This window comes from Emys orbicularis, chromosome 2 (assembly GCF_028017835.1).
Source record: "Emys orbicularis isolate rEmyOrb1 chromosome 2, rEmyOrb1.hap1, whole genome shotgun sequence".
Classification (NCBI taxonomy): Eukaryota; Metazoa; Chordata; order Testudines; family Emydidae; genus Emys; species Emys orbicularis.
Window position 1 is genome coordinate 217582751 of NC_088684.1, and position 144179 is coordinate 217726929.

The following is a 144179-nucleotide window of genomic DNA, read 5'->3' on the forward strand; positions in this document are numbered from 1 at the left end:
ATTAGGTTAGTCAGGCATGACTTGCCCTTGGTGAATCCATGCTGACTGTTCCTGATCACTTTCCTCTAAGTGCTTCAGAATTTGATTCCTTGAGGACCTGCTCCATGATTTTTCCAGGGACTGAGGTGAGGCTGACTGGCATGTAGTTCCCAGATCCTCCTTCTTCCCTTTTTTAAAGATGGGCACTACATTAGCCTTTTTCGAGTCATCTGGGACCTCCCCTGATCACCATGAGTTTTCAAAGATAATGGCCAATGGCTCTGCAATCCCATCTGCCAACTCCTTTAGCAACCTCAGATGCAGCGCATCCAGCCCCATGGACTTGTGCTTGTCCAGCTTTTCTAAATAGTCCTGAATCACTTCTTTCTCCACAGAGGGCTGGTCATCTCCCCATGCTGTACTGCCTAGTGCAGTAGTCTGGGAGCTGACCTTGTTCGTGAAGACAGAGCCAAAAAAAAGTATTGAGTACATTAGCTTTTTCCACATCCTCTGTCACTAGGTTGCCTCCCTCACTCACTCTCTCCTGCTGTAATGAATGTGTAAATCACAGAGTGAGTGATGCATAATGTTTTCTTATTCCATTATACACTTGCACAAAACAGAGATACGATGTTTATATCCAGGCAGCAGGGAGTTTTTAGGTACATCATGAGCAGACAGTTTTGTCTCTTGTATGTAAGTAATGACTTGTAAAGGAACAAGGATCTCCCATCATGATCACTGTATCTTGTCTTGTTCTTAACACAGAAAGTTTGATGGGAATAGTACTGAGTATTAGTTTTAGCTATTATGATCACATGAAACAAGACACCATCTGAAGTTTCAGGCAGATAGTTTAATTGGTACCATGACATGTTGCATAACTTGCATTAAAAAGCTCAGTATGATGCCAGCATAGTGACACAAGGTACATTTTACAATTGTCCCCATACAGTTTTTAAATGTCTTTCACCAATTAGAAATTAAATACTTTTTTAAAAAAAAGTCAGAAAAATAAAATATTTTCTTATACTACTCTCTAGACCAAAAAACTGGTCTAAATTGTGAACATTTTTATTTGAAAGAATTTGGGGTCTGAAGCTTTGAACAATGACTATCAGGCATGCTTACTACTGTGAAGAGTCACCTAGGCCGGGTCATAAGAGTTTGAGAAACGGGACTTTTGTTCCTTAGAGTGCACTGATATTCAAAGCCTGATCCCACTAAAGCCAGTGGTTTATATCCCCAGGTATTTCAGTAGTAATTTAGTTTAAATTTTCCTTTTTGGAATAAAGATACACAGAAAAAAATACATTTAACCAATATCTCTTCTTTTCCACAATTGGCACAACATAATTCTAGGTTTGAGAGTTTACTCCAAGCATAACTAACAACTCTACTGTAATATGGGAAGGATAGTTTAATGGGCTCACTACCTGCTCAAAGTACTTAACATACCAGTTAAAATGTAATGAGCTACTATATATGTATGCTGTCTATTTTTACACATCTGTGTAATAACACTGAAATGAAGCTTTGTAAATGTACAACAAACCTGGATGTTGCAATATTTTTGGTGACTATTTGACATCACATCAGTCTGAAACTTGGTATATTGTGGCATATGAAACCAAATTTCATTTAGCCACTTTTTAATATTGAGACTGTAAAATTGAATAGGGTCCATGTAGCTATGAAGACAAGTAGAGTTGTACAAGTTCTGTCCCATGAAACCTGCAATTCTGAATTTTTTTTTGTTCCAAATCAGAACAAGCAGTTGGAAATACAAAGTTTTCTGTGGAATAGACTTTTTGAAAACTTCTAGACTGGCACGCTGGCCAGACCGTCGGGAGCCAATCTGCTTGGTTTTCATCAAAACTTATGATGGAATAGAGACATTCCTGTAGAATGCTTCAATTCCATGGACTCAACATTTTCTGATGGAAAAAACTTAATTGGAAAGTATTTTTTACAAGCCCTATGCTTATGACTTTGGTGTTTTGTTTTGTTTTAAGGCAGACGAGATGCTCCATGTTAAAGACACACGGTTCTTTTAGAGTTCTCCTTGATCTAAAAGAAGTAATTCAGTCACCAATTGCATAGTTACTCTATCTGGAAAACCACAGCAGTGACTAATAAGCCTTCTTCCTATCTTTACACAATGCAATTTACACCTGTAGAAGGAGTATGGAAAGTAAAGTTTCACTGAAAAGAATTTGCACTGCAGTTTACTCATTGAAAAAGGAGAGTGTTACACACATTCATGCCTCAGTTCTTGCCAGTCAACTCCAACAAAGCACAACTGACCTGGAGACTAGACAGTTCCTTAAGGGCCTGACCCTGTGAATTTCCAAGTGCCCTCACCTCCCACTGAAGTGAATGGGAGTTGAGCACATTCAGTACTATACAGGAGCAGACCCTACGTGCATAGGGATAGATATATTCAAGTTTTTTAAAATACAGTCTTGTCCATTTCTTAAAGGAATAAAATGATTCTGTATCTCACAGATCATGTCCACATTTCTTCCATGATTTCCACCAATAAACCATTGTAGGAGGCAGACGGGAATTTTTACAGGTCAGAACCATGCAGCATAGTTAGTTTCTTCAGCCCAGTGCCATATTTAACCATTTCATTGTTTAAAACGCTTTGGTTCCAGCCATCTATAAAACAAAAACAAAAAGGGCCTTCTCTTTAGGATGAGACTGTCCATACAGAGGATTGAAAAGGCTTGTTTTCAATACCGTTGCTTTTGTCTTTTTCCTATAAGCATTGTATTAAGGTAGAGTATATCTTTTCAAAACAGTGAGTGATGGCCAAATCTTGGCTCTTGCCACAGCCTGAGCACGTGCTATGGCGCCTCTCAAAAAGGGCCAGGATGGGAACAAGTCTCTAGCCAGCTGATGAAGCCAGTCTTTCCTCTGCCGGGAGGAGCGGCAAGATGGCCAGATGCAGTGGCTCTATTAGTGCCCTCACTTCTCCCTCAGACTGAGCCTCAGCCCCCAAACTGCATACACTGCTTCTGCAGTTGGCAGAAATGTGGAGTTATGGGTAGGCTTTCCACCTCTGAGAACAAAACCAATGGACTATATCCATCATGGGGATGGGGAGGAGGAGATGTCTGAGATGTGAACAAGCGCTACACAACAAAGGAGTTTATAAAACTAATAAGATCAGAGAAAGATGATGCATGTGTGCTACATAGTAGAGATGCAGTTGCAAATGAGCATCCATTCAATCCCCATCACAACAGTACCTGACACTGCACTCCAGGGAAATCTCTACAGCTATTTTCAAAGGATATGCAAGGGCCATAAAGGAAACAAAAATATTTCAGAAACACGTCAATCAGAGCAGTGGATGCGCAGTACCTCTGAAAATTAGGTCACTTATTTATGTGCTTAACTTCAGGCAGCCAAGTTTGAAAGTGGGAGCCTTAATCTCTTCGGGCTGTTTCCCCATCCATTAACAGGAGATCAGTTTTTGCTCCTCTAGAGCATTTTAGACACACAGATGAAACGTGCTGTGTAAGTGCTAAGCATTGTAGTTAAGGGAGCTGGAAAGCAGTAGTGAATACTAGCCATTTGCTTTTCAATTTGCTAGATATTTTACAAGAATATTTTTATTTCCACTTCTTCTAACTGCCATAATATTTATCCATGAGCTTTTATATGCAGCTCCCTTTACAGCATTCTGAGAACAGAATGTGCTGATGACCAGTAAACTGTAGTGGCTGCAGATCCAACCAAAATCCTAATTGTGTTTATAATACGTGAGCCTAGGCATGCTTGCATAGTATTATTTTAACATAATCGTGTTCAGAATGAACTAATATTAAGGATGTGAAGGGTCACAACAGTTCAAGTGGACCAGGTCTTAAGATTTTACTGAGGGTGCTTGTTTCAGTGAGAATATTTGGGTTTGGGGTAAGAGGAGGCCATAGTAGAACCACATAAGAGGCTGTCCCACCTCATGTTGGGAAACAGCCACAGGAGGGCGACTAAGAGGATCGTGTGTAGCTGAAGGTAGCTTAGAATGGGCCTGGAGCCATGAAACAGCTCTGTGCTTGGAGGCTAACTGATGGAGAAGGTGAGTGGCAACAGGAAATTCTGCCTGCTTGTGTAGGAGCCCTCTTCCTGTCATGCTGGTGCTGAATCAGTGATTCTACAGAGGGCAGAAAAGAGGTTAGGTTGATGGCAGGAGGAGGAGACAGAAGAGCTGGTATATTTGGCTCCTTTCCCTCAGCTCAATTTTCTTAGAAGGTGTGAAGTCATCCATAGGGTTCCAAAGGTTAAACTGTCCACCCTGCTCAGTGAGGTTTAAGCAGACATCCCCCTTCCTTTCCTTACATCAGACATAACTTACTGTGACGGGGCAGCCCAGCCCTGCCCTGCACTAGCCCCGGCAGCGCCAGACAAGTAGCTCTGTCAGAGGAAGTCCCGCCCCGCCCATACTGGGCATGCTCCAAATGCTCAGTGAGTATAAAAGGAGGGAACTCTGCTCAGTCTGGGCTGGCAGCCGAAGGGGGGTACCTTGCCCCCAGTAAGCCTCAGCGTGTTTCGGTAGGACCCCCCTGCTGAGCCAGCAGTAAGGTCCTACTGCCCTGTAACCAGGGGCAGTTCTATGGACTCTGGCCGCTAGGCTGTGCTGCCCTGTGACGCGGGGGTTAAACCCTCACACTTACGTTATCTTCCCTTCCGTGTGTTTTGGCAGCATTCTCCATTATGTCGGTAGTTACCAAGGATTGATGTGTATTGCTGGCAAAACTGTTGGTGTTTAGAGGACCATTGCTTACGTCATCCTGGAACATTAGTGTTGCATGCCCAGAAACAGTGTATTCAGCATCAGCTATGGCATCACCTCCTGACCAATCCTCATCTATGATAGCTCTGGGGATAAAAGAACAAGAAACATTTTGGCCTGGCAGGAGGACTCAAAAATAGCTGGTATTAGCTAACTTCCTCTGTTTCAATGTCTGCCCTTTTCCTTAGGTTGAGTTAAGACTTGAACATCTCCGGGAAGAGGTATTCAGATTTCAATAAGGGCTCGTCTTCACCATTTGTAGCAAGCTGGGGTATGAATCTACCCTGCCCTGCAGTAGGTATCTGTGTAGACCCTGCTGCTGTGCACTAACAGTTCGCTAGTGCACTTAGAGAATAGCTAAAAGCACGCTAAGGAACTGTTAGTGTGCATCAGCAAGGTCTACACAGACAGTGAGCAGTGGGCTAGTGAAGGTCAGATTTACACCACAGCCTGCTGCAAACTAAACGTTCATGTGGACAAGCCCTAAGATCTGGAACAATACGTACCCCCCAAACAACCAACCACTGGTGTTGGGGCAGGTGGTGCTTTGCACAAATGAGCTCTGCAGGACAAGCGGAAATCAGGCAGGAGGAGAATTTTGTATCTGGTTTTAATGAAAACGTTTTTAAATCTTTGTTGCAGTTCTATAGTTTTCAATTTTTTTTTTAAAACGACCGATAATTTTGATGGCAGAACATGAAATTACTGCCCAACACAACTACTCACGTGCATAAAGTGAAGCACATCTGTGAGCGTTTGCAGGTTCAGGGCCTTTGATAGGAATCCCTACCCAGGAGAACTAGGCGCTCTCATCAATTTGCCCATATGTAAAAACAAGTCATAATAAAATAAGTGTCTGGACTCACACATGTTGGCCCCTTAGTGCATATTCTGGTTTCTGAGAGCGAGCTCTGGTACAAATTCTCGTGAGCTCTACTGGTGGATATTTGTTGCTTGCACCTGTCAAGAAAACAAGACATAGTAACAAAATGTACCAACTCAATGCAATTTGAAACAGTTTTCACTCCACTTTTCCTCTTCTGCCCCCACGTATCTTCATTCACCCAGCAGGGTTGTACTAAATACTGAAAGCAGTAAGACAAATTACTGGCAGAGCTTGCAAGGGCTTATACTCAGCTTGATGGTATTTCTGTTTGGATGTAACACACAAACTTTTGGATGTCACAGCCAAGCAATTCCAAAATCTCAGGAAGTGGTCTAGACATAAGAACGGCCATACTGGGTCAGACCAAAGGTCTATCTAGCCCAGTATCCTATCTTCCAGCAGTGGCCAATGCCAGGTGCCCCAGAGGGAATGAACAGAACGGGTAATCATCAAGTGATCCATTCCCTGCCACCCACTCCCAGCCTCTGGTAAACAGAGGCTAGGGACACCATCCCTGCTCATCCTGGCTAATAGCCATTGATGGACCTATCCTCCATGGATTTATCAAGGCAACAATGGGCAGAGTCCTACTGATTTTGGTGAAAATCAGAAGGGGGATGGGGGGAATGACATGTAGCCCCTGGCATCTAGTTGTAGACCTAGCAGCTTCAAGCACCTCTAATTGTGTACAAATCAAAGAACTATTTGATGGCTGCCATTAACGCTTTCTATCATAACACCCCCTCATCTCAGCTCTGCCCATCCTCCCAGTACAGTTTTAAAATGCTGACTTGAGAGAGAGAGAAGTAGAATCAGAAGAGTGGCATGGGGGCACATGCAGCCCCTGAGATGAGAGCCTATTGGCAAACTCAGTTTAAATACCTTCTGTTTCTTTATGCATAGGCACCATTTTTTAGACACATTCACACCATAAGGCTATTACAAGCTATGATTAGTTTATAGTACATTAGTTCTCTCACCCTTGCAATTCAGCCCTTCTCAAAGGCTTACTTTTGCCTAGGGATCTAAAAATAATTCAAATGTGTCTATGTTAAGGTGAGGACTTCAGGATGATAGTCCAATTATGCTCTGTAGTCTCCTCCAGTATCATTCCATCAATGAGTCTGCAAGGGCTGCTACGATGTGTAAGCAGCATAGATTGTACTAAATACATCCCCCATCTGCAGGTTCTTCTGATGTGTAGTCAAGTGATCCAAGATCACAACAACTTTTCTGACATATCACTGTGTTGATCTACTACTAGGTCAGCATTTTTTCTGTTTACTGAATAAATGGAAGGCCCAGGGAACTGATAATAGGATATCCAGCACTCAGCCTAGGTCACTGGTCCAATCTGTGGCAAAAGCTAGAAGTGACCTAAAGTCACTGCCATCTGATAGTTGTTAGGTGGTCTATGTGAAATAAGGTTGGTGGCCTTAGTTCAATTCCTAGTAGAGAGATTTCCCATCATAAAACCTATTGAGATCACCAGTGTTGTTCGTTCCTAGGGCTGTCTAATAAGGGGTAAAAGAGTGGTTTAAGTCCATGCTTGATAGTCTTAAGTATTTAACTTGATCTACTAAGGACAGAACTAAGGGACTTTGGAATGGGAAACCTGCATTGAAAACTCCATGCTAAACACATTGTGAATCTATGGAAGACTAATGTCCAAGGTTATCAACCTAACCTCTTTCATGAGTTGCTGGACATTCACTGAAGAACAATGAAACAGCATTAATATAATAACTTACGCCTGAGGAGATGCACAAATGGTTTCATAAACCTCACTACGTATTCAAGTTCAGGCTTATGAACTCTGCCCAGCTGAATCAAATGATGTTCCAGGGGAATACTAGCCATCTCTTCCAATTCCATGTTGTTATATACATGTCCTAATGAAATTACAAACAGAGCATATCCTTGGCACTTGGCTCTCAGAGATGCCTTCTTTAATATGTCTTTGTCCCACTGACTTGTTTCTCCAGCAGATATAACAATGATAGCCTTGTGTTGTCTGGAGTGGGGTGCAGTTAAGAAAACATTATCAATTGTCCACTGTATGGCATGGCCAAGAGCAGCTGCTCCATTCAGCTGTCGAACAGATTCTTGGATATGTCTTTTCATTAACTGTCTCTTCTTGTAGGTGACAAAGTCAAACTCTTTCTTTACAGGGTTCCGCCCCATTCGGGGTTTGAAACCTGGTGGAGCATGGCTCACCACAGCCACCCTATCACCTGTGGAAGAAGTCTCTGGCTCAGAGGAAATGTCAAAGTTATCAAGTACTCTGCTCAAGAAGTTTTTCACGTTCTCAAATTCGGCACCACTCATTTTCTGTGAACTATCCAAAATGAAAGCAGCATCCACATATGCCGGTGGTGATCGGAATCTGCGGCGTTCACAAAACTCATCTGGTTTACATTTGTCTGCAAATAAACAGAAAATTAGTTTGTACTTCTCTCTTTAAGAAACTGAAAGTGTGACAAAAGAAATGGCGTCTGAACTCTCAGTTCCGGAGAGGATTAAAGAGCCTAAACTTAAAGTATTAACAACAATCTTCTACATCTGTGAAAGATATGTATAATTAAAATCAGAAAGCTAAGGGACTGATCCTGTGAAATAATCCACTCCTCACAAGATTAGCCCTTATTACTAGGGTTGTTGATTAATCAGAGTTAACTCACGTGGTTGACTCAAAAAAAATTAATCGCGATTAATCACAGTTTTAGTCGCACCGTTAAACAATAGAATATCAATTGAAATTTATTAAATATTGTGGATGTTTTTCTACATTTTCATATATATTGTATTTTGTGTTATAATTTAAACCAGTGTATATTATTGTTGATTACAAATATTTGCACTGTAAAAATGATAAATGAAATAGTATTTTTCAGTTTGCACTACAGTACTTGAATGAGGTAATCTTTTTGTTATTAAAGTGCAACTTACAAATGTAGATTTTTTTTGGTTACATAACTGCACTCAAAAACAAATATAAAACTTCAGAGCCTACAAGTCCACTCAGTCCTACTTCTTGTTCAGACAATCGCTAAGACAAACAAGTTTGTTTACATTTACAGGAGAGAATGCTGCCCTCTTCTTATTTACAATGTCAACTGAAAGTGAGAACATGCATTTTCATGGCACTGTTGTAGCTGGTGTTGCAAGGTATTTACGTGCCAGATATGCTAAACATTTGTATGTCCCTTCATGCTTCGGCCACCATTCCAGAGGACATGCTTCCATGCTGATGACGCTCGTTTAAAAAAAACCAATTTGTTAATTTAAATTTGTGACTGAACTTCTTGGGGGAGGGGGGAACTGTATGTCTCCTGCTCTGTTTTACCCACATTCTGCTATATATTTCATGTAATAGCAGTCTCGGATGATGACCCAGCACATGTTGTTCATTTTAAGAACACTTTCACTGCAGATTTCACAAAACGCAAAGAAGGCACCAATGTGAGATTTCTAAAGATAGCTACAGCACTCGACCCAAGGTTTAAGAATCTGAAGTGCCTTCCAAAATCTGAGAGGAACAAGGTATGGAGCATGCTTTCAAATGTCTTAAAAGAGCAACACTTCGATGTGGAAACTACAGAACTCGAACCACCAAAAAAGAAAATCAACCTTCTGCTGGTGGCATCTGACTCAGATAATGGAAAATGAACATGCGTTGGCCCACACTGCTTTGGATTGTTATCGAGCAGAACCCATCATCAGCATGGTATGGTATATCATCAGTATGGAAGCATGTCTTCTGGAATGGTGGCCAAAGCATGAAGGTGCATACGAATGTTTAGCATATCTGGCACATAAATACCTTGCAATGCCAGCTACAACAGTGACATGCGAACATCTGTTCTCACTTTCAGGTGACATTGTAAATAAGAAGAGGGCAGCATTCTCTCCTTTTACATTGTTTTGTTTTTGAGTGCAGTTATGTAACAAAAAAAAAAATCTACATTTTGTAAGTTGTACTTTTGCAATAGAGATTACACTATAGTACTTGTATGAGGTGAATTGAAAAATACTATTTCTTTTGTTTATCATTTTTACAGTGCAAATATTTGTAATAATAATATAAAGTGAGCACTATACACAGTCTTCTGTATTGTAAATTGAAATCAAATATTTAAAAATGTAGAAAAACATCCAAAATATTTAATTAATTTCAATTGGTATTCTATTGTTGTGATTAATCGCGATTAATTTTTTTGAGTTAATTACGTGAGTTAACTGCGATTAATCGACAGCCCTAATTTTTATGCATTCGAGTACATTTCCTCCTAAGAAAAACTTGGCAGTACAGATAGTGGAGATAAGCAGTTGGTTGTAAATCATGATCAACATGCTACTCATTGGAAAGTTCCCTCCTTTTAGGGATTAACTTGTGAAGAAGAAATAAAGCCAGAAAATTCAGCTGTGGTTATTTGAAACACAAATGTCTGTCTAAATGCTTTTGCCAGTCTCTCTCATGCTTTTTGCCAGGCAGCACTAAATAATAGTGTTTTTTCTCTAATACAGATGGATCTTACCATAACAAAGAGTGCAGCGCCGAAATGTTTCCAAGAATGGCTCATAGTCATCCTCTTGATTAATATTTATTATCTGGAAGAATCCAGTATCGTCCATCTAGACAGAACAATAATAAAAGGATTTAGTGCAGAAGGCAAGTGGTGAGTTTTACCTTAAAACAGTTTCTTTCAATACTGTACAATTGTGTTCACGGCAGGCATTCAGAGAGAATTACATTCATTCCTAAGTGTCAGATATTCAACCCCTAAGCCACCCACAACCAACAGCAATTTTGTATATTCTCCAGCGTGACAAACTTCAGTGACCCTGAAAACCTCTAGAGAAACCTCCAATTTCTCAACTACCCTTCAGCGATGAACTTGGGTTCCAGCTGTCTTTGCGCTGGGCTCTGACTTGGCACTTCCACACTGAAGTTTTGCCCTCTATTAGGGGCTGGAGTGTTCCAAATCTCAGAGTCAGCCAGCTTGTGTGATTTGGAGCATTTCATTTGACACACAGTTAATTCAGTAGAAAACTGGTGTGACTTTAGATGTGTGTCCAAAAACAAGGCACTGCATACTCTAGTTTTTCAAGCAGAAGTACGGATTGAGAATAATTCTCAAAACAAAAATGCTACATTGAGTGTTTCCAAACACTAGCTACTCCTTACCAAGTGATGGGCCCTGTCCTTCAGTGTCTTCTTGAACAGAATTCCTATTGACTTCAATGGAGGGGTTCAAGGACTGCATGCTGAAACTGGTAATCAGTGACACCAGGCATCTTATCCTATTCTGAAATGGTTCTCTTTCCACTGATGTAATGTAACACAAGCTAGGAGTTATTATGTAAAGGGAGAGGGGAAAAGGGGCAGAGCTGGGGAATCCTGTGGCGCTAAAGGAGAGCTCATGCAGAAGCCCCTGTGAAGAAGGGGAAAAACCTGGCTGGTTGGGAGCAGCTGAGCCCAAAGCAAGAAGGGTTGATGCTGGAGGGTGGATCCCAGGGGTAGGGGGTCACAGGAAGAGAGGCCTGTGAGAGTAGAACACTAGGGGAAGCCCCCTTGCAGCAAGCTTGAGTGGAGGGCTGCAGGAAGCAGAGCCCAAAACAAGGGGGTTGTCCTGGAGGGATGTTCCCTGAGCAGGGGTAGGACTCTCAGGGAGGAAAGCCTGGCTCAGTGGAACACTGGAGAGTTCTGTCCCAGGAGACCTGCCTTGGGGCAATGGGAAAAGAGTTGCGGGTCTTGGAACACTCAGGTAGATGCCCTGGAGAGTGGGGCCCTGGAACAGGGGCTAAAGGAACTGGGACAGAGTGGTTAGTGACTCTCGGCTGGGTGATTAGGGAACGGTGACCTTTGCATGGGATTGACGAGCTGCTGCGTTGTAACCTTGTTTAACTTTGGGGGTTTGAGAAGAACTGTTTTACTATGAGGGATCTGTGGACTGTGACCCTTTTATTAATATAAAGGGTTTGAATTTGCTGCTGAGAGAGACAATGTTCCTATACACAAATGGATTCCAAGGGGAAACTGAGGTAGCTGCAGCACCCCGCTGCAGAAGGGCTCCCTGAGTGGGGGCCGTCCTACTCCACATCCCTTTGTTAAACTGATTTCTCTTAATAGTGTCTTCAACTAGATCTTTGTTTAGCTTCTAGTCTCTCTCCTTGAAAGAGATTACAGAGTTCCCAAGGAAATCCATGACAACATGCTGTATTGTAAAGTAATTTTTACAATAACATCAAAAACACAGAATGTTTAAGCTGTAAACTTCCAACTGATTTTTCTCCTTTCCAGCAAAAAATGCTGCAAAAGAACAATCTCTTCGGAGAACGTACTGCAGCACAACTATGCACAGAACACACTTTCAGACACTGAATAATGAGTGCTGTAAGGGTTCAAGACCTGCTCATCTTGCTCATGTGATCAGCATTTGGCCCAAGACAGTGTTATCCTATAATCGTACTGTGGTAACTGGAAAGGTCATCACAGAACAAGTTAGCTGAACAGGAACTGTATGTAACATTAGATGTGCCAAACGGTGTTAGAGAAACATTAAAGTTGCACTGACTGTTAAAATAAGAAAAAAAAAATATAGAAATCCAAACATACTGTTCCTACAGCTATGCAAACTTAGCCACGTTGCACAGTTCTGCTCTTTGATTTGTTGCTGTTGCTAAATCCAGCTCAGAAATTGCTCTGCTACCCTAAAACAATGACTGAAGCGTGGGTCTCCATATTCAGTGGGCCTCAGTGATTTCCATACCAAATCTGCACTGTTTGCAAGAAAATACTTTTTTTGTCTTGCTCCTCACCAACTCAGCTTAGCTATTGACAGTCAACTTGGGTTGTTCCCATTTCACACACCGTCAATGCTAATAACGGTTCTGCAGGCTGAATTATTCCCTCAGCTACAACTATGCAACCCTGTTATCTTTAGATTATGTAATCAGTGATACCGCTGCAAGCCACCAGATAATTAAGAATCATGCTGTTTTTCTTCATAAGATGCCCTGCTCTCTCTACCACTGTTATTTAAAGGATTTCCTTGTCACAAATGCTAATAGTCCCACAAACACATTGCTTTGGTAGTGAACTCTACAGTTTTCAAGCACATTGGGTTTGATTCTCCACTGCCTTGCCCCTTGTGTAGTCATTTACCCCCCAGACAGAGTGAGTGGAAAACACCATTGTTCGGGTTTGGTACTGTTTTACTGCTAGTGTGCACTCACTTTCCACAGGGGTAAATGACAGACAATGTAAGGTGTAAGGCAGTGGAGAATCAGGCCGGGTTTTCTTGAATGTATTAAATACTCTGATTAAGCACCAAGTCCTACAATGTTCATCAGATGCATAATCCTTATACAAGTAGTTCTATTGACTTGAATGGAATCACTAGCATTAATAAGGACTATTCATGTAAGTGTTGCAGGATTTGACCCCAGATATGATCACAAATAACCAATACAATGGGCCAGATCTGTCTTGGGTGTAACTCCACTGAAGATAATGGAGTTACACCAAAGGATGAATGTGGCCCACTGTGTTTTGAAGGCTGTGAAATACAAAGTCTTGTTACTGAACATCAAAAAGAAAACGTTAGTGGATTTCTTACCGCAAAAGCACGACGGAGGAGGGGAACATCATTAAAAGCGATAACTACTGGAACAATATCAAATGCAGTGTACTCCAGAACTGCTGTGTTAATAGAAAATTCATCTGCAGACGGCCCATTGCTGAAAAACACTGCTACTTTTCTCACATTAGGACCTTGGCGAGTTCGCTTGAAAACATTCCTGGCAACGAATCCCATCGCTCTGGCAATATCCCGCTCGCTTGAGGATCTCTCATAAGCCAGATTATTAAGTTTGTTGAGGAGCTGATTCTTGTTGTAGAACTCAGAGAAGCGGATCAGATAATGAGTGTTGGAATTGTAGGACACAACAGCGACTCTAGCTCCCACTGGGCAGTTGCTGTCTCTAATTTTGGTGGCATTTACTACTGATATTACAATCTCTCTCATTCTTTCAAATAACTGGGATGTGACATCCTGGGATATGTCCAAAGCAAACACTAGTTCCGTTGGATATACTGGGCATTCCGGTTTTTCTAGACGATAAAAACAGTTGTTATACAAATCACACAGGATAAAAAATGCAAGCTATTTTAAAAAGTGATTAATAACTACTTAATTTTGCTTTCCCGAGATAGCAGGCAGCATAGTATCAGGCTATCTAGGGACTCACTCTACAGAAAACGATACAAGGGCAAGTCATGCTAGGGCATAGTTCAGGAATGCAATGAGACTTTTTCAGACACTGCACTGAGGAGTGCACGTGCTGGACACAACTGCAGTCCCTGTACTCCTTCGAGTAGGGTGGAAGGGAGGCGAAGGCAGGGAGAAGCCAAAGTCATAGTCTTGCCCCCTTCCATGCCACATACAGGTCTGCGAAACTGGCTGGTTGCAGAGGGGGATTATGGAGCACTTCCCTTCCTGTCTGGAAGGTCCAGGAGGGATTGCGTTTCCTGAGGCACAATCACTCCTGGAGCGCTCTCTGTGGTAACGTGGTTCTGTACTGGCCCCAGCTCCATGCTCATCAGGCACAATGGGGCCTACCATGTCTATTGTTCTTTACTTAAATGCAACACTAAGCTGTGGAAAAGCATGGGGTACTTCTATGTTTAAATACATTTCAATGTGTTTAGTGACTCCAAATGGTAGTAGAGGCACATGACATTAGGAAAGACAGCTGAAAATAAAGCTAGTGAATGGAAAGGAAATGGTAATCTAAGTGCATTTTACGGGCCATAAAGACGACCACGATGGTACCCAAAGGTTGTTATAAAAGAAAACTCTGAGAAAAGAGGAACACCAAAATGACTTTAACAAACTAAGAGAACTGGTAGGTAAGGTCCCGTGGGAAGAAAATCTAAGGGCTAAAGGAGTTTACATGAGCGGTGTGAAGCAGAAGTTTCTCAAAGAGACGGTATTGAAGGCGCAACAGCAAACTATCCTGATGCAAAGGAAAGATGGGGAGAATAATAAGAGGACAATACGGCTCCATGAGGAGCTCTTTAATAACCTGACAATCAAAAAGGAATCCTACAAAGAGTGGAAACATGGACAAATTACTAAGGATGAATACATAAGAATAGCACAAGCACGTAGGGACAAAATCAGAAAGGCTCTGGCACAAAATGTACAAGGGACATAAGAGGCAATAACAAGCGATTCTAAAAATACATTAGGAGAAGAGAAAGATGAAGGAAAGTGTAGGTCCTTTAGTTAGCTGTGAAAAATAGCCAGTAACTGGATGGCATCAAGAAGGCCTGTTTTGCTTCAGTCTTCTCTAAAAAGGTAAACTGTGACCAGATGCTTAACACAATTAATATTAACAACAAGGGGGAAGGAACACAAGCCAAAATAGGGGGAAGAACAAGTTAAAGAATATTTAGATGTATTCGAGTCATCCGGACCTGATAAAATTCACCCTCTGGTACTTAAAGAACTAGGCTGAAGGCATCTTGGAACCATTAGTGATTATCTTTAAGAACTCATGGAAGTTGGGTGAGGTCCCAGAGCGCCAGAGAAGGGCAAATATTGCACTTATTAAAAAGGGGAACAAAGAGGACCCAGGGAATTATAGACCTAATTTCAATATCAGGAAAGATACTGGAACAAATTATAAAACAATCAATTTGTAAGCACTTAGAGGATTACAGGATTATAAATCATAGCCAACATAGATTTGTCAAGAACAAATCATGCCTAACTGACCTAATATTCTTCTTTGACAGGGTTACTGGACTAGTGGATAGGCCAAAAGCAGTAAACGAGATAGATCTTGATTTTAGTAGGGCTTTTGACACAGTCCCACATGACATTCTCATAAACAAGCTAGGGAAATATGATTTAAATAAAATTATTAAAAGGTGGGTACCCAACTAGTTGAATGATAACTATTCTTTGAATAGAGTCTATGGTTCACTGTCGAAGTGGGGAGACTTATCTAGTGGGGTCATGCAGAGGTCTGACCTAGGTCCAGCACTATTCAACATTTTCATTAAATGACTTGGACAATGGAGTGAAGGTTATACTTATAAAATTTGCAGATGACACCAAGCTGGGAGGGGTTGCAAGCACTTTGGAGGACAGGATTAGAATTCAAAATGACCTTGAGAAATTGGAGAATTGGTCTGAAATCAACAAGATGAAATACAATAAAGACAAGTGCAAAGTACTACGCTTAGAATAAATAAAATGCATAGTTACAAAATGGGAAATCACTGGCTAGGTGGTGGTACTACTGAAAAGGATATGGGGGTGATAGTGGATCACAAATTGAATGAGTCAACAATGTGATGCAGTTGCAAAAAAGGCTAATATTCTGGGATATATTAACAGGAGTGTCATATGTAAGACAACCAGCTATATCTGTGTGTGTTGCAGCAAGCCACACCTTGGCTCTTACCAGCCTTAGTTATACTGCAGGGTGATACCCAAACACCCCCAATCCTAGACTTTTTTCCCGGAAATGTATGTCCTGTACTGCCCAGCCCCCTCCTGCACAATAGAGGTTTATGTATAGTCTATTATTGCTTTAATAGAAATAATATGCACTTAACTTGCCATCCCAAATGGCATTTAAAACACAGGATTAAATAAAACAAGTTTATTAACTACAAAGAGATTTTAAGTGAATACAAGAAATGAGGCATAAAAATCAGAAATGGTCACAAGAAAATAAAGTTCAAATGCTACTGCTGCCTCACTTAAACTATATCAAATTCAAGCAAAGTTTCTCATCATACGCTTTCAACAGTCTAACTGACCAAACTTAGTAGGTCAGGACACCTTCTCCAGTCCCAGGAATGCTTTGGAATTGGTAATAGTAACATTCCAGGAGATTAGCTCTATGGGGGCTTTACCAATATCAAAGACAAATGATGCAAAGGATTGAGTATGCTAATACACCAAGAAGCAAATCAGAAACATACAAGAAAAGGCCATGAGAATATAAGTTGAAAATATTCATACAATGGGAATCAGTGATGGGCTGGACCGTAAACTTAAAAGATTTGTGGAAATTAAACTAAAAGAAGAATATATCCTTCTTTTTGGTTCAGTGCATGATCCTACCAACTTCAGTACATCTGAAAATGCAAATATATGCAGACTGTGACGACAGCAAACTCGTAAGTGTGAATAGTTGTCAAGGCTGACACTCAATGTGAAGAAATTCTTAATTAAAGGAAGAATACTGGTTTCTCATTCCTGCTGTGGATGCAGCAATCACAACACACAACAATCACTCTGACCAGTTAAAGAGAAGCACTGATGGCCCCTTTCTGATCACATGTCCAATCCTCTTTATCCCACAGTGGAGGACTCAATGCAGGGCCTTGAAAATTGAGAGTATAAAAGTAGCACTCTGAGAAGGTCAATGAGAACTTCTGAGAGTGAGAGGAGAAGAAAACAATGGGGTAGGTTTTCCCAAGGGATCTCCCCTCAAAGTATATTTATTTGCAAAGTCGCCTGAGATGCTAGGTACTTCATCAGATATTGAGGAGGACGAATGACGTTTTAAGGCCAAATCATCCTGCAATTCCCACAAACGTGAGTAAATCTCAAAGAACCATAGAGGTAAAATCTTTCTTTTATCTCTGCACAAAAGTTACTCATGTGAGGGCTGCAGGGTAAGTGAATTAATTCGCATTTTTAGTGGTTAAAAGGCAAGTAATCCAGAGAGATGCACCATAAGTATCTTTACGGTAATGGCCTAAATTTCAGAGGTGCTGATCATCCACATCTCCCACTGCATTGAATGGAAATGCAGATGTTCAGCACCTCTTAAAATCAGGTCACAAAGGAACTAGAATAACTCAGAAGGACACAGGGCCAGGAGCTTAGTGTTATTTTCTTGTTTTTTTCTAGCTGTCGCTAGAAAGCAAGATATCAAGATAGACTGGGATCAACTGAACTCTAGTTTACGTTGTCTTATCTAGTCACTGAACTCTGCTGATATGATATTAGGTAATGGGGATTCACATAGCCAGCACTAGCTGACCTGAAGTTCTCAAAAAAAGACGTAAAGCAGGGTGAATATTTATTTTAAAATCTGCATCAGTAGAGCATGCTATCAATGAGGAAATAAAGCAGAAAGGGTATGCCTATTGGAAGAGAAGTCTGACAAATTAAGAAGTAGTGATATGATGGGCAGGGAATGAGGGGCATGCTCTCTTTACAGAATTGCAGAACTACAGTGTTTCTGGCTAACTAAGCCGAACAAAACAGAGGCTGATCTATCAGCAGGTGGGGAGCTTAAAGAAGTGAAACTCCAGATCACAAGTGAGGTCTTTGCCTAAACCATCTTCCCAGACACATTGATACATTTTAAGATTTTAGTTAAAACAATATAATAATAAACAGTACTCACCCTGCCAACAAGCTAAACAAAAAAGGGAAAAAAATATTATACAGCATGTTTTAAAAACAATCCTAAAATCTCTTTAAAAAAGAAAACATGTAATGTCATGTGAATAGGGACTGGGAGTGGCTGGCTCACTACAAAAGCAATTTTCCCTCTCTTGGTATTGACACCTCCTCATCAATTATTGGGAGTGGACCACATCCACCCTGACTAAATTGACCTTCAACATCGGTTCTCCACTTGTAAGGTAACTTCCTTCTCTTCACGTGCTAATATATATTTATGCCTCTATCTGTAATTTTCACTCCACGCATCTGAAGAAGTGGGTTTTTGACCCACAAAAGCTTATGTCCAAATAAATCTGTTAGTCTTTAAGGTGCCACCAGACTCCCTTGTTGTTTTTGTAGTGTCATGGATTGCACACCTATAATTTTACAGCATTCCCTGTGCATGCAAAACACTCATTGGTTTCAATGGAAGTTGTTAAGTGAACAAGGAGTTCAGCTTCTGTCCCTTAATTTGCATTGCATGTTCTTATTGTGGATGTCTATGGTGCCTGGTTTCTAACAGAGTTTAGAGAAATAGATATAACTCAGCAAATTATCCAGACTCCTGAATTTGTTTTGGCAAATTCCATGGTTTGAGACACTGGACTGAAACATTCTAATGTTTTCTCAAATATTCTCTGCTTAGCCCTGCTCAGCTGAACTTTCACTGTGGATCAAGATTAGTCACATGAGTAAGGGTCCATAATCTGTATTTAAGATTGATTTACATAAAATAATGTAATTTACTTACTTATCTTCCCTTAAGGACACTTGGGGCATCTTCATTATTCATATGGACACTAGCCCTTTCCAAGTGTCCCAAGCACCTAATTTCCATGAAGGCTATTTTATACACAACAAAGGGAACACGGATCCCTATAACAGCTATTGCCATTTAAAATAGTCTTATATTTCAAAATAGAGGGTTTTTTGTTTGTTTTGTAATTTGTGAACTTTCAAAGGAAATCAGAGAAGCATGTTAGAAATGATCATGCAGAATTACCGACTGATTACTAGAATCGATAGACATTTACTGATTCACTTAGTGCATGGTACAAACACAGCTAAAACAGCATCGTAAAAAGAATGTACTGTGAGCTAAAAATACTCTCTCTGAAATGAAGGCTGTTTACTTGTCAAGCAGTTACTCTCTCTTTTGTATGTAAATGGCCGTTAAGTCTCTAAATTGAAAAAGAAGTGGTCGCTAGAACTTGATTTTCTTTCCCTACAATATCACTTCAAGTGCTGACCCTTTGGGTGATGCAATTTTATAAAGCAAGATGTAGTACTTACCGCTGTGTCTGCGCACATAGTCAATGACTTCACATGGCTGCAGAACGGAAACAAAACAAGGAGAAAGAAAGGAATTCTTAGCTGATGAAGTGGTTTATTTCTAAATGTATAATGAATATAGAAACACGCCAGAGATACATACGGGAAAAGGGTGCAGTCCCATTGTTCCTTTAGCGCCCTATAAGAACAAGATTGTAGATTACTAGATAATTTAAAGCTTTCAACTGCCTGGATAATTATAATTATTAAATTGCAAGAATGTCTTGTACAACGAGACAATCGTATAGTACAATCAAGTTCTGCTATATTTTTCTCTCTTTTCATTTAATATGTATTGTGCTGTGGTGGCAATTGAAGTTCCAGAATGGTGGGATCATGATACCCAAACAGAAACAGAGAGTTATTTTATTTTAATGGGCTTTGGGGAGAGAGAGAAAGAATAAATAATTAATATATATGGGAATCCAAGTTCTTAGCACCTTTGAAAATCAGGTGTAATGTTGCTGCCCCTAAGCATCAGTCCAATATATCTTTGTGTGACATTACCGCTGCTTATGCCCAAGTAATGATTACAAACAAAAATTAGATTTGAGTGGAGTCCAGATTCAATTTCTGAGATGAGTGAAATCTCAGCTCACTTTTATTGGGATCTTTTAATTCCAGCCTGATATTACAAAACTATCAGAAAACAGCAGTAAGCTGCAAACTTCAGACATGGCTAGAAAAAATTCCAAAAACCAGATATACGTTCCTAATTTTTAAAAAATATTGCAACACGTGTTGTTCTTTAATTGCCAGTTTTCAGGCGAGGCCTAAGGTCCAAGTGAAAAGGTTGCAGCTACATTTTAAGTACAATTAGGCATTTAAAGAGTTGTCTAGATTTGCATGTAAAAATTAGATTTGGGCATCTAAATAGTGATTTGCACATGCAAATACCCAATTTGTGCTCTCAGTTGCAGTAGAGTGAAAATTTAGACACACAGTTACATGCATAGACTTTGGGTCTCTTTTTTTCTAAAATCTGACCCTTAGAATTTTAGTTCAAATACTGTAACATAATTTGATATACAAACAAACACACAAACCTATTGTCATATTGCTGGTGAAAATACAGAATTAGCATTTTCAAAGTGACATCACCAAGCAGCATACAATATATCTACCTCTGGCACCCCAAAATGTGAGTGTATTAATGCTTTAGACTATTGAACACATACTGTAGCCTGAGACAGGAAAAAAATCACCTCTCCTCACCTTCAAATTTAAAGGGAGTACCTTTTTATGCAAATAAAATTACATACACTTTACGTGGTCAATTCATACCCTGGGTCCTGGAAATCCCTTGTCTCCTGGAATTCCTTTCGGACCAGGAGGACCTGGAGGACCCTGGAAACATTGGCATAAATTAGACAGGCAGACACTCTACAAATGGTATATACAGCAGTTATGATACTATTGCATACTTCTCTACTCTAGGGCCCAGTTCTCCATTTCATTAATGCCAGTTTTACACCAGTTTAACTCCATTCAATTCAATGGATATACTCCTGATTTATAGCTGAGTGAGAAGAGAAGCAGGCCCTATGTATTTTCACATATAACCATTTTTAAAAGAAAAAAAAATAGGATGGCAGCAAACTACTGCTTTTCTTTGGGTGGTTCAGCTGAATGCTAGCAATGCTTCCTGCACAGTCACTCAGGAGACAGGGATTCTACTCCCATCTTTACTATGGACTCTTTGTGTAACCTTGGGAAAGTCACTTAACTTCTCTGTGACTCAGTTTCCTCGTGGTAAAATGGGAACAACACCACTTGCCTGCCTGCACCTCACAAAGACACTGAGGCTAAATTCATTCATATTTGTAAAGTGCTTTGATATCCGTGGATAGGAAGTGCTACATAAGTGTCGCACTCCCTCGATCCCTAGCTATGCACCCCTAAACAATTTCAGCTATCCCTGACACAACCTCTGCACCGGGGGAACGAGTGCAGCGGAAGTAAAGCCAGCTTCAGAGTCTCAATGTGTGGATGAGACGATGGAGTAGAGAGGAGGGGTTCAGATTTATTAGGAACTGGGGAAACTTTGGGGATAGGGGGAGCCTATACAGGAAGGATGGGCTCCACCTAAACCAAGGTGGATCCAGACTGCTGGCACTTAACATTACAAAGGTTGCAGAGCAGCTTTTAAACTAAGAGACGGGGGAAAGCCGATTGCTGCAGCGGAGCACGTGGATCGGACAGAGACTTCTCTTAGAGGAGAGTCTATTGATAGAGAGTCTCTAGGTTCTAGTCAGGAGGAGAGGATGGAAGAGGATAAAGTATGGGCCAGATCAGACGAGAAACATTCACATAAAAAAGAATCTGACATCAGAAAAGGGCAGACAAATAAACAGTGATGAGTTTTTAAAGTGCTTGTACAGAAATGCTAGAAGTCTAAATAATAAGATGGGTGAACTAGAGTGCCTCGTGTTAATGGAGGATATTGATATAATAGACATCACAGAAAGCTGGTGGAGTGGGGACAAAATCATTCCGGGGTACGAAAAATATCGGAAGGACAGAGCAGGTTGGGGCGGGGGGGGGGGGGGGGGGGGAGGAGGAGTGGCACTATATGTGAAAGAAAATGTAGAATCAAATGAAGTAAAAATCTTAAATGAATCCACATGTTCCATAGAATCTCTATGGATAGTAATTCCATGCTCCAATAATATAGATCCCTACTGTTATATTCTTATCGACCACCTGACCAGGACAGGGATAGTGATGATGAAATGCTAAGGGACATTAGAGAGGGTATCAAAATAAAAAACTCAATAATAGTGGGGGATTTCAATTATCCCCATATTGACTGGGTACATGTCACCTCAGGAAGAAATGCAGAGACAAATTTTCTCGATACTTTAAATGACCGCTTCTTGGAGCAGCTGGTACAGGAACCCACAAGGGGAGAGGCAATTCTCGATTTAGTCCTGAGTGGAGCGCAGGATCTGGTCCAAGAGGCAACTATAACAGGACCGCTTGGAAATAGTGACCATAATATAACAACAACATTTAACCTTCCTGTGGTGCGAAGAACACCTTAACAGCCCAACACCGTGGCATTTAATTTCAGAAAGGGGAAATATGCAAAAATGAGGAGGTTAGTTAAACAGAAATTAAAAAGGTACAGTGGCTAGAGTGAAATCCCTGAAAGCTGCATGGACACTTTTTAAAGACACCATAATAGATGCCCAACTTAAATGTATACCCCAAATTAAAAAACACAGTAAAAGAACTAAAAAAAAAAGAGCCACCATGGCTTAACAACCATGTAAAAGAAGCAGTGAGAGATAAAAAGGCATCTTCTAAAAAGTGGAAGTCAAATCCTAGTGAGGTAAATAGAAAGGAGCATAAACACTGCCAAATTAAGTGTAAAAATGTAATAAGAAATGCCAAAAAGGAGTTTGAAGAACAGCTAGCTAAAAACTCAAAAGAGAATAACAAAATGTTTTTTTTAATTACATCAGAAGCAGGAAGCCTGCTAAACAACCAGTGGGGCCCCTGGACAATTGAGATACAAAAGGAGCACTTAAAGACGATAAAGTCATTGCGGAGAAACTAAATGAATTCTTTGCTTCAATCTTCACGGCTGTTAGGGAGATTCCCAAACCTGACCTGTCCTTTGTAGGTGACAAATCTGAGGAACTGTCACAGATTGAAGTGTCACTAGAGGTGGTTTTGGAATTAATTGATAAACTTAACAGTAACAAGTCCCCAGGACCAGATGGCATTCACCCAAGAGTTCTGAAAGAACGCAAATGTGAAATTGCGGAACTATTAACTATGGTTTGTAACCTGTCCTTTAAATCGGCTTATGTACCCAGTGACTGGAAGATAGCTAATGTAATGCCAATATTTAAAAAGGGCTCTAGAGGTGATCCTAGCAATTACAGACCGGTAAGTCTAATGTCAGTACCAGGCAAATTAGTTGAAACAATAGTAAAGAATAAAATTGTCAGACACGTAGAAGAACATAACTTGTTGGGTAAAAGTCAATATGGTTTCTGTAAAGGGAAATCATGTTTTACTAATCTATTAGAGTTCTTTGAAGGGGTCAACAAACATGTGGACAAGAGGGATCCAGTGGACATAGCGTACTTAGATTTCCAGAAAGGTCCCTCACCAAAGGCTCTTACGTAAATTAAGTTGTCATGGGATAAGAGGGAAGGTCCTTTCATGGATTGAGAACTGGTTAGAAAGACAGGGAACAAAGGGTAGGAATAAATGGTAAATTTTCAGAATGGAGAGGGGTAACTAGTGGTGTTCCCCAAGGATCAGTCCTAGGACCAATCCTATTCAACCTATTCATAAATGAATGGAGAAAGGGGTAAACAGTGAGGTGGCAAAGTTTGCAGATGATATTAAACTGCTCAAGATAGTTAAGACCAAAGCAGACTGTGAAGAACTTCAAAAAGATTTCACAAAACTAAGTGATTGGGCAACAAAATGGCAAATGAAATTTAATGTGGATAAATGTTAAGTAATGCACATTTGAAAAAATAACCCCAACTATACATACAATATGATGGGGGCTAATTTCTCTACAACTAATCAGGAAACAGATCTTGGAGTTATCATGGATAGTTCTCTGAAGACATCCACGCAGTGTGCAGTGGCAGTCAAGAAAGCAAACAGGATGTTAGGAATCATTAAAAAAGGGATACAGAATAAGATGGATTGCCCTTATATAAATCCGTGGTACGCCCACATCTTAAATACTGCGTACAGATGTGGTCTCCTCATCTCAAAAAAGATATACTGGCATTTAAAAAAAGTTCAGAAAAGGGCAACTAAAATGATTAGGGGTTTGGACCGGGTCCCATATGAGGAGAGATTAAAGAGGCTAGGACTTTTCAGCTTGGAAAAAGAGGAGACTAAGGGGGGAATATGATAGAGGTATATAAAATCATGAGTGGTGTGGAGAAAGTGAATAAGGAAAAAGTTATTTACTTGTTCCCATAATATAAGAACTAGGAGCCACCAAATGAAATTAATGGGCAGCAGGTTTAAAACAAATAAAAGGAAGTTCTTCTTCACGCAGCGCACAGTCAACCTGTGGAACTCCTTGCCTGAGGAGGTTGTGAAGGCTAGGACTACAACAGGGTTTAAAAGAGAACTAGATAAATTCATGGAGGTTAAGTCCATTAATGGCTATTAGCCAGAATGGGTAAGGAATAGTGTTCCTAGCCTCTGTTTGTCAGAGGGTGGAGATGGATGGCAGGAGAGAGATCACTTGATCATTGCCTGTTAGGTTCACCCCCTCTGGGGCACCTGGCATTGGCCACTGTCGATAGAGAGGATGCTGGGCTGGATGGACCTTTGGTCTGACCCAGTATGGCCATTCTTATGTTCTTAGCTATCCTGGTCCAAGGTTCTCCTCCCATGCTGGCACACCATTGTAATACCATTTTAAGGTCATATTGCACAGCTCCAGCAGCGGACAGTGACCTTAGCATGACCAAGGACCTGACCCTTGGCAAGGGAACTGACTGTATTTCAGAAAAGCTTCTTCTGGCCCAGAAGTCAGAGTGCTACCAATTAAACTACCGTAGCACAATGTATACATTTATAACCCCAATGGCATGCTGCCTCTCCTGGTTTATTAATGTCTGTTGGCAAAATTGTCATAAGGCTCTAAGTTCTTTGGGGGTATAAGGTTTCACTGACGTTCAATGGGACTGAGGTTCCTAAATCACTCAGGTGCTTTTGAAAAATTTACCCTGTGTTAGAAATTAATGAATAATGGGCACCATGTCACGTGTAATATCTAACCAATAACATATTACATGTACAAAAAAAAAAAGAAGAAGAAGATGACGACGATGTCGTCAAGGACCCAATCCAGCTCCCATTGAAGTTGAAAGCAAAAGTCTCTGATTTCAGAGGGAGCAAGATCAGTCTGAAGTGAGGACAAAAACCAAGTCATAGTGTGATAACTACAAAAACAAGAGTTGAAAAAGGTTAGCAATTTGCATGGCTAACTTACAATACAAAAGTACTACTACGGCTTTGCCCTTCCTTTGTCAGTGGAGCTGAAAACACAGTTAAACAGGAAACAATTGCCCCCAAAGAAGTGTTTTGTTTACCTTGGCCTATTAAATGAAGAAGACTTAGCCATCTATCAGACTCTTTCAAACTAGTAACTCTGAAGTAACTCATTTATAATTACAATTTAAAATATAAAAATCACTTATATGAGCTCTAGCAACCCTGAAACAATTAAACTTACTATTGATAAGGAGCATAATACAATAAGAAATGTTAATGTTTCAGCCAGTAAAAACAGCAACAAAATATGCCCCCACCCACTCCACCGACTTCCCTATAACATCAGCCCTCCACAGGATTTCTATAAAATAATTAGATGTTGTGTTTCCCTGATTTGGAGCCAGCTCTGTGCTACACCAATCTTCCAGTGTAAATTATTCAGGTTGCCATTGGTCATAAGAACAAGAGAACGGCCACACTGGGTCAGGCCAATGGTCCATCTAGCCCAGTATTGGGTCTTCTGGCAGTGGCCAATGCCAGGTGCCCCAGAGGGAATGAATAGAACAGGTAATTATCAAGTGATTCATCCCATCCCCCATTCCCAGCTTCTGGCAAACAGAGGCTAGAGACATAATTCCTGCCAATCCTGGCTAATAGCCACTGACGGACCTATGCTCCATGAATTTATCTAGTTCTAGGTCCAAAGACAGAGAAGGTGGGCGAGGTAATATCTTTTACTGGACCAACTTCTCTTGGTGAGAGAGACAAGCTTTCAAGCCACACAGAGCTCTTCTTCAGGTCTGGGAAAGCTACTCCCAGTGTCACAGAAATTGCATGGTGGAACAGATTGTTCAGCATAAGTAGTTAGCACATATTGTAAGGTAGTGGCCCATTACACTGGTACGAAGAGACAGACATGTCATCCAGCTATAGGCCACTGGAGGCCGCCTCTTGCACTAGGTTGATCTTCCATAGCTGGCTACACCAGTTTTAGACTTGCTAGTGGCGTACAAAGCAACTGCAACTGCAACAGAGTGCGGGATCGGGACTATTGTGCTTAAAACAGATGTAATACACATAAATTCAGCATGTTAAAAGATATCCATTTAAAACAGATTTCTATCACCTGGGCAGGAAAAATTACAACAACAAGCCAATCTCAAGACAAATCAATATTCATAAAAAGGTGCTTGCCATTTGTCCTTTGATTCCTATTGGTCCAAGTTCTCCTGGAAATCCTGTTTCTCCAATTTCACCCTAATTAATTGGATACAGCAAAATTAAAATGTGAAAATGGATATTAATTAAAACAAAAGTGTGAATAACTCAAGAAATGGTTCTTGCTGTTTATTCTTCCATTCATACATCTCGCTTTTCAGAGCACAAAGACTGATATGAAATAGGAATATACAAAAATATATACAAGTAGCACTGTGTGTGGTCTCTCACCCCCCCTCCCCCGCCAAAATGATTCTTTCAGAAAATACACATTTTGCTGAGTCAATGGGGAATATTTAAGTTCTTATTCTTTCCATATGGAAGTGTTTGTCTATTTAATACGCTAACACTCTACTGCTGATGGTTTTTGTTAACATATAATGGTCCTAAACACAGACCCTAAAGATATCAAAATGCTCTTTGTGCCAGGTTTATTTTGGCATCTACCTGTGAGAAAGTTTATAAAGTACAGCACACCATGCTGAATATTTTACTGTGTTAATTCCCAGTTGTGCAAGATTATTGGTGTGGATCAAATATCTCCTTACTATATTTAGATTCCCAGCACCAGACACTCAGCCCTCTCTGGCTACTTTGAGCAGCTCAAAAGAGAACCAACTAGCTGGAGAGCTATCCTAATAGGGCTGTTGGACGATAACCCTAGTGCAGGAGAATCCCCTGGTGGTATAAAGTGGAATTAACTGGCAATATATCAGCTACTTCCCTCAGGACAGGGTATTTGTCAGGGGAGCACGAGATGTAAGGTGGATTATGGTCATGTTCTGGTGATCTCTGTCGGAGGAGATTATTCCTGTCAGTGCAGCAGAGGATAAAACAATCTGGCACCACTGAAGTCAATGGGAGAAAGAAGGACTGAGACCTTAGAGTAGCCCTTAGCCTGCTCCTAGTTACCTTCGGACACAACTGATCAGAAGAGTAGAAAGGTGGCATAAAGTCATCTTTCCTCACCCTGAGTCAACTCTAGAGCAATTAAAATATCAACAGAAACACATTCTCCAGTGAAAACAAAAGAATGGAAGAAACAACTTGTCTTTTTACCTTTAAGTGACTAGTTAGGCCTACAGTTTCCCCATGTATTCTTTCTGGTTTTATATATTCACCCTCAAAGAAGCTACGTCAGCAGTACATGACTTTGGTGTTTGGTTTTACAATTGCAAAGAACTGCTAATAGTTAAGGATGAGCATGTCAGACTTGCTTTTAGGGCTGACCTTTAAAAAAACTGGAGCCTTTTAATATTTCAAAATGGGTAATTTCTCCCCAAAATGTGTAATTTTGATAATTTAATCAGCCATGTACTACTATACATTATTTTTCAACCTCTAATTTATGTGTAATTCAGGAGATGAGGCAATGAATTTAGTTGGTCTATACGTAGATATCAGCATATTTTCACCATCACTTACGCAACACACTGATGTCATACTTCATATGTAATGCACAGCACAAAAGTCTAGTTAATAGTGTATTTTTCATACACATAGCTTCAATAGACTATGTATATCACACACAGATTCATATACAACACTACAAGACAAAACGCAGAAGTGCGGCTAAGGCTGTGTAAGATATTATCTGGGGATTTTTTCTGGCACTTTGTTTGGATAACTGTGCTTTGTAACCGCTGACACTATCTGTTACCTGCTCCACGTTACTGACAGGAAGAAGTGGGACACAGACTCCTAAACCAGCAGGCACAACACATAGCTATTCCTATATTTAGAGAATCATGTTCCCAGAGGCTCATAGACTTTAAGATCAGAAGGGACCATTATGATCTTCTAGTCTGACCTCCTGCACAACGCAGGCCACAGAATCTCACCCACCCACTCCTGTAACAAACCCCTGACCTATGTCTGAGCTATTGAAGTCCTCAACTTGTGGTTTAAGCACATCTCTAAATGTAAGATTTGACTTCACCAACAATCTCAGAAATGACACACTAATTAAAATTGATAAAATTTAAAAACGGTTTAAAATTTCCAAGCAATAAGGTGACCAGACAAGATTTTTTTTTAACCCTTTAGTATCAAAGAATTTCAGATGTTGAAAGATAAATCAGAACTTTCTTCCCATGAAACATCAAGAATGTTTCTTTTATTCTACCAAAAATCTACCATTGAAACTTATTTCCATCCTTAAAGTCTCCACTCTATTATCTTGATTTTATGCCAATATAACTGTTAACTGCAGCAGAGTTCTGTTGGTGCAAAAGTGGTGTAATGGAGGGGAGACTCAAGTCTATTGATCAGAAAGCTACAACATTAATGTGAAGTACGATACCTTCTGTCCAATATCTTCGGTGAATCCTTTTTGTCCCTGTTATTTACAGTAAATAAGATAAAATTATCATCACATTGATATTTCTACTCAGTTTTTTCTACTATATTTGACTTTTCAGAATCAGACACATAACCCAATAAATAATAAGCAGTGAAACTGGCAATGTGCTGGAAAACAGTATTATTCTTGCTATCTATTATTTTTTGAGGTCCTAATGTGGATTGTACAAAATGCAGAAGATGACACAGCCCTGATGCAAGAAGCTTATAATTTAAGCTGAATGATACAATTGATGCATAAAGGGCCAGATCCATCTCCTGTTTGAGTCAATGAAAAGACTGCCGTTGATTTTAATGGGAGTTGGATTGCACCCAAAATACATCTGCAGACCAGGAAGTTTAGAGCCCAATCCTGCTATGTGCGGGTTCCCCTAAATTCCCAATGGGAGCACCTTTCTGGATTAAGTCCTTAGAACATATGAAGTATTTGGGGAGGGGGAATGGCAAGAGGCACAGTAGGGGTGTGACAGCATGTTACTCAAGTGGGATACGCTTGTCAGAAGAAGGGAGTTTAAGGTGCGGTTTGCATTAATAGGGTTAAAAGACATGGCTGGAGAAGTTCAGGGAGTCTGGCAGTAGTTACCCAGGACAAAAGCGTTCTGTTCTCCCTTATTTTATTCAGACATATATCATTTAAAATATATATATAAAGAAGCACTGTACTTTACTGGGCTATTCATGTGCTCCTAATTGCATTGATAAAGTAAAAGGAAGTGACTATGTAAAGATGAAATACTCCAGGATAGCTTTACTAGTTTTTCCTAAACACAGACAGGAACTGTACAGTGAACGGGCACTGGCTAGGCTGTCAGGCATCTGTGGCTATGACAGAAAGATTTGATATATCAAAATATTAGACCTCACAGTTCAGAGTAGAGGGGACTGGAAGCATTTCTTGGAATAAATTAGAACTATTCTCTGATTAGTTTTAGTGCAGCAGAATTTTTTCTCTCAGTTCAAAAGAGGTTTTGTAAATAATGATAAATGTAAATGTGAATTTATTTAACTGTAAGATGTATCTAAGCTATATAAAATATATCTACGGAAGGACATATAATCTGATTCTATCCCTCTCCTGCACCCTTCAGGTGTTGCTTGTTTTTTTAGACTGGAAGCCCTTCAGGGCAGGAACAATATCTTCCTGAGTGTTGACAGCATTAAAATATTGTTACAATAACAACAACAATATTAAAATAACCCTAATTATTTATTGGAGCATTATTATTACTATTATATTTTTATCTTTTACTCTAATTTTAAGAGTTTATAACTTATTTTCTAATGTTTATACGTTGCCATAGGCACACATGGCAATTGATAGACAAATAAAAACAACAATCCCCCCCGCCACCCAATGACTTTACAACCTATGGCCCTAATCTTACAATATGATCTGTACGGTGGATTTTTATGGAGCCCCTGCGAAGTCAATGGGTGCAGAAGTCTGCCTCTGTGGATCAGATTGCAGGATTTACAGTCAGAAATGATAATGGAACAACTTTTTTTTCCCCTGCAGTTTTCACTCTCACTAAAATAATGTAAAAACAAGTTAAGAGTTTCCATTTATTTTTCCTTTTTCATGTTTACCTTTGCTCCTTTCTTTCCTGGTTCACCATATCTATCAGCACCATTGTCTCCCTGTAAATAGAGCATTATATTTAAATCATCTGTTTTTTCCGTCTGTGCTTTACTCCAGCTATTAATGTCTATATTAATTCTAAGTGTCTATGTAGCAACCCAAATATGAGGAGGACAGAGAGAAGCGACAGGATTGGCAATTTATAAATTAAGAACTAGCTTTTGGCCACACACTGCCCATGGAGAGAATAAAACACAAACCTGAATTCCCCGTTGACCTGGTGGCCCTCTCTGTCCTTTCTCTCCAGGATCACCATATTCTCCCTGTTGAATGCAATTAATATGATCTGAGACTTGTAAGTAATATCTTTTAAACCCACAGAGCCTGATTAATCTTTCTATCCAACTGATTTTAAGAATACTGTAGAAGCTACAATCCAAAGGTTTAATAAAGATAAACAGTAAATCTCACTTAATTACTTACGATTAAAGCTGCGTGTCTGTCATGGATGTCACGGAAATCACAGATACCATGACTTTCTGTGACTTCTGCAGTAGACAGTGCAGCTGGCTCAGGGGTGTGTGGGAAGGGGCTCAGGGCTGGGGCAGGGGGTTGGGGTGGCGCTTACTTCGGCGTGGGGGGCTCCCTGGCTCCCACCAGCATGTCCCTGCAGCTTCTAGGCAGAGGGACATGGGGGCTCCACATGCTGCCCATGCCCACAGGCACTGCCCCAGCAGCTCCCATTGGCTGTGGTTCCCAGCCAATGGGAGCTGTGGAGCCAGCGCTTGTGGCGGGAGCAGCGCATAGAGCCCGCCTGGCCACCCCTCCCCCTAGGAGTTGCAGGGACCTGCCTGTCAGAGTGGCCAAGCCTCTCCCCCATTGCCAGTGGGGATCACAGGCCACGCACTGCCGCCCGCCTCCCTCCTTCCCCCCCCCCAGCACTAATGGGGGTCCCGGGCTGTGTGCCACTACCTCCCACAACACCAGTAGCGGTCCTGGGCCGTGTGCCACCACCACCGCCCGTGTCCCCCTCAGCTCCAGCAGGGGAGCCGGGCCACCCCCAACCCAGCACCCATAGGCCCCCCCCCCCCCAGCCTGCCCCCCAGAGCGCCGGGGCACCCCCGGAGCAAGTTTTAGTTAGGAGTGTATAGTAAAAGTCATGGACAGGTCACGGGCTGTGAATTTTTGTTTACTGCCCATGACCTATCCATGACTTTTACTAAAAATACCCGTGACTGAAATGTAGCCTTACTTATGATTATGCACTGCCCTTGCACTGTGCATACAGCTGCCACTCAGATCAAAGACCCATAGTCATTAAAAAAAAAAAAAAAACTTGCATTGACTTTTGCCTGAATGATTGTTTCAGGAGCAGGCTCAAAGGCAAGATCTTCAGGTGGGAACAAACAAATTAACGTTTAAAACAACAACAAAAGTAGTTAAAGGAATGAAACCTACTTTATTTCCTCTCATCCCAGGACTGCCAGGACTGCCTTTTGGACCCACAGCTCCCAGTTCACACTGAAATTAAATGAACATACGATACCTAGTGAGAATTTGGAAAAAAAACCAAACAAATCACTTTGCTTCTTTTTGCAACGTGTAACAACCATATAATGATGTTCAATGGCTCAGCTTCAACCAACACCACCACATTAGCACTTCATGTAGAATGACAAGAATCTAGTCTCAGCTGTGCCACCTGTGTTTTTCCCGTAGACATCTGGCAGGCAGCAAAAGCAGTCAACATCAATAATGCTTAGATTCATTGCTTCAAGTCTAGACCAAACGTTTATTTTCCTACCAGCATGGCAGCAACATTGTACAAGATGAAGGCCATTCACTAGTTTGACTGGTACAGAACATTTTTTCAGTATCCATCAAACATTGCTTTCTCAATTCCAGACAAATAGAGACGTGTCCATAAAGTGATTATACTGTAGACTTAAAACCTATTCTTCATTCATAAAAAAAATAATCCAGACAAAGTTACTACTGGCTTCTCATCCACACAGTCTCTAGATTAGTCATATATAAACAAAAAGGTCTAATTCTGTCTTTAGTTACCTGGATACAATCTCCACTGCTTTGTAGCAGGTTTATATGGATCATATTGATTTCAATGGGAGTTTCCCACTCCCATCATAAACAGAAGCAGAATTTTGTCTCACTTTTTTATTTTGTCACAGTGGCCACATCTTTCGAACACAAATATACCCAAACAACATATATGGCTTGAAGAAAGTTTACACGAGACAATCAGGAGAAGACCCATTGTTAGCTTCAGGGAACTCCCTAATACAGTTTCTTCTATTGTTGAAACTCGGTGTGTCTGGCTCTTTGAGTGCAACGGTTTTCCAGAGACTCCGATCACAAGAAAGGTGGCAACTTGTCAGAAATAAAGACAATCCTGGAAGAAATTAGGGATCTAGCCTCTCTGAATGGTAAATTGACTGTAAATACTTTGGAAACATGCAAAATATAGCTGCTCAGTTAAGATGCAAAGTGCCAAATACAAAAAAAGCAAAGAGAGCAACAGAATCATCAGACATTTCTTTTAGACAGTACTGCCAAGAGAAAGGAAAGTATGGCAACGAAGCAAATATAAACGTTAGGTGAGATTTCAAAAGTACTCAGCACTGGCCTACCTCTCATCCCATTGATTTCAATGGGAATTTCCCCCCAACGTTTGAAAAACCCAGCCTAGAAAAATCAAACTGATAATTGCTCTGCCTGCCAAATGGAGAGCAGGAAGAAGATTTGGATAGCTTTCTTGTTAAATTATCTAGTAGATGGGTCCAGATTCGGTGGCTGTACGGTGGTTCAGACTCAGTGGTCCAGTTTCTGTGACTGTCAAGGTACCAGTTACAACTATGAGACTCAGGAAGCTATATGTCATTTAATTAAACACTATCATAAAGCAAAAGTTCTGTTATTTTCTAACTCTTGAGTAGTTCATTTTACAATCTTAAAACCATTATTTTAATCTATGTTTTGCAATATTTATGCGCACACACACACACACACACACACACACGCTCCTGTATCCTTAAATAAATTGGTGGGTCATGTTAGAATATAAACAAATTGTTATATAGCTATTGCAGATTTTTTTTCTTAGAATGTAAAACAGTTTAGCATTGCTCTGAAATGTTTTAAATTCCTTTAGCCCCTTACGAATACATTTCTCTCTGACAGAATATCATGATACGCTGCACAGGAATTTTGAAACAAAGAATGCAGTAAAACAGCAGTAAAAATGGAAGTCTCCCACTGGTTACACACACAGTGAGTAGAACACTAAGTGAACTTCACACAGTATTTTTACCTGAAGACCTTTATTTCCTTCACTTCCTCTCTCTCCTTTTACACCTGCAATTCCTTTTTGTCCCTAGAAGGTATGTTAGATGACAGAAAATCCAGTTAATACACAAATGCATATATTACAAAGAGAAATATTAAATACCCTGTCTTAAGAAATAACACCACGTAGCCCTTTATATAGGCTTTATGTCTTGAAAGTGCTCTTAAAACAACACCTGATTCATCTTTATATCATCACAGTGTGAGAGGTATTCTCCCCATTTTACATACAGGGAAACAAAGATTCAGGGGCACAGCTACTCTCCAGCTGCATAGGTGGGGTGGGGGGAGGTGGAGCAGGGAGGACTAGGGAGATCTGTAGGGGGAAGGATGGGAGGAATCCTGTCCAGATGGCAAGATACCCTCAAGGGAGGCTGCTAAGATGTCAGCAAAGGTCTCTGGTGGCACCAGGACCCCCCACCAATGCAAAACACAAAGCATTAAAAATGTAAAGAAAAAGCAATCAGTGAGTTCTAGCACACACAGCTACAGACACTGGGTTCCCATAGCAGACAGTCAGCCAAGAACAGGAGTTCAGTTGCCTCCAAGTTCCTTTCTGCTGAAGAGGTCCAGGTGCACGCAAGAACATAAGAAGGGCCATGCTGGGTCAGACCAATGGTCCATCTAGCCCAGTATTCTGTCGTCCAACAGTGGCCAATACCAGATGCCCCAAAGGGAATGAGCAGAACAAGGCAAAGATCAAGTGATCCATCCCCTGACGTCCAGTCCCAGCATCTGGCAGTCAGAAGATGGGGCAATTTGGAGGGGATGTGTAGCGGGGTGGTCACCCGCTCCGGCCCTGAAAGGGTTACAGTCAGACCTGGGAGAGGGCAGGGGCTGCGAGCCAAAGACTAGGCTGATGGGGAAGGCAGCCACAGCTGGGGCCACACCCAAATCAGGCCACAGCTGGCCCTATAAAAGTGTGTGGGCCAGGAGCTCAGGCAGTCTCTCTAGATGTGGAGAGAGATGGGCCTGGCTGCTTGGGAGCTCAGCAGGGTACCTGGAGTGGAGCAGGGCTGGGGAAAGGCCAGAGAAGCTGGGGAGCTCCAGGCTGGAAAACCCCACAGCCTGCAGGCCTTGCTGAAGGCCTGAAGCAGGTTCTGGGGTTGCAGAGGGGCAGCCCGGGGTAGGCAAAGGCACCAGGTCCAAATCCCCCCCTGCTGATAATGAATGGTTAACAGACTGCAGTATGTCCCCGTGAGCGGGGGCTAGATGGTGATTGGCAGTAGCCCCTGAGGCAAGGTGGGGATAGATGGTTGGGGGTTCCCTGGGATGGAGAGACCCAGAGACTGGGGGTACTGCCAGGGAGCAGCACCCAAGGTAAAGGGGCACCGGGAGGGACACGGGGGCCTGAGGCACGTGGGATAGCGGCTGGCAGAGGGCGCTCCAAAGCTGGAAAAGCTAATTCCCAGGACAACCAGCACGAGGCACCGCGCTGGTGAGTCATCGCCTTGCCACAGGATGCGAGAGGCTTGCTGAGAAGGATGCGGATTCGCACCCATGGGATGGCCCTCTGGTGCGGCCGCCTCCCCAGGTGTTAGCTTCAAGGAAATCCCCAATACAGTTTCTTCAATTTGCAGCCTGCAAGAATGAATCTATATCCATATTTACAATACAGGGATCTAAAACACGTCTAAAATCACACGGGGCTAGATTGTGAATCCCTTACTCACTCTGGTTCCACAAGCTATTTCATTGGATTACTCATCAACATGAGGAAGAGGCTTCCAATCTGGGCCACAGAAAACTGTGGTCAGAAGTCCAGATCTAGAGAGGAGGCATACTTGGGCAGTATTTGCTCAACAGAAGGGCAGGACTGGAACATCAGAGGTGTTGCAAGCCACGACAGCCAGAGCTGTGTGGGGAAGTTTGCACTGTGTCTGCCTTACTATGCTATGCCCGACTCAAGCCAATGCTGCCAGTGCTTCACAGCCACCAACAATATATTCACTCACATGCTGGCTGTGCTTTATAGAATCATAGAACTGGAAGGGACCTCGAGAGGTTATTTAGTCCAGTTCCCTGCACTCAAGGCAGGACTAAGCTTTGTGTGAGTATGGACACAGGGCCATATGATATTTGGACATAGACTATTGCATTTCTCCTTTGTATTTCAAGTCCTCCTTCTCAAAAATACCTAGATCAGCGGTTCTCAAACTGTGGGGGTCGCCAGGGCTGGCATTAGACTTGCCGGGGCCTGGGGCCAAAGCCCCATTGCCCAGGGCCAAAGCCCAAAGCCCACCACCCGGGGTCAAAGCCAAAGCCCGAGGGCTTCAGCCCTGGGTGGCAGGGCTCAGGTTATAGGCCCCCCGCCTAGGGCAGAAGTCCAAGGGCTTCAGTTTTGCCCCCACCAGGCTTTGGCATTGGCCCCCACACCTAGGGCAGTGGGGCTCATGTGGGCTCAGGCTTCAATCCCCCCTCCTAGGGTCGTGTAGTAATTTTTGTTGTCAGAAGGGGGTCACAGTGCAATGAAGTTTGAGAACTCCTGACCTAGATGAATGTTAATATTCACCTGGGATCCTGGAAATCCTGGTTCTCCTGGAAAGCCCGTCAAACCAGGAGCTCCTTTCTCCCCCTGTATTAAGAGACAGAATCTTGTAACAATTTTCTCAAGTGATCATAACAGTGACTGATCTGCCAGGAGAACAATATGATATTTTCAATTTCTAATACCATTTATTTGGCATTTGAACACCTCTTTTCTTTTCATTAAGTGACGGTTCTCTAAAGAGTCAGCATTTAGATCAAATTACATTTCTTAGCATAGTGTCTTCACAGACTATCAGCATATCCTACCATATTTTTAATAAAGTTGGTCGTTGCAACGCATGGATTAAAAAAATTGTTTTTAAAATCCAGAAATTAAGTGAAGCTTATTTATTGTCACAAAGCAGGCTGAGCTTATAACCAAGGCAGCTGTTATAAGACAAAATGCCTGAAACTTGGTTTTTGAGACATGGTTTTTCAGTTTAGCAGTTGGACAATACCCTGCCATACAATTGTGTATAACTGAGGGAGAGTGCAAGGAGCCTCCTGCCCATGTTTTACCCCTCTTTAGGGGCACATCACAATTACAACTCTGCACTCACCTCAGCCCAGGACTCGGTGAGGCTACCACATCTATAGACCTCAAAGAGGCAAGCAGAATGTGCATGTCTTCTGGATTCTATCCCATACTGTTCCTAACATGGGGCAGTGCCTATACAATGCAATCCAGTACTAGGTACCGTGCAACATAATGTGTCTTGATCTTTGTTTAAAGAGCAAAAAGTATTTTGTAAAGGAATGTTACCAGGTTAAAAATCTTCTTGAAACAAACACTTCTAATATCTCAGATGATTAAAACTGAAAATATTTATTCAGGTTTATTTTCAGTTTTTCATTTCTCTGCCTTTGACAACAAAAATCTCAGTTTCACTTTTAGTGTCTCAGTGCTTTTGAACTGAAAACTCTGCAGGGAAATGATTATTTTTGTTGCGATGGAAAGTTATGGAAACTTTTTTATTGCTCTCAGGTTTTGTAAAAACTTCTTCTCACAAGCTCTCATTTAGATTCAAGTTTGACTTGACAATGTTCTTCAAATAAAATATTATGCATCCATGATCTTTCACTATTAATTCTCTACAGTGCCATATTTTGTACAATTTGGATTTTTATGGTGCTCGTTATAGTATGAGGGCCCGATCCCGCTCACCTCATACGTGCAACCCAGATTCAATAGTCCAAGTCTATTCAGCAAAGTATCTCAGCACAGGCTTACTCAGTACAATGACATTCCACGACTGTCACTCTTGTGTGTCACTCTGAAGCCTAGAATGTCTGTACACTCAGTGTGAAGAGATGAAAACAAGTACAAGCATGGCTGAAAGCTCCTTTTGTTTATACTAGCACCAGGTTCAATCATCACTGGGATTGGCAGTCTGTTACCATTCAATCTTGAAGTTCCCAGCCATTTGGGGCTTTTTTTTTTTTTAAACACACAGACGACTTTATGGATTACACTGAGGCAACAGCATGGGCTTTCAGCATGGGTTCTCATGAATGGGACTAGTTCTTCAATGGGACGTATGCAGCATATGCATTGCTGAACTAGGACCCACAAGTAGTTCCACTGAACTCACTGAGATTAATTGCATGAGTAAGGCAAGCAGGATTTGTCTTTTATCTTATATGCTATAACAAATTTAAAATAAATATTGGACTCTCTCTGCAAATATTTTAGAAGGCAGCAAAAGCTCCCACGTTAGTTCTACTGTAGATATGGAAAATTAAGGAAACCTACCTGTGGACCTGGTGTTCCTCTTCGACCTTTTGCTCCCTGACACAAGACAAGATAGTTGTTTGTTAGCCATCTGTTAGACCCCAGTTATATCTCTCAATTAAATGACAAACAGTAGAGAAGCTGTGGCAACTATGTCAATTTTTTTCCAGATAATTTGATGTTCACACAATGCTTTACTACGTGCTCAAGTTACTGTACATGCTAGAACAGTGATTGAGAGCAAAGCAAATGCGAAAGTTATTATGGATGTGTCAGGATATTACTTTGCTATCACTTTTGCTTACTGCTCACATGCTTCAGTCCTGCTGTGCCAAGAGAAGGACTAAAACATAAATGCCCTGTCCGCCCTGGCAAAACAGATGTGTTTATAACATTGGTTTTGGCAGTAGAGCTTAAAGACATTTCCCACCAAGCAGAGAGAAAGGTTCCCACCTCTTTAGTCTGTTCTTATTGGTAACTGCCTATGACAGAGTGCTAGGCAAGAAAGGCCGAGTCAGCACTCTGTTCACAGCAGCTCCAATCAAGCAAGGCAGAATGGAGCTGATTAAGCAGAGCTGTGCCTAATTTGTGGGTGGGGAAGGGCAGAAAGGCTAATTAAGCCCTTAGGCAGAGCCCACAAATAGGTACCGAAAGGAAATGGAAAGGGGGAAGCAAGCAGAGAGAGAGATTGCGCTCCCCTGCTTGTTACAAGAGCTGTATGTATTATGAAGGTGGTGGGAATCCATTTGTAAATAAACTGCACAAGGTGTTGGACCAGCACAAGGATCTCTGAGTAGTTTGTAGACAGGGACAGAGGCAGGAGCCTGGTGGCCCCGCTACACTGCCACACCAGAAGAAAGAGTATGTTAATGCAAATCCTTATCTTTGCAGAATTTCTCTTTCTTTGGAAGGAGAAAACAGAAGCAGAGAAGCGAAGTCATCAGCAAGCGTTGGGGGACAGAAACTGGGCAGTATTGAAGTAGGTTCCAAATTTGAAAGAAATGAGGAAGCTAGTTTGTCTCTGATAGTCAGTCAGTTGTGTTGGATAGTCCTATTCAGGAGGAAAGTGTTTGCCTGGAATCAGAGGCTATGGCTACGGTTAATTTTTTCAGGGCAGTCTATCAGAGATTTATTTATCTCATCTTCCTGCAGTGAATGGAGGCTGACGGAGCGATCGATCAAGGTTAAATTTATGGACTCAGATCATTCTTTCTACCTTGGATTAATTTCAAGCATTTCCTTTGCATATTTAGTCTCCTTGTCTATATGGGGTCTTACTGTGGTTCTGCGAGAGCCTGGTGACCCTGGTGGGCCCATTGCTCCTCCTTCACCCTGGAAAAGAGAAATTTAATTTCATGTTATCAATTGTCACTCAAATTCCAAACGTTTTATATTTTTCCAGATCGTGACTAGATGGCTTAATAAACAGTGGACATGCAAACCAATGGGGAAACATTCTTTTCATAACACTTGGGCACACAACATCTGTAACTGCTTACCCCTGTCAGAGTTAAGAACAGAAACATAGTATTTTAATTGCACGACTTCATCTATGCAACATTGTCAAAGAAATGCCATTGTGTTACTGTACATTTCATAAAGCAGTAACATCAAAATAATCACTCATGTTGCCCTCAAATTATATTCGTCTGGAAGGTGCTGCATGTTTGTCATTACAGTTACCATTCTGTTTTGTGTGTCAACATTGATCTCCAGCATACTGTGCAGATAATCCAAGTCTTGTACTGGTGCTCCATAACTGCTCTATAGTGAAATCAATTGAAGTTCAGGGGGGCTTGGCACCTTCTGGGGGGTGCTGGGCACTGTGTAGTATTGGGCCCATAAATAGTTCTAAGTACTTTCCCCGCACACACACTTTGGAAGATTTTCGGTGGAAGTTCATTAATTTACTACAATAAATGTTTTAAAAACAACAACAACAATAATTAATAATAGGTATGCCACAGATGACAGTAGGTATGATTATTCATCATATATCCACACCTTAGTTATTTTTCATCTCTTTAAAAAATGTAAGACCACTTCCAAAGCTGGACCGCAGAGTGCAGATTCATGGATCGCAAATCACCCATGAGGCTAGAATCAAAGAACCATAGAAATGTAGGACTGGAAGGGACTTCAGCAGATCATCAAATCCAGCCCCCTGTGCTGAGGCAGGACAAAGTAAACCTAGACCATCCATGACAAGTAACCTCCAGTGATGCGGATTCCACAACCTCCCTTGGAAGCCTATGCCAGAGCTTAGCTGCCTTTACAGTTGGAAAGTTTTTCCTGCTATCCGACCTAAACCTCCCTTGCTACAGATTAAGCCCATTATTTCATGTCCTACATTCAGTGGACCTGGAGAACAACTGATGGTCATCCTGTTTACAACAGCCCTTAACATATTTGAAGACTTATCAGGTACCTCCCTCATGCTTCTTTTCTCAAGACTAAATATGCCCAAGTTGTTTAACCTTTCCTTGTAGGTCAGGTTTTCGGAACCTTTCATCATTTTTGTTGCCCTCATCTGGACTCCCTCCAATTCATCCATATCTTTCTACCTAGAACTGGATGCAGTACTTGAGTTGAGGCCTTGCCAAGGCTGAGTAGAAAGGAACAATTACCTCCGGTGTCTTACATACAACTCTCCTGTAAATACATCCCAGAATATTAGCCTTTTTTGCAGCTGCATCACGTTATTGATTCGTGTTCAATTTGTGATCCACTATAACCCCAGAACCTTTTCAGCAATACTACTACCTAGCCAGTTATTCCCTATTTTATAGTGGTGCATTTGACTTCTCCTTCCTAAGTGTGGTACTTTGCACTTGTCTTTATTGACTTTATTGACTTTGTTGATTTCAGATGTATCGTGTGGTATAAAATTAGGAACGACAGAATTATCATACTATTTTTAACAGCCTTGGTTATCAATTGATTAATTTTAATTTGCTCTATATAGCTATATTTTAAAGGATTGTAGGTTAGTATTTGAAACAATGTACAGTAAGCAAAGTCACATATTTCTAAATAGTTACCTGTCTTCCCTGTTCTCCTTTTGAACCTATGGATCCTTTTATGTCATTGTCCAATCCAGGGTTACCCTAAACAAAGACACAAAGTTAAGTACATTTATTTCCCATGGGAGCTGATGGCACTTAATATCTCACAGTAGATGCTCAGCACCTTTCGGCATGGGGCCCTGAAAAAAGAATGGGAAAACGCGGCTGGAGTTAACCATTTGTTAGGCTATTAATCTTTGTTAGACATATCAGCCTTTACACAATATTGATAAAATATTTGTAGTTTTTGTTTTTATGAAATCACAGTGTTGTGACACTTCACAGAATCTAGGATACGCTGGGTAGACAAAAGGTACATTAAGAGTCATTATTCTACTCTGAGGACTAGACAGAATTCCCACTCGAATCAGTGGAAGTCCTGTGTGGGCACTGCAGCTCGAAGGGAGCATATGACACTAAGTCTTGGCAGTGGGGCAAACTTTAACCACAAGGGCACCCTTAAAAAACATGAAAAAACCCAAGTATTAGAAATGTCACATGTGACACTGCACTCTTTGAACACACTGGAAGTACAGTGCAGCCCTGCCGCCTTCTCCTGGTATTTTCTCCTCCTCACCAACTACAACATCTGTCCTTTTATAGTGATTTCCACAGCCATGTTGCTTGGTCAGGCCCTCGTCACACCAGACAGAATGCATCTTCATTCCCTACTGATTTGACGATGTCACACCCCTCACTAGCTCCCCATCCATTTTGGCATCCTAGAATTCTGCATCTCCATATTTATTCAAGCTTATCAAGGTGTCCTGCCCTCACCCCTATCCCACTAATGTCCTCAACCTTGTTTGCTCATCTGTCAGCTTCTCACACAACCACCTCAGCGCCTTTTTCTAGGAAGCCCCTATGCAACCTCCATGAGACCATTGGAAAGCCTTCTACCTTCTACAGTGCATCTGACTGACTTGAATTTAAAGAAATCCCTATTCGTTGTTTCCTTTCCCATTCCCTTAATTTCTGCCTGCCAGTCTGCCTCTAGCCTTTGACTGTGAGCTCCTTGGAGCAGGGACCACCCCTATTAGAATGTCTGAGAAGTCCTTAGCAAATTGTGGGTGCTACTATAAACTAATAGTAATAATTATAACAACGACAAACAACTGATTGGAATTATATGAGAAATACATTATCTTCAGCTGAATCCACAGAGTCCGGGAGCTAATTCAAGATATGAACAAACAGGAAATACAAGGTATTTGTAATATTTCCCCTCCATTTCTCATATTCTATTTGTGATGGTTACATTCCTAATTTACACCTAGCCCAGCAATGCTATACCTGACCAATAAGTACAACAACAATTAGCAGCTAGGGCTGCAGCATTTCATGACATATGACACACCTTTCAGTGAAATCAGATTCTCACAAGCTGGCCTGTGGACTATGACAGGCCACGCCCTCAGGGTATGCCACTCAAGGAGTGGAGTGAGAACTCTTTCAATTCCCTGAGAGGCACGCTACCATAAACATAAGAAAACACTGCAGTCCCTTTTCACACATTATGTAATTTCCATTCATCAATGTTCTCCTAAATATCATGTTCTGAAACAGAGGAATATTCTGGTTTATTTAAAAAACAAACCTCATCCTGAGCTGTACTTTTTTCTTCTGTTTTATAAGTAATCATTCAACAGTACAAGATCACCATCCAAAAGCTAAATCCTACAATGGTCCTGATTAAAAAAAGTACCAGCACGCAGGATGAATAGAGGTAAGTGCTCCCCACTCCCATTTACTCTCAATGGGAATTTGTGGCACTTCATATCTCACAGTGGATGCTCAGCACCTTTCAGCACTGGGCCCTGAAAGAAGAATGGAAAAGACTGCAGGATTTAGCCCCATGTCATGTCTGACAAAGATTAATAGCCTACCAGCCTTTATACACTGCTTATCATCATGGTAGCTTTGCCTAGGGCAATACAATTCCATACTGGTGTAGGAATAAGCATAATTCATTCACTAGTGAATGGATACAAAATCCCCACAAAGAGAGTATCATAAATCCACAGGATGTCCCATAGTACTGGATTTTTCTTATAGGTCTCTCAAGCAACTGACAGATCTGCATAGCCACATGTAGACAAATTCGTGGTCTTGAGATTAGGCATTTAAGGAGGGTCATGTGCATTTTTTGTTCCAGAAAGTATAGCATATGGGATATCTTGGGCTCATGAAATGTCCCAGATGTACTAGTCTCAGATAAGGAATGTGAAAATAATTATTGTGAAAGGCTAAGGTCTGCTAGGTTTATGTGATCTATTATCCTCATCGTTGGGATTACAGTACAATAGTCACGCACATCTGTCCTAACATACCTTTGAAAGAATATCACATTCCCATGCAGATCTGAACAGATGCTTTTACTCCCTGCAAGTTTATTCACTTTCTTGTGCACCATAAGTGAGGTTCCGAGATTAGATTCACATCCTTAATGTTGTGATCCTAAGAGCAGCCCAATGCCAAGGGGCCCTGTGGTATAGGACTAGGAGTCAGTTGGCCTGGCCAGCTCTCTACACTTCACACACAATATTTGTCTAAAAAGTGTCTTGTAACATATCATTTGAAAACACCACGCTGGTGATTAATATCACTGTGAAATGTAAGTAATAACGCTGTATGTGAAATTATGGATACTCTCTGATATTATATTTTAGAATCGGTCAACAGACGAACAAGGCAAAACAGGTTTTTTCCAGACAAAGAAGAATGACCAATTCCTCTTGGGCTCAGTTGCAAATCAAGACAGGTGTGACCAAGAACAACGGGCTAATCATTTGCATGAAGGATCACAGGAAGATCATTTGGGCTTCCTGACTTTGAAAACAAAGATAAACTTTGAGGATATAAGCAACTGCTAAAGACTTTGGGATATCCATCACCTAGGGGACAAAGGGGAGCAGCATGAAATGTGGTACCTCTTGGCCCAGGAGGCAAGAGTAGCTGGAAACTGACTACAGGGGAGAAACCTGCTTAGACAATGATTGCAACTTGCTGAAATTAAGTTGTAGTCATTAGAAAGCAGGTTTTGTTTTGTTTGACTTGTCACTAAACTTGTCTCTTCTAGTCTTACTTATTATCACTTAAAGCTCTGTTCTTTGTTAATCAACTTATTCTTGTTTTATTACAAAACCATCTCAGCGCTCTGTATTAAACTGAAGGATAAAATCCCTCAGCCAAACTACCAGGCTGGTATGTGTTCTGCTCTTTGGAGGCAGCAAACCTGATAGTTGTGTGAGGATCCAGTGAGAAGATCTGGACACTGCAGGGGAGATGGTTTTGGGGAGACTCAGGACTGGAAGGGCTGTTGGCGTCACACTGCAAGGAGTAACCAGGCTGGTGGCAGCCAGGGTGAGGCCATTGTGCTGTGAGCAGGCTGCTGGTGCCAGAGCTTTGCGCCAAAGCTGCACAGCACAGAAGCACCCAGGGTGACACAACCCCTCCCTCCCTTACTGCTCTGGGTGAACCCCACAGAGTCATACATGTGTAATATAGAATAGATTTGCACCTAGGAAAACTTACATGATCTCCTCGTAAGCCCCTCTCACCACGCTCACCAGGGAGTCCTCTTGGCCCTGGACTGCCCTGAAATCATAAAATGGCTGAGTGAGAATCTGAACAATCATTTTCCCGCTGATGTTAACAAAACAAGAGACAGGAACAAGTCCCAACATTTTAATACAGATTTTGAAACTCCCCAGGTTCAGGGTTGTTTGCATCCAGGATTTTGTTTAATCGATTATCAAGTCACCGGACTTCACAAAATACAGTTCCAGACTGTGGAGTTGATTCGGAACACCTCCAACTTTGGACGAGCTTGGCTCTTAATGTTGGTTCAGGCTCACACGTAAACAAAACAGCAACAAGTTCTCAGCTTATTTTCCTTTATGACAAAAGAAAATTCAAACTGCAATTTATTAAACTTAAAGCAATTACTACAGTTGTAATTAACCATGGTCAGTAAATAAGTTCTAAAAATGGATGATCTTCAGCTGCCAGATGCCCCAGCATTAATGTTTGCATGAGAAAATACATTTCAATTTTATGTTTTGTTTTTCAAGCAACAGCTTGAAACCCTTATTCAAAATGAAAAAAAAAAATGTTACCACATGCTAATGACGTTTATTTAAGAACATAAGAACTATCCTATTGGGTCAGACCAATGGTCCATCTAGCCTTGTATCCCGTCTCTGACAGTGGCTAGTACCAGTGATTCCGGGGGAGTGTACAGAACAGGGTAGTTGGAGTGATCCACCCAGTCTCTCACTAGTCAGAGGTTTAGGGTTACCCTGAGCATGGGGTTGCACCCTGACTATCTTGGCTAATAGCCATTGATTGACCTATCCTCCATGAACTTATCCAGTTCTTTTTTGAACCCAGTTATACTTTTGGCCATCACAACTTCCCACAGCAATGAGTTTCACAGGTTAACTGTGCATCGTGTGAAAAAGTATTGCCTCTTGTTTATATTAAGCCTACTGCCTATTAATTTCATCTTATGACTCCTGATTTTTGTATTGTATGAAAGAGTAAATAACACTTTTCTATTCACTTTTCCCACACAATTCATGCTCTTATAGACCTCTATTACATCCCTCTTAGTTGTTTCTTTTCTAAACTGAGCAGCACTAGTCTCTTCGGCCTGGTCTGCACTGGGGACCAGGCCGAAGGCGGGGGGGAAATCAACCGAAGATACACAACTTCAGCTACGAGAATAGCGTAGCTGAAGTCGATGTATCTTAGTTCGGCTTACCTCGCATCCTCACGGTGCAGGATCGACTGCCACCGCTCCCCCGTCGACTCCGCTTCCGCCTCTCACCGCGGTGGAATTCCGGAGTCGACGGCAGAGCAATCGGGGATCGATTTATCGTGTCTACACTAGATGCGATAAAAATCGATCCCCAATAGATCGATCACTACCCGCCAGATTGGCGGGTAGTGAAGACGTACCCTTTGGTCTCTCCTCGTATGAAGGCCATTCCATACCTTTAATCATCTTTGTTGCCCTTCTCTGAAGCTTTTCCAGCTCCACTCTATCCTTTTTGAGAAGGGGTGACCAGAACTGGACATAAGATCCAAGGGAGGAGGGTGCACCACAGGTTTATATAATGGCATTATGATCTTTTCAGACTTTTTTTTTAACCTTTCCTGATAGCCTTTTTGACCACTGCTGAACAATGAGCTGAAGTTTTCAGAGAAATACCCAGGGTGATTCAAGATCTCTTTCTTGAGTGGTAACAGTTAATTTGGAACCCATCACTGTATATGTGTAGCTGCAATTATTTTTTTACAATGTGCATTACTTTGTGCCTATCAGTCTTGAAATTCATCTGCCATTTTGTTGCCCAAACACCCAGTATTGTGAGATCCCTTGGTAGTAACTCTAATAATTTAGCAAGTGCCTTCAGAGTAAGTACATGTCATGGACCAGATACTGCCATCTTTATTCACCGTGAGTTGTACCTTAATCCAATTAGTCCCATTGGAGTCACTTGCAGAGTAAAGTAATTAATTTTAAGAGTAGCAGAATCTGTTCCTCAACAAGAACAGTACGGAATCTGTTTTTTTTTAAACCCAGTTTTGCTTTTATAATTATGTTCACTGAGTTACACAAGCCCCCTCTCCTCCCCCCCAACATTTTATACCATTAAATGCTTTTGCTTTTCAGTTAATTAGTCTAAGTGTGAGACACACTCCAGCCAGTGGAAGATTTATCAAGCTTGTGTTTAGCACAATGTCACACACACTGAGGTGCTCAATCAATAAATAAATAAAACTGCATTTAGAAGGCTGTAAAAATCAGCACTTTGCAAGTGGTTACGATGAATAACTGTATGCTCTGCACATTATCGGTTTCCCTAAAGACAGTGAGTACCCGCTTCAGTTAATCATAGTGAACTCTCAGAACCAGCCTGAGGTGAAACTATATTGAACTGATCAAATCTTGACATTGCTTTCAGCAGACTAACATTCAATTCCAGAGGGACCTGCTTGTAGAGAACCCCCTGTAAGAAGGGATTGAACTGGGGGCACAGCCATTGGTATACAAGTTTACATAGCTCCATTAGCCCAGATCCTGCCTACTGAGAAATGGAAACCTGGCCACATCAATCAGTGCACGCTCTGTAGTAGCGGGTGCAGCTCAGCTGTGTAGGCACCTGAGCCAGTGGCAGCTGAGGGTTCTATTTCTCAGCCCTGTGACAGGCTTTGTCTGGTTTGAAAAGTATTTTTTATTTCCTTTGACAAAAGCCACGTTGTACAACAAATCATGTCCATCTAGGAGTCTGAAAATTCTGTTCTTTACTATAGTTTCAACCAAGTTGCCTGGTACTAAAGTTAGGCTTGCTGGCCTGTAATTGCCAGCATCGCCTCTGGAGCCTTTCTTAAAGATAAATAAATAAAATCGGCATTTCGTTAGCTACCCTCCAGTCATCTGGTCCTGGGTGTGGAGGTGTATTAGGAGTGGAGAAGAGGAAGAATAGGGGTTTGGGGCTGCAATGAGAGGTGGATGGTAGGGCAGGCAGGGGATGTTGGAGACTCAGGTGAGGAAGACATGGCATGCCCCAGCTATGCCAGAGCACCCCAACTCTCCTGCAGCCCCAGCTTTACCAGGGCACCCAACCCCTGTGTACTCCACAGCTCACCCAATGCACCCAACCCCTTGAGCCCCAGCTCTGCCACTGCACACCATCCCCCCACACTCCCCCGCCCAAAGTCTTTGGGAGAAAAAAAAGCAGACACGTGAAGGCTTCCTGGGCAGTGAGGGGGAAAGCAGGGGGCAGAACAGTGGGAGATTAGCGGGTGAGGAGTTTGGGGCTGCAGCAAGGAAGGGGTGTTATGGGGAGGAGGATAAACTGGAATGGGGGGGGAGAGAGGCTGGGGTCTCAGCTGAGGGAGGCTTGGGGGAGTGAAGGGATCAGACACTAGGAAGGGGGATGTGAGGGTGCGTGGCAGGGATCTAGGGGACAAGAGGAGCAGCGGCACTTGTCAGCCCCACATTCTCCCCCTATCTGTATGCCCAGGGCTAGAGGGCTCTTACCCCTCTAGGGGAGATCTAAGCCCCCCTCTTATGATCTGGGTTTTAGATGCCATGCCCCTCTGGATGCCTGAGCCCCTCTTGCTGCCCCCTTATGTGTGCCAGGATCTGAGGGCCCTGTACTAATCTATGAGGGTTAGATCTTCCCTCCCCCCAGCATCATGTCAGCCAGGTTTGGGGGGGGGGGTTGCCCTTTTAGAAGTGAATGAGTCCTCTTTCCTGCACCCCACATGAACCAGTATCTGGGGAAGTCCTGCCCCTTTGATTGGGGAGCTGAGAAGAAGTCTACTTCATGCATATCACAGGCTGGAAAGCACTCAGGATGGGGATGGGAACACCCACTAAGGTGAATGGAGCCATTGACACACACAGCTGTTTCAGGTGGCACTCACCTCCATGGGGTGTTCTCGTTTAGCCGAGAGCTTCACACCGACAGGACTGGGCCACTTCACACCTTTCAGAGCCTCCTACGCTGCAGAGGGATGTGCAGGGGACCCCTTTCCCGCCATCATCCCACTACCCTTGTTTAAAGCTGAGGCTTCTAAGCGCTCTGAAGTCTGAATGTTCGCATGGATATTCTTGCAATTTGCTAGAACTTGTGGGAGTGACCCACATTTGGGGCCATTTGAGCCTGGGGTTCTGGAGGTATATGCCCTGAGGAAAACAGCCATTTTTCCAAAGTTTCTAGGTGGGTTGTTTTTATGCAGAGCTAGAGATCAAACTATTGCAGTGATGCAGGTCAAAATGGTCTCCATTGGTCATTTTTTACCCAAGGTAGGGCATGGCTCCCCCTAAGTCTTTGGGGGACCCAAATTGTGAATGGTATTTAAGAACACATTCACTTCTTTGCTTCCGCAGACAAGCAGTATGGCAGGATTACAGCTAATAACGAAAAAAACTGTGAGAGGGTTTCTATGCAGCCATTTTATGGATGCCTGAGTAGTTTGAGGGAATGTGCCAATGCCACTGCCCTGATGAACACCCCATCACCGATATTTCTAGTCTGAACCTTTGTACAGCTGTGCAATAAAGAATTAAATAACTCATGTTGCTTGCTACAAGTTCTCTGTTATAATACATGACTTTATTTTATGGGAAGGCTTACTGTGAACACAACAGGATAATCAGCAGTCGGTCTAACCAAAATTTGTGTTATATTGGATGGGGGAGAAGATGGAAGCAGAGGACTGTGTGTACGTGAGGTGGGAGGGAGAGAGGAAGAGGTTGCATTTGAAGATGGGTTGGGTAATGAGGATGGGTGGTAGCCAAACCTTGGATTGTTGCTTGGGGGGGGAAAAAAAAAATAAATAAAAATAAAAATCTGTATTTCACTTGCCAGTGGCCACTTCCTGATCTTAGGGCAGAATACCATGGGGTTTTCAAAGACAGACAGTGCAGAGGTTTGAAACTCACAGCACAGGTACCTTGACCACTGAGGGAAAAGAAATATATGTGCACTGCCAGGCTTGCCAACATACCTGGATCACGAGGTTGCAGGAGTTTGTTGTAGAGCAAGGAGTACATCATGGCATGAGGATTGCCGACTGATTGCAGGACCTGGTATGTACAACTGCTCAAATGACTACTGACATTTTTCCTGATTAAAAAAACTAGGAAATTAAATAGCAAAAAACTCCATTAATGCAGAGTTAAAAGAGTGAATGGGTTGTAAAAGGAGGTGGACTATCAGGCTGGCAGAATGAAGCGGTGTTTGTTATGGGGCACAATGCTGAATAAGGTTGCCCATGCAACCTCAACTCTGCATTTCCCTCTTTTCAGATGTTTGAGTTTTGCTCAGCTCAACACTCTGCAAGGGACGACATACCACCAAATAACCTTAACTCTGCATTAATGGAGTTTTTGCCACTAAATATAGATCAATTCTGGCCCTAAAGGGGAGCTTTTTGGTGTCAAGAAATGATCTTTTCAGATTCTACATTTGTTCTAACACCTCTGAAGTAGAAACACTTTGTATGGAACAACTTTACAATGGACATTTTCAAGCAAAACAATACCTTAGAGATTATGCAGAGATGGATCGCCCCATTTCTAATGCAACACGAATTATGACTAGTGTTCTGATGCCAGTTCTAATAAGCTGAAATACCACAAATTTACTGACGTATCAAACCATTCCCCTCTCCAGGTATTTAGTTAAAGTTTTTTTCACTGCGACAGCCTCATGAGATACCTATCTGATTGCTCTCAAATTCAAACCCTGCCCAAATAAGATAATAAAAATCATTACCATGTAGCCTGGGTCACCCTTTTCTCCCATCTTTCCTGGATACCCAAGTGATCCCTTAATGGAAAGAAAAAGTAGTAATGTTTTCATGTTTTAAAAAACATTCATTGATGTCAACAGAAAATGAGAAGCAAAACTATTTACCTGCTCTCCATTAATTCCATCAATCCCGTTGTCCCCATCGTCTCCCTGTGGTAGCAAAAGTGATAGGGATTATATAAGACCCAGTGATCTAAATAACCAGGATGTGCTCTCAGTCCAGCAAAGATGGTGTCCATGTGAACTCCCGTAGCTGACCATGGAAGCCAAAGCCATCCAGATTTTAAAAATATACAAATTAATGCTTAATATCTCATTTCTTACATCTGCCCTAAGTACAACAGTAGAATAGACACTATGTTCAACCCTCAAAACAGGCTAAAGGGGATTAAAACCCCAATAGTACACTCACTGAAGTCCCTGGCTGTCATGGACTTGAACAGGAGCAGAATGAGGCCCTAAAATAGTGCATCTGCACATTTATTTTCCTTTGATGCTCCAGGCTATTGGTCAACTTTAAGGGTCCAGATAGACTTCCAAAGTTAAAGTGACCACTAAAATGAATGAGGAGGAAGAGACCAACGTGAACAGTATTTACCAATAAAAAGACCAGCAAGATAAATATAAGCTGAAAGTCAAAATGATACCCAACTTTTATGTCATTCCAGTACATTTCTTTTTCTTTATGTCACATGAAAGCCTTAACAGGGACACGTATTTTGTTTTTAATGACTCTTGTTTCTTCTTGACTGTAAAACTGGTGTCTTAAACACAAGCAATACATAATCACCCTGAATAATTGCTAATAGGGTACTAGCTCCATGTGGCAATAGTCACGTCAAATTATATTGTCAGTAACGTGAATATTTCTATAATTCAATGCAAGTGAGATGCTGTATGGATTATGTGGGACACTATGATATTGTTGACACCAATATTATAAAATACAAGGAATCTGACCAGACAGGACGTGTGAGGTTTCTGCAAATGGGTTACAATTTGCCAAGTATAATAATCTTATTTATATGTTTGTATCACCTTTGTATTGAGAGAGTTATAGATAAGAAGGCATATCTCTATTTCCAAACTTGTGCTGTTTTTATGGGCGACACCCCAGACAGATTGGCATCAGCACTGCCTAACCTGTTTGATGGCCCATCAACGTCAAATTGAAAGGAACCAGGGAAGACACCAATAGTTTAGTTATATATTATAGACTTATAGAAAGGGACCTTCTAAAAACATTAAAATGTATTACTGGCACACGAAACCTTAAATCAGAGTGAATAAATGAAGACTCGGCACACCACTTCTGAAAGGTTGCCGACCCTTGGCCTAGCCTGTTTGATGGCCCATCAACGTCCATTGACTGTACAATGAACCCATTGAAAGGAACCAGGGAAGACACCTTATGACTTAGCAAGGCATATAGGGGCATGCCTATGGACAGAACTAAGGTTTTTCCATGGCCTGTGCTGGACAACTTGTGTTTGGAACAAAAGTAGTACAAGCCACGTGGCAAAAGAAATTTAAAAGGCAGCTGGCTGCATCATCTCCATTTTGTCTTCAATCTTGCTTCTGGCCTCTGCAGTAACTTTTCTATAACTGAGGCTCTGAACAAAGGATTGAATGACCCATCCAAGCTGTGGATGTGTTCCAGAGGGACTTTCAAGGCAGCAAACTTACCAATACTGCTAAGAACCCGATATATGGACGTTGAAGACTCTGTATGTATTTGATTGCTTCACCATTTTACAACTCTCTGCTTGTTCTTTTTTCTTTATAATAAACCTTTAGTTTGACACACTAAAAGACTGGCTGGCAGCATGGTATTTTGGGTAAGATCCAAACCTATACTGACCCAGTAAAGTGGCTGGCCCTTTGGGGTCAGAGGAACATTTTGTATATGTGAGCAGAGTTTTAAAATAACTCACTGGACTGGACCTAGGTGCTGACTGGGAGCCAGAGAACTGGAATGCAATAAAGGGGGCGGTGTGGATTTTTTTTTTTTTTGCTTCTTGATAACCAGTGGGGGAGGATCAGAAGCATAGTTTGTGACTGGTTGGTGAGTTTATTTCAGTGTTAACCACCAGTCTTTGGGAGAATCTGCTCTCCTTTTTGCAGCCTGTCCTGACCTTGGCATTTCCAGTGAGGGCTGCCTTAGATACCAGGGTCACAGTAAGTTTTTACAATCTTCCTGCAGAAAGCAAAAGTGAATCCCTAAGCCCTGAATTAAACAAAAATAATTTGCAGTGTGATGAATCCAAGAATCACTTAGCATCGGATTCTATTCTCTTGGGAGTCAACTCCTGGGTAAAGACCACAGGATCGAGCCTTTAAACAGCATCAGGCTCATCCCAAAGATCTTCAAACTTAAGGATACTTACACGGGAAGATGAATTAAGACAACGTGTCTATATGAAGGTGAGGGTATACCTTTTCTCTTCTCCCTCCTCCTTTAATGCACTTTCGTTTCTTATTTATGCTTTCAGCCATCTCACCTGATTTGTAGTCAAATCAACACAAAGTTTTTCAGAAAATAAGTGCATCAGTACTGTACCTTTTCACCAGGTATTCCTTGGTATCCCTGAAAAGAATTACAACAAATATTTGTTTGAATGAGGTAAACAAAAAATAAATGCAAAGACATTTTGCTGAGTTAAAATAAAGTCAGTAGATTCTTACTTTAGGACCTGTACTACCATCACATCCCTTATTCCCTTGCTCTCCCATTGGTCCAGGCTGTCCTCTTGAACCCTGAAAGAGAGAGAATGAAAAACACATCTCAGTATATCCTGCCTAGTAAATGAAATATGAAGTTTGTAAGGAGAGTGATCACATGTTTGATCAGGGGACGACTATATTCATGAGATGTAATACTAGAAAGGGAGCGTGTATGTTAATGAATATGGTAAATCTCTGAGAAAGCCCTCGCATAAACTACATGTTTCAGAAGCCTGAGCAGACTCAGATTGAGCTAAGTGCTTGTGCAGTTAAAACTGCTGTAGTTTCGCTCCAGAGTGCTTACAAAACATTACAAGCGTCTGATAGTTATATAAGAGTTTCATACCAAGTGTAATCACTTTGCATAATGCAAAAGAAAGTTCTGAATTGAAAAAGCAAATTGACAATTAATGTTGCTCACCTCCACTATAGATAGCAGTGGGGCACTTTCCTTCATCCTGCTCTTAATAGTACTCTACTTAGAGAGTTCCTGCTGGAGGGGTGGGGGGTGGGGTGGGAAGAGAAGAGACGGTGCGGCAGGAGGGGAGGGCCAGAGGAGGAAGAGGGTGTTGCTGCAATGAAGGCCTAGGCCGGGTGGGCAAGAAAAATAATCAATCCATGTTTTTTTCAGTGAGCACAGTCCAAAGGCCGAATTCTGCTCTCAGTTACACAGGAGTCTGGTGTGCTGCAGGAGCCATGCTGGCTCTACACCCTCGTGGGACTCTCCAAGGGGAGAGGAGGGCAGAGTCTACTCCCTTTGCCCCACCTGAGCAGTGCAAAGCAAGTGGGGCCGTGAATCTGCTCCATAGTATCGTGACCCTAAATTAGACATTAAATACAATCTAACTCGCCTCTTATCAAGTGCTAGAACAGTGTCTCCGGTGTACTTCTCATGTTGCTACTCATGCAGTTCTATTTGTGTTTTACTTGTCAGACCACATTCATGCGCTGTGCTGGTATTTTCTGTCTGAGTGCACCCAAGCACATTCCGCTACAAGCGATAACCCAGGAGCCACACCATTAACAGGTGTGGTTTAAGGGAGTGCAAAAAAGCACAAATATAATCCGTCCTATCTGTTGTGTTTCTTAATCTGAAACAAATAGTCAGAATTGAAAATACTGTTTCCTTTTATTGGGCCTGAATCACCACTAGGTTACTCAGTTTTATGCCCATGTAACTCCATGGGTTACACACTGGAGTAATTGAATGTTGAATCAAGCCGTGTATATGGAAACACAGAAGGCATGAAACCCAATGATTTATAAATGGAGTGGTGCATATTAGTAGAAAACGTTTCCTAGTGTCTTTCTTGTGCCATGTGCTCTGTCTCAGCAGCTTGCAGACAGCAAAGATTCCATAACTGCATACTATGGGTCCAATAGTGAAGGTGCATGCAAATCCGTGCCTACTTTGCATACTATTGGGGATATTATTTACACACACGGCTAGATAAGTTCCGAACTAAATAGGCACCTATATAGGAATGTGTGTGCACCAGTTTGTACACATACTTTGCATGTAAGTATTTAGTTCACATCAGGGCCGGCTCCAGGCACCAGCCGACCAAGCACGTGCTTGGGGCGGCACCTGGAGGGGAGGTGGCGCTTCAGCCGGCCGGGGAGAGCGGGGCCGCGGCTGGGCTCGCCGCCCTGCTCCGGCCGGCCGGGGAGAGCGGGGCCGCGGCTGGGCTCGCCGCCCTGCTCCGGCCGGCCGGGGAGAGCGGGGCCGCGGCTGGGCTCGCCGCCCTGCTCCGGCCGGCCGGGGAGAGCGGGGCCGCGGCTGGGCTCGCCGCCCTGCTCCGGCCGGCCGGGCTCCCTGCCGGGGGGCCGGGGGAGGCTTTTTTGCCTGGGGTGGCAAAAAAGCCAGAGCCGGCCCTGGTTCACATGCAAATACTTGCCTGCTTACTTGCTGAAAATTAGGTTTCTCTTTTCCCTTTGTTTATTGCATCTTAGAAATATAGGCCTGGAAGGTACCTTGAGAAGTCAAGAAGTCCAGCCCCTGCACTGAGGCAGGAACCAAGGGAGGAATTATTTTAATTTCTTAATATTTGGAAAAAATAATATAAGCCTTGAATTCTCATGTAGACCAACAGGATTTTAATCAAGAATTTATGTAAAAGTTTCTCCAAGAGATCCCCAAGTTCTTTTAGAAGTTAAAAAAAAAAAGAGAAGGAACTCTAAATTACCTACAATTCTAGAGTATTAAACATTGACAAAATGCTGAATCTTGACAGTTTTTAAAAAAAAAAAAGCTATGACCATTTTATTTTATCAGAATGATTTCTTTGGTATCAAGATTAGGAAATCCCCCCTTCCCCATCAGGTTATTACATTTTTTTAAATACTGACCCCCCCAAAAAAAGTCTTTATGGGCACTTAGTTTTGAAATATTTTTTTCTTAGTAAAATGTAGTCAAATGTTATAACTTACCGGCTCTCCCTCTTCTCCTAAGTGTCCTCGACTGCCTTTTATACCTTTAGGTCCCTGAAATTCAGACAGAAAAAGTAAAGATTAATACTAAAATTCTCTTCGCTTAAAAAGGTGAAACTATTAAGGATTGTCCTGACAGTACTTTATTTAGGAACGGCTAAAATTTTGCCAAAGGCAGTTTTATTTTGTACATTGCACATTTCATTCCTTTGTCGACTGTATTCAAAGCACTCAAAAAAAAATTGGAGAAATGGGTTCAGCAAAGCAGAATAAATGGATAACCTGCAGGGAGGAATCCTTTTAATTTCTTAATATCTCAACTTTTTAGGACAGAGATTCTCTCGTGGAACATCAGTGATCCACGAGCTCCATTCAGGTGGTCCGTGGAGAGTTCCCTCTTAGGTGTGTGCCTGGGCAGCCGCACACAAGAGAATGAAGAGCCACCCACCTAATTAGTGGAGGTGGTGGCCTTGGGGAGGGAATAGGGGGCAGGTGGGAGGAGGCAGTGGGGTGAGAAGAGGGGGTGGGGGGAATTTGGGACATGCAAGGCTGCGGTGGCCTGCGAAAGAGGCAACTTTCCCCAACTTGGGGGCTGCCGCAACAAGGGAGACCCCCCCCCTCCTGCCCAGCCCCAACTTGGGGGCTGCCACGGCGAAGGAGAGAGGAAACATCCATTGCATTAGAAAGGTAAGACTACGGATATTAAAATATGAGTTGTGTGCTTTTATTTGTAGAACAAAAAACGATAAAGAATTTTTAAATATAGAGCTTTTATCCAAAGCGCTTTACAATAGTTATATCATGGTACAAACAACATTTGGAAAGATCATTAAGTGGTCTGCTGAGACCCCCAGCAATTTTCAAGTGGTGCACAAAAAGAAAAAAGTTTGAGAACCATTGTTTTAGGAATTATAAAAGAATCATCTAAAAGAGTCATTGAATATCAGGGTTGGAAGGGACCTCAGGAGGTCATTAGTCCAACCCCCTGCTCAAAGCAGGACCAATCCCTAGACAGATTTTTGTCCCAGATCCTGAAATGGCCCCCTCAAGAATTGAACTCACAACCTTGGATTTAACAGGTCAATGCTCAAACCACTGAGCTATCCCTAAACATTACACTGGTCTACAATTTTTGAGAAGTCGTCTGCTTCAGAGATAAAATGTGCTATTTATTATGTATTTTGATGTGCTGAATTCAAATATGACAATTAAAACAACGGATTGGCTACTGTTTCTAAGATATTTAAGTTTTTACATTTTATGTAGGCTACAAGATCACCTTCCATGAAGAAGAATGGGACAAGATCCTTTTGACGGTCACGGAACATGGAAAGCCTAACATCACCTGCCAGGAGATTCCACTGCTGTAGTCTGGAGCCCAACAGCTCTGCCTTACTCTTGGGTAGTTCGAAATCCCTGACAAGGTCATTCAGTTCATCTTGTGTTATGAGGTGTGGTTCAGAGAAGGAGGATGGGAGAAAATGTGGGTCCTGTGACATTGATGGTTCAGGACCAGAAGTTTCATCCTCTTCCTCGTCTGACTCAAGTGAGAATGATTCTGGTGCATCAGAAACCGGCAGTCCTTCTCTGTGGGGTACTGGGCGTATAGCTGATGGAATGTTTGGATAATGCACAGTCCACTTTTTCTTCTTTGACACACCTTTCCCAACTGGAGGCACCATGCAGAAGTAACAATTGCTGGTATGATCTGTTGGCTCTCTCCAAATCATTGGCACTGCAAAAGGCATAGATTTCCTTTTCCTGTTCAACCACTGGCGAAGATTTGTTGCACAAGTGTTGCAGCATATGTGTGGGGCCCACCTCTTGTCCGGATCTCCAATTTTGCAGCCAAAATAAAGGTGATAGACTCTCTTAACCATAGTGGTTATACTGCGCTTTTGTGATGCAAAAGTCACTTCACCACAAACATAGCAGAAGTTATCTGCACTGTTCACACAAGTACGAGGCATCTCTGCTCACTTTGGCTAAACAGAAATGTGTCCCTTTGCAAAATCAAACACTGACAAATAAGAGAGCACGACACTGTATGATTTCTAGAGCTGATATAGGGCAATTTGTTCAGCAGAGTGATGTAAGCGTCGTTATGATTGCATCATCCATGACTTCTAGGAGTAACATGATGCAATTCATATCATGTATGACGCAATACCAGCTTCAGATTGCATCATTCATTGTTTTGCCTAAAAAGCAAGTATTGTCCAAACCTAGTCATAGATTTATTCATAGATCCAGTCAAAGCTGTATTTTAGTCATTTCTGGTTTAAATTGAGATCCCTTCCCTTTATAACTCACTTATCCTCCGCCATTCCCAAGTCAAGGGTCGTATATACTGACCCAATAGCATATATTGAAAACTAGAGCCAATCAACAATTTTAAGCATCATTTTCGTTCTCAGTGACCCAGAATTAGTAAAGTTTGACTACATTTAATTCAGAAGCATTTTGGCTGTAGAGCAGTGTTATTATAAAGTGTGGAATCTGGACAGGTTTTTTTCAAATGACAAATTTTAAAAAAGTCAAATAAAGCAACAGGAGAAAAATCACTATCTTCTTTAGGCTTTCCAACCGGTTTGATTTTATACAGCTAGACTTAATAGAGCGGGGTGGGCAAGCTTTTTGGCCCCAAGGCCACATCAGGGAATAGAAATTATATGGCGGGCCATGAATGCTCACAAAATTGGGGTTGTGGTACAGGAGGGGGTGTGAGCTCTGGGGATGAGAGGTTTGGGTTGTAGGAGGGTGCTCTGGGCTGGGATTGAGGGGTTTGGAGAGTGGGAGGGGGATCACAGCTGGGGCAGAGGCTCGGGGGTGCAGGGAGAGGCTCGGGGGTGCAGGCTCTGAGGAGCGCTTACCTCAAGTGGCTCCCAGAAGCAGTGGCATGTCCCTTCTTCAGCTCCAGTGCAGAGGTGCGGCCAGGCAGCTCTGCAACAGCTCCCATTGGAGCACATAGGAACTGGAGTGGGGCCATGCTGCGGCTTCTGTGAGCCATGTGGTGCGGCCCCCAACCCAGCGCCCCACTGGAGCAGGGCACAGCCACATGGTGCGGCTCGGCTTAAAACGGCTCAGTCCACAGTTTGCCCACCCCTGTACTAGTATATTTTTTCAGCATGGTTGTGCCAGTCAGTGGTATACACAGGGTCTATTTATGCTGTGAGTATTTTGTGTTTGTTCATCTCAGATTTTTTTATAATGCCTTAGGAGCCAATTCAACTTTGGAGTTTTTTTATTTTTTTTAAAATAGATCATGTTGTTGGGTCTACCTAGCTACTGCCTCTCGGGGAGGTGGATTACCTACACCGATGGCACAATCCCTCCTGTCAGAGTAGGGAGTATTTATACTGGAGCACCACAGTGGCACAGCTGCAGGATTTTAAGTGTAGACAAGCCCTGAGAATAGATACACCAAAGGCAATAAAAGTCTTCCTATAAAGCTCCAACACTTCCATTTTCCTGGACTTGGCTGGCCCCCGTATAATTACAATTCAGATGAAGTGTCACAAAAACATTCTTACTTCATTTCCTCGTTTCCCTCGGCGTCCAATTCCACCTTCCTCCCCAATGCACTTGCAAAAAACAGCACAGCACGTCCTTTCAGCAATGTTAGTCTTGAAAAGAGGAACAAACAACCCGTGAAACTTCATTTTTCATTCACACTTCCCTGATCCTGAGCACATTTAAGACATTGAGAGTTTTGCATTTAATTCAGGAGGTGCAGGATTGTGCCTTGCATTCTACAGGCTAGATCCTCAGCTGTGGCCGAGCAGCACTCAGTGCAGCAGGCCTTTGCAGCACCCTGATCCTATCTGGCAACCAGGGCTGGTCCCAGGCTAAATTCGAGCAGCCTCACTCCTTCCTCCCGCCCCCCTCCCCAGCCACACTCCTTGCACCAACAGCTGCCAAGCTAAGCAGGCTGCTCCAGTACCATGAGAAGATTCTCACACAATGGGAAACTTCAGAGGACTGAGCAAGTTGACTCTAGGTCTGTTTTGTGCCACCAGTGGTGGCACAAAGCAGCCCGAGCATACCAGAGAATCTTGCCCTCCGTGACTATTGTACTCTTCTAGTTCAGTTGTGAGCCTTGTTCAGTTCTTTAAGAAAATGACTAGGGCCTTCATCAAAACTAACTAGACACACTGGAGCTTCTCTGAATGACTTACCACATACTTGGACAGTGCTTTGGCGATATTTCTCATGCCAATAGTTAATTGAGTCATGTATTCAAATCCTTTTCCAAACTCAATGTACTGAAGCTCATCAATTTTAGAGGCTCCTTCCAGAACAACAGTTATCAGTGCATCCAATCCTATTTACAACATTGACCATAAATGAGCAAAACATAAAACATTTATCCAAATGAAAATCTGAGACAATTATTTAGTTGAAGGGATCCATGCATGTAGGAATTCAGATTATTATATGGGTAAAAATAAAGATTATAGATTAAAGGATGAAAATCATGATTTATCTTCACATTTTGTTTTTAAGAGTCCATAATTAATTTATAGAAAATAAATGGGCCAGTGGCAATCCGGAATCAGTAGCAACCGTGGAATGAATTCTCTGAGGCTAGGTCTACACTACAGCGGGGGTCCGACCTAAGATACGCAACTTCAGCTACGTGAATACCGTAGCTGAAGTTGCGTATTTTAGGTCGGCTTATCTAGCGGTGAGGACGCGGGAAAGTCGACCGCTGCCGCGCTGCCGCCGACTCCGCTGCCGCCTCCTGCCGAGGTGGATTTCCGGAGTCGACGGCAGAGCGATCAGGGATCGATTTTACCGCGTCTTCACTAGACGCGGTAAGCCGATCCCCGATAAACCGATTGCTACCCGCCGGATCGGCGGGTAGTGAAGACAAAGCCTGAGTGAAGCTTGAGCATCAAAGAACATGTGACCGCTGTGGCTGGCCGCACAATTATTTCCAGAATATTTTATCCTTTCACCAGAAACCAAGTTTTTAATTTTCAAAATAACACTGCTTTGTACTGAAATTAAGTTTAAAGCTGAAGAGAAGAAACACACTGGGCTAGATCCTCAGCTGAGATGTATTCCAGTTTTGGATTTAATAGACTGAAAACAATTATCCCAACATTATAGCCAGAATTTTCAAAAGAGCTCAGCACCCACATTTAGGACTAGATATTTAAAAACACAAAAAGCTCCTGTATATACACCAAAATAAGTGGCCAGCTTTTCACAAAAGCTCAGCACATTGGGTACATATGAGCACTTTTGAGAATCAAGCCATCAGCACCACAATCCGAGGAACTGCATGCTTTTGAAAATCTGTTCCCAGTGACAGGTGCTGAGCAAATCTGGTGCTTTTCCTATATTTATTTCATGACCTTGTACCATTTGGTGATGATTGTGGGTTATCACACCACATCATGATGCATGGAAGCTTCATGACAAGGCAAACAAAAAGCAATATTAGGACATAGCACTCTGAATTAGTTTCTCTCTCTATCTCCATATCCTGATTGCTAAAAGGGAAGGCATTCATTTTTCTTCTGTCCCCTTTTCACCTGCCTTTCTTCCAGGGCTGGCTCCAACTTATTTGCTGCCCCAAGCGGCAAAAATATAAAGCCGATTGGCGGCACTTCGGCAGCAGCTCAATCGCGCCGCTTCATTCTTCTGCGGCGGGTCCTTTGGCGGCAGCTCAAAGAGGAAGAGAGGGACTGAGGGACCCGCCACCGAATTGACGCCAAAGACCCGGACGTGCCGCCCCTTTCCATTGGCCACCCCAAGCACCTGCTTCCTTCACTGGTGCCTGGAGCCGGCCCTGCTTTCTTCAGCTAAAGAGCTTTGGGTTGAGTAACACTCTTACAGACCCTCTCAAAGTAATTTAAATATTTGTCCACTTTAAGATACCTTTTTTTCTGAGTTCTTCTGACTTTTGTTCAAGTTCTTCTACATCTTCATCCAAACCATCTGAAAATACAAGTAAAACCTAAAGAAAGATAGAGAGTTTGAAATCACAGGAAGTCAACAGCAGATTTAAAACAAAAGAACTTATTTTGGGGCCAAAGTCTCGGTGTAAGAGACTAGGTTACCTTCCTTCGATTTTGATCATCAGCTTTGCTTGGAAACGTTTTCCAGAGTGACTCCAGGAGGTTGCCATTGAGACGAGATGGTTTGTCGATCAGGATCTTGCTCAGGTTGTTCCATATTTTCTCACTGTCAAATTGGAACTTTGAAGACACGGGTGTAACGGTGTTGTTCAGGTAAACTGCCACGCTGCTCTGTGTCTTTGTCCCCACATTGCAACTCAGACTGCTTAGGGATGTGAGGGCTTTTAGAATGTCAGGAAGATATGCTTCCAGCTGGTACTGTCCCTGGAATAAACTGTCACCTCTCTCTTGTGAAGAGATGTCAAATCCCATAACAATATCCACAAAACAAGCTATAGTAGGGAAGAATAAACAAAATATCACAAATTAATGCACAAACAAATTTAGGTGGAGGAACAGAGAGAAAGAGGGGGACAGAGTAAGCTAAAGAATCATGTTAATTGTAGAATTCAGTCAGATACAGACAGAAAAACAAGACAACAGCTGGTGGATAGAATGTGTATAGAGAGGTCCTGTGACGTTATTGACACAAACTGGAACCATATAGATAATTGTTGCAACCAAGGTCCTGTAGTGGCAACAAATCTTGTATAAAGGGGGTCAAATAAGGTGTCTAAGACAAGGTTATGGTTTGCTGGTTATGATTATGCTATCTGTATGCATGTATCATTTTTGTATTTAAAGTTAAAAGTATTGGCTCTATACTGTCTGTATTTCAAACTTGTGCTAGGCTTCTGGTTGACACCCCAGACAATTTGGTATCAGCACTGCGTAGCCTGCTTGATGGCCCATTAAGGACCATCAGCTATACAACTGACCCATTGAAAGAAGGCAGATACAGCAAGGCATGCAGAGACATGCCTATGGACAGAATTCTAAGGTTTTTCCATGCCATGTGCTGGAGAGCTGGTCTTTGGGACAAAGAAAGCAGAGGCCACATGGCAAGAGACTATAAAAGACTGCTGCATCTCCTCCATCTGGTCTTCAATCTGGCTTCTGACCTCTGGAGGAACCTTGCTACAAACTGAAGCTCTGAACAAAGGACTGAGGACCCATCCCAGCTGTGGATGTACTCCAGAGACTTGATTTGAGCCTGCAGTTTATTCTATCACTGCTACAAGCCTGAACCAAGAACTTTGCCATTACTGTATGTAACTGATTCCATTTAACCAATTCTAGCTCTCATCTATATCTTTTTCTTTTTATGAATAAACCTTTAGATTCTAAAGGATTGGCAACAGCATGATTTGTGGGTAAGATCTGACTTGTATATTGACCTGGGTCTGGGGCTTGGTCCAAACCAAACCAAAACCCCCTCCAGTAGTTTCACCCAGCCACACCGCCCAGCTCCTCCTCCAGCCTATGTCCAGTTTCCCGGGCAGAAGGTGTCACCTGGACCCAACCCCCTCCTGGGCTCAGGTTACATGCTCACGTATCATCCCTCAAGTGAAGCCACACCCACCATCCAGCACCAATGCAGACAGTACCAGTAAAACTCCTGTGCCACATTCCCAGGTCAAAACTCCCCACTCTGTCTCACACTTTCAAACATTGTAACTTCAAACTACTTTTTCAGTTAATTACAATTACTATTATTTTTTCCATCTGAACCATTTAACAAATGCTACTCTCATTGATGTCAATGTGAGTTTTGCCGTTTGCTTCAATGGGAGCAGAACTGGGCTCAATTTCATATTATTCCCCATTCCCAACAATAGTTGGGCTGAAACTTAAAAAAAATTAATAGTGCACTGTGTTGGAAGGTGCTTTAAGAGTTAATGATGCTGTACTAATAGTCTATTCAATACACCTGACATACTGACAATTCTGTTTCACATGTAGGTCAATACTAACAAATAGGGTGGAAGACCTTAAATCAAAGTGATTTAAATCATGATTTTAAGTGACTTAACTTTTTAAAAAAATATTGATTTAAGTTAAGCCTTTATAAAATTAATTTGAAATTTTGTGCTATTGCAACTTTAGAATAAAATTTATAATGCACTTCATTATAAATGCTGCTTTTTAAAATGCCGGTACTGGTGGGGTATCTTATTTGAGTTTTACAAAACTGCTATAGGCAAAAGAAAAGTATTGAAAATTAAAGCCCTGATTGAACAGGCATCTAAGCAGGTATCTAACTTTACTCATATGATTAGACAATGAGGCTACTCTTTTAAATATATGCATGAGCGCTTGTATTTTTATGGAACACTTTGTGACAGTCTCACTTCAGAGCAAGGCAGCTTCTGCATTAACTCCGAGAAGTTTAGACTTTCAGTACATTAACAGTTATGAACTTTTATTTATACAAATGGCCCATTTGTTAAAAAATATCCTAAGGTTAATTATTAAATATGAGCTTAAAGATCAAAGAGATTTTCAAGACCACATAAAGAACACAAGTCCCAATGGCTCCCAACTGCAACCGCTGATGGAGGAGTACAGCCTGGGCAAAGCATGTCAGTTTCTTGACTTATGGAAGTTCAATATATCCAAGATTGTGTTGCTGTAAATATAGCGCATCTAGTTTGTGTTGTTCTCACAGTAAGGGTTAATGCGGAACTGGAATTATCATTTTCTACATAAATGAGTATTTGAAGAGTGAAATCTCTCAATTGAAAAAAGTGTAAAAGCTCAAATTCCAATAGTTAGGAAACTAATTGGAGAAATAAGTATAAAATATCCACTTTAGGAATTTAAAGCTATGAAGTAGGAAGAAAGTAAAGAATTTGCAATGTGTGAATAAAATATGATTCAATTGAAAAGGTTAAAATCAAATATTCAAATTTATATATATTTTTTAAAAAGAATAAATTATGGTAGGTCTTCACCTTGTGACCAAATCACTCATTTCTTTTGCCACCAATTACATCTTCCTATGTTCTTGCTCCTGGCAGTGATACTACATGCCAGTGTCAGAGCAGCTGCACCCCCACACCAGAGGAGGACGACAAAGGCAGACAGGGAAAAGGAAGCAAGTGACACTCTTCCCCCAGCCGGAGAAGATTTGTTTTCATTAGTCTCAAGCTCTAGGACCAGGCTCTAGTGAAAGAAAGGAGAGAGCAGCTCAGTGCTCTGACAATGGCTGTGAGGGCAGAGAAAGTGCCAGCCCAAAGAGGAGGTGAAGAGTCAAATATCAGGCAAGGCAAAGGAAAATCAACTCCTTTCTTCAATGGGAAAGTAAAAAGGAGGCTCCTCTGAGTCAATGACTTGCAGGCTAAAAAATCAGAACAGCTGTAACAAGGGGATCCAGATACCCTAGAAGCAAAGGGAAGAAACACAGGGGTGGGTGGCGGAGAACCATGAAAAAGGCATATAATCCGAAGGAAAGTGATTGTAAAGGATCAGAAGCTCGGTTTTCAAGGCAGTGGAGGTTAGTTGGCCAGATTCTGCCTTCTGCCTAGATCTGCTCAGTACAAGAAAGGAGGAGTGGCCATCAGGGAGCTTGTTAAGGCTTCTCAGCATGGAGCTATCCCAGCATGCTTTGACTCAGCCCAAAGGTGAATTTCTATTGGCTGGGCATAGAAAGGAGCCTACAGTCAACTTGATGGCAGTCCTCTGTCTGTTTGGATGAAATACAATAACTTTTGAACTGGCATCTGCTAAGAAGGCAGCTTCAACCAAGTCTCTAATTACGTCTCCCCTCACTGTTCATTTTCTTTCAGTCAGAGAGAAGAGGAAGCTGGGGGGGGGGGGGGGAGTTGCATGCGGGGGGGGTGACAGAGCCCCTGCCATGAGGATCGGGTTGCAGTGAATCCCTGAAATAGAGGGGGATGGGAGAGGAGCACACACAGTTTGTGGGAAGGAACAGATGAATGCAAGGAGCCCCTGGTGCGTGCAATGAGCTTGACCTACGGAAGCAACAAAGTGTGCAACCCCCTAGTTTATTTTGAAAGTAGGAGCAAAACAGGTGCAGCCATTTGTGTGTTACAGGAGTATGTAAACAAACCATTTTTCCTGCTTGTTCCAATCAGTAATTTTGACCGGAGTAATTTATAAATGCTGTCACTTGAAAATTCAAACCTGGCTTTTATTAGTCCTCAGTGATGGTCAACAACAATACACATTTGAAGAAAGATACCTCTAGAGGTGGGACAGAGGCAAGAAATCAGGCTTGAAATGTGAATTTCCCCCTTATCCATTTATACTTACTTGTAGGAACATCAGGTTTGCATAGGTCACCAACTAGTCTTTTTTTAATAATCTTCAGCTCATTGAAATCATTAACAGTGTACTTCCTTTCCGGGATGCCAGCTATTTGCGTGAGCTGCGAGTGATCAATTTTCCCAACTCCGATAGCATATATATTAACGCCTTCCTTTCTCAGATCTTCTGCTGGTTCAGCAACATCATCATGCGACTCCCCATCAGTGACTACCAGCAAAACTGGTTGGACGTTTCTTGTTACTCTTCTGCTGCGTGCTGGTGCAAAGAATTCCTTCACCTGCTTAAGTGCAGCTCCAATTAAAGTTTTAGTTCCTGTCATCTGCTTAATGTTCTGAATTTGAATGTTCAGTTCTGATTTGTTCTGAAAAGCACCCAGGCTGAATTCTCTTTTATACTCGTCACTGTACTGGGCAATGCCAATTTGAACATTGTGATCATAATCAATCTGATCTAGTATAACTTTCAAGAAATCCTTCATCCTGATGAAGTCATCTGGCTTTATACTATTGGAACCATCAATCAAGAAAACAAGGTCTGCTTGAATTTCACACTCTGAAATGGGAAGGGAAAAAAAAGGAAAATTAGCTTATTATTTATATAGTGCTCATAACATGCTGGGCTCTTCACAGACAAATAAAAGATGGGGTCCCTGCCCTCAAAGACAAAACAAGTGCAGACAAACACAGAGGAAGTGGGGAAGGTGAAAGCAGGACAAGGGTTACAAGTACAAGACTGTGTGATTGCTTTGGTGGTTCTGCACACATCCTGTTGATTCACTTTATGTATATTTTTATTACATGGAAGTAATCCCAATTGGGTGTTTTTAAGATAACTTTGGGGAGAGAATGAGCATGAGGGAGTGTGGAGAGGGAAAAATGGGGAGGGGAAGAGGAAAGCTCAGAAGGAAAAAGAGAAGGAAAGGGGGATGGAGGCAGGCTGACATCCTACAGCAGGATGAGTGTGGTAGTTGAAGAGAGATGGAAGGAGATTAGGACAAAGAGCAAATCAGTTGGGCAATCAGCAAGTGTAAAGGCAGATCAGAGTTTGTATTTTAGAGGACAAAACTTCTGATAACATGAGGACACTGATTGTGGGTGAGTGAAGGCACTTCCCACCTGTTCCCTGCTCTGCTGCTGGAGGAAGGAGAAAAGCTACAGCTCCAGAGACTTTAAGAACACTCCAAAGCGCCTCTTGCTGTTTTTCTAAATGGTCAGGGAGATGTGGCTATGAGCTCATGTTCCCAGGCATCTCCTGGTTGGATCTGGCATGGGATGGGGATTTCTGTTCCTCACTGTGGGAGCAGAGCTCCATGGGGTGAGGTTTTTGAGACTGCAGCAACAGTGGGCTATTACAGGCTCTCACAGAACCTGTGGGGAGGAGCAGAGATTCAGGCAAAGGACATTGCCTGTACACCTGTCCCTTTCCAATACTTTGGATGGTTTCTGCTTCTGGAACCATCTCCAAGCTCCCCTGTATTCAGCATACATAAAAACAGGGCACGTGGGGCAGCCCAATTCTCACAACAGGGAAAGCAGTCTGTGCAACAACTGGATGCTAGCATGGAAGCCCCCCCAATAAAGTTTGGTGGACAATAGCACTCCAGTAGCCCCAGGAGGGGAGGTTGATTACTGTCCACTCTGACCCAGGGCACTGGTCAATACAAATGGCAATTTGTAAGTATTCTTGTGAATAAACACATTCACACTGATGATATCCATGGAATCATGTTATTCATTGTTTGCAAGTATTCCGACAGCTTCCGGACAAGTGAGAAAACTGAGGGAGTCACAGGAGTGCCACGAATTTTAATTTGAATGCTCGTCAGCAAATTTATACCAGAAATACATTGTTACTTGTTATTCTTTATTCACCTGTTTAAAAAAAAAAAAAAGTTACACTCAGCCAATTGGGGAGCAGAAACATCATGTGACTTACATTGGCCAGCTAACAGTGCAAATAATGAATAGAAAAGAAGTGACCAGTTAGCAAAAAGCCCATAGGGTCACTGTAGCACAGGGGCTTCTTACTGCCCCCCAGGCAACCCCTTGCAGCCAGAGATCATTCTGCAGCACCCTGGCTCTGTTATCCCCTTTTCAGGGCCCTTTAGAACTCATAGTTCAGAAGGGGTTCCAATAATAAACAGGATGTCTTGGGGGGATTGAGTCCTCTGACATATACTGGCCCTGTAGGCCCCAGGCAGTTCAAGGTCCCTCTCCAGATTAACACACAAAACACAAACTCACAGTCTTCATCCCAGCTGGCCTTTACAGTCTCTTTCCTTCTTGTTCAGGGTCTCTCCCAGACCTCACTGCCTAGAGACTTTCCTCCAACTTCAACTTTTTTCCCTATTAATTCAAGGCCTTTACAGGGAGGGCACAAAACAGTCTCCTGTAACCCTATTTGCAGCTTTTTCTCCCACCCCCCTGATACTTCCTGCTCTTTTTATGCTGCCAGCTCCTGATTCAACCCTGGTGTGGTTCATTCTGCAATCAGGGCTGGCTTAGCCCCAGGCTATCCAGCACATGGGGCCAACCACCCTGTTCCAATGACAGAGGCTATTCAGTGAACATTTAGGAGTATGCGCCAGAAAACTGGATTTATTTGAAAACAGTTTCAAACACTAAAAAGGACCAAATTTGACAATTTATTTGCAACAAATCATTCAACTAGCTGCACAGACCAGCAACCTAGAAAGTGCACCTAAAGTACTGATTTTTAACAAGGGACAGAGAAGGGCATTAGAAAAAATAGAAATTGTGGGGCCTGATTCTCCACTGACTTCCACATTACACGCTCCGGTACACAAGCATGAAGTGGGCATAAAACCCTACCAAACTGAATTTCCTCACTAGTAGGAGTAGCATTTTACAGTCTCTTTGCAAAGATGCAAGTGACTACTCTGGGGTGCAAAGATTTTTGTGATCCCTCCTGTGGCCTGTGGGCAAATAGACAGGAACATGGACAAGCAAATGAGGATGAATCTGACTAGTTGGTCATTCAAATGTGTCTTTTTATACAGCACAGGGGTTTGGAAGTGTAGACCTATGTGTAGCTGTATGGGACTAGAGCACTGGTGGGCAACCTGTGGCCTGTTAGGGTAATCCGCTGGTGGGCCGCGAGACAGTTTGTTTACATCGACCGTCTGCAGCTCCCAATGGCTGTGGTTCGCTGTTCCCGAACAATGGGAGCTGCAGAAAGCCATGGGCCACAGGGATGTGCTGGCCTCCGCTTCCTGCATCCGCCATTGGCCGGGAATGGTGAACTGCAACCACTGGGAGCTGCGGGCAGCTGTCCCTGTGGACGATCAATGTAAACACACTGTCTCGCGGCCTGCCAGCGGATTACTCTGAGAGGCTGCAGGTTGCCCACCACTGGACTACAGGATGCCACTGTGCAGTTTGCATGGTGTAAGTTTCCTCATAATTGCCACTGCATTTTGACTGCCACTTGCAATAGTCCCCAGCTGCCTGTTCTCACCTATTTCCTCAGCAGAGCTCATCAACCAGGCCAAATCATGTGGTGCTTTTGTGATGTAGATAAATGCCTATCCCCACAACTAGTCTAATCAAACTGAACCCTGAACTCAGGCCTCTTAAAGTGAAAGGTTAGTGCCCTAATTTTACCTTTATGAAAGTTTTGAACCTGCACAGACTAACAATAATATCAACCATTTAAGCAATGAAAATCCTCAGTTGTAGGATCAAGGATAAGCTTGCTAAAGAGAAAAAAAAAAAACACCACAGGAAGCTAGATATACAAATGAAGCCACACACGTTGCTTTGAAATTTTAGAGATGTGTCTCCCCATCTTTGCCAATTTTTAAATAAAATGATGAGGAAACTTTAAACGGTATAGACTAGTAAAACAAACACTTACCTGGTTTTGAATCATCACATATTTTTTCTGATATTGCTACAGATGTGTTTTTGAGTCCTTCAAATGTATCCACATAGTAATATTTGTCTTCTGATCCAGCCATGGCCAAAAGTTCATCAGGTTTTGCTCCTTTTATCCCAACAGCATAGATAATAATTCCATTGTCTCTTAATCTCTTGGCTGTGTCATTGAGCTGTGCTGAATCATGGGACTCACCGTCTGTTATCACTATAAGAATCTGTGGAACTCCCTTGCTTTTGCGTCCGCCATGCTCCTGAGCAAACAGAGCTTCCGAATAGTCAATTGCCTTGGCTGTGAACGTTGAACCTCCTATAGTTCTATCATTCTGGATAGCCTCAACAATCTCGGATTTTGTTGTGTACTTATTAAGGTAGAAAAATGTTTCCGGTTCATCAGAATATTTTACAGCTCCAAACCGAACTCTATCTGGCGCGACATCAGATTTTTTCACCAAGTCAATCATGAATTTTTTCATGGTCTGGTATTGTTCGGAATTTATGCTCCCAGATCCATCTATCACAAACACAACATCTAATCTTTCTATCCTTTTGCATTCTGTAAAAGAACAAATGACAAAAAAAAAAAAAACCCAAACAGGCAAGTAAGTACAGACTCTTACTGAATCTTTCTTACTAGCCCCCTTGTATTCAAGCAAAGCTTGTGAATTCAGATCACTTTTTGGAGGCAGTAACACAACTGAACAGCCTACGTTAGGCATGTTTTGGGAAAATCCATCAGTGCACAACAGAAGAGCCTAACCACTAATCCTAAAATAACTGAGAGTTTCAACTTAATCTAAAATCCAGAGGGATGGTGTGTGTGGGGGTGTGTGTGAAGAAATGAATAGTAACAACAGAATGGGATCAGGCTAGATGATCAGAATGGCCTCTTCAGGCCTTAAAATTATATGAATCTGTATTCTATTAGAATACAAGCACCAATTAAAAGCTTGTATTTTCATTTTTGGAGTTATGTCAAATTTCTGTGACCCTTGTTCTACTACAGAGTCACCATACACACAGTTTTATTTACTGTTTACTAATGGAAATGAGTCAAATTCTGCTGCCATTTGCATCTATACAACCACATTGAAATGCATGGAGACCCACCAGGCATCAATGATAGCAGAATTTGTTTTGTGCTTTGGATCTATTGCATTTTTTTTCTGTGTGTAAGAAAAATGTTCCATTTGGAGACTGAAGCCCTGCCGTCCCTGCACAGCCCCCAAGGCCCTATGTTGCAGTAACCAAAAAGGGCTGAACAGGACTTTTGTGAAACCCATTAAAACTCCTCCTAAACTAAAGATCAGCATTTATGACGAGGAGATGGGAAGTCTATACCTGATTAACAGTTTAGTAAGGAGGACATTGTAGCTCCTAAACATGGAACAAAATATTTACCTTTTAGGGCATAACACAGTGGCAGGTTTGATCTGTTCTCACTTTGCAACAGCAAAAATGTGTTTTCTGCAATTGGATAAGCGAGTGCAAGACCCAGATCTCAGTCCCGTAAGCCCGTGAAATGGAACATGCAATGTGCAAAGAGGAAGGAGACTCCTTGTGCTCTCCCCAGCCCCATTGTGCAACCATGTATGGGGCCAGGTATAACCTGGCCCTGGGCTATTCCATTTTTCAGGTTCTTATGCAACAGCAAGCTGTGCAATGTTTGAATAGCAGCCTCTGCAGGGAAGTGTTTGCACAAATGGTTATTATACATAGGTTCTTATACTGAAATCATCACCTTAATATACCTGTGTGCCTTCCAGCCATGTATTAAGCAGTGTGTTTTTTCTCTCATCTTCTCCCCAAGGGCAAAAGTGTGTGTAGTGAGTTGTTTTGAATGTCACCCCCACTCCCCATATATTTATGTAGATAAGGCAAGGTCAAAGGAAAACAACAGCTTACATTTGGAGTGGAAGGTGGAGAGGTTTGTGACAGGCCTTATTTCCTGTGAGAGTTCATTTCACACAGTCCTGGACTGGGCCCCCCAAAAGTGAGTAGCATGTGGTCACTACCATCTTCATCTGTACACAATTTTATGCCTCTTTTGCACCTATTTAAATGCTTCTGTCAACACATTTTCTTAAAAAGCCTTGGCTACATTGGGTTTGAACCACATCTGGAACCCAAATTGAAACTTGTAAATACGGTTCCAACAAAACTAGTTTCCGGTGCTGTATTGCTGGCAACACGGATAGGGGCCAGACTCTCTCTGTGTGTGTACCTATCTATCTAGGTCATTCAGGGTTCCTGTGTAAATGAGTACTACTAAAGTCTATTGGGTAAATACAACCTATAGAGCCCATTTCTGCCCGCATTTACATGTGTACAATTTCTATGACTTCAATAGAAGTTGCACCCTTGTAAATGAGGGCAGAACTAGGCCATTAGTGTAAACAACAATCAGTCCCCAAGGATGTTTTACACTGCCAGAACACCACGAAGGAGCCCTAGTAGAAGTGAGAATCACATTTAGTCTTTTCTTACACACATTAGCATACATATTGTACTTTTAAAATATTATGAAATTTATATTATTTGTTTGAGAGAATATAGCATCTTTGAAAGCTAGCAGGACAGGCCTCCTTGTACCATGAGCCAAATTCTACCTTCATTTTCCTCACACACTTCTCATCCCTGTAGGCATCTCCAAGAAAAGATGGCATTGCAAAGAGAAAGCACTCCTGCTTATTTACTTTATTACAATAGTCAACTATCTGGACAGAGCAAAATTCCTACAGAGAGACAGACTGACATGAGTTATTGAAAACTGCAGTACTTACTTACCCTCATGAGGCCTGCATATTCCAAAGATGATCTCATCTTCTATGTGCTTCAGAATATCAAACTTCTCGACGTAAAAAACCAGCTCAGGCTTCCCACTAATCTCTTCCAGTTGAGGTTTATTTGCATTAAACACCCCAACAGAGTAGATAATAACACCTTGATCACGTAGGGTTTTTGCTGAACCTTTTACTTCATCCTGCGCTTCCCCATCTGTAATCAGGATAAGAAACTTTTTGACAGCCGGACGTGCACCTTTGGGAGGCTTGAAATAATCAGACACAAATGCCAATGCGCTTCCTGTTAGTGTATTTTCCCCTATAAGAAACATATTATCAATAGCACTGAAAATGTCAGTTTTTGAAGAGTATCGGTCAAGCTGGAACTCTTCCCGTGCTGTGCCACTGAACTGGACGACCCCAACCTGCACTCGGTCTGCGCTGATGTCAGATTTGTTCACCAGTTCTCTCATAAAGTTTTTCATTTTCAAAAAGTTCTCTGGTCCTATGCTTCCAGAACTGTCCACTAGAAACATGATGTCAGCTGTCATTTCTTTGCAGGCTACAGAAGAAAACAGATTTATATTAGTATAACCCAGGCTGTACATTAAAAATAAGTTAATAGACTTAACTGGGGCAGGATGGTCTGGGATAGATGGTGGGTGCTAAGATTTCTGGCTGTGCTGGGTAAATGGGGGAATAGTGAGGTAGGTGGATGGATGGGGGGTGCTGTCTGGAGAATAGCTGGGTCGGGGAGCCTGGGGCCAGTATTGGGCCCTCTCTCACATGCTGTTACTGCCTCCACCTCCAGTTGCTGCAATGCATTAGAATCTACTGGGGAGCAGCTGGAAGTGAGGCAGAGAGGTCACCTGAGTGTCACAGCAGCTTCCAGGAGAATCAACTGCAGAGCTGTCCCTGCAGCCTAACTGAGTGCATGAGGATCCGGATGGGCTGATCGCAGGTATGACAGGGCTGCTGCTTGTGTGAGTGTCACATGAGTTGCATGACACTGGACAGCACTGCTGTAAGTTTAGTAGGGTTGCTAAGGAGAGGTTTGCTAGGCACATGCATTTACACACACAGGAGAGATATAGCGCCTTGTGCTTGATTGTCTGAGCTACTTTCATTCAGTGTCTCACAAATCAATACAGGCACAAAAGATTCAGGGGTTTACAGCTGTGTATAAGCATATGACACTAGCATTCTAATAATGTACCTGTTAATCACAAACACCAACTTGACATAGCTCACTGCTAGAGAATTTAGCTTGCATTTGTTTTCCTCTTACTCTTTGTTTGTGTGTGTGGGGGGGGGTGGTTGAAGGCTACTGAGCATCACATTCTTACAAAGACAATGATCTTAAATTTCACCTTGCCTGACTGCAGCCTGACGGTAGGGTTAGTGCTCTGTGGGCACCTGAACAATTCATGATACAGGTATTTACACTGGGACAATAGCAACACAACATGACAAGTTGGAAAACACACTACTTGATGTAGGACTACCCTCTTCAGTTGAAAAGCCATCTTGTTCATTACAGAGCTGAGAAAAATAAAAGAGGAAGGAAAAGCAGTGCTTTGATACTCTGACTGAAACCAAATAAAAATACCCTTGCTTTTTTAAAGCAAATGTTGAACATACACAGAATAGATTTAAAAAAGAAAGAAAACTGCATTATTTATAATTGGCTTGCAGACAGCCATCTCAGTTCAAAATGTGCCCAAAGTATATTTATACATTTCAGTTATTCAGGCTGGAGTAATATGCTTATCATGTTTTAAACTTAAAATTATTTGTTATACAAGAGGAGGCTCCGCATTCAATTAGCGCTCTGAGTTCAAAGGGCAAAAATCAAAATTTTCCCGTACCTTCTCCAGAACAGATCCCTTGAACAATTTCATTTTTTATGTTTTTCAAAGAGTCAAACTCTTGCACAAAGAAAGTCCTGCTCTTTGACCCTGCAATCTCATGGAGCTGTGCTTCATTTGCATCTTTTACACCAATGGCATAAATATTAACCTTCTCATTCCTCAGTCTCTCAGCAGGCTCCTTCACACTGTCATGTGACTCCCCATCTGTTAGGACAATGAGGTGACAAGGCACCCTGCCAGCTCTCTGCTCCCTGGCCTCTTTAAACCGTGGCTGCATGAAAGTCAACGCTTTTCCAATATAGGTATCCCCATATATTTGCCTAATGTTGTCGATGGCCGTCTCTAAATCATCTCTTTTGCTGTATTCATCAAGTTCAAACTCCAGTCTTTTGTCATGTGAGAACTGCACAGCTCCAAAGCGAACTTTATTTGGCCCTATGTTAAACATCTTAATCACTTCCTTCAAAAATGTTTTGATGTCTCCGAAGGCAACAGGATAAATGCTTGTTGAGCCATCAATGAGGACATAAATATCAGCTTCCTCTGTGTCCACACATCCTACATGGAAAAAAAATTTTATACAGCATTAGTGTGAGAAGAAAATGTAAAGCGAGAAACACTGAGAGAAGCACCAAAGCATATAGACTTGTAATTAGGGCCCAGAGTCAACCAGTATTTATACAATGACACAAAGCCAGGTGGAGTTCCACAGCGGCCGAAAATCTGCCAGAGAGTGAGGTTATTATGGTGCAAAGTGGCTGTAACCTCAATGTAAAGTAACAATGTCTGAGAATTGCTGGTTATTTATCTTATGATAACTGGAGTTCAGGTTATGTGATCCCTATCTGTATGCCACTCAAGGTGCACATGCACTCCATGTGCCTAAGACCAGAAGATTTTTCAACAGCAGTATCTCTTGGTCTGCATCTGTGCCCATCACCTCCTTGTGCTCCAATTCAGGGCATAAGGGACCACATGGACTGACCACCTCTCCTGTTCCTTTTCTACCATGAATAACCCAAGGAAGGGATCAGAAGGAGAGTGGGAAGTGGAATACAGATTGGGACCACACATCTTGAAGAACACCAGTTACTGTAAGCTAAGTAACCAGAATTTCTTCAAATGACAGTCCCTATGTGTATTCCATTCAAAGTAGCTCACAAGCAGTACTCAATGAGGAGGGTGCAGGGAACCCTGATGTGTTTGGCAGTGTGATCCTGCAATTTGAAAGGATACATCTGCTGAAGAAACTCATTCTAGGGCATAATGCCTAATAAAACTGCATAGAGCTCCATGTTGCCACTCTACAGATGTTCAGAAGGGGAACTCCATGAAGCAAAGCCACTGATGTAACCTGTACACCTTGTGTGGGAGGGGTCACCGTCAACTCACAGCTTGATGCAACTTGAAATCCATTTAGAAAATCTCAAATGTGTGAAAGGGGAAGCAAAGGAGACAACTAGATTAGGAGATTCCCTGAAGGGTTCTGTCATCTGCAGGTAGAATGCTCAGGCTCAATAAACATCCAGAGAATGGTGCCCCCTGTCTTTTCTGGTGGCATAATATGTTGGGTGGAAGATAGCTAGGTATATGACCTGATTTAAATGGTATTCAGAGGGAACATTTGGAATGAATACGGGGTGTAACCTCAAAGAAACCTTATCCTTATGGAAGACTGTGTAGGAGGGTCCACCTTAAGGGCCCCAAGCTCACCTACTCTTCTGGCCAACAACTGCAGAGACCGACTGCTTCTGTGCAAAGGAAGGTGGACCTCCCTATTCCTGTTTTTTTTTATATAGTGTACTGTAGCCATGTTAGATGTGACTTGACAATGCAGGGTACAGAGGAGCGGCAGGAATCTTTTTTAGGCCTCATGCGCTGCCCACAGTGTCAGGAGGTTGATGTTTAGCTTGGATTCTTCCTGGGTACAAGAGCCTGGAGCCACATGTTTATCCAGGTGAGCTCTCTAACCCCATTCAGGGACATCTGTAGTTTTCTTCATGGGTGGGGAGGGGATGAACGGAACCCCCCAGGTACACAGCCTCTGCTTTTCCACCAGTATGATGACAAAACTCTGTGGGGTTGGAGCTGTAAAAACTTGCTTGTCCAGGCTGTGTTTGCTTGGACTAAGGGGGGTGAGGGGAGAAGAAAAAAAAAAAGCCTGCCTTGCTAACCCAATGAAAATAACTTAGCCACCAATCCTATACGGGGCTCTGTTATCATGGACCCTCCTTTACACCTATGCAGTGTCCCACTGACACCAAGAGGACTCCATAAAGACATCAATTGCTCCACTAGGAGACCGTGATGCAGGATCTTTGCATGAATTCAATACAATAATATGAACCAGTCAATATGTTAAAAAGATGGGTCCGAGCTACAGTTTGGATCCAGATTCAGCTTCGGAACTGCACTTCCTCAAAGGCTAAAGTTTGGAACTAGATCAAAAGTTCAGGGGGGGTTGGATCCAGGTTTTGGTTCAGGACCATCTCTACTTAAAAATCTTCCACCTAGAGAAAAGATAGAAATACAATTACTGGGAAGGTTTACCTGCTTTAAGTAGTTCTCTTCTTTCAGACTGGACATACAGCTTGTCCTGAATTTGATTCAAGAGTTTCTTTTGTAAAATTCCGGCTTTTTTTGGCAGGTCAGAAAATGCCGTCAGCGTAGTAATGTATTGCTGTTGAGGATATGATGCTATCTGGGTTAACTGGGTGTAGTCAGCATTTTCAATGCCTACGGTGAATACTGTCACGCCAGCTCTCCGAAGATCATCAGCTGCTTTACTTACGTTGTCTTCAGAGGGTCTGTGGGTGATCAGAATGGCTATTTGCTCTATCCCTTGGGCCTTTCTGCTTCCAGAGAAGACTCTTTGCCTTGTAGCCTTAATGGCAGCACCGGTGTTGGCCTTCCCTTCCCTTGGAGAAAAGTCCTGTATTTTCTGCAGAATAGCAATTTTGTTTGTTTCTTCGCTCAATAAAGATAAAACATGGGACTCACTGCTGTATGTCACTAGGCCAATCTTTGTACAATTCTTTTTCACATCAAGAAAGGAAACTGTATCTTGCAGGAACTTTTTAATATCTTCCGCTTTTGGTTTTGAAACACCCTCATCTACTATGAACACAACATCAGCAACGGAATCACTCTTACAAACTGCAGTGGGAAGAGAGAGGAAAAGAACACAATATTAATTGTCTATTTCTTGGCCAATCCATGGAAAACTCTTCTAAAATAGTTTTCCTCATTCAGATTTATCTAGAAACACAGAAATTGCCATACTGAATCAAATTAGCAGCCTACCTAACTCCAGCATCCTGTCTCCAGCAGTGGTCAATACCAGCCACGTCAGAGGAAGCCCAAAGGAAAATGCCCATTAATTAGTTGTTTCAGGGCATAAACCAACAACAAGAGCTCTTTTCTCTTGAAAATTACAAACTCTGCAAGAATAGTTAAAGCTTCACTCCACCCACTCTCCATTCACTTTTGTGGAGTCCGGAGTTAGTCATGCATAAAGTCATGAACAGATAGGCACTGGTTTTCAAAATGTCAGGATTACATGCCTCTCTGTATACACAGGTACCTGGTCATGGACACGTCTGTTCTCTTCCTTATTTTAAAATATGCATGTCATTTAATATTTGGAAAATTTAGCCCAAAATGTTCAAGGTGTCTTTCTTTCCAACACTGAATTACTTCTTCCAACCAATATGATCACAATTTTTTCATAGCCTTGCATTCCTTACCTTCTCTCTCAGGAACACTTGCAATTATATCTGTTGGTATTATGCCATTAATATCTGTTTGAATAACGTCCTCAATGATCTTGGTCATGTTTTGAGAAGACATACTGAGTTCCCTCACTGTGCGAAACTTATAAGAAAATTGAGGTGTAGCCATTGACTGCAGTTCTTGAGGAGAAACATCCTGAATCCCCATGGCTATGATTTTTACCCCGTCACTTTTCAAGATCTTGGCAGGCTCTACTACGGCATCCTCTGATGCCCCTGAAGTCAAGACAACCAGAATTCGTTCTTTGTCTCTTCCACTAGCTGGTCCTTTGAAATAGGTCCTGTGAACTTTTCGAAGGGCATTGCCAGTTTTTACTGAACCACCCTTGAATACAACGTTTTTTTTTACATAATTCAGCATTGGGTTCTTTGCTTTATAGGCGTCCAGCAGAAATTCAACGTGCAAATCATCACTGTACTGGGCAAGCGCGATACGGTATTGGTTAGGAGTCGCTGTTAAATGACTGATCATTTTGATAATAAAAGACTTCATAGAGGGGAATGCCTTGTTTCCCAGGCTATTAGAGCTGTCAAACAAAAGGACAATATCTGCAGATGTAGGGGCTGCAAAAATCAGAAAGTTAAATGTTATTACATATTTCTTACCCTTTATCTCTACAATACTCTGATGATACAAGCAATGCTTCACAGAAGAATTTATCCAGAAATAAAATGTCCAAAAGCTGAAAAATATCCTTCTAAGCCCAAGAATTCTCTCTTATATTTTAAGCTTATTTTATTATCATGAAAGATTACAAAGATAGGAAATTACAGGTGCTCAGCATCTGTTTGGTCCCTAGGACTTCCCAGGAGATGTAGCTATTCAGTGCTTCTCAGGATTGGATGCCTGCTTCCTTTTTGAGGTTTAAATATATTTTGTTTAATTTCTACTGAATAGGACACACATTATCTAGTGTTTCCAGTTAGAGAAATATCTCTAAGTGCTAACTTCTTTCACATGTTTGTGACTATGGGGTGGTGACTACAGGCACAATGCACTCTGGTTCATTTTTGCTAACATTCAGTTCAGCACATGGCACAGTGTAGTTCACCCTTAGTGTGGAGGACCCATGCAAAGTCCCCTGAACCACTTAGGCTCAGGAATTACAAGGAATTGTGCACTGCAAAAAGAATCTCCATACTAACTCTACTGCAGAGGGCTGGGATGGAGGTGGAGCCGAAATCCACATTTAGGCAGATCCTTATCCTTTGGCCCCAACTCCCAGTGCTACTAGCTAAGAAGAGCTGAGACAACTACTTATGACTACCTCTTATGGAGGAGTCAAGGTATTGGGGTGAGAGAAGAGGAGCTGCAGTTTTACATGCTTACTCCAGTTTGGATGGGGGGAAATGTCACCTTCTCCTCTCATCCCTGTACTCTTCACTGGCACAGTCATATTTTACCTTAACACAGTAGATCTCAAGGGTATGTCAGTGATCCAGTCAGCCTTAAGTGACTAACAGAAGGGTTAAAATAAAGCACCCTTCCTCCTACTTTAATTTACACCTACACCACAGTAGAGGACATCTGTCACGTTCCTGAGAATGAATATTCTCTCCCATATGGAATCCTATGGCAACTGTGGACTAAGTGTGCAACCCTCTTCAGAGTCTCATTGTGTTGTATGCCACAAAGTGGCAAAAGTTGCTTTTTCTTTCTGCCTTGATTCCTCTGTGCTTAGTTACCTGCCTGTCACAAGTGCTGGTTGCCTCCAGCAAGTTGCTAATCATCCTTAATCTCCACTGAAGTCAATAGGAGTTGAAAGCCCTCAGTTTTTCTCAGAGGAACTTGCAGCTTTGGGCCTCACTTTTCTCCTGAGCAACTTTCCTATTGACAACTTCTCTAAATTGTGCAACACGCCTACCCTATCAGTCACATTGATCTGGCCCCCTCCACGGCCAAATTCTGCCCTAACTTACACCACATACAATGCCACAATTTAGCTCTCGCTGTTCCTGGGATTTATACTAAGGACCCAGTTCTGCAGAATTTACATATAGAATCCCAGTGACCCCAACAGAACCCATGTGAGTAGGGAGCAGGACTGGATCCTCCTTTTGCACATGCTGAGTAATTAAATCCCAGGTAGCCACCTGAAAATAACTAAATTACATGTGTGGGCTTCATTTATACGCTATCTGCATTTTCACCTCTGAATTTGGCCCTAATCTATATAAGTCTGTCAAGGTTTATGATAACACTGATCAACCTAATATGTAAATCTAATGTCCATCTCCATTATCCAAACACAGTTTCAGTCTATTATACAAAGTCTCATAAGGTATAGAGATCCTGACTCAAGAGTCTCAGGCTTCACCTCAATTTTTATTGGGAAAACTGGGGACTAAATATTGTATTTAAAAGAAAAAAAATCACATAATACAACAGAATACAAAGGATACTGAAATACCAGGTGTCTGAGTTACTGAAGTTTGACTCCCAATAAGGAAGAGGAACAAAGTCAGCAGCATCTTCATATTATGAATGAACGTTCCAAGCTTCAATTCTGGAAAAAATAAAATAAAAATCCCATATATCAAGTATCACAAGGACCCTGGAACATGACTGCATAATGCACTAGTATAAGGAAACTTATAGGGTTGGGAAAGATGTAGTCCAATCCCAATATGCTGTTATAAGAACCTAAAGCGCTATAGATAACAGGAAAATGGTAAAGGATACATTGTCTTCTTCTTTATCCATGTGTAATATGGCATACACTCACCACTGCGGCGCCTCCTGCTGGTTACCTCAGGAATGAGCTCATCCCAGCATCAGAGCACCTCCTTCTGTCGCTTTTTGTCTTATCTTATCAATCTCCACCACTGTAATTCAGGCGCTGCGTCCCTCCCAGCCTGTAGTGCACCTTCTCCTGGGTACTGCCCCTCAGCAGTGCCCACACACTCGGGGTCCTCCCCTCCCCGGGGAACCCCAATCCCCTAAGCCCACCTCGCCTCAATGACCCACTGCCAATCTTCATCTAGCCCCTTCCCTCAGGGGCAAACTGCAGTCTGAGTGGCCATTCATCATCAGCCAGGGGGTGGGACCTGCTGCCTCTTCCTTCCCTGGATGCCTCCCCACAGCCCTAATACCTCCTCCGGTCCTGACAGCAAGGCCTCTGCCTGGGGGTTTGCCAGGCTGGAGCTCCCCCAGCTCCTCTTCCTGCCCTTCCCCAGCACTACGCTGTCCAAGGAACCCTTTTCGCTATCCAGCCACCAAATCCATCTCTCTCCAAGGCTGTAGCCCTTTTATAGGGCTCAGGGTTGCCTTGATTGGCTGCCTCCCAGCCTTTTCCTGATTGGCTCCCAGTCCCAGCCCTCTCCAAGGGCTTGCATTTAACCCTTTCTGAATCAGAGCAGGGTGACTGCCCCACTACACCATAAAAGCAGACATTAATTATTGTAATCTCACCTGTGTGGCACTGATGCCTCCAACCTTCCCACTTCATAGCTATTTAAAATGTTTCCAAGGTGATTTTGATGACATCATTTCCCCTTTGTACCCCTCCACTGGATTCCCTTTCTCCACTGAATCAGCAGCACCTTACCTTTCAAATCTAGTTTCTTATTTTGGCCCTGACCCTCACCTTCGCTCTGCCAGTGATACCCTTGAGTATTCATTTATCTGCATGTCAGAGAAGCGCCTTCCTGCTTTTTCCCATGCCACCACATGTGCTGGGGAAGAACCTTCTGACAACATTCACAAGCCATCACCTTATTCTCACTGAGATTCCTCCTTAAAAGATACAAGCCTACAAACCATTGCCACCTGGGACTGATTAGGCTGGCAACCAGCTGTTACTGAGACCATGCTGAGTTATGCAAATGTGCCTGGCTTAGGGTTGCCAGGCATCTGGTTTTTGACTGGAACACCTGGTTGAAAGGGGACCCTGGCAGCTCTGGTCGGCGTAATAGTCCAGTCGGCAGTGCAGCAGGACTAAGGTAGGCTCCCTGCCTGCCCTGGCTCTGCGCAGCTCCTGGAAGTGGCTGGCATGTCCCCACGGCCGCTTGGCGCAGGGGTGATCAGGGAAGCTCCGCGTGCTGTCCCCACCTCGAGCGCCGACTCCGCAGCTCCCATTGGCTTTGGCTCTACTGTTAGTTTTTCCTTCTCTCACTGCCCCTCCCATTTGTCAGTTTATTCGCCTGTCCCATACTTTCTAACTGCTAGATTGCAACCTCTCTGGGGTAGGGACAGTGCCTAGTACAATGGGGCCCTAACCCTTGATGAGGGTCATTAAGAAATACTGCTGTGTTCTTCAATCGGTGGCCTGCCTGCGGCCCAGATCTGGCCTATGAGGGCCTTCCCGCTGGCCCACTGGGCATCAGCTGTTCCATCCTGCTCCCTGCTGGGAGCTCTACTGTAAGGACGCCCCCACTACCTGGTTCCAGCTCTGCCCTGGGCAGCGGGCTCCCAGCAGCTCCAGCCGCTGCCCAGTCCAGCTGCAGCGTCCCTATGCTGATCTGCCTCCAAGTGCCCTGCCCGGGCCCAGCACCTGCTGGTTTGGAGGACACTCTGCAGTCTGGGAGGGAAAGGGGCCGCCTGGCCGGGCAATGCAAGGGCCAGAGCTGCTGGAAGCCTGGGGCGCGCTTGAGCCAGTTTGTGGAGCTGCCTTTGCAGAGCCACCAGTGGGGAGCAGGGAAAAATAGCTGGTGCCCAGTGGGCCAAACAGAAGACCCTCGTTCATGGCTTTGGCCCCTTTCCCTTCCCAGCTCCAGGGAACTGAAAATCCTAATGACCCGAATGAGCATGGGAGGCACACTGCTGATTCAGATCATCAGGATTTTTGGTTATTTGCGTGAGTATCAAACATTTCCACTTCAGCTGTGTACAGAACTTCGACTCCAAACACAGTCTGTCATCATGGTCAGTGACTGAATGAAATTTCACTGTGAAACTACAGCTAAAAATAGCATTTCCCTTAATCCCAATGCCCAAAGGTATCAGACATCCCCCAAGTCATTTGGATAAATGGACTTCACCTGTATTTCATTTAGAATCTTTTTCATTTACATTTAAACACACTGGAGCTACGCTGTGTTGATACATTTCAGTTTAAAGGGGTACACTTTCAATCAGGCGCTTAATCAGGTGCCTGTGCAACATAAAGCATAAGAACATAAGAATGGCCCCACTGGGTCAGACCAAAGGTCCATCTAGCCGAGTATCCTGTCTTCTGACAGTGGCCAGTGTCAGGTGCCCCAGAGGGAATGAACAGAACAGGTAATCATCAAGTGATTGTTCATTCCCTCTCGCTCATTCCCAGTTTCTGGCAAACAGAGCCTAGGGACACCATTCCTGCCCATCCTGGTTAATAGCCATTGCTGGACCTATCCTCCATGAATTTATCTAGTTCTTTTTTGAACCCTGTTATGGTCTTGGCCTTCACAACATCCTCTGGCAAGGAGTTCCATAGGTTGACTGTGCATTGTGTAAAGAAATACTTCCTTTTATTTGTTTTCAACCTGCTGCCTATTAACTTTATTTGGTGACCCCTAGTTCTTCTGTTATGAGAAGTAGTAAATAACACCTCCTTATCTACTTTCTCTACACCAGTCATGATTTTATAGACCTCAATCGTATCTCCCCTGAGCCGTCTCTTTTCCAAGCTGAAAAGTCCCAATCTTATTAATCTCTCCTCATACGGAATCAGTAATTGCTGTGCTTTTACTAGAAAGCAAACCCTGAAGAGCCCTTTAGCCATAGAGAGAACCTGTTGGCCTGCCAAGATTTGGACATTGCCTTATAATGTAATGGAATACTACTGTAATACTAAAGATCACTACAAATAATAATGACTATTATTGCACATCAGGCTCTCTGCAATGATGAAAGGCAGCTTAAAATGCTACCACTGTCCCTTCCAACTACATATTTCTCTGCATTTCAGGTTTAATATAAAGAAACTCCTAAGAGTTCATGTTTTACAGGTGTTTTTATGTGCCCCTTCTGTATAGTTACTAAAACATAATATTTAAACAAATAAAAAACAGCTAAACGAGAATAAGGATTTAGAGTGGTAGCTGTACAATGAAATGGCTCTCTGCATGCCATTGTGACATGAGACCTAGATGTACTTTGCTGAGGGATGTTAGGCCCTAGAGCCCTGAGAGCCTCTTATGCTTTTTACAGACGCTCAATAAACCCTTCTGTTTTACGCTGGCTGAGAGTCACTGCAGTCTAGAGATCAGGGTTGCATTATTCCCTCTGGATGTGGAGGCCCCGGGGATCCAGAGCGAGTGGACTCCCTGAGGGGGCCCATGGCGAGAGACAGGTGTGCTGAAGGCTCAGAGAGGTGTGGTCCCAGGAGGCGGTGGAGCCTACAGCTTAACCCCCGAGAAACAGTGGACTCCTGAAAAGGACTGTCGCACTGAAGGGGGTTTCTCCCGGGGACTGTTCAGAGCCGAGAGAGAGTATGAGTCCTGTGAGTCCGTAACAACTTATTGCTGAGTGACTTGTCTATGGAAGTACTAACTTCTGTGTCATGATATTTACTTGTAGGTATGTTATTTGGCCACTAGATGTCTCTGTGCTGTACTGAAAGTCCCCGCAAGTTGGTCCCACAACGGATGGAAGGCAGCTTGTTTTGTTTGTAGCTTATTCCTGTATTAATCAATGTCTGCTTTGTAAGGGCTGTGGCTACACTTACTATGACAATCTGCACATATGTCCAAATCCTGGACCCACTGCACAGTTGGGAGTAAATGGACTCCCCTCTAGAGGAAGCATATGGGAGACGGAATCCTCTGCCCAGATCATAGATTGGTTGTGAACCACTTTGCAGCAACTACCGCAGACTAAAAGCTACATCACCTGTACACCAGTTGCAGCCACTCTCACAGGGAATATTACCCAGTGAATCTGCTTTGTTTTGGAACCACCATCCCTAGCAGAAAATGCCTTGTGATGCAGGGAGCTCCTGGGGTGCTGGGAAATGCAGTTGGTGCAGATTCTTTGCATGGATGATCTACATCCTCCATCTCCTTTCCACAAGCACTGAAATCGAACGTCAGTCTGCACCCTTCAAGTTCCTCCACTGCAGTGGAGGGTAGTGGAAGGAATGGGACAAGCCGCATAAGGCTGGCCCTACTATCAGTGATGTGTGACCTGCATCTTTAAAGTGTTGGGAAAAGTTAGCATGAGTGACTCCATTTTGGTTTGGGCCCGCCCTTAGCTAGAAGCAAGCACATCACGTACTGGAAAATGGGGAAGGGGAGAAAGGAACATCTGGAAACAGTAAAAGGAAGGAATGCCAGCTAATTCAGACAATATGGCCTGGAGGAGGAGGAGGAGAGGGGGCTTGTGCATGAGCTCGGGGGCTTGTAACGCTAGCCAGCACGAGGGAGATGCTTAGTTAGGATAGGTGAGAGACAAGTAAACGGCTTATTCATCGGCCAAAAGTTACGATGCACGAGGGTAGCATGCACTGCTAAAAGGTATATAATCTTTGTGTAACCGACTGTCTGGGTCCCCCTCCTGATTAGCAGGGGGGGCACCACGCTCGAGTGTAATAAACTTGCTATCTCTGTTCATGTGCCTCAGCCTAGACTCGAACTGCGTGTGACCTATAGGTATAATTCGCAACAAAAATCAGAACTGAGTCCATAGAATAAACTGATCTGTAAAGGGAAGTTGCATTATGGATGTATGCACACCCAAAAACCTCCACTGTGATCTATACCTGCAACTGCCGCACACTTAACAGCCCTAACACAAATCCTCGTCCTTCCTGCCCATTGGAGAATGGGGCCCAGCAGGCAGCCTCAAGATGAGGAGCAGGGCAGTACAAGCAGAAGGAGCCCTGACAAATGGCCAACAGGCTGAGGCAATGACAGAATGAACAGTTGCTCCTGTGGCCACACCTCTAAGCAAAACATCTGTAATGACCCTCAAAGAATATGCTGTGTTCACGGAGCCTCTCTGACAGTTGGAGAGTTGGTTCAGCAAGCTCTGCATGCCCCCATCCCTGTTATGTAAGTCCCCAGCATAGGGAGTGTATCAGGGCATTTTGGGGTTGGGTGGACGTGTAGCAGAGACAGTCTTATTGACAGCTATTTCCTAGCTGCCAGAAGACCCATACAGAGCATTGTCAGCTGGGTTCAAGTTAAGCCAATGCTAAGGGCTTCCCTAAACTGTATTGGGGGTCTAACCGGCTCTTTGAAGCCCCAGGGAAGAGGAATCACATTGCCTCCCTTCTTAGTCCCATTGCAGGGCTCTGCATCAGTATTGTAGGGATGAATTCAGGCTTGGAAACTCTGGAATCTGTGTGACAAAGCCAATTTCTATGAAGGTCAATCAAAACGACACTATCCATCATAGTTTAGAGTCCACACTTTGTTTTCTGACTTTATTATCTTTCTTTAAATAATCAGAACAGTGGCAAGTAATACCTGAAGAAAATGTAGTCCAATTACACACTGTCAGTGGCTTGAAAACTATGTTTGGCTGTAGAAAAATATAGCAAATGGAATACTAATCTTTTGGAAAGCAGACAGAATCTATTGCTTGACAGACAATATAAATTTTCACAGCACATGCAAATACTGTCCAATTGCATTTATAAGAAGAAAAGGCTTTAGGATAGGAGGCAAGCTAGATATAACTTTTTTCAATCTTGCGATTTGTGAGACATTTTACAAATCCAGGGTCGGTTTCATTGTATTAAATTTAGGGCTGTCGATTAATCGCAGTTAACTCACGCGATCAACTCAAAAATATTAATCGTGATTAAAAAGATTAATCGCAGTTTTAATCGCACTGTTAAGCAATAGAATATCAATTGAAATGTATTAAATATTTTGGATGTTTTTCTACATTTTCATATATATTGTATTCTGTGTTGTAATTGAAATCAAAGTGTATATTATTTTTATTATAAATATTTGCACTGTAAAAATGATAAACAAAAGAAACAGTATTTTTCAATTCACCTAATACAAATACTGTAGTGTAGGGGTGGCCAACCTGTGGCTCCGGAGCCACATGCGGCTCTTCAGAAGTTAATATGCGGCTCCTTGTATAGGCACCGACTCCAGGGCTGGAGCTACAGGTGCCAACTTTCCAATGTGCCGGGGGGCTGTTCACTGCTCAACCCCTGGCTCTGCCACAGGCCCTGCCCCCACTCCACCCCTTCCCGCCCCCTCCCCTGAGCCTGCCATGCCCTCGCTCCTCCCCCACCCCACCCCCAGAGCCTCCAGCTGATCGGGAGGGAGGGGGAGGCACCAGGGCCGGTGCAACCACTAGGTGAAGTAGGCAGCTGCCTAGGGCGCCTAGTGGTTGAGGGTGCCTAAAAGCCCGCTCAGGCGAGGAGGTGGAGTGGAGGTTAGCTGGGGCGGGGGGGCGCGGGGCGGGTCGCCCGCAGTAATAGGGGGGGGCACGGAGGGCCGGTGGAAGGATGTTTCGCGCCCTAGGCGAAACTTCCACCTTGCGCCCCGTCCCCGAGCCCCTGCCCTGAGGCGCCCCCCCCCCGCGGCAGCTCCCCCCCCTGCCTCCCCTGCGGCAGCTTCCTACCCCCCACCCTGAGGCGCCCCCCCACCCCAGCTCACCCCTGCCCCGTCGGCGCCACAAGCCTGGGAGGTGGAAGAAGTGAAGCAGCCACGGCGTGCTCGGGGAGGAGGTGGGGCAGGGAGTTCCCCTGCGTGCCGCGCCCTCCCTTGCTGCAGGTGGCCCTCCCCATGCTCCACTGCCCCAGCTCCCTCCGCCTAAATGCCGGCGACGACCGGGGCGGCTGAAGATCCGGCCACCGCGGTTGCTGCCGAAGAAAATGGCGCCCCCCCCAAATCCTAGCACCCTAGGCGACCGCCTAGGTTGCCTAAATGGTTGCACCGGCCCTGGGGGCACATAGGGGAACCGCTCTCCGCCCCAGATCACCTCCACTCTGCATCCTCCGCTGAGCACACAGGCCCCGCTCTAATTCTCCTCCAATCGGCGCCGCAAGCCTGGGAGGGAGCAGGGCCAGCGTGTTCAGCGGAGGAGGCGGAGCGGAGGTGTGCTGGGGCGGGTTCCCGGGGGGGGTTAGCTTCCGCGGGGGGGGGAGCTCCCTGGGCGGGGTTAGCTGCCGCAGAGGGGAGGGGCGGGGTTAGCTGCCGTGGAGGGGGGCTCCCCAGATGGGGTTAGCTGCAGAGGGGGATAGCTGCTGCGGGGGGGGGAGGGGGCTCCCCGGGTGGCAGGCAGGGTTAGCTGCCGCGCGGGGGGGGGGGTCTCTTCTGGTGGGGGGGGGGGCGCGGGTGGCGTGGTTAGCTGGGTTGGGGGGTGGCGCAAGGTGGAAGTTTCGCCTAGGGCACGAAACTTCCTTGCACCGGCCCTGGGAGGCGCTGCCAGTGGGTGGGAGGCACTGGGAGCGCGGGGGAGGGGATCTGATGGGGGGCTGCTGACATATTACTGTGGCTCTTTGGCAATGTACGTTGGTAAATTATGGCTCCTTCTCAGGCTCAGGTTGGCCACCCCAGCTGTAGTGCAAGCTCTTTGCTGTGAAAGTGCAACTTACAAATGTAGATTTTTTTTTTGTAACATAACTGCACTCAAAAAGAAAACAATGTAAAACTTCAGAGCCTACAAGTTCACTCAGTCCTACTTCTTGTTCAGCCAATCACTAAGACAAACAAGTTTGTTTACATTTACAGGAGATAATGCTGCCCACTTCTTATTTACAATGTCACCAGAAAGTGAGAACAGGCATTTGCATGGCACTTTTCCAGCCGGCACTGTAGGGTGTTTACATGCCAGATATGCCAAACATTCATATAGCCCTTCATGCTTTGGCCACCATTGCAGAGGACATGCTTCCATGCTGATGACGCTCGTTTAAAAAAAAATGTGTTAATTAAAATTTGTGACTGAACTCCTTGGGGTATAATTGTATGTCCTCTGCTCTATTTTGCCTCCATTCTGCCATATATTTCATGTTATAGCAGTCTCGGATGATGACGCAGCACATGTTGTTTGTTTTAAGAACACTTTCACTGCAGATTTGACAAAATGCAAAGAAAGGACCAATGTGAGATTTCTAAAGATGGCTACAGCACTCGACCCAAGGTTTAAGAATCTGAAGTGCCTTCCAAAATCTGAGAGGGACGAGGTGTGGAGCATGCTTTCAGAAGTCTTAAAAGAACAACACTTTGATGCAGAAACTACAGAACCCGAACCACCAAAAAAGAAAATCAACCTTCTGCTGGTGGCATCCGACTCAGATAATCGTTGGATCGTTATCTAGCAGAACCCATCATCAGCATGGATGCATGTCCCCTGGAATGTTGGTTGATACATGAAGGGACATATGAATCTTTAGTACATCTGGCACGTAAATATCTTGCGATGCCGGCTACAACAATACCATGGGAACACCTGTTCGAAATTTCAGGTTACATTGTAAACAAGAATCGGGGAGCATTATCTCCTGCAAATGTAAACAAACTTGTTTGTCTGAGCGATTGGCTGAACAAGAAGTAGGACTGAATAGACTTGCAGGCTCTAAAATTTTACGTTTTATTTTTGAATGCAGGTTTTTTTACATAATTCAACATTTCTAAGTTCAACTTTCATGATAAAGAGATTGCACTACAGGACTTGTATTAGGTGAATTGAAAAATACTATTTCTTTTGGGGTTTTTTACAGTGCAAATACTTGTAATCAAAAATAAATATAAAGTGAGCGCTGTACACTTTGTATTCTGTGATGTAACTGAAATCAATATATTTGAAAATGTAGAAAACATCAAAAAATATTTAAAGAAATGGTATTCTATTATTGTTTAACAGTGCGATTAATTGCATGATTAATCATAATTAATTTTTTAAATCACTTGACAGCCCTAATTAAATTCTATTTACCTGAACTTGCTCCTGACCATGATTAAAAAAATTAATCGCAATTAATCATGCAATTAATCGCACTGTTAATAATAGAATACCATTTCTTTAAATATTTTTGATCAGTTTACTCTACAGCAAGATGTTATGCATAGTTTCAAAATGTGGGAAAATAGGTCCATGATCCAGATGTTTTTTTATATCTATCTATATATATGTGATATTTTGAAACTATGCAAAACATCTTGCTGTAGAGTAAACTGATCATGAATTTCAAAGTGTGATACTATGACAGATGTGAAGGCTTGTTTAATTAAAATTTTGTTGCCAAACATTACTCAGATTTCTTTGAAAATGGAAGTGACTAGCCAAAGCCTGTTTCATATTTTTTACAGTAAAACTCCAAGAAAAACAATCTATGAAATGTTTCCCCCAACTCCATGAGCTGCCTTTTCCTGTTAAAAAATATTGTACCGAATTCAGGAATATAGCATCATAGGTGGATACATTCCCATCACTTCTGCTTTGTGGTTCTGGGACAGTTATGATTTAACATTGTTGCAGTATAAAACTAGTACTGCAAATGCTTCATAAAACAGTTAATGGAGCTCCTAAAAAAAAAAAAGAGTGTGTGAACGGCTTAAGAAGGGCACATTCCACATGGCACAATTATGGATTCTGCTGTTGAAAATATTTTAATTTAAGGTCACATCAGGCAAAAGAGATATTCTACCCCATAATGGGAGTAGCCAGTCTGCTGCAGCAATCTCCATCACAGAGTGCTAAATTCTGCTCCCCACAACATAACTGCTGGTTGTTGACGGTTTCCACAAGGAGAAGCAGGATAAATTAAGTAAAATTCACAGGTAAACAGGAGAGCCAACCGACAGATTGATAAAGCCGTAAGGACAAGGGTTTTACTTGTATCTGTCACATCAGGAAATCTACACTCAAAGAGCCGAAGTGTACACTCCCCAGAAATGCTCATGTGAAGGGAGAGAGGGGGACCAATAAATTTCAACTTCAACTCAGGGGGTTACCTTTGAATTGTCCCCTCACTTGGAGGGATCGGGAGAGCCATCAAGAAGGGAAGGGTGCTGCCTCTCAGCCCCATAGAGTCTCCTGAACTACAGGAAGAGTAAGCTTCCCATCCCACAGAGGGGTGGCTTCTTGGTGCTGCTTCTCTGGCAGCCCTCCACCCCGTGACAATGTTCCTTCTGCAGGAACCAGGCTGCCATTGGCCAGGCATGCACATCTCTGCAAGAAACAAAACATAAACATGCCAACTAACCAACAAACCATTCACCACAGGGGTTCAAGCAGGAAGTGGAAGTAAATGCTGTTTCAAGAAACTGTTACTATAATCATAGATACCTACTGGGAAAGCAGTTGCACAGGAGGAGAGCAGAACTGCTCCTCCTAGGAATGTGCAAACAATGCAGTCTCACATAGTGCACCTTGCCTGGGGCCTGCCTTTGGTGACCTAGGTTTTGGGGGCAGATGTAATGGCAGGCTTTTTTAACAGGAAGACAATGGAAGGGTAGGGTTATAAAAAGTTTCCAGGAAGGGGAGTTGGAGCAGTAAAAGCCTCTGGGTGGAGGAGGCAAGGAAAGTAATGGAAGGAAATTGCCCCTCTGGGAAACTCCTGCATTTTCTCTAGAAGTATGCAACGACGCCACTAATATGGGTCCCTCCTTCTCCTGAATGGGACCTCCCTCCCCGTGAGCCCCTGCAGAGCCCATTCTTTGCAATACACCCAAGGAGGAGCTTCTGGCAGGTAGTGGGAAGGGGGGATAATGCAATGGAGGAAAGGGGGCTGATCGTTAATTTCAAATACTACATTTTATACTGAATGATGATGGCAATGTAATGTTATAGCAAATGTTCAATACTATTTCAAAATGCTTGAACAATACTATTGGGGATTCTGCTTTTTACCACTCAGCTACAATCACCAGTAAATTATACTCCTGGCCTGGCACACCAATGTGCCTGTTTTTCTTTCTGCTCTCTACACACATCTCACTCCAGGAGAGCAAACCAAGCACATTATCACTTTCCCCTTCCATGCCCAGATCCAGACAGAGGCATAAGGGACACCGTGTTCCCCTGAGTGGTTATGCAGTCCTGGACAAAGTCTAGCTCTTTGTAAACACGGCAATTTTAGGATCACCTAGAGCAGTGGTTTTCAACCCCTGGGGATACACAGAGGTCTTCCAGGAAGTACATCAACTCATCTAGATATTTGCCTAGTTTTACAACAGGCTACATAAACACTAGCAAAGTCAGTACAAACTAAAATTTCAGTAAGTGTGCTGAGACCCTTTTGTATTTTCATGTCTGATTTTGTAGGCAAGTAGTTTTAAAGTGAGGTGAAAGGTGGAAAACAAATCAGACTCCTGAAAGGGATACGGTAGTCTGGAAAGATTGAGAACCAGTGACCTAGCAAGACCTGAAAAGCAAAACACACTTGTCATTTTTTAGTATCAAGTCTTATTGCATTTTTGAGGAACCTAGTAATCCCTGCTTTTAAAGTCATCAGGTTAATATATCCATTTACTAGAGGAGGTTAAAAAATCCTTCCTTTAGATGCATATATTTCTAGTACAGTGGTGGGCAACCTGCGGCCCACACGCGGCCCATCAGGGTAATTCGCTGGCGGGCTGCGAGATAGTTTGTTTACATCGACTGTCCGCAGGCACGGCTGCCCGCAGTTCCCACTGGCCGGGAATGGTGAATGGCGGCCACTGGGAGCTGCAGGCAACCGTGCCTGTGGATGGTCGATGTAAACAAACTGTCTCATGGCCCACCAGCAGATTACCCTGACGGGCTGTGTTCGGGCCGCAGCTTGCCCACCACTGTTCTAGTGCAATAATTTCTCAAATATAAATTACTACCATGCCTCAATATCTTCAAGTCAGAGCATAAATAGAAAAAAATGTGATTTTAAATAAGACAAACCTAGGGAACTCTTCATAATCTGTATGTTAAGTTGATTTGTAAAAGTAAAATATTAAAAAATAATAAATGCTGGAGTTTTGTGTAATATCTAGGTCAGAATAAAAATGAAATTATCTTGGGGATATTAGATTTTCAAAGGATGGAACACCTTCATTTGCAAACCAGCATCTTTTAATATACAAAAAGTGCAGTGTGTATATGTATAGATTTATATACAATACATTAACACAAGCAGAAACTTTCACCATAGTTAAGACTGCAGCAGGACACGTCAGACTCACCCACAATTTTAAAATCATTGAAATAAGATATGACGGGAAAAGCCTCTGGCATTCGTTGCCACTTTCTCATACCCTTCTACATCATCAATAACTCTTTCACTTCCAGCTCTAACAGATACTGAAAAGCCATTTGTACCCCAATTTTAGCAAACTTGTGCTCTGCCACAAAATCTTAGTTTCAACCTCATACACTTTTGTATCAAGAAACTGGCACATCTGACTTTCATACACTCCGTATACATGTAACATCATTCCACCTTACCATCGCAGAGGTTGATTTTTGTGTTAAGAGTGTGAGTATGTTTAAAGGAGCACATATGGCTTATGAGTATCTGATGGAGAAAGAAGTGGATGCCTTATGGAGTGTTAATAATAATGCCTATTTCTTATATAGCCCTTCTTATCTGTGAAGCTCAAAACATGTCACCGTCTTGAATGTATTTATCCCCACAAGACTCCTCTGAGGAAGTGTTATCATTCCAGTTTTACACATGGGGATGTCAAGACACAGAGGGGCTAAGTGACTTGGCAAGGTCACACAGGAGGTCGATGGCAGAGAAGGGAATTGAAGCAGGGTCTCCTACATCCTAAGCTAGTGCCCCAGCCACTGGACCACCCTTCCCCTTTACTATAGTTGTGGACAAAAAAAAAGTAAAACATTTATCTGGCATTAGAGTTGCGCAAATGTATCAGTAATTTAAGAGTCTAAAACATTACAAGAACGTTGTAATTATCTTAAAAACAAGCATTGCATACTCAGGAAATTCAGAGTTAAAAAGTTAAACTGAAATATGTATACACACATTGGCTATATATGATGATATAAATAAGGTGAGAGAGAAAAAGATTATACTGATAGATCTATATACAAATCAAAGTTCAAGAGATTTTAGAGAAAAATCTGTATATAACCAAAACTTCAGAGTGAAAATTTCAGACTAACAGTATATTTAAATGCAAAACTTGCCACAGAGTGAAAGGTAATTTTGTAGCTTTCCTTGGTAACTCAGAAGACAGCTTGTGATACTTACCACATAAAGGGAAGATGTTTATCAGCTCAAAACTTTAGACCCTCCAAAGTGACTCAGGAAAGACTGAACTCCTTTTAAAAGCATCGCTGTCAGTAGTTTGCCAAAAAAGCCCTCCCAAGATGACAATTAAAATATGTATATTTCAAAGGCTTCCAAACCACCAGAAATAATCTCCTCCCCTCTCCTCACACAGTGAAGAAGGTTGGTCTTCAGTGTCGAGTTCACTTCCAGCAACAGCAGCAGCAGCTGTGAGGGTGAAGCTCAGGACTTCATTACTCTCCTGGGTTTCTTACTAACCTGATTTTCACTTTGAGCATCAGTCATTCCTGTAAATGCTGCAGCTGAGGGCTGAGTAGCAGGTTTTTTTCTCAGCAGCTTTTAGAAAGGGTGCTGATGTTTTCTTAATTTATCTGTATTAATCCCTTCCCATGCTTCTTATCACAAGTTCTTTTTACTGCCAGGATAATGAGGTGACCCTCATCCCTCTTTAGGGAGTAATGCTACAAAGATGCAGAAACACAGGCTTAATGATGTACCAAGTGAATTTTCTGCCCCAACTGACTCACTCATTTTTTGGACTGCTCACAAAGGGATAATTAGCTGGAAAGCACTTTCCGGCTTTCTTCCAGCTTTTATTTGTAACTTATACAAACAACAGTATATCCTGCTGGACCACAGAAATTCGTCGGAAACTGATAGCCATGATCTATTGTATATTCTAGTAATAATAATTTTAAAGAGAAAGTTTCCCACATATAGAGTGAGGAAATGGCCATATAAAAAGTGGGTAGGTAGATAGATAATGCAGTATACTTTACAGTTGCATCCCATACATGGCATTTTTAAATTTAGTGCTATTAAAAGGTATGGAATTGGCAGCCCTGGGAGACTGAAGTCATTTATTCACAAAACAGGTTCACTAAGGGCAGCAGCAGTGTAAGCTACACTGCCCTGCTACAACATACTTCTGGTGCCCCAAACCTAAACTGGAATTTAGAAGGAGATCTATGATGAGGAGTGTGACACACTAGTTGACAACAGTGGATAACAAAAGCCAAAACTAGACGTTTATTTGAAAGTGAATGTGCCCTAAGCTGATAAGTAGGCTTGGAAAGAGGAGATTTTTTTTAATCGGTAACTATTGTTCAACATTGATTTTATTGCACGCACACACACAAACCCACAAAAAATATTTCCACTGATAATAATCAAAATGCACAGATAGGCAAAGTAAGAAAAAATGCTGCTTGAGAACTTAGAGTTTGATTTAAGGTTATTTACTTTGTATATTTTGACATATGGTGTTGAAAAATTGCATTTTAACTGTTATAAAGCTTTACTTTTTTCAACATGTACTGTCATTAAATAATTGTCTGACCCTCCCCCCTAATTTTCTGCAACTGAACATTTAAATCAATACACATTTAAAAAAATGCTTAGAAGCCATACACAGTAAAAGCTGTCTTAACTGGCACTTTATCAACCAGAAAGCTCTATTAACCGGCATTTCTGACATCTACAATACAAATCTTCAGTCTAGTAACTAGTATACTGCCCAGGAGGTTATGCAATTGCCCATTCTGCACTCTGCTTTTATGCAAAAGAGGCAGAAGACAAGTAGGCAAGCTGACATCAGGGATTTATTCAAAACAGCAGCTTCCAGGGTGTGTCATAGGGTCATTACAGATTCAATCCAACCTCCTACACCTTCTACATCTACAATGATAATTGATGTTGATAATGATGATCCTGAGGCACTGCAAGATCCTGAAGTGCCTTCTGAATCACCAAAGAAAGATTAAATTATGTTCAGTAGAGTTTTAGTGTTAAGTGTATTTTTAGTGATGTGGGTGTACGCCATGCGCTGGCCATAGTGATATGTAGTGTCATACGATAACCTACTGTATAGAAAACTTTACTGGTATACACCTAAGTGCTTCAAGAAACCAACCACTCTGCAGTGCAGTACTACTACTGGATTGGTGAGTACCTGTATACTATTTTATACTTTATTCATTTTATTGTATTCTAATTCTTTGAAAATTGGTATTCCATTGGTAACTATAACTCTTAGTTAACTGGAATTTTTGACTAATCGGCATCCCTTATTCCCCCAACATGCTGGATAACAAAGCTTTTACTGTATTTGTGCAACTGTGAACATTTAAATAAACAAAATAAAAAAATACTTAAAAATAAACACTGATAGTCAAAATTATAAAAAAAAATGAAAATCAAGTTCTGCCAAGCCTACTGCTAAGGCAGTCTGTCATGGGATTGTAGGACTTTCTGGATATTTTTCTTTTGATTATTTTATATTTTTAAATAACAAATCATGCTGCCTGTGACGTTGTGCAGTCTATATGGTTTTTATAAAAACATGATAATAAGTGAATATAATGTAACTGGGATAGTTTTAGAAAAATATGGTAATAAGTGAATATAACGTAACTGGGATGTGCTTCATGCAAAAGGTCTCTTGTAAGGTATCATTACAAAGCTTATAATCTACTGAGTATGATCATCTGATTTGTATAAATGTACCACTCTTGTATCTAAAACTAGAAATATAAAATGTAACTCCGAGGGCCTATTGTAATTATGTAAAGTCCATCTTTAACCTGGTGCTTTTCCAGTAGGGGGGAGGGGTGGAAACCCAGAGGGACAAAGGGTTCCCGCATTATGCAAAAGATATATAAAGGGGTGGAAGAGAACAGAGAGGGAGAGAGGAGCCATCATGAAGAATCCCCTAGCTACCACCTGAGCTGGAACAAGAGCTGTACCAGGGGAAAGAATTGTGCCCAGGCCTGGAAGGTGTCCAGTCTGGGAAAAAACTTACTGAAGCATCTCTGAGGGTGAGATTATCTGTATTCAGTTTGATCAGACATAGATTTGCGCATTTTATTTTATTTTGCTTGGTGACTTACTTTGTTCTGTCTGTTACTACTTGGAATCACTTAAATCCTACTTTCTGTATTTAATAAAATCACTTTCTACTTAGTAATTAACTCAGAGTATGTATTAATACCTGGGGGAGCAAACAGCTGTGCATATCTCTCTATCAGTGTTATAGAGGGCGAACAATTTATGAGTTTACTCTGTATAAGCTTTATACAGGGTAAAACGGATTTATTTGGGTTTAGACCCCATTGGGAGTTGAGCATCTGAGTGCTAGAGACAAGCACACTTCTGTGAGCTGTTTTCAGGTAAACTTGCAGCTCTGGGACAAGTGATTCAGACCCTGGGTCTGTGTTGGAGCAGACGGGAGTGTCTGGCTCGGCAAGACAGGGTGCTGGAGTCCTGAGCTGGCAGGGAAAACAGGAGCAGCGGTAGTCTTTGCACATCGGGTGGCAGTTCCCAAGGGGATTTCTGTGATCCAACCCGTCACACTGCCATAACTTGAAATTGTCACTTTGCAGGGGCATGATGCTGGTGAAGAGGTAACCAGCACTTGGACGGAAGGGGACTGAGCTAGAACTGGTAGATACCCCTTTTCTTCCTGTGGGGCAAAAAAAATCAAACTTTTTTTTTAAATGAGAAATTTTAAAAATGGTTCAGATCAAAATTTTTGTTTTGTTTAGATTCAAATTGAATTTTTTGTTTTGATTCATGTCAGAAATTTTGTTTTGATTTAGTTTTTTATGTGGAAATTTTAAATGTTTACCCCCCCACACACACTTTTCCAGCCCTTCTTCTTTTTTGCCACTGAATGCAATCAAATGAATGAATGTTGTCTACAGGTTTGTTTTACTTAATTTTTTCCCTCTTTTTTTTCCTTTTTCCTTTTCCCACTAAAACTTAAGGACATTTGGAGATGTTACAGAGGGGCAGATTTACAGTGTTTTATTTTTCCTTTTGCCACTCTTAACTTTTTCAAAGCTGGGAGAAATTTTGAAAAATTACAGAGTCGGGAGGAAAAAAAGTGGGAAATACACATGCTGGAAATTATTCATTCTGTTGCATTCAGTGGCAAAAATGAAAAGGGGACAAAGAGGGGAAAACACAAATAATAACCAACATGTTTGAATATAACAAAAAATTCAATTCAAAATTACATGGAAAGTGTCCTTTTGTTTAGAAACTTCCCATACAGTCATTTAAATTACATTTTCCCCACAAAAAATGTGTTTTTTTGATTAAACTCTATTTTGCATCAGGAAATTATTTTGGTCCTTCAGAGCCTACTGCTCTCTCAGTGTTCACTGAGGTTGGTGTGGGAAGGGTTCTCATTGCTAATCTCCCAACAGTATTGTTTGCTGCTTTGAGGTAAATCTAGTGCATCTCTCTCAAGGGCTGCTTGGAGGCCTCAGGGAGAAGTGCAGCCTGGAGCAGCCCTGTGTCAACCACTCTTGGGAGCTGCCTCAGAGCGCAGGTTGTTCCCTGCTATCACCTCTGTGCTCCTCCTGGAATTTTTCCCTGTCATGCAAAAAAGGGAGGGCCAGGGCTGCAAGCAAACCTCTCACTCACCAATATGTGGCACAAGCCGTCAAAATACATGACAAATGACCAATGTGTGAAACACCTGGGCTTTTTTGCCCGCTGTGCCGCAAGTGATGGATTATAATGGCTTCTAGCCATAAAACCTGATTTTAGGGATCTTTTCTCAATAGCTGAATTAAATTGCAAAACTGGCTTATTTGGACTCAAACAGTGAAAAAACATCCCCCAAAACATGTTTTATACTTAAGAACCATTGTAATCCATCAGTTATGGCACAATTCACAACCAAAGAGCCCCTTTGCTCTATCCATGTCCTTCTCACAAACAGTATCCTTTGCCCCCCACCTCTCCCCAGTCCTATTTTCCCCTTTATTCCCCTTGCTGCCGGTTGTTGCCTCCTGTTCTCCCCCACTCCCTTACTTTTGCTCTCCATCCCCGACCCCAAAAGAGCCAGGAAACTACCTGCAAATCCTTCAGGGAGCAGCAGCAACAGTAAAGGCAGTGGTGGCTCAGTTCCTCTTCAGGCTTCCTTGCTCCTCCTCTCAGCCTGTGGGCTTGCCTCAGGCAGTGACAGTGGTTGTGGAGGGCAGCTCCACAGAGTGCTCCCAGCTCTGCTGTTCCTCTTGCCTCTGGCTACAGGCCGGCAGCAGATAGTGGCTCGTAGCGACTCCTCTCACATGCCCAAGGAGAAGAGGTGCTGCCAGCATGTCCCTGTGTCCTCTTCGTGGTGATTTCACCACACACACATATCCAAGGACATGTGCTGCTTGGTGGTGTCTTCTCTTGTTCTCTCACTAGCTTCTGCTGACTGTTGTACCAACCGCAGAACACCACTAGCCTAGGTGTAGCAGCACAACCATGAGCCTTAAATACCCCACGGCAAAAATTACAATGAAATATGGTACAATTGGGAGGCCAGTCTCCCTCCTTAACTAGACAGGATAGCCAGCCACTTCACTCACGCTCACCTTTCACTCAGTCTCCTGTCCACCACTTATACCCTACACCTACTAATTTCTTCTCTTTCCCCTCTCAGTCTCCTACCCATCATATTCTCCTTCTCATAGAATCATAGAATATCAGGGTTGGAAGGGACTTCAGGAGGTCATCTAGTCCAACCCCCTGCACAAAGCAGGACCAATCCCCAGACAGATTTTTTGCCCCAGATTCCTAAATGGCCCCCTCAAGGATTGAACTCACAACCCTGGGTTTAGCAGGCCAATGCCACTGAGCCATCCCTCCCCCGTTCTCTGCCATGCCACTTTCTCCTGCCCCCCCTTCAGGCTCCTCCTGCCCCCACATACCTCTGAACCTTTTAGTCTGACCCCATGCTCTGCTGGGTCCCCCTCAATCTGCCTCCTACCTCCCCAGTGCCTTGAACCCACTTTCAATCTGCTGCCTGCTCTCTACACTCCTCTGCACCCCCTCAGTCTCCACATATTCCAGACATATTCCTGCATCTCCTTAGCCTTACTCTTGCTCCCTCAGACTCCTCAGTTTCCTGTACAGTTTCTTAACACTCACCTATGGCCACCACCACCACAATCTCATTTCCAGCTCCTTCATGTTCTCTTGTCCCCACATAGTGACTAAGGAGTCACTGTGACTTCCCTGAGGGAACCTGGCTTCAGTCCCCTGGGAAACAATCAGAGATGGTGGCCATCTTTAATGGGGGCAGCATCGCTTTGATGTGTAAAGGCTTTAGGGAAACGGCAGCCACCATGCTGTGGGCAGTCAGTCCCACTGATAGCAATTGGAGTTGGTGGCCATTTTGGATTAGGACAAAACGTCACTGGTCTGAAGGCAGAAATCCACTGTTGCTAACTTGAGTGATGTTATCAGTATTGCCAACCCCAAAAGTTCAAAAAGTCAGGAGTTAGACTCCAAAATAGCATTAGCTGGGCCTGTAGGAATATAGACCCATGTTAGGCCTGAGTGAATGATGGTTTTCAATTGAGTTTGGATATTAGCATGAGCAATAGGCCCAAAGCATGTGAGCAAAAAGAAAAAAGAAATCATGAGAAAGGAGGGTTATTTGTGTTAAACGTATAGTGACTCTTTGGAATAGCAGCATTATCTTATTGAAGGTTTGAGCTGAAATAATACAAATAAAGAAAACATGGTTAATTGGGTACCAAGTGCAGTAAATAATTGGTTATATGTTTGTTTGTTTAATTTATTATAGAGAAATGCTTAGCCTAGTAGTTAGGGGGAAATATGGCAAAGTGAGATAAAGAAAAAAACAAACCTTGAAGAGAGCAGAGTACAGCCCTAAAGTGATTCAGCTGGCTTTAAATAAGGTCCAATAACCAGCAGTGACATCATGTGTTTGTTATAGTGTGTAAAATGGAAGGTATCCTAGCCATTCTTTGTCAGGCCTTTTCTTACCTGCTCTAGAGTCATGCCATGATGGGAAGGCACCTCCTGATCCTGTTGTAAGTATGTTGGCCAATGCTTATAACTGTATTGTTGCTATGGATATAGCATATAAGGGTGTAAATATTTAAGCTGATATTTTGGATGTAACCAACACCATGTGGCCTTTGACTAACAAAGGAATGCTTGTGTGGAATCTGAGTCATGGTAAACCTTAGTAAAATTATTAGGAAAATTAATTCCAACAGGGCTAGGGTTGCAAATTTTGGCTGGCTGTATTCCTGGAGGTTTCATCATATGATTAATCTTTAATTCTGGGAGACTCCAGGACAGTCCTGGAGGACTGGCAACTCTAAACAAGCCCAAAATCATGACTTCTTTTAAAAATTAGGTTCTGTTGTTTGGTCTGTCTTTTGACTTGTGAATCACTCTGTGTGACAGTTAGTGATCCCAGCTCTCCCAAACATAGCACATAAGGTGATATTGGCCTTTGATGCGAAGCTTTGGCTGCTGCCTAATGGTCAGGAGATTCTAGTTTCTTCCCCCAAAACCAACGTTCTCATTGATTTTTCTTCTCTGTTCCCTGCCCCACATCTGTCCATCCCTCAACTAATTATACTCCCCGCAACCCCTACATCAACTTTAGGTCCCCAACTCCACATCTACCCCTTGCCCCGCCCAGTGTACCTCTGGTTCCTCTGGTGGTTCATCGTGTCCCTCTCCAAGGCAGGGGGGTGGTGCAGCTGCTGCAGGGTCCCCTTCTCTGCTTCCCAATCCTGGGGGGAGGGTGGGCACCTCCAGCAGTTCCCTCCTCCTCCCAGGCCACCCCAATGAGAATATCATCAGCTGCTCCCTCTTCTGCTTCCCTCCCCAAAAATCTCCTGTCTACTCTCCAGGGTAGGGAAGACAGCTCTGCCAGCCTCCTGTGCTAGCCCTGATTGGGGGAGGGCAGCCAATCAGAGGGGATTTTGCCCCTGAGCCAGCTGGAAACTCCATGAAAGCTGCTCCTTCTCCTGTCATATTGAGACTGGCTCCAGCCACAGCCAAAAATCATATTACTCATGGTGAAATCACAAGAATTGGCAATGCTGTATTAATGTGTGTCTCACAATATTTATTGTTTGACTTAAAGTCCCAGCTGCTTTAATCATGTAATCAAATGATTGCATGAGAATCTCACTTAAAAAAATAAAGCTGAGTTTCTAGCCCTCATGGCTGTGGAGAAAAGTTCACTCCCACTGCTCCAATATTGGAAAGACAACACACACAATTAAAAAAAGAACCTCACGATTTTTGGAGCTTGACTCATGACTTTTGACCCACGAAGGCTGGCAGTTCTGTAAATCAGAAATTCATCAGAACCATTAGCCAAACCAAATATTGAGAGACTCTCAAAACATAGCTAGAATTGGGAATACTGGAGGTGGGCGGGCTGTACGAGGATCTCAGAACTGCTATAGGAGCCTAATCCACAGCCTGCTGAAGTCAATGGGACTCTTTCCATTGATCCAAAGCCCACGGAAACCAGACCCTGTATGAGGAGCATTGTGCATTCTGAGGCAGCTCCAGCACCTTCTCCCCATCTCCTTCCTGTATCCCCACCAGCCAGCAACTCTCCCACAACCACCAGCACTTCCCCTGCCTCCCTTTTCTCCTCGCCAGGCAGCAGTGACATGAAGAGTATGGATGACTAAATACAGCCTTGCAAAATCCTCACTAAAGTTTTCTGGATCAAACAGGCGGAGCTAGTCATTTTTATTTGGGGGTTGGCAAACTTTGGTGACAATTTAGCAAAGTTGATATGATCTCTCTTTATGTTTGGGAGGTAAATGGTAGAGGGCACTGGAGCCACTTCAGAATGCAGGTGGTTCTTCTTACATAGCAGCTCTGAGACACTCTTACAGCCCTTCCTTCCCTTCTGCATGGAGGGGTGAAGCAATCAAAGGCACTCGCTTCCGAAGTTCGGACAAACAGCACCTAAGGAAATATTTAAATAAAAGGCTTTTTAGGCTTCCAAAGTAAATCAAGCACCTGGGTGAGCTGTGTAACTTGGAAAATTGATGCTCTCTGATGCAATTAATACAACAGAATCCGAAATCTCACTTAGCAACAGGTTTTACATACGTCTTACAGCTTTACTCTCCAAGGCCAAATTCTGTCCTCATTTACACCCATGCAACTGCACTGATTGGAACGGGAATGCATGAGTTTAATGGTGACCACCATTGGTCCAATAGCTCAGACCACCCACAATTACTTGAACTAGAGAAAATATCTCGACATTTATATTAATGCTAAGAATTGCACAACTCAACACAAATGCTCAATTTGCTTTATAAATAAGGCTAAACAGACTTGAGGGTTTTTTGGATGACATTTTGTTCATCTACCTTGTTTGTGCATGTTTTCTGTACTTTCACATGTTTTCTTAGTTTTTATGCAAATTAAGCTAAACCACCAAATTTGAAACCAATGCGAACCACACAGATAAAACAGAGGACAAAATTTAACTTTCATTCTGCAAAACTACCTCTTCTCACACTTTAGATAACTAAAGTGGATTGTGGGTAAAGCTCATCTGTGCAGGAGACAGAACTTTCTCAGTGGCTGGTCTGAGACAGTGGAATAACTCTCACAGGAACTAAGGACCTCACAGATCTCACCACTTCTGCTCCAAGCGCAAGACCCTTATCTTTGCCTTGCCTTCTCTAACAAACACATAGCAACATGTGTGTTAAAACAAACAAACCAAACCCTACCAAAACAAGACACTCCCTGTACACAATTCTACCCCTGAGGAGAGAATGAGAAAACAAACAACATGGCACAGATGTTAGTCAAGTTGTGCTATACACTACTGGAAGGCACTTAGATACTATAGCGATGAGCACGACAGAAGAACCGATATAAAATAGCCTTTGAAGCCTCAAGAGCTATGGACTTACAGTGACAAGTGACCCATTGCACCAGTATTTCTGCTTTTTGTGACCTGATACTGAGCTTTCTTTTCCTGATATGAAAGTGCCCTCTGACACATTGCTCATTTATATGCAGCAGCTTCTGCTAGGGCAACCAATGAAGTATCAACTTCAGGAATAGGAACTGGGGGATGAGGAGGAGAGCAGAACTTCCCATAAGCTATGATATTGAAGGAAACTGTGTTCACTGACTCCCCTGCACAGGCAGAAGTTCTCAATTTAACGATTAGAGTACAATCACTTCCAGGCTTTTAAGTTTCTGACCACAGCAGCTGTTCTATCTCCACAGCAAAATATTTGCTAATGAGTTTATTTTGTAGAAAGACCCTGCCTACTTTGTTGTTCAAATGTGAACAGCATGGCTATCTGAGACTGTGAAAACATTTCCTTTTGGCTAACAGCATTAAAACGTCTAAAAATTAATTGACACTGGGAGCAACCATTTAATCTCTATATTAGTAGTGAATTCTTTGTTGTTATCTCTATTGAAATATTTTCTCCAGGCCCCAAATGACCCCATTATACTAGGCACAGTACACACACACACACACACACGACTTTGAGACAAGATGTAACTGCAAGTATGACAATCAAAAGCAAGAGAGGAAGGATAAGGGTAACTATCACAGGTATTTAAGCGAGCTGTTGCACAACAAGTATTTTGTTAGTTTTTTATTCTTAATTTATTTTAACTAAATAAAATCCTGTCTCCCCAACTGGGGCACAAACCATCATTCACTGGCTGATTTTTTGTAGGCATCATAGCAGGGATAGGTTGTGAGAAGAATTCGAAGGAGGGGAGAGTAGTGGCAGTAGGAATTAATTCAGGAAGGGGTTCCCTTTGCAAGTGGTGCCGCGGAAGAAGGTACAGGGATGGCTGTGGAAAAACTGACAAACAGAAAGATGAGGTTGGCATTGTTGGCAGAGTGGGAGAGGCAGGAGATGACAAGATAAGAGAGAAAAAGAGCAGGATAGGTAGGGCGAGGTAGAGCTGTGAGACACCGTAAAAGTGAGGGCAAGAAGTATGAACTTCATGTAGTAAAACAGACAGAAAGTGGGGAGTGATGTGGGGAGACAGATGAGTTAAGAAGCGGATTCTAAGAGCTAAGTGAACTTGCATAGCTGTCTTTTTTTCTTATAAGAGAAATCTACATGTGTGTATTAAAGCTGGCCAATATATCTGGCAAACTGAAGAGCCAGAAGAGATGCAGAAAGGAAATGATACTCAGTAGTCTAACATTTTGATGAATAGAGTTCCTTTACCTTTAGAGATTTTATGTAAATTTGGGTTACAGAGCCAAATACTATAGTCAGAGCCAGAAAAAAGACATGGGTCAAGCTGCCTGACCTCCTGTCTCTTGCAGCATTATTCCTTCCAGTACATCCCGGTCCCAGTGCAGTCAATGAGAGACTTGATTTCAAAGGTTGACTTCAATGAACCCAGGATTCAGTCCAGTACTACTTTATTTATTTTTAAATAACTCACTCTTTTTTATTTAGGAAGTTTTAACCGGTTTGCAAATCATTACCATGTAAATATCTGAGATAAAACAATAATGATTACAATAGTGAACTTTTTTGTTTTTGCTTTTGGAAACTTTATGCTGTAATATAATCAACTCTGTTTTACAGGTGTTATATTACAAAGTGAGCCTCTGTACATCATGCTGGATATGTTGTTTCTAGTGAATTTATTGAATTGAGTGAAACTACTGATTATATGAGCATATGCTATATTTTCCACAGAACCATTCACTGCACAGGATGGACAGTGAATAAGGCAAGTCTTCATGTCAAATGAGGCTGTTGGACCCCTTTTAAATTGCCTGGGTTGGCCGCAGGGCTCCTAGGCACACACAATTGCTTCGGGCCCTGCATTTTGGGAGGTGTGATTGGCCAGCGTGGTTGGTCCCAGAAGTGATTGATTTGTCACTTCCATCCCAGGCACCCACCTAGGGACGGCCCTGGTCCTGGGGTCCGGAATTGCTGTTGCTGGGCCTGAATGATGGAGCAAGCATTACCATCCTTATTCTAAGGCAGCCTATGTAATTCACTATTCTCGGGTCTAGGATAGTAGAGAGACCCCCTTTTTTCTTCAGAATAAGGAAATATTGGAAATGGAAGCCTCTTCTCTTGTACTCCTCCGGTAATTTTCTATGGCTCCTAGATAAAGCAATGAGGCCACTTATGTTGGCAGTAGCTCTTGTAAGAAGGGTCCATGAAGAAGGATGGGAAAGGGTGGGAGCTGGATAAGGGGAAAGGAGCGGAAATGGATGGGGTAGCCATGGGGGATGTGCAGTGACCATTTGTTGGCCATGATTGTAGACCACGCCGAATGAAAGAGTGCAAGGCAGCTTCCAAAACCTGTTGGGAAGGCCTAGGTTTGCTCTGGCGTGGCTCCCAACATTCCCATCAAACCTGCTGCCTCTGAGAGGGTGCCATTTTTGCAAGAGAGCGGGATGATTGTCACATCCCACAGTACTGGGTCTTTTTCTGAGAGAGTGCTCCAGCTCTTGAATCTGGTGCTAGAAGGGAGCTCTCTTCCTCTGTTGGGGCTGGTATTTGTATGGGTAGGGCTATGGTGTGTAAATCCTTAGTGATTGGTGTGTGAGCTTAGAATCTTAGAGAGGAGCGCGTCATCTGTTCGGCTCCAGCTCTCCCAATGGCAGGTCCTCTATAGTGTGTTGCTCTTTTGTAGGGATTCCAGCGCTTGAAGCCACAAGGCCTGTCTCATGATGATGGCTGTGGCCAGCAACATGGCAACCACATCCAGTGCATCCATGGCCACTTCTAAAAGGAGTTTTTTTGACCATCAGGTCCACTTTTATGACATCTCTCAGTTCCTCTCTACTATCCTGTGGGAGTTTTGGTAGAAAGGCAGCCACTCTCTCCCATATGAAAAAAATTATATTTTTGCAAACAGGGCCTTTTTTCAAACCTCGTGGATGAGAGCTGAAGATGAGGAAGAGTGGCTGTGGTTTGCCAAAGTCCCTTCACTGGCTCGAGTATACCCTTTTTGATGCAGTCCTAGATTGCCTGTTTGGGCAGCCCTATCTAGGGTTGATGAGCTCAGGATATTGGCGAGCTCATGGGACTTCCCCTGGTTCACCAATGTCCATGGTCTCAGTGATCTGGGTCAAAAGGTCTTGGAACACTTATGTTATCTGGTACCAGTGCCACTGCTTCATCTGATGAAGATGAAGACTGTCAGCAGACGAGGAGGTTGCTGAGGTTCCTCCAGTGTTGCCTCAATCTATTTGCAGCATCACTAGCCAGGCCTCCCAGGCCTGATCTTGGGTCTGGCATGGGAGGCCTGGCTAGCGATGCTGCTAGGGAGCGAGATCTCTTCCTCTACAGGTGGGAGGGGGATTTGTACTGAGGCATATGTGATGGTGGTCCCCAGTATTGCCAATAGGGCCATCAGTGACATGCTGTTTAGGTTTTGGCCAGCTCACTGTCACCTGAGCCTTGCCTGTGATGAGACCCTGAACAAGAAGCCTCCAGTGGTGTTCCCTCCCGACCACAGGTGGATGAATCTTGGCTTGATGTTGGTGACAACAAGAGTCTCAGTGAGGGCAATGAAGAGTATATTTCTTCAAATGGTGATTCTCTAGCGTAGCAAGACCTCAGTGCTGAGGGAGCTGGTGCCAGCTGCAGTCATAGATTCATAGATTCTAGGACTGGAAGGGACCTCGAGAGGTCATCGAGTCCAGTCCCCTGCCCGCATGGCAGGACCAAATACTGTCTAGACCATCCCTGATAGACATTTATCTAACCTACTCTTAAATATCTCCAGAGATGGAGATTCCACAACCTCCCTAGGCAATTTATTCCAGTGTTTAACCACCCTGACAGTTAGGAACTTTTTCCTAATGTCCAACCTAGACCTCCCTTGCTGCAGTTTAAGCCCATTGCTTCTTGTTCTATCCTTAGAGGCTAAGGTGAACAAGTTTTCTCCCTCCTCCTTATGACACCCTTTTAGATACCTGAAAACTGCTATCATGTCCCCTCTCAGTCTTCTCTTTTCCAAACTAAACAAACCCAATTCTTTCAGCCTTCCTTCATAGGTCATGTTCTCAAGACCTTTAATCATTCTTGTTGCTCTTCTCTGGACCCTTTCCAATTTCTCCACATCTTTCTTGAAATGCGGTGCCCAGAACTGGACACAATACTCCAGCTGAGGCCTAACCAGAGCAGAGTAGAGCAGAAGAATGACTTCTCGTGTCTTGCTCACAACACACCTGTTAATACATCCCAGAATCATGTTTGCTTTTTTTGCAACAGCATCACACTGTTGACTCATATTTAGCTTGTGGTCCACTATAACCCCTAGATCCCTTTCTGCCGTACTCCTTCCTAGACAGTCTCTTCCCATTCTGTATGTGTGAAACTGATTTTTTCTTCCTAAGTGGAGCACTTTGCATTTGTCTTTGTTAAACTTCATCCTGTTTAACTCAGACCATTTCTCCAATTTGTCCAGATCATTTTGAATTATGACCCTGTCCTCCAAAGCAGTTGCAATCCCTCCCAGTTTGGTATCATCCGCAAACTTAATAAGCGTACTTTCTATGCCAATATCTAAGTCGTTAATGAAGATATTGAACAGAGCCGGTCCCAAAACAGACCCCTGCGGAACCCCACTCGTTATGCCTTTTCAGCAGGATTGGGAACCATTAATAACAACTCTCTGAGTACGGTTATCCAGCCAGTTATGCACCCACCTTATAGTAGCCCCATCTAAATTGTATTTGCCTAGTTTATCGATAAGAATATCATGCGAGACCGTATCAAATGCCTTACTAAAGTCTAGGTATACCACATCCACAGCTTCTCCCTTATCCACAAGACTCGTTATCCTATCGAAGAAAGCTATCAGATTGGTTTGACATGATTTGTTCTTTACAAATCCATGCTGGCTGTTCCCTATCACCTTACCACCTTCCAAGTGTTTGCAGATGATTTCCTTAATTACTTGCTCCATTATCTTCCCTGGCACAGAAGTTAAACTAACTGGTCTGTAGTTTCCTGGGTTGTTTTTATTTCCCTTTTTATAGATGGGCACTATATTTGCCCTTTTCCAGTCTTCTGGAATCTCTCCCGTCTCCCATGATTTTCCAAAGATAATAGCTAGAGGCTCAGATACCTCCTCTATTAGCTCCTCGAGTATTCTAGGATGCATTTCATCAGGCCCTGGTGACTTGCAGGCATCTAACTTTTCTAAGTGATTTTTAACTTGTTCTTTTTTTATTTTATCTGCTAAACCTACCCCCTTCCCATTAGCATTCACTATGTTAGGCATTCCTTCAGACTTCTCGGTGAAGACCGAAACAAAGAAGTCATTAAGCATCTCTGCCATTTCCAAGTTTCCTGTTACTGTTTCTCCCTCTTCACTAAGCAGTGGGCCTACCCTGTCCTCTTGCTTCTAATGTATTGATAAAAAGTCTTCTTGTTTCCCTTTATTCCCGTAGCTAGTTTGAGCTCATTTTGTGCCTTTGCCTTTCTAATCTTGCCCCTGCATTCCTGTGTTGTTTGCCTATATTCATCCTTTGTAATCTGTCCTAGTTTCCATTTTTTATATGACTCCTTTTTATTTTTTAGATGTCATGGTGTAGAGGATGTCTCTGGTGGGGATACAGACTTTTTCTGCCAGTATATATTGTGGGAGCATGGTGGGTTCAAACATCTGTGCCTGCATTGGCACATGTAAGGCTGACAGTGTCATTGTCAAGGTTGACATCTTGCCACCCTTTCTCTGTGCTACATTGGCAGTTAAACTTCTATCTCTAGTAGTTGACACAGACAATTTGGAGGGTTTGTCTCTGGAAAACTGGTGTTTAGGTCCTTCATTACCATATGATCTGCAGTGGTGCCTGGAGCCAAGTTTTTGCTTGTGCTCTGTCTTCAGCACCAGGTCTGTCGTCCTTGGGGTCAAAGCTGAGGTTGCCAGTGCCAAGGCTATGGATATGGGGCTGCCACTGTCAGTGTCTTCACTGCCCTTTTTGACTTCTCATGGCTGGACCCACATGTGGGGTGCCTACTTGAGGGGTCTCTCCAGTTTGGCAGCTGCCAGTTCCTCCAGGTCTCATAGATGCAGCTTGAGATGAGTCTCTGGACTTACAGTTCCTGGAGGAAAAGCAGCAAGAAACTGAGCATCCATCTGGAATGCGACTCTCATTCGGCTGTCTCTTCTGCCTGCTGTGCCGATCTGCGTGGGATGAGTCTGTCACAAGATGGACAAGGTTTAAATCTGGATGGCTTAGAGTCCGCTATTAGACATGGCAGTTGGCATGAAGCACTAGATTCCACTATATAGGGGATTTGTTGAATTAGTCAGTAGCTTTATTAAGTCCAACTGGATCAAAGATCTTTTTAGAGGAGAATAAATTCTTCAAGAAACTGCAGGTCAGACACTCCCAGCCACAAGGGGTAAGAGAGAACTGAGGGAGGGTTGTGGCTGCTCCATTCTTTATGCTGTCACACAGGAACATGAGGTGGCACAGGCCACATGAGCAGCCTTAATAGATATGGCCATTCCAAAGACTGATTTTGCACAGATGTGGCACACGTGCATCTCCAGTAGGATCCACACAGACACATATTCAAAGCAAAACACAGGCTTACACTGTAACTAGGTTTCTATAAAGCTGCAGCAGAGACCATAGCAGGGGATAGCATGAGTAGGATGGAATAATCCATTGCTATTGGGGAAACACACCCTTGAGTGTTTTCATAGGAAAACACACTACACCTGATACAATCCCATGCTCAGTCTCAATTCGGTTTGATAATATCTGTCCCAGACACATTTGTTATCTAATCGCCTTACAAGCCGTGTATTACAAATACAAGCCAGAACCAAAATATAGCGGGCCAAATTCATCTGGACATACTTCCATGTACTTCAGTTATGTCCTGGATAAATATGGCCCAGTACATTTAGAGATGACATTTTTAGTCTGAGACCCTTTCCAACTGTTTGACAACATAACAAAATAGCTCCTATTTGTAGAAACGGTAGAAAAGAAAGACAAAGGTTTACGTTATGGATACACAAAAGGCTTATGATCTAGAGTGAGAGTAAAGCAGGTCTGAATTTGTTCTGTGAGTGTCACCAGAGTCAGTAACAATTTAAGAGGATAATTAGGGCTTGGTGAGGGCAGTTTGGTGCTGAGAGAGAATGGTGGTATATGATGGTCGTACATATTTACATAAAGATTTGAAGGTAGTGGATAGAGATATTGCTGGCCAAAAAAAATTGGAAACATTGTTTCTAAAAATTCAGAACACAAACTAGTTTTTAATTGTAATAGGGGTGGGAAGGGAAAAAGGGGTCATACTTTAGAACTTCAAGCACACTTCCTTAAGTGCTAAATAAAAACTTGGTGGTACTATTATTATTCCTACAGTCTATTTTTATTTTAGGCCAACTCTGATATAGCAGAAACCTGGATTTGGATATATTTAATGTAGAACCCTTCCACGATCACTTACCTATCTCCTGATTTACTCTAAAACCAAATGCTGCAGTTGTTGCTTGGTTTTTTCTGCATGCGTTTGTTAAAACTATTGTTTCCTAAGAGTTTCTTCATTGGAAGTGGAGTCTGGTGCTTTGTGAAATTGGATTTCAGCCCTTCTCTTTACAAGTTTACATAAATTTCCTAAGAAATTCATAACTGGATACAGAAATCATATGTTATTGTAGATCTATTTTTATAGAAAAAGTCAGAATGCTAAAGCTATTAAGTCCCCACTGACATTTCTCCTTTCCAGCAACTGAGGCCAAAAAGAACTATTTCTTCACAAACTGTACCACAGAATAACTAATATGAAATTTAATTTTTAGAACACTATGTAATATAAGTGATATAAGGGGTCTCAGCCTGGTTACTTAACTCAGGCAAGTAGCCCCATCTATGTCATTCTGACCAGGGGTGGCAGGTTTGTATAATTTTTGGTGTTGCCCAGAACGGGTCCAAATCCCGCCTTCCCCCCCCCCCCCACACACACACACACCTGCCTTGTAAGTCGATATGAGCTGTTGCAAACATACCTTACAATTTCTGCACTGAGTGATGCAGGGGTCCAAGTGACTGAGAGGGCTACAAGAAAAAGAACGGTAGTGTTAAGGCACTGAACTGGGACTCAGGCAAACCTCTCTCTGGCTCTGCTACAGACTTCCTGGGCGATGTTGGGCAAGTCACGTAAACTAAAATTTCCCAGTGTAAGACAATGGGAGGGACAGATGCTTAGCACCTCTGAAAAAAAATCAGGCTTCATGTGTCTCTAGCTGAGTGGCCAGAAAGTGAGGAACACACCATTAATGTCCACTCTTGAGAATTCTGGTTTAAATGATTCATGCACCACCACATTGGATGAGTTAGAGCCTTGGGTAGAATCCAGTTTTTCCCTAATTCTAACTGATGTGCAAAGAATTTCGAGGAAAAGTCTTTGCAGGGTTATGTGAGGTATTAAGTCCACACCCTTCACTGAAATCATACAACTTTTATGGGATGATGTTTATCACATAAGAGCTGAAACTTTGATCATTGTCTCAGGAGGTCTCATCAACAACCAAGTTTCTACCTTGTGTGTCAATTCTGGCAGCGTCCTGTGGCTGTTTGAGTTGACTGACTCTCAATATACAACTGGGCCAAATGTGATCAGTAGTCACTTTATTTATTTGACTAGTGTATTAAAAAAGAACTGAAAGCAAGATGGTATTGTGCAGAACAGAAATTACTCCTTAAGCACCTCACTGTTGGTCATCCACTCTTCTGTGGTTGCAAAGAGCTCTTAAGCCACCGATTGAATTGCGTGTAACTTCTCACTTTCCACTATACTCATCTTTTCCCTGCTCATAGCATGATAAATGGACAAGACTCTACTGCTAACAATCATGATGAGCACACAGCTCCTATTCTTCTCTTGCTTCAAAATCAGAAGTATTATAAATTGTTAAACTGATGTTCTGACCATATACAAGGTTAATTATTACAATATATCAATTATATAACAATGTAATGTATGTGCACCTCTATCGATCTCCCACAGTATTCTGTTATATATAGTATACACACACTCAGGAACCGGCACAAGGGGGCGGGCATGAAGCTCTCCTGGGGGTACTCTGAAAGCCTTTGCAGAAGGTTTCTGGGGAGGGCTGCCTTATTTCGTCCTCCACGGTAGGACACTTTACCACGCCAAGCCAGTAGCAAGTGGTCTGGAATCATTGCAGCACAAAGCATGGCAGCGAATGATCCTGGGTTTTGGTCGCATTCATGCAACATTCAGTCTTTATCTTTCGGTGTCAGCCTCAGGAGAGTGATCTCATTCATGGTCACCTGGTTGAAATAGGGGAATTTTTGTAAGGGAACAGTAATCCTCTGTTTGGTGATCCCTGGCACATTAGACCCCAGTCATGCTGGGCAGTTTGCGCTTGGCTAAAAGGGATCATCCTGGAGAACAGCCATGCCGGGGGGGGGGGGGGGGGGGAGGGGGAGAGGTTTCGGAGTGGTGTGCTGCACATCCACTCCGAAACCCACAGCCCCTCCTATTAAAAGGCAACCGCAGGCCTTCCTTTTAAATGGCAAAACCAACTGGCACTGGTTGCTATGGGAAAGGAGGGTGCTGCAGTTTGAAACCATTCCCACATGTTATAAACACAGAAGAAGCCAATCCCACGTACCCTTTGGCTTACCATGGCTGCCTGCAAACCGAATTCTGTTGTCCAGCTGAGTGTGATGTGTCATCACACCAGCAGGGGCTCAATATAAAAGGCAAAATGTGACCTTGTACCTAAAACACATGTGCTGTCTGCTGTGAATTGCTTGATTCACTGTGAAAGAGTCTCCCTTTTGTTCTCAGAAATGTATCTTCTTAAATTCTACTCTCCCTTTTCCCCCCTGCAGCTGCAAATGTTTCTGTGCTCCCCGTATCAACTCCGTCCCTGAGGTTATCGCAGATTAGAAGGCGAAAAAAACCGCACTCGCGATGACATGTTTTCAGAGCTCATGCAGTCCTTCCGCACTGATAGGGCACAGCTGAATGCATGGAGGCATTCGGTGGCAGAGGCCAGTAAAGCATACAGTGAGCGAGATCGGAACATGCAGGAGTAGATGCTGAGGCTAATGGGGGAGCAAACAGACATGATGTGGTGTCTGGTGGAGCTGCAAGAAAGGCAACTAGAGTACAGACCACTGCTGCATCCATTGTGTAACTGCCTGCCCTCCTTGCCAAGTTTCATGTCCTCCTCACCCAGACGCCCAGGAACGCAGGGGGAAGGAAGGCTCCGGGCACCCAGCCACTCAAATCCAGAGAATGGCCCAAGCAACAGAAGTCTGTCATTCAAACAGCTTTGATTTGTATTGTGGCTACAACAAGCAATGTGGCCTTGTCCTTCCCTCCTCCCCCACCCCACCTGGGCTACCTTTTACTAGTCAGTGTTGTCAGTGATCTCAAGTTTTTTTAAATAAGTAAAGAATGAATGGATTAAAAACAATAGGGACTTTATTTCCTGTGCCAGCTGTGGTTGAAGTCAGGGAGGGGGATTGGCTTACAGGGAAGTACATTCACCAAAGGGGGCAGCTTTGCATCAAGGACAAACATACACAACTGTCACACCGTAGCCTGGTCAGTCATGAAACTGTTTTTCAAAGCCTCTCTGATGCGCAGCGCGCCTTGCTGTGCTCTTCTAATTGCCCTGGTGTCTGGCTGTTCAAAATTAGCTGTCAGGGGATTTGCCTCAACTTCCCACCCCACCATAAACGTCTCCCCCTTACTCTCACAGATATTATGGAGCACACAGCAAGCAGCAATAACAATGGGAATATTGCTTTTGCTGAGGTCTAACCTCAGCAAACTGCACCAGCGCCCCTTAAACATCCAAAGGCACATTCTACCACCATTCTGCACTTGCTCTGCCTGTACTTGAACTGCTCCTTACTGCTGTCCAGGCTGCCTGTGTACGGCTTCATAAGCCATGGGAGCAAGGGGTAGGCTGGGTCCCCAAGGATAACTATTGGCATTTCAACATCTCCAACAGTAATTTTCTGGTCTGGGAAGAAAGTCCCTTCTTGCAGCTTTTCGAACAACCCGGAGTTCCGAAAGATGCGAGCGTCATGCACCTTTTCCGACCATCCCACTTGATGTTGGTGAAATGGCCCTTGTGATCCACCAGTGCTTGCAACACCATTGAGAAGTACCTCTTGTGATTTATGTACTCTTTGGCAAGGTGGTCCAGTGCCAAGATAGGGATATGTGTTCCGTCTATCGCCCCACCACAGTTAGGAAACCCCATTGCAGCAAAGCCATCCACTATGACCTGCACATTTCCCAGAGTCACTACCCTTGTTAGCAGAAGGTTATTGATTGTCTTGGCTACTTGGATCACAGCATCCCCCATGGTAGATTTGCCCACTCCAAATTGATTCCCGACTGACCTGTAACAGTCGGGCGTTGCAAGCTTCCACAGGGCTATCACCACTCGCTTCTCAACTGTCAGGGCAGGTCTCATCTTGGTATTCCTGTGCTTCAGGGTGGGGGAAAGCAATTCACAAAGTTCCATGAAAGTGGCCTTATGCATGCAAAAGTTTTGCAGCCACTGGGAATCATTCCATACCTGCAACACTATGCGGTCCCACCAGTCTGTGCTTGTTTTCCGGGCCCAGAATTGGCGTTCCACTGTATCAACATGCCCCAATGCCGCCATGATATCCCAATTGCTACACCCCATGCTTTCAGGAACATCTGTATTCATTTTCTCCTCACAATCAATCTTGTGCTGGCGGCTCCTAGCTAGGCTCTGCACATACTGCAGGATAATGCGCGAGGTGATTACAATGCTCACAAATGCAGTGTGCAACTGAGCGGGCTCCATGCTTGCCATGCTATGGCGTCTGCATGGATAACCCAGGAAAAAAGGTGTGAAATGATTATTTGCGTTTGCTTTCAGGAAGGGAGGGTTGGAGGGAGGGGAGACTGACGACATGTACCCAAAACCACCCGCGACAATGTTTTTGACCGATCAGGCATTGGGAGCTTAATCCAGAATTCCAATGGGCAGCGGGGACTGCGGGATAGCTACCCACAGTGCACCACTCTGAGTCGATGCTAGCCACGGTATTGAGGACACACGCTGAAGACCTAATGTGCTTAGTGGGGACACGCACGATCGACTGTATAAAATCGGTTACTAAAGATCGACTTCTATCAAATTGACCTAATTTCACAGTGTAGACATGCCCTTAGAAGAAACTGAGAGCAGGAGCAGCCATGAAGCACAGCCACAAATACAGAAGTGTAGCTGAGAGTGTTTTGGAAAACTATAAACATTGCAGACAACTGCGTATTGTGATATATTAGCATATTGTTCTTCCTGGCCCAAAAGCCAGAAGCACCCGCTCCTCTCAGTTTATATATTGGATTACGAGGAACAAAGCTCAGCAGCCATGCTGGTGGCTTCCTCCTGCTATAAGATGAACTGTAACCCTATAGCACTGAGCCCTTAAAACCAGCTGCTTTGTGTTACAGAAAGACTGCATGTGCAGCTGTACAGTGACCTGGAGTAAAATCCATGCTCTCTGCTACTGTTGTCTTACTGTGTCCACCTTCTTAAGCAGTAACCCTTCCTGACCCTTGCCAATGGAATTCTTTAACCTCTGCCCTGTCCTAATTTGCGAGAACTCCTACCTTTACTTCACACTTCGGCTGGGCCAGTCTATCCAGGCCTGCCAAGTGTCACACATCTCACATGACACATATATCTGGCAAACCTCTCATGTCTGACTGCATCTCAGCTGAGATGTGACACATTCAACCGGGCTGGGCTGCAGGCAGACAAGACCATTGTTTGTCCTAACCCCTAAATGCTGCTATAGTGACTGGCTTCATGTAGCCAATGTCCTCTCTGCCTCCCTTCTTCCTGCTCCTCCTGCTGGGGCCATAACATCTGGAGCCCCGGGATGAAGCAGTGGCAGGATAGGGAGAGAGAAGGGAGAGAGTAAGGGGGCAGGACTGAAAAGGCTAATAGGCAGAATTAGGGTAACTATCTCAGGTTCCCCCACAGCCCAACAGTTCTCAGGCTTCCACTACCCTCCAGGTTCTTTCCCCACCAATCCCTCTTACAGAGTCTCTCCCCCGGCACCTCCCACCCCGCAGCAACATGCCACAGTGGCCCTTGACTTCCTCCAATATCCTGGTCCCTGCTGGCTTCCCCAGCCTCCCTCCAACTGCCCTGGTTTGTCCCCAAGCCCTTCTTACATCTGAGGTGTGGGATGAAAAGGATCCTGCCCAGGGCTGGCCTTACCATGAGGCGAACTAAAGCCACCGCCTCAGGTGCCAGACTTTGGGGGGGGGGGGGGGACACTAGGACCCAGAGTGTAGAAAATTGTGTCTGCTGCTGGTGCATATGTATTCTCTCTGCTCTAGATGCACAGAGATGGTGGAGTGCTGTGCTGGAGGAAGGAGGGCACAAGAGACATAACAGGCAAGCAGGAGAAAAGGTGAGAGGGAATAACAGAAAGCAGCAGGAGCTGCAGGGAGAGAGAGGAGGAGGAGCCTCTTATGTACCTCTCTAGCACCCCCAGGAGCCTGGTCTGATTAACACCAGCTTCTCAGGGAGCTTCCTGTTTCCTGCTTCTTCCCTGAACCCACTTGAGGAGAACAGGCAGTCAAATGAAGTGGTAGGAGCCAGTTAGGCCCGTAAGATGCTGATATCTTCCCTCACTCAGGCCCTGCTACCAGCCTGCTTATTTGTCCCTGTGACAGGGTTGGGACTCACCGCTGTGGCGCCTCCTACTGGTCGTCTCGGGGAATTGGTTCGATCCAGTAGAGCGCCCCCTTCTGGTGACGTCCCGCCTGTCATCTCGCCTTCAGTTGGCGTACGGACTAGCGTTGCTCCCAACGCACAGCGTCCTCTTCTGGAACACTGTCCTCCGACAGTGTCCCCTTGTTCATTCACACCCCCTTCCGGGGGGATGTTGGATGACCCACAGTCTTACACCTTCAAGTCCGATCCCCACGGCCAAGGATCTGGTGTAGTTTCGGCCAGCCGCTCCCTGCGGCCTATGGCTGAGGGTATGGCCCAATGGAACAATAAGGGGGGACTCAGGCCCGCCCACTACTCTGAGTCCCAGTCCAGAGGCCCTCTGGCGACAGTCTTGCTGTCCTCCTTCTCCTTCCTCCTCTGACTATTCCTCTGGACCGCTTCCCCAACGGCCCTTCTCTGTGCTAGGCCTTCTCCTTCCAGACCTGCCGTCTGGCAGGCTACGGAGTAGGGCCTTCTCCCAGTCTCTAAAGCTGGCCTGCACTGCGCTGTCCGTGGTGCTGGCCTCCCAGCTCTAGAGACAGACCTTCCCCTCTGAAGGCCTGGGACAGACTGACTGCTCTCGCTCTGAGCAGTCTTTTATATGGCTGAGCTGGGCCCTGATTGGCTGGCCCCAATCTGTCCTCTGATTGGCTCCCAGTAAGCCCTTCTCGGATTGGCTGCGCGTCTACGCAGGCGCCCAGGCCTGCCACAGCCCACCCTCTCCGTGGGTGGGGCAGCCGCCCCACCACAGTCCCCTTCAACTGAGTGTTGAGAGCCACTATAGCTGGCACAGAACAGCAGTCATGAGTGAAAGAAGAAAACGCCCCTCTGGGGCAGCATTTAGAAAAAGAAAGCAAGCAAAGGAAGCTTTTCTATCTAAGCAGGAAGCTCTCCTGAGATACATAGACACAAATGTTCACGGTGAGCCTTCTGGCCCCAGTGAGGATGTGAGTGGTGAGGAGATGCCTGATCTTCCAGTTAGTCAGAGTGCAGGTGACCTGGCAGCGACTGCAGCATCCATATCTCCATCTCAAATGCACATAACCATGCACAGAGGAACAAGAACAGAGGAGTGCAGACACGGATCCGAGAGTTAAATCCTCGAGCTTTTTTTGTCCCATGCAGTTCTCATTCATTGAACTTGGTGGTCAGTGATGCAGCATCAGCTTCTAGTGAGGCTGCTGAGTTTAATGTAATTCAAAGCATCTACGTATTTTTCTCTTCATCAACTCATCGATGGCAAATTTTGAAGCAACATCTGGGAACATCCTCTCTGACATTGAAACCACTGAGTGCCACATGATGGGAAAGTCGAGTGGAGGCGATAAAGCCTATCAAACACCAAATTGGGAAGATAGATGATGCCATAGTTGCCATTATGGAGGATAATGCTATGTCAGGAACTGTTTATGGGAGAACAGTGGCAGAGGGAAATGGAATCATCAGAAACATACATAACTTCAAATTTCTGTGTGGCTTAGTGTTGTGGCATGACATACTGTTTGAAATAAACGTTGTAAGCAAAAGACTCCAAGGTGTTGACCTTAATATATCTGGAGCAATGGAACAACTGGACAAAGCAAAGTCATATGAGGGATTTCAAAACATTCTGAAGAGTGCACAGAAATTGGCAGAGGAACTTCACACTGAAGCTATTTTCCCATCCATTCAAGAATACAAAAGTCACCGAAGAAAATGACATTTTGATTACGAGGCACGGGATAATCCCATAAGAGACCCCAAACAACAATTCAAAGTTGAATTCTTTAACCAGGTGCTAGATTGTGTGATACAGTCAGTTGAAGAATGTTTCATGCAGCTCAAGGAACACAGCAGTATATTTGGGATGTTGTATGATATTCCAAAACTCCTTACTATACCTGAAGAAGACCTACACCAGCAATGCAGGGCACTGGAGACAGTGTTGACACATGATGACATGTGCGATATTGATGCGAGTGATTTAGGAGATGAACTGAAACCCTTTCAAGATACATTTCAGCAGGATCAACTCCAAAGGCTGTTCTGGAATATATGTGCACAAATAAGATGACCACCCTCTTTCCAAATCCTTTTGCTGCTCTGCGCATACTTAACACTTCCTGTAACAGTTGCCAGTGGAGAACGCAGCTTCTCCAAGCTGAAGTTAATAAAAACACATCTTCGCTCCACAATGACAGAGGAGAGGCTGGTCGGCCTTGCAACCATCTCAATAGAGCATGAGCTGGCCCAGACTGTGGACCTTCAGCAGGAAGCAGTTCAAATCTTTGCAACCAAGAAGGCACGGAAAGCACCACTTTGATTATTCAAACAGATAACAATGCCAGTGTTTACTATTCAGAAAAGAAAAGTTACATTTGCTTTTCAGGCGTTTGAAAGTTAAGTATTATTTTTGAACAAGGCATTTTAAGTTGTTAGTTCTCCTTTATCGGGGTAGGTTGCAGGGCAGTACCATGAGAGGAGTAGACCAGGAAGAAGGCAGAATTGAGACCTTTCAAAGTTTTGGCCAAAGCGAGGGGGCATGGGGGCATCATTTGAGCTCCTTGCCTCAAGTGCCAAAATGTTGTGGGCCGGCCCTGGTCCTGCCTCCCTCACACTTGCTCTCACTGATCACAGAACGAGGAGGAGATGGGGGCACATTAGTAACTTCTTTGCTTCAATGTGAAATATCACCCCTAGAACTGCAGAAAGCTGGGCAGCTCTGCTCACCAGCTCGGTTTACGTGCAAACAGGTGTGCGAAGCAAAGATAAGAGTTTGGTGGGGGTATCACAGTCCACTGTCAGGTGGACATCTTTTTTCCTCTTATTTTATGTTATTACACCTTCTGTGTTTCGTGGCCCATTTTGTGTAGAGCTGGGTGTGCAAAGGATTTTCCATCCTATTAAAATTTTCAAGATATTAAAATTTTTTCCTGTTCATAGGCAGGGTGAGGGGCAAAAACTAGACCTTTATAATTTTTTCACAGAAAATCAGAACAAGACCCCACCCCAGAATAGGCAGGCAGTTAGGGCACTCACCTGGGATGGGGGGAACCTAGGTTCAAATTCCAGCGCAGGGTCTCCCACATGAGTGTTCTAACCATGTGGCTATTCTGGAGTCGGGAGGGTGGCTTCCCTCTCTCTCTCTCAAACACTCACACACTTTCTCTCAGTTCTGTCCTGGACATGAAATACCTTCCTGGCAAAATTTTTGTCAAAACTGATGCATTCCTGCAAGAAGTTTAGATTTCAACAAATCAACATTTTCTGATGAAAACTGTTTTTTTTTTTTTTAAAATTCTGATCCGCTCTACTCATGGGCACAGTTTTTCTGTATATTCTGTAAGGTAAACACAAGGGTAAATCAGCAACACAATACACAGAGAATTAGCTGTGAAGCATTCATGCTGGTCATGGAAGTTTTACAGCTAATTTCTGCTCTGGAAAAGGACCCGATACATGATTTAAAAGACTGGCTTCACAAAAATGTTTCAGAAGACAAAGGGGTGGAATCAGGTGACAAAGCATTGCTGGGGTGACACTATGTTCTCCTCCTACCGTGGCACAAGGTACCAGCTCCAGCAATCTGCAGCTGGTGTAAAAGCCTATAGGGGGTTAAAAGCCAACGTAATTAAGAGCATCTCTGGGCTGACTATGTTGCACTAGAGGCAGGAGTGAACTCCAGCAACCCTGGGGATTGTGGCTTAAAGCCACTTTTGCTTTCCCTATCCCCAGATGTACTGAGCAGACCGCCAAGCAGGGATGCCAGATAAAAGAGAATTTCAAATATTTTTTTATAATTTTAAGCATATTTCCTAATAAAAAAAACTTGGCAACATAGATAATGGAGATGAGAGGTTGCCCATAAATCATGACAAAGCGCTGTATTCCTTGGAAAACATGTAAGAACAAAACAGGGCCAGATAATCCAGTTATGGGTATTTAAAAATCCCAGGAAGCCCTCAATGTTTTGTCTAACTTTACCAATGTGTCTATCTCTTTGCCGGGCACCACCAAACAATAGTGGTTTTCCTCTAATTTTTTATCTAGCATTATTATTTTACACAGAATATGGATCTTACTCTAACAGAGTGCAGAGCTGAATTTTTTAAAGACTGATTTATCATTTCCCTCTTGAGGAATATTTATTACTTGAAAGAATCCAGAATCATCCATCTAGAAACAACAAGAGAAGGCTTTAGTGGATTATTTATTAGTGGACAAATGGTGAGTTTTGCTTTTTTGTTGTGTAGGGATTTTTTTTTAACCACACACACAAGCACCCGCACCCGTCCACCCCCATCCCCATCCCCCTACAGTGTTCAGAGAAACTTTTTGATGAAAATCAGAGGCCACACTCAGAGGAATGACTGTGTTTGGCTGGTCTTTGAATCTGGTATGTGATTTGAAAACACCCTAGCATTTACTCACATACACTTGTACCTAACCACTTCCTGATATAATATAAAATCATGTTTCAGGCATGCAGAGAGACACACATTAACTCCTATGACAAAAATGCCAGACGTTCTACCTCAACCGAGTCCTGAAGAAAAGATGGGTGTAGCTCAAGAGTTTGTCTCTTTCACTAACAGAAGTTGGTCCCATAAACGTTCAATATGAGCCATACATAGCCAATGACAATTTTATATGGCTTCCACACTGACGAATCCACTTTCACACTGACAAATCCTGGTGATCCTGCAATCCCCCTCTTCCTGCAGCAACCCCTCTCTCTGGAGTGACTACCGTCCTTTATTTCATATGATAACTGGAGGCCCCTCTAGATCTATGTCTGACTTGGCACATCAACTCTGAAGTTTTGCAGTCTCTAAAGATAAAGTAGCTGTGGATGCAATTATCTTCAGATGTATCACCTTGCATAGGTATTTTGTGAAGACCCTTGGTGCCATGGAAAATCTGAAAGGCAATACCTTCTATTGATATTGGTTGAATTATTGTGAATCTCAGATACTTCATGTGGGACAGGTGGATGGTTATGTGGAAGTATGCAACTTCTAAGTTGAGGGCCTGTGGCGGGGTTGAGACTCACTGGCGGGGTTGAGACTCACCGGCACAGCGCCTCCTGCTGGTCGTCCAGGGAATTAGCTCTTTTCCAGCTCCGGAGTGCCCTCTGCTGGCAGATGTCTCGCTTGCCGCTGGCCCTGGTGTCCCTCCCGGACCCCAGTACCCCTTCTCTCGGGGTTCTTCCCCCTGCAGTAACCCGCAGTCTCACTGGGTCTCCCCTCCCCAGGGAACCCCCAACTCCCTATCCCCACCTTGCCTCAGTGGCTACTGCCAGTCACCATCTAGCCCCCGCTCACTGGGACGGACTGCAGTCTATAAACCACTCATCATTGGCAAGGGGGGTTGGATCAGCTGCCTTTGTCTATCTCTGGGCTGCCCCTCTCCAGCCCCAGTACCTTTCATAGGCCCTTTTCAAGGCTTGCAGCCTGGGGTTTTACTAGGCTGGAGCTCCTCAGTTCCCTCTGCCCTTCCCCGGCACTGCTCCACCTCAGGTACCCTTCTCAGCTCCCAGGCAGCCCGGTCCTTTTCTCTCAGAAGCTAGAGAGAGGGTGTCCTCTTGAGCTACTGGCTCACAGCCCTTTTAAAGGGCCAGCTGTGGCCTGATTGAGGCGTGGCCTCAGCTGTGGCTGCTTCCCCAAGCAGCCTTTCCCCAGCCACAGCCCTCTCCAGGGCTGCTTTTAACCCCTCCGGGGAGGAGCGGGGTGACCACCCTGCGACAGGGCCACAAATCAGTTTTGAGCTTGAAGAGATGGAATGATGGCAGGCCCGCTGATGGGGGGGGATGTTAGGGCAAAGGGGGCAACTGCCCAGAGGCCTGGGAGATTTAAAAGGGCCCAGGAGCCCCAGGCCCTTTTAAATTGCCCGGGTGAGCCGCAGAGCTCCTAGGTGCGCACAACCGCTCCAGGCCCCGCGCTTTGGGGGGCCCTAGAGGCTGGCGAGAATGGCCAGCGCAGTCAGTCCCGGAAGTGATGGATTCGTCACTTCCGTCCTGGGCCCCGCACCTCCCTAGAGATGGCCCTGGCCCTGGGGTCCGGAATTGCTGTCGGCGGGCCTGAATAATGGAGCAAGAATTACCATCCTGATTCTAAGGCAGCCTACGTAATTCACTCTCCTCAGGTCTAGGATAGAAGAGAGACCCCCTTTCTTCTTCAGAATAAGGAAATATTGGAAATGGAAGCCTCTTCGCTTGTACTCCTCCAGTAATTTTCTATGGCACCTAGACAAAGCAATGAGACCGCTTAAGTTGGCAGTAGCTCTTGTAAGAAGGGTCCATGAAGAGGTACGGGAAAGGGGAGGCTGGATAAGGGGAAAGGAGTGGAAATGGATGGGGTAGCCATGGAGGATGTGCAGTGACCATTTGTTGGCTGTGATTGTAGACCAAGCCCAATGAAAGAGTGCAAGGCAGCTTCCAAAAGATGTTGGGAAGCCCTAGGTTTCCTCTGGTGTGGCCCCCAACATTCCCATCAAACCTGCTGCCTCTGAGAGGGTGCCGTTTTTGCAAGAGAGGGGGATGATTGTCGCATCCCACAGTACTGGGTCTTCTTCTGAGAGAGTGCTCCAGTTGTTGAATCTGGTGCTAGAAGGGAGCTCTCTTCCTCTGTTGGGGCTGGTATTTGTATGGGTAGGGCCCTGGTGTGTAAATCCTCAGTGATTGCTGTGTGAGCTTAGAACCTTTGAGAGAGAAGCGCTTCATCTGTTTGGCTGCTGAAGAGCTCCACTCTCCCAATGGCAGGTCCTCTGTAGTGTGTTGCTCTTTTCTAGGGATTCCAGCGCTTGAAGCCAGAAGGCCTGTCTCATGATGATGGCTGTGGCCAGCAACATGGCAACCACACCCAGTGCATCCATGGCCACTTCTAAAAGGAGTTTTTTTGACCATCTGGCCCACCTTTATGACATCTCTCAGTTCCTCTCTACTATCCTGTGGGAGTTTTGGTAGAAAGGCAGCCACTCTCTCCCATATGAAAAAATATATATATTTTTGCAAACAGGGCCTTTTTTCAAATCTCTTGTATGAGAGCTGAGGATGAGGAAGAGTGGCTGTGGTTTGCCAAAGTCCCTTCACTGGCTCGTGTATACCCTTTTTGATGCAGTCCTAGATTGCCTGTTTGGGCAGCCCTATCTAGGGTTGATGAGCTCTGGATATTGACGAGCTCATGGAACTTCTTCTACTTCACCAATGTCCATGGTCTCAGTGATCTGGGTCAAAAGGTCCTGGAACACTTTTAAGTTATCAGGTGCCAGTGCCACTGCTTCATCTGATGAAGATGAAGACTGTCAGCAGATGAGGAGGTTGCAGAGGTTGCTCCAGTGTTGCCTCAATCTATCTGGAGAGACCTGGGAGGCCGAGCGAGATCTCTTCCTCTTCCATGAGAAGTGGGAGGGGGATTTGTACTGAGGCTTGTGTGATGGTGGTCCCCAGTATGGACAATAGGGCCAACAGTGACATGTTGTATGGGTATTGGCCAGCCCACTGTCACTTGAGCCTTGTCTGTAATGAGACCCTGAACAGGAAGCCTCCAGTGGTGTTCCCTCCCGACCACAGGTGGATGAATCTTGGCTTCATATTGGTGACAACAAGTGTCTCGGTGAGGGCAATGAAGAGTATATTTCTTCAAATGGTGATTCTCTAGCATAGCAAGACCTCAGTGCTGAGGGAGCTGGTGCCAGCTGTGATCTTGGTGTAGAGGATGTCTCTGGTGGGGATACAGACTTTTTCAGCCAGTATATATTGTGGGACCATGGTGGGTTCAAACATCTGTGCCTGCATTGGCACATGTAAGGCTGACAGTGTCATTGTCAAGGTTAATACCTGGCCACCATTTCTCTGTGCTACATTGGCAGTTAAACTTCTATCTCTAGTAGTTGACACAGACAATTTGGAGGGTTTCTCTCTGGAAAACTGGTGTTTAGGTCCTTCGTTACTATATGATCTGCAGTGGTGCCTGGAGCCCAGTTTTTGCTTGTGCTCTGTCTTCAGCACCAGGTCTGTCGTCCTTGGGGTCAAAGCTGAGGTTGCCAGTGCCAAGGCCATGGATACTGGGGCTGCCACTGTCAGTGTCTTCAGTGCCCTTTTTGACTTCTCGTGGCTGGAACCACGTGTGGGGTGCCTGCTTGAGGGGTCTCTCCAATTTGACAGCTGCCAGTTCCTGCAGGTCTCATAGATGCAGCTTGAGATGAGTCTCTGGACTTACAGTTCCTGGAGGAAAAGCAGCAAGAAACTGAGCATCCACCTGGAAAGTGACTCTCATGCAGCTGTCTCTTCTGCCTGCTGTGCCCATCTGTGTGGAATGAGTCTGTCACAAGATGGACAAGGTTTAAATCTGGATGGTTTAGAGTCCACCATTAGACGGCAAGTTGGCATGAAGCAGCAGACTCCACTATGTAGATGTAAGCAGGGTCTGAATGAGCTCTCCCCTGACATCTAGTGGTGAGCTGTAGAAAAGGACTTCAGGAGTTGATCTCATTTGCATGGGCACACCCACCCTGCCTAGGTGCTCAGCATGATGGGATTGCTTGCCACTTTTGGCTGGTGTGGGATCCACAGTCTCCTTGTTATTGGGGCAGGAGTAATAAAGAGTTGTTATCCTTGCTATGTGAATCAAGGGTAGCAGAACTTTACTTGGCATTTCCCGATTGAGGGACTGATTCTCGACTAAACAGCATTCATTAGGCAGGGGACATGGGTTCCAAAGCCTCGTGAGTAGAGAGAGGATCGGGACATATACTTGTACCTGGTGGTTTGCCTTTCCCAAGGGCCCCACCCTGTCTCTCTCCACTGTGTAATAGAGCTAATTTAGGCTCATTGAGAGTCTTCTTACATGCTGCAGAGCTGAAATCACTGATACCTATGTCTAAGTATCAGACCTGCTTTGGTACAGTGTCTCTGACGTAAGAGACTGCTCAGTGTGCACCAGCAGTGAGGCTCCCCCACTAACAGCTGAAATCACTGAGAGCTATGTTAAGTGGGGAGCCCTGAAGACATCTTGGTGCGGCCATCAGGGCAGCTGGTGGAAAGGCCTGGCTGGTGGAGAGGCGTGACCAGCAGCCAACAGGGCGGCTGGTAGAGAGGTGCGGCAAGCAGCCAGCAGGGCAGCTGGCGGAGAGGTATGGTGAGTGGCCAGCAGGGAAGCTGGCCAAGAGTGCAGGAGCAAAGCCCCACAGAGAGCGGCGGCAAATAAGTACCACAGCAGAACGAGTAAGGTATCTCCTTACTCTCCCTCCACCCAGGGTGGGAGGTGAACTCTGCAGATGCACCTCTGAACTCTGGGTCTGCACTGTGCAAAGACAGCAACTGTGAGTGGGGTGCAGAGAAGGGACAGGCACGTTAAAGGGACTTTTGGGTTCCTGGACTTAAGAATCTGAGGGGAAAAGGACACTGCCCAACTTACTTGGGGGTGGGTCTTTTGCTCATTGTTTATGTTTATATACCCTGTTTGCGGTGTTTTCCCAAATAAATGCTGCTTTATTTCCTTCCTCTTAGTAAACGTTTTTTTGCTACACTCAGACTCTGTGCTTGCGAGAGGGGAAGTATTGCCTCTTAGAGGCGCCCAGGGAGTGGTATGTAATTGTCCCTGGTCACTGGGTAGGGGCTCGAGCCGATTTGTGTTGTATTGTTGAAAAGGAACCCCTAGACACTGAACCGGCCCTTGTTGCTGCCAACTCGACTAACAGAAGGGTTACATAAGGGATTTGCTGAATTAGTCAGTATCTTTATTAAGTCCAACTGGACAAAGATCTTTTCAGAGGAGAATAAATTCTTCAAGAGACTGCAGGTCAGACATTGCTGGATTCTATCTCACAGCCACAAGAGGCCTACACTGTAACTAGGTTTCTATAACAGCTGCAGCAGAGACGATAGCAGGGGATAGCATGAATAGGATAGAATAATTCATTGCTAGTGGGGAAAAACACCCTTGAGCAATTTCACAGGAAAACATACAACATACTACACCTGATATAGTCTCATGCTCAGTCTCAATTCGGTTTGATAATATCTGTCCCAGACACATTTGTTATCTAATCGCCTTACAAGCCGTGTATTACAAATACAAGCCAGAACCAAAATATAGCAGGCCAAATTCATCCGGATATACTTCCATGTACTTCAGTTATGTCCTGGATAAATATGGCCCACTACATTTAGAGATGACATTTTTAGCCTGAGACCCTTTCCAACTGTTTGACAACATAACAAAATAGCTCCTATTTGTAGAAACGGTAGAAAAGAAAGACAAAGGTTTACGTTATGGATACACAAAAGGCTTATGATCTAGAGTGAGAGTAAAGCAGGTCTGAATTTGTTCTGTGAGTGTCACCAGAGTCAGTAACAATTTAAGAGGATAATTAGGGTTGGGTGAGGACCAGTTTGGTGCCGAGAGAGAACGGTGGTATATGATGGGCATACATATTTACATAAAGATCTGAAGGTAATGGATACAGATACACCTCTACCCCGATATAACGCGACCCGATATAACACGAATTTCGATATAACATGGTAAAGCAGCGCTCAGGGGGGGAGGCAGGACTACGCACGCCGGCGGATCAAAGCAAGTTCGATATAACGCGGTTTCACCTATAACGTGGTAAGATTTTTTGGCTCCCAAGGACAGCATTATATCGGGGTAGAGGTGTATTGCTGGCCAAAAAATCAGGAGACATTGCTTCCAAAAATTCAGAATAACACAAACTAGTTTTTAATTGTAATGGGGTGGATGGGAAAAAGGGGTCATATTTTAGAACGTCAAGCATACTTCCTTCAGTGCTACATAAAAACGTGGGGATACTATTATTATTCCTACAGTCTATTTTTATTTTAGGCCAACACTGGTATAGCAGAAACATGGATTTGGATATATTTAATGTAGAACCCTTCCACGTATCACTCAACTACCTATTTCCTGATTTACTCTAAAACCAAATGCTGCAGTTATTGCTTGTTTTTTTCTGCATGCCTTTGTTAAAACTACTGTTTCCTAAGAGTTTCTTCATTACTTTTGTGTAATTGGATTCCAGCCCTTCTTTTCACAAGCTTACATAATTTCCTAAGAAATTCATAACTGGATATAGAAATCATGTTATTGTAGATATATTTTTATAGAGAGATAAAAAGTCAGAATGCTAAAGCTATGAAATCCCCACTGACATTTCTCCTTTTCAGCAAATGAGGCCAAAAAGAACGATTTCTTCAGAAACTGTACCATAGAATAACTAAAATGAAAGTTAATTTTTAGAACGCTATGTAATATAAGTGATATAAGGTGTCACAGCCTGGTTACTTAACTCAAGCAAGTAGTCCCTTCTATGTCATTCTGACCAGGGGTGGCAGGTTTGTATAATTTTTGGTGGTGCCCAGAACGGGTCCAATCCTGCCCTCCTACACATGCCTTGTAAGCCGACATATATTTTTTAAAATAATGTGAGGGCTCTGGGATGGGGCTGGTGATGAGGGTTTTGGGGTGTGGGAGGGGCTCAGGCAGAGGGTTTGGGTGGAGGGGTGAGGGCTGTGGGGTTGGGCCGGAGATGAGGGGTTCATGGTGCAGGAGGGGACTCAGGGCTGGGGCAGAGGTTTAGGGTGTGGGGGGGGATGAGGGCTCTGGCTGGGGGTTGGGAGGAGGGGTTTGGGGTGTTGATTTCAATGATATTTTCATTAAGTTAAACAAATGAAAAGTAGTGTTTTGACCTTATTGGAACAGAATATTTCAATTTTTCATTTCAAAATTACTTTGTTTTTAAAATAATCCTTATATCATATCAATTAAAATACCAATTACCAAATCAATTAATGAAAACATTGTAATATAAAACTGGTAATTAATTTTCTAATACATTTTATATTACAATTTAAATTATTAAACCTGAATTTTAATATAAAATTAAATGTGAAATATAAAAAACAAAAATTAAAAAGTCAAAATCAAACATTCTGATTCATCTGAAATTAATTATTTTTATGTCATTTTTCAGGAAATTACAAAGTTTTGACTTTGTTATGATTCAGAAAGGTTTTATTTATTTTTTAAAGTTTTTTAAAGTGTCAAAATTTCCCATGGAACAGAATGTCCAAATTTTGACCAACTGTACTTAGGCTGTAATTCTACCTCAAAAAGTGACTTTGCAAAAAATACTGTGGGGTCACATACTCAGTGTATCTTACTGACTTCCATATCAGATTTTCCTCAGTTTTCAAATATTTTTGTAACTATCAGCTCTGCAAATTCACCCTCGGCTCTAACAGTCAAGCTGGGTCCTTTCAGCCTCACACATCACCCCCAGGACAGAGGTTCAGCAAACCAAAGAGCAGTGTCCTAGGATACATTGTGCAATCCCACTGTCTTCAGATCATGTTGGCAGTTGGCAACCGCCAATTCTGCTACATAATTTTCATACTATTTTGGCCCCCAAAGTACCTTCCTCTAATGTATTCCTTGATTCAGCCACTGTAAATGTCTTTTTTAAAGATACAAACACTTATTGAAGGCATACTTACAGTTTCTGCAGGCCAGCATCTCATATTCTGATACATATGGGCTATTCCCTTCCTGTCTGCAGTTTGACAGCAGTTCAGTGCTGTGACACAGCTCCTGCTTGCTCCCTTCTGCCTCCAGCAGTTCAGTAACAGCTCACTTTGCGCCGGTCCATTTCTTTGCCAGCTTTTCAGGTAGAAGCAAGCAACTTTTACTCTCCCTTTTGCCTTCCCCTCCCTGCCGGATTGGGTAAAGAGCAGTGTGGTTGTGTAAGCCACCCAGATCTGGCACGATAGCACCTCTCTGCTGGACTCTCTGACCCATCTCAGGCATGGCAGAGTTGTACTGCCAACAGCGCGCTAAATCAAAGTGATGTCCCATATATAAGGCAGCATTTACAAGCTCTTCAGAGGATGAATTAAGCCCTGCATGTTCACAGCCAGCTAAACCTCGCACTGCCAAAACAAGGGACTTAGTCAGATAGGCATGTCAGGTCCCTCCTTCCCTAAGGAGTTGCAACTCCAACACAGAAAAGCCCGATCAGGAGATGCAGAGCATATCAACAAGAGAATCCAAGGATGAGGAGGACACCATCTGGCCAGTTCTGGTGATCAAGTCCCTGGGGAGACCTGGACCAAAAAGAAAAAACCCTTAAGGGGCACCATGTCCCCTCTGACCCCCAAGAAACTGAAGTGGGTCCTCAATTCCCTTCAGAAAGAAACAAAGCTCCTACACAGCTTCCCCTTCTTCTCAGCACAAATTCAGGGACTCTGGCAATAAGACCACATTCCCCCAGGCTGGACGTAGGGAACCATGATGGGGAGGACACGTAGGGAGATATATCTAGAGGAACTCAAGGTATGAGATAGAGCCTCAAGAGCAACCACCCAGGCACAGCCTGCAAAAATAGATGAAAAGATTCCCCCCCCCCCGCCAATTGAAAAAGAATAATAAAGGGGAAATATAAGCAATCTGAGGAGTATTCCTCTTCATGCAGAGTCTGTGGGTTCCTTGGCAGAGCATCCTCACGTATCTAGATTTCTCAGAGCACTCAGACTGGCTAGACCTGTGGTCAGACCAATCTTTTCTCAATGGGACCTACCCCTACCACTGGGGCTGAAAGCCTGAACCGCCCTCCCCCATTGAACCACTGATATCGGTCATCCCATTCTATATATCATCAATACCTGTTTCTTGACAGCTATCACGTCTGCTAGATGAGTCTGAGGGTTGGCAGTTTTATCCAAGCAAGAACTTCATTGTGTGTTTCATGATGACAAAGTAGTGTTACCAACTCCAGAATCTTTCTTGTCAAAGGCAAACTCATGTCTCCATTCCTCACAGGAGGTCATCATCCTGTCATTATGTCCAAAGCCACAGCATCCTACAGAAAAGAGGTGTCATCATCTGGATGTTCATAGAGCACTAAATATATATGTATATCTATATGTATATACACCGCTACCCTGATATAACGTGACCCGATATAACACGAATTTGGATATAACGTGGTAAAGCAGTGCTCCGGGGGTGCGGGGCTGCGCACTCTGGTGGATCAAAGCAAGTTCAATATAACGCGGTTTCACCTATAATACGGTAAGATTTTTTGGCTCCCGAGGACAGCGTTATATCGAGGTAGAGGTGTATATATGAAGCACAACGAATCAACAAGAAGATAGGGCTCCTTGTTTGTCTCTTTTCCACTTAAGGGATCTGTAGGGCAGCAACAGGGTCCTCTATTAACACTTTTATTAAATACTGTCTGGGAGATTACAGAGGCCTCTGTTGGCAGGAAGGTGCAGTATGTAGCAATCCAGAAATAGCTTGCCATTTTGGCAGTTAGTTTCAGGATGGGAAATTTTCCTTATCTCATTCTGCTTCTTTATCCCTCCCTACTTCTGTTGATGGCTCGCTATTTCATATACACATCAGCGTTGTGGGAGACACCAGGCTACAAATTGAAAAATTTCTTACCCAATAACTTCTTTTCTACTAGCAGCAACTCCCACACTTCTACTGTCCCTGAGTGGCTTCCTAGCTAAGGGACAAGATTTAATTTTTATATCTACTGTTTGTGGGCCTATTGAGCTACTGTACATCTGAACATCTCTGAACTTTGAAGGGGAGGTCAGGGGGCAGGTTCAGAATGAACCCCAGATAGCGATCCACATTTTACAGCTGGTCTCTATCTCTGCTCTGGGCTAACCCCAGCTTCTGGTCTGAATTTTGTAGCTCAAATCCTCCATTCATTTCTTTGAATGTTGACCCAGCACTGTCATTACTTTTAGAGCTAGTTGGACATTTTCCATCAAAATGATTTTTTTATTTGTATTGCTAAAAAAATTGAAAAAGTCAGCAAAGAATTCTCCTGGCTAGATTTTGGCATTTACATGCCAGAAAAATCTATGAATTACAGAATACTGAGTGGAATGTTGTATTACACTAATTCTGGCAAAATTGCTGTTGTATGACAAACATCTGTTTACTTGATTAAGACACTCAGATTTAGACTGGAATTTGATTCACCCACTTGAATGTAAAGTGGCAACAGAATCAAATACAGAAGAGAAAACAAAAAGGAATAACAACTTGTGATATTTTATATTATAATTACCAATCACCGTTTTTCTATTGATTGATTCTGGTTTTACTAAAACTTGATGTTAACAGACTATTGTGGTTGCAGAGTTAAGCACTTGGTCAGATTTTTGTTTCCTGACTTCCAAAAATCTGAGTATTTTGGAGTTTTTACACGATAAATTCTCTTCTCTCTAAAGGTCTATATTATAACAATACAAAGCTAAATTATGCCCCTGGTTTAACATGGCCACACCATGTTAATGCTGCCTGGATTGTGGCTCCAGGTGCTGGGCTGCGAGGGGGAGCAGAGGCTGCACACTCCATGCTCCCTCCTGTAAGCAAATTGGTTAGAAGGCTGGGAAGTGGGAGGAGCCATGGCTCCGCCCACCTATGCGTCAGCCATCAGGATATAGGGGGAAGGGTAAGACAAACTGCCTGGTGTTGATGATGATGATAGCGTTTACATGGCCAATGTGGACTTTGAAGTTCAAAACTCCCTTACGTTACTGGATAAGGGGCAAGGTCATTAAGGTGAGTATGTTGGTGGAGATGTTGGGTTTAACAATTAATGGATAGTCCCCCACAGATAATTTCAATATGGTATCCCATGGCTTGTCCACCATTCTATGTCCTCCTCTTCCCCCAGCAGCCATCACCACACGATTCCCTCTGGCAAACCATGTCCCACTTCTAGTCCCTCCGTTCCCAGTGTTGGAGGGCAGGATGGGGGAAGGCAAGGATGCCAGCTCCCTTTAGAATGACAGGCAATAAGTGCATCATGCTCAAAAGCTTCCCCTTTTGCTCTGCTAACATGGATGAACAAAGAAGGATGATTCCTATTTTTACAATATCTCTTTGTATTCTTCTCATACAATATAAGGAAGGGGTCTGTCACCCAAAATCTGCCCTGGAAATTTGTTTCCATCTTTAAAGAGCTATTGAACCAGATTTACACTAGGGGAAAGCTAGTATAATTTTGTTAACTGCAGTTACATGAGCATGTAACAGAGTGGGATACATAAGCCCATTCATTTGAAAGTAACAGCACTAATGTTAAGTCAGATACCTTTCAGTCCAAAATCTCCCTCCTCTTCTTGTCCCTGTAATTTACAGAAGAACAGACACAGTTGTCAAATGTCTTTCTGGTGTTTCTCTTCAGGTTATTGACCCTATTTATCTTTGGTTTTTCTGAATCACAGAACCCAATTAAAACAGTGCATCTGCCAATGTGCTGGGAGCAACAGGGGACTGACACTAGCACATGGAAATAGTAAAAGCATGTTCTGAATAAGTGTAACTATTCTATCAGCTTCAATGAGGCAGAAAAGTATTTTCCTCTTTCCAATGGGGATTTGTAAACACTGACGGGCAGTCAGGCATAGCAGGCCTTTTTTTACTTAATATCAAAGTGTATATAAAAATTGTTGTAGCAATTTCCTCCACCCTTCACATATAGTTTGGCTTCTTAGAGTGGATGCTTTTGAGGACAGGGACAGTCCGTTCTTGAGTGTGTGTTCACAGTGCCTAGCACATGGTGGATGCTAGTGAAATAAACAGCAATACTTACCAATGTCTTACATCTTACTCTTAGCAAAAGGGTTTATTTGTATTATTTATACAATGCCATATGTATGCCTGGTGCTTCACAAACAAGTAAAGTGACAGGCCCCTGCCTCCAGGAGCGTACAGTCTAAGGCCCCAGTCCTGCAGTGAGAACTACATGGACAGACCCTGAACCAATGCCAAACCCCACTGACTTCATGTGGGGTCAGGGTCTGCACACAGAACAGATTGCAGGATTGGGGCCTGAATTAGGTTGAGTGAGGGAAGATGATAAAAGACAGGAGGATGTGGGGGGTCTTTAGAATTAAGGCTAAATATCTAGGACACCTTGTTTACTATTTTTTCAGCTTTCACCTTTTCTGTAAAAAAAAAAAATCTAAAATAGGTAAAGAAGTTAATTTTCACTGATGGTTCCTTTTTCCTGTTTACCTCTGCTCCTTTATTTCCTGGTCCACCATATCCAGCAGCGCCAGCTTCTCCCTATGAATAGACCATTTTAGTTAAATCACCTGCCTTTTCTGAGTGTGTTGTCCTTTATTATTGTTTCTATTTTATGTTCGTTGCCAGTGCAGCAACCCAAGAGCACAGAAGGGCAGAAATTACAGACAACCTAATGTAGGGGTGCAAGGAACTCCCCTCAACATACACACCTGGTGCTCCTCAGCAGGACCTGTCCAGAGTCCTGATGGGGAGTATAATGCCAGCCATCTGTGGGAACTGGGACCTTGAAAGAGGTCACAGAGGGGTAGGGTGAGTGCTAGACCCTGGCTTTGACACCACCTCTGCATCAACAAGCAGAGCTGACTAGGTGTGGAGAGAGGAATATATCCTGCACCGTCTCCAAGGCTTACAGTCCAGCATAGCAGAGCGTGCTACCTGGGAATTCCAAGAAGGAAATCTGAGTCAGCCAAAATCCCTCCTGGGGATTCTGACTGCCCTGCAGGGCTCTGCACCGTCACACCTCACGGCACACACAGGAAAAATCTAGCCCTAAATAATAACTACTATTCGAGATAGGACAAAACCTCTATCTAATCCCACCCCTCAAATGGGATAAATGGGACCTTGATCCAAGGCACTGGGGCTTTGGTTTTATCAAAATCAAAACCTGATCAACCTGACCATCCTCCATTGGCTATCTTGGATAACGTTCAGCCCAAGTACTAGTATCAGCAAGGGTATTCTTACAACAGGTCTCACCAGAGGACCTAGGCCCCTCTTTGTTCTCATTCACACCTGTGTGTATTCAGAGAAATTCCACGCATATGTTAACGATCTATTCCAAATTTACCCTAAGTGTAAATGAGAGCAGAATTTGTCTGTCTGTTGGTAAGGAATAGCCCAGAAACAAGTTGGTTTAAAGTCTTCCTTCTCTGGGAATCAAGTGCAACAAATGTATTTTATATCTGGTCTCAACTGCCCCAGATGTCCAAACTTGTCTGGAGTCACACTTCTTCCTCCCTAGGTGAGTTTCCCTACATTAAAAAGCATTATCTTCTGTAACCAAAATATGAAACATAAACATGAAAATAAAAACCCAAACCTGCACTCCTCGTTGCCCAGGTAGCCCTCTCTGCCCTCTCCAGGATCACCAGGTTCTCCCTGTAAAAGGAAATTAAACAGTCTCTGATTTGTGAAAAATAACTTCAAACACATTTGGCCTGATTCTTATATCACTTACTCAGGTGTAAATCCAGAATTCCAACAAGGAATACACCAGTATAAAATTGCTGCAAGTGAGAACTGGTCCCAGTAGTAGGAATCTGAAACACGGGCACAATATCCATGCACAGGCAAATATATTATCCAAACACAGACTGAAACTAGGATTTGTAGCAATAAATAAATACATCAATAACTCAGTGCTCTGCAGTTTGAAATAATGGCCAATAAAAGTCGTTGTTTTTTTTTCAAACCAAGGAGCAAAACTTTTCCACTGTCAGGTCAAATGCGTGTAAACATTTGATATATTCAAGGGATACTCTTCGGTTAAAAATCATGGGGCAGATCCTGGGCCAAATAAACCCAACTTGAAGGGGTACTTGAAGATTTCCCTTTTATAGGGGAATCTCCAGGCAGCTGTAGCAATTCCCATATTACCCACCTCCTGCCCAGAAACTACAAACATGGCCAAAGGAAAGAACACATAGCTGAAGTATAACCTTCAGGGTACCCAGCATGATCTTATGGGACCAGCCAGGTGCCCCAGAACTTTAGGAGAGCAAAAGTGGCTTAAAGCCACCCATCCTGAGCTGCATCAGGTGCACAAAGGCTGAACTCAAGGATCTGACCCATATAATTTTGTTGTATCTACAAAAAGGCATGCACATCTATGCCTCTGTATAAATATTAATAATAATTACATTATTCATTTTTAAAATGTCCTTACCATCCTATAATATTAAAAGGCAAGAATTTAAACACCTTATTTACTTTCATCACAGATGCTATTTCTCTTAGCTTTGACTAGTCAATTCATCTTTTGTTTATAGTTGGGTTTATAGACAATTTCACTTCCTAGGTCTGATGCCCCAGCACTAATATAACGCTTCAACATTTAGGTTACAAAAATTGCAACAGGGTGTTTAAATCTTAATTTAAAATATTTTCACTGTTTCTTCTGGACTCAGATTTTGTAAACACTTTTTTAAAATGTCTACATTTTGACCCAAATTTGATGCAACAGTGTGCTTGCAACTCTTTTAGGAATAGTAATTTAGCTTTATTTGAACCATAAGTTCCTCATTAAAGATGCCTGGGTCACATACCAAGGCTCAGCATGGAAATGAGGCTCAACTCCACAAGACTCAAATCAGCATCCTATTGTAAGAAACAAAATATTCACAGCATAAGAGTAATGTCTCTTGATTAGGGTAGGTCATTGTTAGTGCAAGGTCTATTTTCAACTCTGCCCATGACTTGCTGTGAACCCTAGGTCAGTCATTTAACTCCTCTGTGCCTTCCAATATATAAAGTGAGGTAACAGTATTTTCCTCAATTTTGTAAAAAGTGTATTATAAACCTTGGATGAAATCTGCTGCAAAGGTGCAAAGCGCTAGCCCCATTCTTATCTGCAAAGAAAATAAAATTATTTTAACTGTTCTAGAGTAAAGCTAAATAGAAAGATGACATCAGAGAGTTAATAGTTTTCAGACTAACAACTACAGGTCCTGTCATGCTGCCTGGTATGTGGCTGTAACTGAGAGAGTGAAACTCAGGGCAGACTGTCAGAAAATAAGGCAGACATCCAAAACTGGTGGTATATTCTATAATTAGATTTCACCCAGTCACTAACAAAAGTGCACTCTTGGATTACTATACTAGCCTCACCATGGAGTCACAGTACCCTTAGCTCTCCAGCCCCTTTTTACCATCCAAACTGGACTTTATGATGAAAGGTTATTAAAACCAAAAACCATCACATTAGGTTACTTTTAGCCCCAAAGGGCCAGTCAGTTACCCCGAGTAAAAATATACTCCAGATCTCAAAGACAACACTGATGGCCAATTTAGTAAACTAACTAAAGACTTATTATAGGCCCGTCAATTAACCGCAGTTAATGCATGCAATTAACACAAAACAAATTAACTCAATTACAAATATAGTCACGATTAATCAATTTCAATCTCACTGTTAAACAATAATAGAATACCAATTTAAATGTATTATAAATATATTTGGATGTTTTTCTACATTTTCAAGTATATTAATTTCAATTACAACACAGAATACAAAGTGTATAGTGTTCACTTTATATTATTTTTGATTACACTGATGTGCACTGTAAAAAACAAAAGAAATCGTGTTTTTCAATTCATTTCATACAAGTACTATAATTCAATCTCTTTATCATGAAAGTGCAATTTACAAATGTAGATTTTTTTTTTTTTTACAAAACAATGTAAAACTTTAGAGCCTACAAGTCCACTCAGTCCTACTTCTTGTTGAGTCAATCACTAAGGCCTTGGCTACACTGGCGCTGTACAGCGCTGCAACTTGCTGCGCTCAGAGGTGTGAAAACGCCCCCCCCCGAGCGCAGTGAGTGCAGCACTGTAAAGTGCCAGTGTAATCAGCGCCTGCAGCGCTGCATGCTCGCCCGCAGCGCGACTACACTCGCGCTTCACAGCGCTGCCGCGGCAGCGCTGTGAATTCTCAAGTGTAGCCAAGGCCTAAGACAAACAAGTTTGCTTACCTTTGCAGGAGATAATGTTGCCCACTTCTTATTTACAATGTCACCTGAAAGTGGGAACAGGCGTTCGCATGGCAATTTTGTAGCCGGCGTTGCATGGTATACACATGCCAGATATGCGAAATATTCATATGCCCCTTCATGCTTCAACAGCGTTAAAAAAAATAATCAAAACTTTTCATTCCCAAAATGCTGAAGTGGGATGTATTGACATTTTTGAAAGTTTTTTCCATTTTTTTTTTCAAAAGAAAATTGCATCAAAATAAAATTTTTGAGAAAAAAATCAGTTTGTTAAAACAGCATTTTCCACCAGAAAACTGTTTCAATGGAAATTTCCCAACCTGCTCTAAAAATAAACTTCTTCCCACAGGGATGGCGGGGGGGAGTAAAATAGAGGTTCTAGTGAGTCAATGGATTGCACGTCAAAACCAGAGCTGCTACAGCAAAAGGTCCAGAAATAGAACAGAAAGAGAGTGGGAATCCACAGGAGCAGTGAGAAAAAAAGCTGCCTCAAAAGTATTGGAGCAAAAGGAAAGAGTTTGTAAAGGATCAGAAGTTTCCTTAAGGGCAATGCAGTTTCATATCATGTACCTATAAAGTTTTCATTTTGTGATATATCAGTGTGGGGGGCAAGTCAGAAAGATCATTTAAAGAAGTTTTGTGTTGCATCAGGATTCGTCAATGAGAGTGGAGAATACCAAATAATTTCCTTATATGTGCTATGAGAGATGATTCAGCTGCATAATGGGTCAGAAGAATGCATACAAAATAGTGAAGTAACTGTTAGAGACACATTTGAGAAACCTAAGCAACTCCATAGTATGTTGGAGAGGACCTGAGGATGTAATGAGATTCAATAAAAATAGCTAAATGAGAAAACAGTTGGGGAGAGATGACAAAGAATGGGAAAGAAGTGGTAAAACCTCCTGACAGTCCTGGGAAATATTTATAATCCACCTGAGATGCTGAATGCCATAAAAGAACAATATATAGCATTATACAGATCAGAAAAAAGGGGAGAGAAGAAACTTGGAAGACAAGAACAGGAGAGAGCAGATAACGTTCCTTGACGAAGTGCCTACAAAAGACAGAAAAGCTATCGATGTCTGATTGTTGCAGTGCTGAGAAGTTTTATTTCCTCTATAGCTTCGTATGGGACTCTATATAGTAGATTTAGCAACCAACGTCACACATCAGCACAAACTTTGGATCTTTAACATCATCCTGGCTCAGTTAATCTGAAAGGGCTAAACTTATCAAATAATTTATTTGCAACAAATAATTCAAACACCTGTACAGACTACCAGGACAGAAAGTGCACCTCCTGTGTGAAGCAGGAATGTGCTTTAAGGAATGTAAGAAATATGATTCTGATTCTTCACTATCTTGTGCTTTACATAGTCATTTACACCTATGTAGTGAGTGCCAAGTGGGTGTAATAGAATATTTTTACACACTTACACAAGTGGTAGCATTTTATAATCACTTTGCACAGGTACCAATGACTACCCAAGGTACAAGGCAACGGAGACACAGGTCTATAAACTTTCCAGTGGCCTGTGGCACATGAGACAGACAGGACCATGGACAAGGAACTGGAGATGCTGCTGGCTAACTAGTTAATCAACCATGTCAAGAGAAAATGTGTGTGTTTATGCAAGCACAGGACTGGAAGTATGGGCCCCTATGCAGATCATGTTGCTACTCTACATTTCCTCAGAACTCTGCCACTGCATCTCAGTCACCACTTGCAACACCCCTGACATGTCTGTGTTTAGCTAGTTCCTGAGCAGAGATCATCCATTAGGCCAAATCATGTGGTGCTTGTTTATGTGACTGAATTGGACAACCCCAACCTGCACTTTTTCTGTGCCAGTATCGGATTTGTTCACCAGTTCTCTCATGACGTTTTTCATTTTCACAAAGTTATCTGGTCCTGTGCTCCCAGAATTGTCCACTAGAAACATGAAGTCAACTTTTTATTTCTCTGCAGGCTACAGAAGGATGAAATTGGTATAAAACAACCCAGGCTGCACATTTTAAAAGTAAAAATAAATGGATATAACTGAGGCAGAAATATGTCTCTCAGTTCATCAGAAAGGAGACAAACAACAAATGTAAATTTTAAGGTGTGAGCTAAATTCCCCAAACCAAATAAATACTGATTTTTTTGCCACTTCTACTTATTCACTCCATCAATCTGCATGCTAAAAAGTTATCGTGAAATTTTCTTCATGAAAATTTGCTGTGAATGTTCAATAAAGCTTCATTACTGATCAATCACTGGAGTTCTCCAAATCTATTACTTCCACAGATCCAAACTCTAGGATTTATGGGACACTATTAATGTCTTCAGTGGGAATTTGATCCGGAAATTTTATGAAGGGGAACTCTACTATACAGATATTTTACCTGCAGTTTAAAAACAAACAACAACAATTACAAGAGTGAAGAACTGTTTGAAAAGTAATGTGGTACTTGAAAAAAGAAATTAAAAACCCACACAGCTGATCAGAATTTGGCTGTTTTCTACCTTGACAGTTTCCCTTTAATTGTAGAGAGATATTGAAGGATACTTTTGCACAGCCTGTATGGACACAGGAAGGCTGGGTCCAGTTTGTTTCCCCAGTTTACCAAAAAGATTCAGGAGTTTACAGGGCAAACAAGCAATATGACTATAGTACTCTTAATATGTGCCTGTTGATCACAAACAGGAATGCGATATTAATTGTCTTCTCCTTGGCCATATCTGTGATGAATTAGCTAATCAGTTTTAAGAACAGATTTTTTGTTTTTAAACTAAAAGATGTGTCACAACTGGCTGTCAATCAATGTTGGCAACTTATAAAGGACAAGCTGAATAATACACATTAAAATACATAACCAAACTGTCAGAGAATGTGTACAAGATACTTAAAATAATGGTGGTGGAAACTCTCTATTTAGATTTTTTTTTTTTTTTTTTTGGTGATACCATATTGGTTATTTTAGCAGGCCAGATAATGTGAAAAAAATTGATCTAAGAAATGAATAAATATTTGTGAAGGAGGATATGTGCATGTGTGAGAGAGAGTTTCCTTGGAGTGTATTTCTTTTCTTAACAACTGTATCTAGAGATAATAAATACAATAATATTTTTTATATAATGAGCCAGATCCTCAGCTTGTGCAAGCTACATTGTTAGCCACCACTAAATATGAGTAACTTTCAGTGAAGCCAATAGTGGTTTATTGTTTCCTCAGAAGGGACAATTGGGCCCCAATTCTAATCTGTGCATCAGTGTAAGTCAGGAGTAACTCCAGTGAAGTCAATGGAATATAGAAAAATATAGCCTAACAAAAGGCAAAGTCAGAGGGTGTTAAAGATCTACACAGGGATATCTGGTCTTGCTCATATCTTTTAGGAAAGCATTTTTTGGAAATGGGATCTGGGAGTAAAGCTGCAGCCTTCAATTCAGTAAAAGGTTCTACAATTTTGTTTTTTTGAGTAAACAAAATAAGTACGAACCCCTATCATGGTCTTGTTGAAAAGTCAAAATAGAGGCCCTGATTTATTCCCACTTACACCAGTGTAACCTCATTGATTGATATGACTGTTTCGGGAAATCTGTCTATGTACAACTTAGAGACAAGGTGACTGAGGTAATATCTTTTACTGGACCAACTTCTGTTGGTGAAAGAGACAAGCTTTTGAGCTTACAGAAGAGCTCAAAAGTTGTCTCTTTCATCAACAGAAGTTGGTCCAATAAAAGATACTACTTCACCCACCTTGTTCTCAAATATCCCGCGACAAACACATCTACAACAATTTATGAATTCTGATTGATTTTATGAACTTTGTTTATAGCCTCAGTGTGTATTAAATCAGCCATTGTTTGGAAGCAGCTACAGCAGAGGTTCTCAAACTGTGGTCTGCGAGCTCCATTCAGGTGGTCCACAGATAGTTCCCTCTAAGGTGCGCACCTGGGCGGCCGCACACGAGAGAATGAAGGGCCACCCACCTAATTAGTGGAGCCGCGCAGAGGTGGTTTCACTAATTAGGTGCCTGGACCCTGGAGAAGACACACATGTAAGGTGAGGTGGCGGCCTTGTGGGGAATAGGGGGTAGGTGGGAGTGTTGGGATCCACTAGGCTAGCTACCAGGTAACTCGGGAGAGTGGAAGGCCAAAGTGTCGATGAAGCTCTTTTGCTCTGGGCCTATCTGAAACCCCCAGACTCCATCTTGTGAACTCTCATCTACTTCTGTGCTAACTGCTTACATGTTAAAGCAGAAATGTATTGGTCAGCGTTTCTAGCGGATGGCTGCAGTTTCACTCACACTAGCAGAAATAATAGAGATAAGGAGGGAACAGAGAGATAGTTAGTTTGCAGCTGTTTTCCCATATATCCCCAAGGTATTTAGTGCAAAGGGTCAAGGAACGTACCGTGTTCTCCCTTCAAAATGACAAATGTATCCGCAACAGATGTCTCTTGTACCCCCCTCCCCAAAATAATATATGTATCATGTGTAACCTATTATCTATAGGTTAGTATAATGACGCAAAACGACGAAGGCTAAGTTGTTTACTACTGGCTATAAAAAGGGCCTATGTCGCCCATGTAAGGTGTGTCTCCTTTGGCATGAGCCGAGGTGCACCCTCTCAGCTGACTGACAAATAAAGGACCGGTACCCGTCTTCTTGTCTCTCCGTGCCTCCTTGGTGTAATTGGGTAAGCTCCGGGGAGAAACGGGCCCTATTTGGCCAACAGGAGGAGGCAGTGGGGTGAGAAGAGGGGGTGGGGGCAATTTGGGACGTGCAGGTGGCCTGTGGTGGCCTGAGAAAGAGGCAACTTTCCCCAGCTTGGGGGCTGGCGTGGCGGGGAAGAGACCCCCCTCCTTCCCAACCCCAGCTCGGGGGCTGGCGCAGTGGGGGGGAGAGGACACATCCATCGCATTAGAAAGGTAAGTCTACTGATATTAAAATATGAGTTGTGTGCTTTTATTTGTAGAACAAATAACAGTTATTATTAAGGGGTTTTTTACATAGCGCTTTTATCCAAAGTGCTTTACAATAGTTAGCTAACAGTACAAACAACATTTGGAAAGATCATTAAGTGGTCCGCCGAGACCCTCAGCAATTTTCAAGTGACCCACAAAAAAAAAGTTCGAGGACCACTGAGCTACAAGACAATCAAAGAAGGCGTTAACATGGAATAACTTTGCCCTAGAAATACAATGGGATATGCTAAAGAGACTGGCCAAATGAGAGTGGCTGTAGAAGGGCTGTGAGGGAGCTGGAGGAAAACTAGGC

At 43.1% G+C, this 144179-nt stretch overlaps 1 protein-coding gene across 1 annotated transcript; it reads right to left on the reverse strand.

Moving 5' to 3' along the window:
• Positions 1-2147: 2147 nt before the first annotated feature.
• LOC135873798 (collagen alpha-6(VI) chain-like) lies at positions 2148-82028 on the reverse strand. The gene is made up of 33 exons (XM_065398415.1): positions 81956-82028; positions 80819-80914; positions 78381-78971; positions 77167-77772; positions 74614-75174; positions 72750-73307; positions 69943-70518; positions 66052-66618; positions 61879-62228; positions 61697-61775; positions 59986-60131; positions 59341-59433; positions 55808-55861; positions 53339-53410; positions 53214-53240; positions 50759-50803; positions 50618-50671; positions 44856-44918; positions 41298-41363; positions 39473-39588; positions 38278-38347; positions 36508-36570; positions 33961-34023; positions 30893-30955; positions 30641-30691; positions 26669-26731; positions 19448-19484; positions 13292-13785; positions 10208-10304; positions 7421-8092; positions 5650-5743; positions 4665-4869; positions 2148-2153 (listed from the first exon to the last, which is right to left on the reverse strand). Exons 1-33 carry the CDS (start codon positions 82026-82028, stop codon positions 2148-2150), a joined length of 6771 nt encoding a protein of 2256 aa, XP_065254487.1.
• Between the last annotated feature and the right edge of the window lie 62151 nt (positions 82029-144179).

Excerpts from the sequence above, each read along its gene's own strand:
- LOC135873798 (XM_065398415.1), bottom strand. The coding sequence starts at position 82,028 with ATGAATACTCAAGGGTATCACTGGCAGAGCGAAGGTGAGGGTCAGGGC. Across the intron at positions 36,571-38,277 it reads GAGGAACACCAGGTCCACAG|GGGGAGAAAGGAGCTCCTGG; the intron begins GTAGGTTTCCTT and ends CTCTTAATACAG. Across the intron at positions 10,305-13,291 it reads TCCTCCGTCGTGCTTTTGCG|ATGGACGATACTGGATTCTT; the intron begins GTAAGAAATCCA and ends TGTTCTGTCTAG.